This window comes from Hevea brasiliensis, chromosome 18, assembly GCF_030052815.1.
Source record: "Hevea brasiliensis isolate MT/VB/25A 57/8 chromosome 18, ASM3005281v1, whole genome shotgun sequence".
Classification (NCBI taxonomy): domain Eukaryota; kingdom Viridiplantae; phylum Streptophyta; class Magnoliopsida; order Malpighiales; family Euphorbiaceae; genus Hevea; species Hevea brasiliensis.
Window position 1 is genome coordinate 46,137,236 of NC_079510.1, and position 138,813 is coordinate 46,276,048.

At 33.9% G+C, this 138,813-nt stretch overlaps 16 protein-coding genes, 1 long non-coding RNA gene and 11 other non-coding genes across 34 annotated transcripts in view; 25 read left to right on the forward strand and 3 right to left on the reverse strand.

The window, feature by feature from the left end:
- Window positions 1-14,160: 14,160 nt before the first annotated feature.
- On the forward strand, window positions 14,161-20,056 carry LOC110668570 (uncharacterized). 2 transcript variants are annotated; one of them, XM_021829895.2, is made up of 10 exons: window positions 14,161-14,454; window positions 14,635-14,771; window positions 14,896-15,030; window positions 15,663-15,773; window positions 16,187-16,471; window positions 17,299-17,498; window positions 17,969-18,260; window positions 18,742-18,852; window positions 19,426-19,596; window positions 19,697-20,056. In XM_021829895.2, exons 1-10 carry the CDS (start codon window positions 14,280-14,282, stop codon window positions 20,039-20,041), a joined length of 1,962 nt encoding a protein of 653 aa, XP_021685587.2. In that variant the 5' UTR covers window positions 14,161-14,279; the 3' UTR covers window positions 20,042-20,056. The 2 variants fall into 2 exon arrangements, with proteins under 2 accessions (XP_021685587.2, XP_021685584.2); XM_021829892.2 differs by having other exon boundaries at window positions 14,162-14,454; window positions 19,426-19,617.
- A 618-nt stretch (window positions 20,057-20,674) lies between these two features.
- LOC110668571 (60S ribosomal protein L32-1) lies at window positions 20,675-58,413 on the forward strand. 2 transcript variants are annotated; one of them, XM_058140886.1, is made up of 4 exons: window positions 20,675-20,916; window positions 21,014-21,116; window positions 57,866-58,047; window positions 58,140-58,413. In XM_058140886.1, the coding sequence occupies exons 2-4, from the start codon at window positions 21,027-21,029 to the stop codon at window positions 58,267-58,269; spliced, it is 402 nt and encodes a 133-aa protein (XP_057996869.1). In that variant the 5' UTR covers window positions 20,675-20,916; window positions 21,014-21,026; the 3' UTR covers window positions 58,270-58,413. The 2 variants fall into 2 exon arrangements, with proteins under 2 accessions (XP_057996869.1, XP_021685589.1); XM_021829897.2 differs by lacking the exons at window positions 57,866-58,047; window positions 58,140-58,413 and adding exons at window positions 22,580-22,761; window positions 22,854-23,137 and having other exon boundaries at window positions 20,720-20,916.
- Window positions 21,198-21,278, forward strand: LOC131176250 (small nucleolar RNA U31b). Its single transcript, XR_009146374.1, has one exon. It is a non-coding gene; the product is annotated as a small nucleolar RNA U31b (small nucleolar RNA).
- Window positions 21,581-21,663, forward strand: LOC131176251 (small nucleolar RNA U31b). The gene has a single exon (XR_009146375.1). It is a non-coding gene; the product is annotated as a small nucleolar RNA U31b (small nucleolar RNA).
- LOC131176226 (small nucleolar RNA Z195/SNORD33/SNORD32 family) lies at window positions 21,922-21,999 on the forward strand. Its single transcript, XR_009146350.1, has one exon. It is a non-coding gene; the product is annotated as a small nucleolar RNA Z195/SNORD33/SNORD32 family (small nucleolar RNA).
- Window positions 22,084-22,165, forward strand: LOC131176231 (small nucleolar RNA Z196/R39/R59 family). Its single transcript, XR_009146355.1, has one exon. It is a non-coding gene; the product is annotated as a small nucleolar RNA Z196/R39/R59 family (small nucleolar RNA).
- Window positions 27,021-30,223, forward strand: LOC110668580 (probable beta-D-xylosidase 5). The gene is made up of 7 exons (XM_058140885.1): window positions 27,021-27,476; window positions 27,650-27,955; window positions 28,048-28,217; window positions 28,311-28,411; window positions 28,541-28,876; window positions 28,980-29,393; window positions 29,490-30,223. The coding sequence occupies exons 1-7, from the start codon at window positions 27,036-27,038 to the stop codon at window positions 30,098-30,100; spliced, it is 2,379 nt and encodes a 792-aa protein (XP_057996868.1). The 5' UTR covers window positions 27,021-27,035; the 3' UTR covers window positions 30,101-30,223.
- On the forward strand, window positions 47,874-51,004 carry LOC110668572 (probable beta-D-xylosidase 5). The gene is made up of 7 exons (XM_021829898.2): window positions 47,874-48,349; window positions 48,523-48,828; window positions 48,921-49,090; window positions 49,184-49,284; window positions 49,414-49,749; window positions 49,853-50,266; window positions 50,361-51,004. The coding sequence occupies exons 1-7, from the start codon at window positions 47,909-47,911 to the stop codon at window positions 50,969-50,971; spliced, it is 2,379 nt and encodes a 792-aa protein (XP_021685590.2). The 5' UTR covers window positions 47,874-47,908; the 3' UTR covers window positions 50,972-51,004.
- On the forward strand, window positions 57,210-57,287 carry LOC131176228 (small nucleolar RNA Z195/SNORD33/SNORD32 family). Its single transcript, XR_009146352.1, has one exon. It is a non-coding gene; the product is annotated as a small nucleolar RNA Z195/SNORD33/SNORD32 family (small nucleolar RNA).
- On the forward strand, window positions 57,370-57,452 carry LOC131176232 (small nucleolar RNA Z196/R39/R59 family). The gene has a single exon (XR_009146356.1). It is a non-coding gene; the product is annotated as a small nucleolar RNA Z196/R39/R59 family (small nucleolar RNA).
- A 4,512-nt stretch (window positions 58,414-62,925) lies between the features above and the next one.
- LOC131175967 (probable beta-D-xylosidase 5) lies at window positions 62,926-66,091 on the forward strand. The gene is made up of 7 exons (XM_058140887.1): window positions 62,926-63,386; window positions 63,560-63,865; window positions 63,957-64,126; window positions 64,220-64,320; window positions 64,452-64,787; window positions 64,891-65,304; window positions 65,401-66,091. Exons 1-7 carry the CDS (start codon window positions 62,946-62,948, stop codon window positions 66,009-66,011), a joined length of 2,379 nt encoding a protein of 792 aa, XP_057996870.1. The 5' UTR covers window positions 62,926-62,945; the 3' UTR covers window positions 66,012-66,091.
- Window positions 66,092-67,295: 1,204 nt separating this feature from the next.
- Window positions 67,296-71,064, forward strand: LOC131175968 (uncharacterized). Its single transcript, XR_009146079.1, has 6 exons — window positions 67,296-67,514; window positions 67,715-67,851; window positions 68,009-68,125; window positions 68,762-69,144; window positions 69,349-69,633; window positions 70,461-71,064. It is a non-coding gene; the product is annotated as an uncharacterized LOC131175968 (long non-coding RNA).
- Window positions 71,065-71,119: 55 nt separating this feature from the next.
- LOC131176227 (small nucleolar RNA Z195/SNORD33/SNORD32 family) lies at window positions 71,120-71,197 on the forward strand. Its single transcript, XR_009146351.1, has one exon. It is a non-coding gene; the product is annotated as a small nucleolar RNA Z195/SNORD33/SNORD32 family (small nucleolar RNA).
- An 82-nt stretch (window positions 71,198-71,279) lies between these two features.
- Window positions 71,280-71,362, forward strand: LOC131176233 (small nucleolar RNA Z196/R39/R59 family). Its single transcript, XR_009146357.1, has one exon. It is a non-coding gene; the product is annotated as a small nucleolar RNA Z196/R39/R59 family (small nucleolar RNA).
- Window positions 71,363-74,833: 3,471 nt separating this feature from the next.
- LOC131175893 (60S ribosomal protein L32-1-like) lies at window positions 74,834-77,510 on the forward strand. Its single transcript, XM_058140582.1, has 3 exons — window positions 74,834-74,935; window positions 76,510-76,694; window positions 76,787-77,510. The coding sequence occupies exons 1-3, from the start codon at window positions 74,834-74,836 to the stop codon at window positions 76,914-76,916; spliced, it is 417 nt and encodes a 138-aa protein (XP_057996565.1). The 3' UTR covers window positions 76,917-77,510.
- A 3,988-nt stretch (window positions 77,511-81,498) lies between these two features.
- Window positions 81,499-84,583, forward strand: LOC110668605 (probable beta-D-xylosidase 5). The gene is made up of 7 exons (XM_021829934.2): window positions 81,499-81,959; window positions 82,133-82,438; window positions 82,531-82,700; window positions 82,794-82,894; window positions 83,024-83,359; window positions 83,463-83,876; window positions 83,973-84,583. Exons 1-7 carry the CDS (start codon window positions 81,519-81,521, stop codon window positions 84,581-84,583), a joined length of 2,379 nt encoding a protein of 792 aa, XP_021685626.2. The 5' UTR covers window positions 81,499-81,518.
- Window positions 84,584-89,684: 5,101 nt separating this feature from the next.
- LOC131176229 (small nucleolar RNA Z195/SNORD33/SNORD32 family) lies at window positions 89,685-89,762 on the forward strand. Its single transcript, XR_009146353.1, has one exon. It is a non-coding gene; the product is annotated as a small nucleolar RNA Z195/SNORD33/SNORD32 family (small nucleolar RNA).
- A 323-nt stretch (window positions 89,763-90,085) lies between these two features.
- Window positions 90,086-90,233, forward strand: LOC131176248 (small nucleolar RNA F1/F2/snoR5a). Its single transcript, XR_009146372.1, has one exon. It is a non-coding gene; the product is annotated as a small nucleolar RNA F1/F2/snoR5a (small nucleolar RNA).
- Window positions 90,234-93,706: 3,473 nt separating this feature from the next.
- Window positions 93,707-96,865, forward strand: LOC131175944 (probable beta-D-xylosidase 5). The gene is made up of 7 exons (XM_058140789.1): window positions 93,707-94,161; window positions 94,335-94,640; window positions 94,734-94,903; window positions 94,997-95,097; window positions 95,228-95,563; window positions 95,667-96,080; window positions 96,177-96,865. The coding sequence occupies exons 1-7, from the start codon at window positions 93,721-93,723 to the stop codon at window positions 96,785-96,787; spliced, it is 2,379 nt and encodes a 792-aa protein (XP_057996772.1). The 5' UTR covers window positions 93,707-93,720; the 3' UTR covers window positions 96,788-96,865.
- A 1,256-nt stretch (window positions 96,866-98,121) lies between these two features.
- Window positions 98,122-102,030, forward strand: LOC110668606 (uncharacterized). 3 transcript variants are annotated; one of them, XM_058140964.1, is made up of 6 exons: window positions 98,122-98,267; window positions 98,457-98,684; window positions 98,718-98,872; window positions 99,508-99,618; window positions 100,073-100,221; window positions 101,174-102,030. In XM_058140964.1, exons 3-6 carry the CDS (start codon window positions 98,834-98,836, stop codon window positions 101,211-101,213), a joined length of 339 nt encoding a protein of 112 aa, XP_057996947.1. In that variant the 5' UTR covers window positions 98,122-98,267; window positions 98,457-98,684; window positions 98,718-98,833; the 3' UTR covers window positions 101,214-102,030. The 3 variants fall into 3 exon arrangements, 2 of the variants coding, with proteins under 2 accessions (XP_057996947.1, XP_057996948.1); XM_058140965.1 differs by having other exon boundaries at window positions 100,073-100,202; XR_009146115.1 differs by lacking the exons at window positions 98,122-98,267; window positions 98,457-98,684 and having other exon boundaries at window positions 98,719-98,872; window positions 100,073-100,404.
- Window positions 101,825-101,902, forward strand: LOC131176230 (small nucleolar RNA Z195/SNORD33/SNORD32 family). The gene has a single exon (XR_009146354.1). It is a non-coding gene; the product is annotated as a small nucleolar RNA Z195/SNORD33/SNORD32 family (small nucleolar RNA).
- A 536-nt stretch (window positions 102,031-102,566) lies between the features above and the next one.
- Window positions 102,567-103,440, forward strand: LOC131175997 (60S ribosomal protein L32-1-like; the record flags this gene model as incomplete). The annotated part of the gene is made up of 2 exons (XM_058140966.1): window positions 102,567-102,751; window positions 102,844-103,440. Coding segments are annotated over 2 exons (315 nt in total), but the record flags the coding sequence as incomplete, so codon positions are not given.
- Window positions 103,441-108,749: 5,309 nt separating this feature from the next.
- LOC131176027 (probable beta-D-xylosidase 5) lies at window positions 108,750-112,144 on the forward strand. The gene is made up of 7 exons (XM_058141076.1): window positions 108,750-109,210; window positions 109,384-109,689; window positions 109,783-109,952; window positions 110,046-110,146; window positions 110,277-110,612; window positions 110,716-111,129; window positions 111,226-112,144. Exons 1-7 carry the CDS (start codon window positions 108,770-108,772, stop codon window positions 111,834-111,836), a joined length of 2,379 nt encoding a protein of 792 aa, XP_057997059.1. The 5' UTR covers window positions 108,750-108,769; the 3' UTR covers window positions 111,837-112,144.
- On the reverse strand, window positions 112,007-114,763 carry LOC110668573 (pentatricopeptide repeat-containing protein At5g46460, mitochondrial). Its single transcript, XM_058141077.1, is given in 4 exon segments — window positions 112,007-112,143; window positions 112,277-114,393; window positions 114,395-114,462; window positions 114,465-114,763. Coding segments are annotated over 3 exon segments (2,142 nt in total). The 5' UTR covers window positions 114,511-114,763; the 3' UTR covers window positions 112,007-112,143; window positions 112,277-112,365.
- A 475-nt stretch (window positions 114,764-115,238) lies between these two features.
- LOC110668574 (membrane protein PM19L) lies at window positions 115,239-116,607 on the forward strand. The gene is made up of 4 exons (XM_021829900.2): window positions 115,239-115,504; window positions 115,620-115,839; window positions 115,919-115,964; window positions 116,063-116,607. The coding sequence occupies exons 1-4, from the start codon at window positions 115,378-115,380 to the stop codon at window positions 116,153-116,155; spliced, it is 486 nt and encodes a 161-aa protein (XP_021685592.2). The 5' UTR covers window positions 115,239-115,377; the 3' UTR covers window positions 116,156-116,607.
- A 271-nt stretch (window positions 116,608-116,878) lies between these two features.
- On the reverse strand, window positions 116,879-120,215 carry LOC110668576 (uncharacterized). Of its 2 annotated transcripts, XR_002497560.2 has the most exons (5): window positions 119,784-120,199; window positions 118,096-119,072; window positions 117,885-117,984; window positions 117,319-117,382; window positions 116,879-117,220 (listed from the first exon to the last, which is right to left on the reverse strand). XR_002497560.2 is itself a non-coding variant. In XM_021829901.2 (4 exons), the coding sequence occupies exons 1-3, from the start codon at window positions 119,887-119,889 to the stop codon at window positions 117,892-117,894; spliced, it is 1,176 nt and encodes a 391-aa protein (XP_021685593.1). In that variant the 5' UTR covers window positions 119,890-120,215; the 3' UTR covers window positions 116,879-117,220; window positions 117,885-117,891. The 2 variants fall into 2 exon arrangements, 1 of the variants encoding a protein (XP_021685593.1); XM_021829901.2 differs by lacking the exon at window positions 117,319-117,382 and having other exon boundaries at window positions 119,784-120,215.
- Window positions 120,216-132,477: 12,262 nt separating this feature from the next.
- LOC110668587 (SH3 domain-containing protein 3) lies at window positions 132,478-137,440 on the forward strand. Its single transcript, XM_021829911.2, has 10 exons — window positions 132,478-132,753; window positions 133,417-133,539; window positions 134,244-134,313; window positions 134,420-134,565; window positions 134,935-135,036; window positions 135,160-135,357; window positions 135,452-135,514; window positions 135,594-135,698; window positions 136,267-136,341; window positions 137,047-137,440. Exons 1-10 carry the CDS (start codon window positions 132,694-132,696, stop codon window positions 137,164-137,166), a joined length of 1,062 nt encoding a protein of 353 aa, XP_021685603.2. The 5' UTR covers window positions 132,478-132,693; the 3' UTR covers window positions 137,167-137,440.
- Window positions 137,441-137,606: 166 nt separating this feature from the next.
- LOC110668589 (ABC transporter B family member 9) overlaps window positions 137,607-138,813 on the reverse strand; it is a 6,914-nt gene continuing 5,707 nt past the window's right edge. For both annotated transcript variants that reach the window (XM_058140939.1, XM_021829914.2), the window contains 2 exons: window positions 138,758-138,813; window positions 137,607-138,570 (listed from right to left, as the gene is read on the reverse strand). The exon at window positions 138,758-138,813 is cut by the window's right edge. In XM_058140939.1, coding sequence (XP_057996922.1) covers window positions 137,926-138,570; window positions 138,758-138,813 — 701 coding nt within the window. In that variant the 3' untranslated portion in view covers window positions 137,607-137,925. The remainder of the gene's footprint in view (window positions 138,571-138,757) is intronic.

A 138,813-nucleotide genomic window follows, 5' to 3' on the forward strand; every position in this document is an offset into this window, starting at 1 on the left:
TTAGTGGTGCCAAATGTAAAGAAATATACACTAAAATAAGGTAAATAAAGTGTTTACAAATTTTTGGTGGTGCTGTATGTCAGTAGATTGGATTTAGGTATTTGAATTTAATAGTACTTGAATTACTGCCCGTGTAGCCTATATACTGACCAGACTGGATAAACGGATATACTGGCACTGGGTACCTAGTACCTCGGGCCGTCACACCATCGGTCACAAAGTGTCTCCCGGTGTGCAAGTAGCGTGGCTAGAAAGCCATATAGTCAATCTGGCGATAAGCCAAAAATAAATACACAATATGTATAGCCGTAGGCTATTAAAGTCACAGTGCGGCATAATAGGCCGTAAAAACAAAGTATGGCATAAAGCCATTTACAGAACAGCTGTCAGAATCCTATTGGCATGCCAACCTATCCATACTAGTCAACGAGGCAAACTAGGGCACATTATAAATTAATTGTTTACTTCTTCAATCTTTGGAGTTTACTAACTATTATATAATTCACAAGTCAATGCATGTGTTGACCTTTTTAGGTAATATGGATAAGTTGTTTCTAGCATCAATATGTCACAATTTAAATCTCAATATGCTGTCAATATAGTGCAATTTACCATTTTTACAAGTTGGCATTCATTGCCAAAATGCTTCAAGCATCATTGTATGCAAAATGTCACATTCTCTATTTTTGTGTGCTAGATTGATCTAGGTTAAAGTCCTATTTACCTTGGTTTTTAGCTTCGGGTCAAAGAAGCAAAATTGTAGCTCTATGTCTTATTGCACGCGGGGCAAAATTTCAGGTCATTCCGAGTTGTGTAGACCAAGATATGTTCAATTTGCTAAAGCTGGACAGATTGCACTTTTGGTGCACAATTTGGTCAATTTTTAGGTCACTTTTGGTTCGGCAGTTTTTGTGCCCGAACTTGTGCAAGCCATTTGACTTGGTTCTGGTCATTTCTGGGATTTGGTGTCTTCATAAGACTTGTAGATATAGGTCTTAACTATTCATGGTCAAAATTTCAGGTCAATTGGACCTGTTTTGAGTGAGTTATGGCCTAAACACTAACTGCTGCCCAAATGATCAGTTTTCAGGCCTCAAATGCACTAATCCGGATTTGGTCACTTTTTAAGGTCAGTTTCTAGGTAGAATTTTGGCAACCTTTCTACATGAAAGTTGGCCTATTTGGTGTCTAGTTTCACCCCATATTGGCCTCATACCAATTGGGTTCATAGTTTGGCACTTATAGCCTCATTTAGGTGCTGCCTTCAATACACAACCTGCACAAAGCTCATACACTTCCAATTTAATGTTCCTCCTCCTCCTTATTACTACAATATTCAATCAACAACACTTCTATACATATATTGTACACAATTCCAGCAAAAATTCTGGGCAGAATACTCAAGTCCACAAGGCACACAATACACCATTAAACTTCAATATTTACATCCACCCAAATTCAACATACTTCAATGTTAATATTACACATATACTTCAACATATTCATACTTCAATATCATTTACACTTGCTGCCCACAAATTGACATTAACATATATCATTAATAACCATCTATTCACACACAAATTCATGCTATTAGGGGCTGCCAAACATGGCAGTTTGCTCAAGGCTTCAAGGTTCCATTTCACACCTTAAATCTAAACACTACATGTACATATTTATGCACAAACTTACTCTAACTTTCATTTGAATCAATCAACCTTCATTTTCATTCATTAGAAGTAAAAATAACTCAAGCTCAACAAGGGTTCATGGCTGCCAAAAATGGACAAGTCCATTTCTCACTATTTCTTTTATTTCTCTTCACCAAAACACTCACCTCAACCTAAACACAAGCTTTACCAAAGCAAGGGAGGGATTTTGGACACTTACAACTTTTGATGCTTATCAAAACTTCACCAAATCTGGTTTTTCTTGTTGCCAATATCTTCCCCAAGGTAAGTAGGCAAGCTTTAATGAAGGAAAGAAGTGGAAAGGATGGCTTGATCATGCACCCATGGAGATTGCATGTGGGGTGGCCATGGTGATTTCCATGGTGGAATTCATTACAGCAAAGTAAAATGGGCTGATGAAGAAGATGATGGTGAGTGCTATCTGCTATCCCAAGGCTGTGATAAGGGTCCCAATATCCAAGTTAGTGGAGCACTAACTTGGATTTTAATGTTAATTATTCAAAGTTTCATAAATTGGATTTTATCCCCCATTTCTTTCACTATTCTTATAATGTATCACAATTTAAATTTTTCATGACATTTTCTAAGTGTAATATCATTTATTTTTAATGGAGATTGAGGTCAAAAGGCAACACTATGTGTCAAATGACCAAAATAGCCCACTTCGGTTTATATTTCTGATTTTTCGGTAACACCGATTTTTGTCTGTTTCTCGATTTTTCATTTTTCTTTGTACTAATTTATTAATTTTTCTTTAATATTTCTAGTGTCAATTACATTTCAATAAATCTTTATTTATGTCTCAAAATTATATTTAGAGGGTTCCACGCGGTCCTGGGGTCGGCAATGGCCTTCCCGGTGCGGTCACCCATCGCTGTGGTGCCGGCTCGTTTAACTTAGCATCATTTTCTCTCTTTCATTTTTGTTTGATTTTTCTTGTATTTTCTTTTTATTTATTTCATCATTATATGTCTGTTCACTATCACCGAAGTGTAGTTCCAGACATACTGACTTGCCTGGACTGTTATTTGACTACTGGAGCAATTGAACGTACAGAACACGTGCAATGGGGATGTTACACCAGCAGAGTTGAAGGAGTTAAAGGTACAGTTGCAAGAACTACTTGAAAAGGGCTTCATCCGCCCTAGTGTGTCACCTTGGGGAGCGCCAATATTATTTGTTAAGAAGAAAAATGGCACTCTTCGCTTATGTATTGACTACCGACAGTTGAATAAGGTGACAATAAAGAACAGATATCCATTGTCTCGCATTAATGATCTGTTTGATCAGTTGAAGGGTGCAATTATATTCTCCAAAATTGATTTGTGATCCAGTTATTATCAGTTGAAGGTGCAAGAGAGAGTATTTCAAAAACTGCTTTCAGAACTCGATATGGCCACTATGAATTTCTGATAATGCCATTCCAGTTAACTAATGCTCCAGCTGCTTTTATGGATCTGATGAACACTATCTTCAGACCATATCTCGACCAGTTTGTGGTGGTGTTTATTGATGACATTTTGATATATTCGAAGAATGCAGAGGAGCATGACAGACATATGCGGATTGTACTGCAGACTTTAAGGGAGAAATAGATATACGCCGAATTATCGAAATGTGAATTTTGGTTAAAATAAATCTCCTTCTTGGGACATGTTGTGTTAGCTAAAGGGATCAAGGTAGATTCCAGCAAGGTAGAAGCTATCCTTAATTGGAAGCCACCCAGGAATATCACAAAAATTCGCAGTTTTCTGGGTTTAGCTAGGTATTACCTCCGGTTTGTGAAAGGATTTTCTATGTTAGCTTCTCCACTGACTAAGATGCTTCAGAAAGATGTAAAATTTTAGTGGATAAATAAATGCTAGCAGAGTTTTGATGAGTTGAAGAGGTGTTTGACTGAAGCTCCAGTCCTTACTTTACCTACCTCGGGTAAAGAATATACAGTTTATAGTGATGCTTCTTACAATGGGTTAGGCTGTGTACTAATGCAAGATTGAAATGTCATTGCTTATGCATCACGCCAGCTGAAACCGCATGAGAGGAACTACCTAACACATGATTTGGAGCTTGCAGCTATTGTTTTCGCTCTGAAGATCTGGAGACACTATTTGTATACAGAGAAATGCTACATTTACATAGATCACAAGAGCTTGAAGTACTTAGGCACCCAGAAGGAATTGAATTTGAGGTAGAGGAGATGGTTAGAACTGATTAAAGACTATGATTGCTTAATAAACTATCAGTCAGGGAAAGCAAATGTGGTGGCTAACGCCTTAAGTTGCAAGACTATGGCAAGTCTCAAAGTTTCTCCTTTGTCCATGGTACATGAATTGAAAGCACAGCATGCCAGTTTGGAGATTGATGATGAGGGACAGACAGTAGTTGCATGGTATGTACAGCCAGTGTTGATTGATCAGATCAGAATGGCTGCTCAGAATGATGAAAAATATTAGAAGCTACTAAAAGAAGTCCAGCAGGGCAAGAAACCTAAATTCTCTGTGAGAGATGATGGTTTACTACTACATCAGAGCAGAATGTGCGGTCCTAATAATGCTGACTTGAGACAGATCATTATGAAGGAAGCACATGAGTCTCCTTTTGCTATGCATCCTGGTGGAACTAAAATATATAGAGGACTGAAAGAGCATTACTGGTGGATGGGTATGAAGAGGGATATAGCTAAATTTGTTTTCAAATGCCTAACTTGTCAGCAAGTAAAGGCAGAACATCAAGTTCCAGCTAGTTTGTTACATCCATTGCCAGTACCAGAGTGGAAATGGGAACGGATAATTATGAATTTTGTGATCGGACTTCTAAGGACATAGAATAGTCATGATGCAGTATGGGTTATAGTTGATAGACTGACTAAGTCTGCTCACTTTTTGCCAGTCCGGATGAACTATAGCCTGGAAAGATTGGCTTGATTGTACATAAATGAGATTGTAAGACTGCATGGAGTGCCAGTATCGATTGTATCTGACAGAGATCCTAGGTTCACTTCTAGATTATGGGGTAGTCTTCAGAGAGCCCTAGGAACTAGATTGAACTTCAGCACAGCATTCCACCCACAGACAGGTGGCCAGTCTGAGAGGGTAATTTAGATATTGGAGGATATGCGACGGGCTTATGTGATTGAGTTTGAAGGTAGTTGGGATACACACTTGCCTTTGATTGAGTTTGCTTATAAAAACAGCTGCCAATCAAGCATTGGGATGCCTCCATATGAAGCTTTGTATGGCAGGAAGTGCAGAACTCCCCTATGTTGGGATGAAGTAGTTGAAAGAAAGATGATTAGGCTAGAAATTATTCAGCAGACAGAGGAAAAGATCAGATTGATCAGAGATCGACTCAAGGCTGCATCAGACCATTAGAAGTCCTATGTGGATCTGAAGAGAAGAGATATTGAATATGCAGTGGGTGATAAGGTATTCCTCAAAGTTTCTCATTGGAAGAGAATTATGAGATTTGGCAGAAAGGGAAAACTGAGTCCTCGTTTCATCGAACCATATGAGGTTCTGGAAAGAGTGGGTCCTTTGGCATATCGGCTAGCATTATCTCCAGAGCTAGAAAGGATAAACAGTGTCTTCCATGTGTCCATGTTAAGGAGGTACAGATCTGACCCATCTCATGTACTATCACTTGAAGAGATTAAGGTAAATCCAGACCTCTCATATGAGAAAGAACCCATAGAAATTCTGGCATATGAGGTGAAGCAGCTGAGGAATAAACAGATACACCTGGTTAAAGTGCTGTGGAACCATCATTCAGGCCAGGAAGCTACTTGGGAATGTGAAGAGGACATGAGGAGACAGCAACCATAGCTGTTCAGAAACTGATGCCAGGTAAAATTTCGAGACAAAATTTATTTTAAGGGGGGGAGAATTGTAACACCCTTATGTTCGGTAGTGCGTTCTACTGTTCCGGTGACCAGTGTTGTCCCGACAGCTAGGATGCCTAGAACTACACTTAGATATGGATGAGGAGACATAAATAATGAAATATAAGAAAAGAAAATACAAGAAAAACAAAGGAAAAATAATAGTAATGAAATGTAACCAAGTTAAACGAGCCGAGAACCATAGCGATGGGTGACCGCACCGAGAAGTTGCAGTGTAGACCGTTGACTAGCCCTGGACCGAGGGAAACCCTGAAAAATATTTTTAAGACATAATTAAAGACTTATTGAAGTATAAATATCATTAGAAATATAAAAAAAAATTAATTAATTAGTACAAAGAAAAACAAGAAATCGAGAAAATGACAAAACTCGGTGTTATTGAAAAATCGGGACGAACAGGGGCATTGTGGTCATTTGACACCACGAGTTGCCTTTTGACCTAAATGTCCATTAAAAATAAATGATATTACACTTGAAAAATGTCATGAAAAATTAAAATAGTGGTACATAGTCCAAATAGTAAAAGATATGAGGAAAATGTGAGAAATTGGAGATTTTGGAATAAATAATCATTAACCTACATTAGTGCTCCACTAACTTATCACATTTGACACATAACCAAGCTTGGGACAGCCACCTCCACTAACAGCCTTCTTCCTCATCTTTTCTTCTTCATTGCCGAACCAATTCTCCTAAGCTCCCATCCATGGCCGTCCACCATGCAAGGGCAAAACCACCATCATCAAGCCATCAATCCTTCTAGGTTTCTTCACTAAAGTTGTTCTATACAACTTGGGCAGTAATTAGGGAGCAAAAATGTTAAGTTTTGGTGAGGTTTTGAAGAACTTCAAAAGTGGTAAGTGAGTGTTTTCAATTCTTGTTTCATTAAAAGTGTAACCAAGGTTGTGGGTAGTTGAATTATGGAAGAATTTTTTAAATTTGATGTTTTAATAGAGATGTACATTTTGGCAGCCATGAAAATTCAGTATATGTAGCTTATTTTTACTTGTTTATAGTTGTCTAAGATGTTGTTATTGATGGTAGCATGGATATGTGTATAGTGGTTTGGAATTGGGTATGTAAATGGTGTATGTACATGTGGTTAAATGGTGTAAATGGACTTTAGAAAATTTTGTGTTATAGTGTGCATATTGAGAATGGTTACAAGCTATCCAAAATGACCAAAATGTGTTGTTAAATGTGTTAATGGTAAGGTACAAACCAGAATTGGCATGAATGAAGTAGTTTGGTAAGTGTTGAATATGTTATTGGTAAGTGATGAGAAGTGTGTAGTAGGACAGTGTGTGTTTTAGCTTAGAACCTTAAGTGTGTAACTCCAATTGGTATGAGACCAATTGGAGGTGAAACTAGGCACAAAATGTGCCAACTTTCATGAAGGAAGCTTACCAAAATTCTGCCTAGAAGGTGACTTAAAAAATGACCAAATCTGAATTAGTGACTTGAAAGCTTGAAAATTGACCATTTGGGCAGTAGTTAGTATTTTGACCATAACTTACTCAAAACAGGTCCAATTGATCTGAAATTTTTACCATGAATAGTGAGACATATATCTACAATTCTTATGAAGACACCAAAGCCTAGAAATAGCCAGAACCAAGCCAAATAGCTCGCACAAGTTTAGGTTTAAAAACTAGCCGAACCAAAAATGACCTAAAAATGACTCTAAAGTTATCATTTTGGTACATTCTGTCAAGCATTGGTAAATTGACCATAACTTGGTCTACACAACTCAGAATGACCTGAAATTTTACCTCACGTGCAATAAGACATAGACCTACAAGTTTGTAGTTTAGACCGAAACTCAAAAATCGAGGGAACTAGGTCATCCGGTTAGGTCAAATTAGTATACCGAAATCCGACAAATTGCAATAAAATGCAATATACATGAAAATGAATTTGGTAATATGTACCAACACTAAAAGGCTATAAAATATGATGTATTGGTAACATTAAACCTAATTCACCTAGAGTGCATCGAGGGTCAACATTTTAGGTTGACTAAGGAAAATACTAGAATTCAATAAATTAATTATTAAGCCTTATTGTTAGAGACAGTTTAAATAAGTACTGAAACACTTCAAATTGTGTTTTTCAGTTAGCAAAGACTCAGGGAAGGGGAAGGAAATACTGAGTCAGGGCCAAGAGACATTTATCAGAGGCTTGTGCTCAACAGTTATTTCTTTTGAATTTACAATTGAAATGAATTATGGCAAATTTTCTATTATTGTTTAAATTGTGAAAAATTGTCTTAATGATATTTGATGGATACTTATTGCTTGAAAAACATTGTAAAGGGTTTGAAACCACAGCTAACATGTATATTGATTGAATTCCTCGCTAGCTTGTTTAGTGGGATGAATTGACTTTGAATTCCCTCTCTGACTGAAGTGTTGAGGTGTGTGTCTGTTGAGGACGAATAGAATGAGTACTCATATTATTGCTAGCTAGCTATGTTATTCCTCACTAGCCATCGGCTTTTGGGATGAATTGGACTTTGGCAACATGATTAAGCTGTGTGTGTGATTTATTGATATTTATTGTGATATTGTAAAATGGAGTTTAAATTCTTTATGACATTCATTGTCTTTGAATTTAACTATGGTTTTAAGTATCCACTATTTATATGACTTATGATTTGTGATTTATAGTTGCATTTTGTTAATGTTGTGCACCACTGAGACATTAGCTCAGCGATAGCTTTTCATTGCTGTCGCAGGTACACAGACTGACAGGGCAGCAGATTACTGCTAGTGCTTCATTGAGAGTTCATCGGGTATATTGAGTATACCATATTTTGCATTTTGTATTGTAATGTATGTTCACTGTATGTATATATTGTTCTTGGTTTTGAGCAGTTGTAAATTAAAATTGTACATTGAAGTTGTAAACTAAAGTTGTAAATTATTTTGGCTTGTAAATATTATGATATATTTCTTTTATATCAGCTTTTGAAAACACTGAAAAATTGTTGTGGATTTGAGTTGGCAAATCTTGAGAAAACTTATTGTGTTGATTGAATATTGGAGTTTGAGGATTGAACAAAATATTTGAAGTGCTTTTTACAGGTTTTTGAAGAACTGTTTTATTCAAAATACAGATGGCACTCTGCCAAAATTTTTACAAAAATTATTAATACTTTAAATGTGTTATCTAGTTTCACTTCAGTTAAAAAAATTTGTAACACCTGTAAATAGTGCTCACCACTGTAAAAAAAAAAAGTAAGAAAATGTTTAAAATCTCTTGTAGTGTATTTAATGGATTATCAGTAGACGAAGTTGGTAATTCATTAGGTATACTACGAGATCATGTTATGCCTTACTGAGGGGTAGGGTGTGACAAGAATTCTCAGTCAACAAATGGGCAGAAGCAAATCTTGACTTCCAAGGGATCAGGTTCTCATTTTGGCATTCCAACTGATTTAGAGGAAGATAACTCTAACGTAGGAGCTCCTAAAGCTGATAAGGAGAAAGATAAGGAACAGAGGGAGCCGAATCTTAATTCTCAATTTCAAACGAGATGGCCCACCCGACGACCTCACCCACCCCACAACCTCGTAAGAGAAACCCTGCTGGTCCAAATAAGGTGTTGGATGTTAGGCCTTCTCATTCCAGCCCACGTGCGGTAAATGCTTCTCATGTCTTTGATCAAGCCCAGTGTTCTAGTCCAACGACTACATTGATTTGGACAAACCTGAGGAAAAGTCTTCTTAGTTTGCATAAGGTTGGGTTGGCTTTGGGACAACATTCAGTTGTAAAACTCTAATAGGAGGGCCCTGTCTTTAATGGACAACTGAACCCGATCCTTCAGTAACCTCTGGTGGATCCGCCACCTGACCAGACTTATAATTGGCCTACTAGCTATGTTGATATGGATGATGACAAAATTGTTTCATCCGATGATGATGGATTTTCCTCGGCGAAAGAAGACACGAGGAGAGGTCGCATTCTAGACCAGGAGAGGGTTGTGGACCCTTACCAAGAAGACTAATTTTCATCCTTTTTTTTTTCTATCTCATTGATGTCATTTATATTGATTTGGAACTGCCAGGGAGCAGCAAATTCTTCTTTTTCTCGAGTTTGTAAAGTATGGATTCACGTTCAAAAGCCTGTTATTTGTGTGCTTATTGAATCGAGGGTTAGTGGTAATATGGATGATCGTATTATTATGAGACTTGGTTTTCGGTGCTCTTACAGAGTGGAATGCATTGGTTTCTCGGGTGGTATATGGCTTATTTGGGATCACACTATGGTGTCTGTGGAGATGGTCTAGCAGCATTTTCAATGTAATTCATGCTCGTGTTCATTTAAATAGTGGTGGTGGTTTTTTGTTCAGTGCTATATAAGCTAATCCTCAGCATGGTGCTCATCTCATTTTATGGGATGCTCTCTCGAATGTTGCTTGTTCCTAAGCCTTGGTTAATAGCGAGGGACTTCAACTTTATTGCTTATGCTTTTGAGAAACATGGAGGAGTCGCTGCTAGCTCTTCTCGCTGTAGGAAGTTTCGTGATTGGGTTGAATATTGTCAGTTGGACTCAAGCTTTATAGGGCCGCATTTTACATGGAAGCAAGGTGAAGTTAAAGAGCGCTTGGATCGTGTGCTTTGCAATGTTGACTAGAGATTGAAGTTTATTGATGCCAAGGTTCATCATCTCCATAGATTAGCTTCTGATCACTGTCCTCTGCTGATAAAAATCTTGTGTTTGGTCTCTGGGGTGCCACAAAATAATCAATTTTATTTCCTAAATGCTTAGTTGTCTGATGATCATTTTGATTCAGTAATTAGTGGTTCTTGGGCACTTTCATCTAATATTACTACTAATATTTCTAATTTTATTTTTATGGCTTAAAAATGGAATAGAGACGTCTTTGGTGGTATTCGACAGAGAAAAGCTAAACTGACTAAACGTAGATTGGGGGTGGAGCATGCTCTTGGTATCCATCCTCATTCTTAATATCTCTTGGATGTAGAAGCGCATTTGAAAGAGGAATTCGATCTTATCGTAAAACAAGAAGAGATTTTCTAGTTTCAGAAATTCAGGGCATAATGGATTAATAACGGGGACAGAAATACCAAATATTTTCATGCTTTAACAGTTGCCTGGCAAAAGTGGAATCGTATTATGGTGCTTAAAAATGAGTTAGGCAAGTGGTGCAGTTAACCACCGTTTCTAAAACAAATGGCGATTGATTTTTTTGCAAATCTTTATATTGAACCGGACCCTTACAGACTGCTTTTTTCTGTGCGAGGTTGGTTTTTTCCTCTCTCTAGTGCTCATATTCAAAGTATGGCAAGAATCCCGACTGCCTTGGATGTAAAGCAAGCTATTTTTGTTATGGGCCCCTACAGAGCTCTGGGACCTGATAAGATTTCCCCTGTTTTCTATCAGCGTTTTTGGTCAATAGTATTGGTATAAGTTGTTAACTGGGTCCAATAGTCTTGGATGAATGGTTCTTTTTAGTCTCTTCTGAACCCCACAAATATGGTGCTTACACCTAAATTAGAAACTTCTGAAACCTTTAGTCACTTCCGGCTGATAAGCTTGTGTAACGTCCTTTATAAAGTGCTCTCCAAGTTGCTAGCTAACAAAATCAAACCCTGTATGCCCATATTGATAGGAGAAGAGTAGTGTAGCTTTGTTCCAGGACATCACATCACTAATAATATTATCCTTATGCAGGAAGCGGTTCAGTCCATGGAGAAGATGAAAGGGAGAAAGGGATATATGGCTTTTAAAATTAATCTTGCTAAAGCTTATGATAAGTTGAGCTGGTCATTTGTTTTTGATACTCTTCAGGATGCTAGTTTTTCGTCACCCATTGTTAATATGATAATGTTTTGCATCACTTTAGCTAGCTTCCAAGTGCTCTGGAATGGGAAGCCTTCTTTCGAGCGGTGTGAGGCAGGGATGTCCGCTTTTGCCCTATATTTTTGTGTTATGCATTGAGAGATTATAGCACAGTCTATAAGAAATGCATTGAATGTTGGCAGATGGAAGGGTCTAAAATTGAGCAGGTTTGGTCCTGTGCTCATGCATCTTTTTTTCATCGATGACATGATTCTTTTTGCGGAAGTGAACCTGGATCAGGTGGGAGTGATTCAGGAGGTGCTAAATGATTTCAGTGCATCTTTGGGTGAAATTGTTAATATTGAAAAGTCTACCATCTTCTTTTTGCGTAATTCTAGTTTGGATGCAAGAGGTTGTATTTCTCAAAATTTACACTTTGGGGTTGTGGAGACGGTTGGTAGATACCTGGGTGTTCCAATCTTGCATTCTAGGCTGGCACGTAATTCTTATGTACCGCTTATTGAACAAGTGACGAGTCGATTCAGTAAATGGAAGGGTTCGCTCTTGTCTATAGCTGGTCGGATTACCTTGGCAAAATCTGTTCTATGCACTTTGTCAGTTTACACTATGCAGTCTGCTTGGCTTCCTTCCTCTACTTGCTTAGAGACTGAACGAGTCATAAGGAATTTTATTTGGTGTTCCTCTTCTATGAGGAAGAAACCTTCTTTGGTTAGTTGGGATTGTGTTTGTTGCCCTAGATTAGCGGGCGGCCTGGGTACTCTCAAAATGAGAATAGTGAATAGAGCTTTGATAATGACACATGCCTGTAATGTCTTTTCAGGGCGTGATGATTTATGGATTTGAGTTTTACAGGGTAAGTATGTGAGTAGAGTTATTGGTATTCCCTCTGTTCTTAATGCGAGTAGAGGCACACCCGTTTGGCATGCTATTGCATCAGCATGGCCTCTTGTTCATTCCAACCTGTCATGGCTTGTTCGATGAGAAAACTCAGTCTTATTTTGGAAAGATATATGGGTTTTGGATCTTGCTCCTCTATTGAAGTTGGGTCCTCTTCAGTTTTCCAGAACTATAGATATTCCGTTAGTGAATGAGACTGTTGACAAGTTTGTTACAGCCTCAGGGGGGTGGGATTTTTCGTTATTTAGCTATTTACTCGACCCTGAGGTTGTTAAGAAGATTGCGACGATGCTTCCTTCTTGCCCCAATAGGGGTGATGATATTGTTGTTTGGGCTTCGGCTAAGGATGGCAAGTTTTCTATTAAATCTACGATCAGAGTTCTAGAAGAGGCACATAACTTCAGCTCTGATAAGGTCTGGGCTTGCCCATGGTCTTGGGAGGGTTTTGAGCGTATAAGAGTTTTTCTATGGCTTGCTCTTTATGAAAAGATCCTCACGAATGCCCAACGTTTTCACAATGGGATGACCCAGAATCCCAGTTATTTTGCTTGTGGTTTTAGCATGGAGGACATAATTCATACCCTACGGGATTGCCATGTTGCTAAACATATTTGGATAGGGTTGGTTAATCCTTCGCCGTGGCCTTCGTTTTTCTAGGGCAACATGAAGGAGTGGTTGTCAGTGAATGTGGAAAGAGACTTTGGGCAAACGAACTTGAGTTGAAGTCTAGTGTTTAATGTTGCGATTTGGTCTATTTGGAAATGGAGAAATGAACTGATTTTTAATAATTGTGGTGTCCCCATTGATCTGGGCTATGTCATTTTAACGAGGGTGATGGCAGTTATTCAAGCGAAGGATATGTATTCTCCAACATGTTCTCGTGCTTCTGAGATTATCCCAATTTCCTGGCTTCCTCCGCCAGCTGATTACTTTAAGGTCAACAGTGATGGTAGTGTTCAACAGGATAGCAGCGCTTGTGGAGGTTTGATTAGGAATTTTGCTAGATAGTAGGTGTCGGGTTTTTATTGTAATCTTGATTATTATGATGTTTTTAGCTTACAACTATAGGGGATTCTTCATGGTCTTCGGCTTGCATCGGAGCTTGGTGTACGGAAGGTTATTTTTGAAGTTGATAATCAAGTAGTTTGTCAAGCTATTTCAAGCGGGAAGGAGATCTTTTCTTTTCATGGACCTCTTATTGAAGCTATTAGGGAGCTTATAGGCAGGCACAGTTTGGTTTTGCTCAAGCACGTCCTTTGGAAAGCTAACGGGTGTGCTGATTTTCTTATTAATCAGGCTCATTCTTTGCAGATGGGAATCACAAGGCTGAGCTCTCCTCTAGCGGGCATTTTTCATCTTATTCGACATGATGCAGTGGATGGTATTTCTTATAGGCGTGTTATTATTTAATTTGGGGTTATTTTTCTCTTTTCTGTCAGGAAAAAAAAGATTTAATTGTTTAATTTGAAAAAATTAGTTAACAACTCTACAATCATATTATTGCATGCAAAATTAAAATTTTCACTCTACATACCCTAATCAGTAATATTTTAAAGCAAATAATATTTTATTTAAAAGCTATTCAATTACATTAAAAAAATTACATTTATAATTTTTTTATTATTATTACTTCCTAAAAATGAATTTAAAAAATTTATTTTTATTTTAAAAAATTATAAATTAATTTTTAAAAATTATATTTTATAATTAATTTTAATTAAAATTCAAATTCAAAATTTCACGCCCACTAATAATATTTTGATTTTTTTCTGAATTAAATCAACCGCAAAAAATCAAAACTTAAAAAAGCTGAATATGGAAGAAATTTTCAAAGATATTTCTCCTAATTAAAGAGAGAGAGAGAAAAAAAAAATCTAAGAGCTGAGGCGCTAAACCTATCCTTCGCGCTTCGTAAGCTGTAAAAATTTTATCGTCTTCTCCGAAGCCGAGCGAGCCAAAACGACGATGCAGTGCGCTACTTCGCTTCTCTGTCATTCAGCACTCGCACCTTCTCATCACTCTCTTCTTTTTCCTTTACGTCCCAGATTTTCTTCCACGGTCTTACCTTCTTCGCTTTCACATTTGCCCTTCAAGCCTCTCCATAGTTGCCTTTATGCTCTCTCTCCTCTACGCAGCACCGGTACTCTTTCCTTTCTCTCTCTATTGATTGCTTTTGTGTGTGTATTTTTCATGATTAGTGTAGTTTTTTGAACTTGTTCTTCTTACATCGGAGAAGTTAAGCCTGCTAAACTGAAGCACTTATAACTTGTTTTAATCTTTTGTGATTGGTTTGTGTAATTGGATTTTCATGCTGGTTCAGCTACTCAAGAGATTGTTGAAACTGCTAATAGTGGAGCAGGATTCGTTGAAGTTGGGTATATATCCAGTGTTCACGGGCTTCTAGGGGAAATTTGCGTTAAACCCAGTACTGATTTTCCCGAACTACGATTTTCCAAGGTAGTACTTGGCTGGAAAAAGAAATTTCGAACAAGTTCTTCAGCCTTTAGTTTTGGTTCATTGTTCTCGTGTTTTCGAGTTCAATTCTGTAATTATCATTATTATTATTATTATTATTTGTTAGCCTGGGAGAAGATGGCTAAGGAAGTCGGTTTCTGGCAAAGATATGATTGAAGAAGTTGAGCTGGTTGAGGGAAGAGGGCACCCTGGACGGAAGAGGTGGATACTTAGATTTGGGGGCATTGACACAGTGGAACAGGTGACCTGAGGAAAATGAGTTTATTGGTCAATGGTTTATGTCTTGCTTCACATTTTGCTTTTCTTTTTTTCAATTATCTATTTTTCATATGCATAATGTGTTGGGATGATTGTATACCATACCATCAAACACAAATAGCTTGTTCATTTGTTCAATGAACAGTTTGCTGGTGATATGTATCATGGCAAAATAACTTCTCCTTCTTTGAATACCTTGGAACTTTAGAAACATATGTTATACACATCATAAGGTTATGACTGGTTAATGTAATCCACTGGATTTTATATCATGCTGGGGAATATTCGATAAAAGTATGACCTGCCTTATGGAGAAATGATTTCTCGTGATATTCCAATAGGTTCTTTTGTTTTGCAAATTAAAATATAAGGGGTGTTTGGTTAGGGGAACAAACAATACAATGTAAAGGTTTGGAGAATAAGTATTCTGTAAGAATCTACTATGAAAATTGTTGTTTGTGTGGTGATTCTGGCAGATCTTAGTATAATGATAATGTGTATTTGTTTATATCATTCAAAAGTCCTAGGAACTAACTCAACTCAAAATAATGAATTTTACTGCATTATATAATTTCATGCATGTATGTTTATGAAAGTGAATTATTGATTGTTCAGGCCAGGCAACTTGTTGGGTCGACTCTTCTAGTTAGAGAAGAAGATAGGCCTGAGTTGGAAGAAGGAGAATTTTACACTCGGGATCTCGTTGGCATGAGAGTGATTCTTAAGGTTTGAACATTTTAAGGCATCATATCTTGTATTCAGCTAAGCAAATTTATTTTACTTTGTGCTTTTAAATATCTAAAACTCCTTAAATTTATGATTTATGCTTGCACTCGTTTTGGATTTGGGATGCAAAGAACTTGTACTATGCAGTATTTGATGACCACTGTCCTTATTCTACTCTTGTTACTTAACAGTCTCAGTTGACATTTTCCTGCACAGCTTTTAATATATTCTGGTTATCAGTGGTTTACATTCTGCTTCTCTTCTTCTTGAATAAAGTATGGCTGTTGCTTAAATTTTCTTGTCAATTGTCATATTTTTTTGGTTCATATTAGTAAATCCATTCCCTTCCCCACACCCCCCCCTCCTTTCTTTTTCCCCCTATTCCTCACTTCAATTATACTTCTCCTTTTCAGGAAACTGGTGACTGTGTGGGAACTGTCGTTAATGTTTTTGACAGTGGAGCAAGTGATCTTTTACAGGTTATGCTCTACCCATCTGTAGATGTGCTTGAGGGAGCTGAGAGGTCAATGCAAGCAAAAACAGGTCTATCTGGTTCCCTTGTGTGGGTACCATTTGTTGAAGCTATTGTTCCGGATGTTGATATGACTAGAAGAGAAATGTGGATTACACCTCCAAAAGGACTTCTTGAGTTAAACATACGCTCTGATGAGAGGTCCAAGAAAGAAAGACGCCAGATTGTGAGGCATACTCCTTTATAACTTGATTTATTAATTAACGAATAAAAGTAATTGACTTGTTAAAGTTCAAAATTTCTATATGACAATTAATTTTGTAGCAATGTTATATTTGACGATTTCCATTTTCATATTTCCCTCAGTATTAAAGAAATGGCTAGAGGTTGTTTAAAGCCCAAAATATTTTGTGTTTCTAGTCATATTGTTGGTGCTTTGAATAAACCCCTTTTTTTGTTTATCTATTTATTTATTCATTTATTTTGTTCTTTATTGATTTGACACTATTTATGAAGCACAAAAGAAATCATGTGCTCTTGCAACATTTATAAAGTTGGGTCTTGCTTCTTTTTTGTATCCATATATAGCTGGTTAGTTCCTGGTATATTTCAGCCTATGGGTTACTCTTTTATCTGTCTAAGAAAAGGAACCCATCTTTTCCTTTTCACTACATATATGCTATTGGTTAGATTATACATATAGGAACGTGACTATCATGTAAATTTTATATGTATTTCAATTAATGAAATGATTTTGGCTTAATTTTGATTTTTAAAATGGGATTAGAGGTGGAGAATGCATATGAAGGGGCATTAGGATAGATATTTAATTAATGCATGTCTGTTTGATATTTGTGTGCAGTGTTAGTTTGTGAATGACATTGTTACTGTGCATAAGCCTTTTGGATTGTTGGGGGTTGCATTTGTTCACTGATTTTCCGTAACTGAAGAGGAATATTGCCTGTTGAAACTGTGCATCTTAGTGGTGGGCTCCCTTTCCCTTTTTTTAAAGCAAACGTTTAAGCATACGATGCACTTTATGATACATTGCAGGAGTGGAAAGAAAGGAAAAAGTTTCAAAGACGCCTTATAGAAGCTAAAAAGAAATTGTGTGAAATGGAACAAAAACATGTGTTTGATGGATTAAGATATGGGGAAAAATCACAAAGGAGCTTACTGGCAGATCAGATAGTTGGTGTAAATTCCAAATTGCTTCAACAGGCATTGCAAAATATAGAGATGCCTTCCGAGAGGTATTTTTTAAAACTTAATATTTATGTATTTCTTGACATTTTGATTCATAGAGGAGTTGGAGAAAATGTGAATGCAGTTATTTGACCTTTCGATCCGATGCACTTTTTGAACCTGTTGAAGTCAACTTTTTCTGTAAAGCATTGAACTTGTAACCTTTGTTTATGATGTTGAAATGTAGAAAAAAATATTATGCCCCTGGTTTCAATATGTGTTGCATATATAACTGCTTTTTTTTTGAAGTGGGACCTTAAAATAAAAAAAAACATTTTCTTAAAAAACAGCTGGTCTTATTGTCTTTCTATTTTTGTCCATGTATGCTCTTAATTCTACCAATCTTGTACTGGATTTTCCTAAAACAATCCTAGGTTAGTTTATTAAGCATAAACTTCAATGGAAATGTTATATAGCTTCTCTTCCATTCTAGCTGGGCCAGATGGGTTTTCATATACTGTTGATCTGCTTGAATCAGATTGAGCTTAACTGAGTTAATCAGTGCTGCAAAAACCAAGCTAATAAAAAGTTCTTTGAAGCTATCAAAGAAATGCCTCACTCCCTGTGTTGGTGAAGAGAATGTGTTTGTAAATTTCCAAGAAAAAGGTGTCCATCTTTTGACTGAAGGCAAAGTGGGTATTGTGTTAGTTGTGAATGACTTCAAGAAGGGAAGTGGTGATAGCCCTGATGTTGTTGGCTCTAAAAGGACTGAGGATTCAACTTTTTCCTTGCTTCAGAAATTACTCTCAGATGATCAGAAATTTTTAAAGGTGTTTTGAATTCTTGAATTCCCATTTCTAAGGCTCTTCTTATTTACTATGATATGATGAGGAGTGAATGTTTTTCTTATCAGATGGATCAATCTGTATTGTTCTTGAAAAGTAAAAAAGAAATAGCAAGTAAATGGAGAATAAGATGAAATTTTTCTAAGGAAATCTTTTCTGGCATGAAGAAACTAATACTTTGCTAAATAGGGCAACAATTACATATTATTGTTTGCTTGCTTTAAAAATAATCACATTGGAAATAGCAAAACAATTGCCTGGATTATAGTAAATTTTCTGAAGTTAAATATGTGATACTTTTGACTTCAGCTACATTGTGATTAAAGCTTAGTGGAGTTTACAAATGTTCAAGAGTTTGAGCATGGTGCACTCTGTTCATTGTGAAACAATTTTTTCCTGTATTATTTGACTAACCATCTTTAGAGATTTTAAAAAACAGTCTGACAAAAACACTTATCTTTTGCAGATGGAAGACCGTGCATGTGTGCCTTTGCTTTTGGTTTGCCCAGTGCGAGAAATCCAGTCAGTGACAAGGCTGTTTTCAAATAATGGATACTTTGGGTTTGACACCAACAAGGTTAGTTTCAATGTTGAATTGTCACTTGGGACTCTTGCTCGCTTGTGCTTACTCATCAACACACACATGCATGCAGAGGCTTGAGACTCTTGAGTTTGATAACTCTGCTGGCGGTATTAAAGTTTGTTATGTAGCATCTTTTTTTTTTCCCTTGAATTTAGAGGATGCCATATACCATTATGGTATAGCACCGTTGGTAGTATCATGGTGAGACAATTGTATTGATAACCTTAGGGGTAAAACTAGTGTTCTGTGTCTTGATAGAATGGAAGCATTAGAATTTTATTTTAGAATTCAGCCTGGACTAATTGCTGTCTAGCCTAAAGTCTTCATTTAATGGTCTTTTCAACCAGAATGTTCATGGCTGAATCTAATGGTATGGACATCAGAGTTGATGTCCAAAGAAAAGTAGATTGCCGTCTTTGTAGCAGGTCAAACTTTTTGCTTCCTAGCAACTTGCATGCATGCAACAGCGTGTCCTTTCTTTGGCCTATTTGAAAGTGGAAACAATTGCAATTTTCCATAAATTTCTTGTTCTTTATGCTTGTGTTTTAAGTTTTTTAATCCTTACAGGTGTGGTTTTTGGAAGAAGAGAAGCTTCCAATTGTGAGTAGTCCTGAAGAAGAACAGACCAGGCATAAAATTTTGATGAAGTCGTCATGGGAAATATTGCAATCACCAATTGGATCTGGAGGGGTTATTAGCTTGCTTTCGTCACATAACTTTCCCGAGAATCTCAGCCAAGTGGGTGTGGAGTATATTGAGGTTAGATCCCTGTGTTTATGCACTTGGATCCCTGTGTTGACAAAATTAGCATAACAAAATCTGAACTTCTTGTTTCCAGGTTTGTAGTGTGAACCAAAATTATGTACTTGGGAATGCATCACTTGTTGGGTTTGTTCATTCATGCGGAGCAGAAATTGGGATCCAATTTGAAGATATGGAAAGTTCAGAAGAAAGTTTTGACATAATATTCTCCATAAGGTTTATGAAGAAGTTGATGCAACAGATGGATAAACTCCAATTCTTTCCGATCTTAAGGCCAAATTCCCATGTCAAGATGGTTGATAAAAAGTGGATTGATGTTGTCCCATCATCTCCAAACTCGTACCAATTTTATTGTTCAATTTACAGTTCCTTAAACACATGTCCGCTTGATAATATTTGCGTAATGGAAATAACTGAATGATTAGATTATATAAGTCTGTGTGTGTGTTGCTATTTAGGATCAAGTTTTGGGCAATATATATATATATATATATATATATATATATATATATATATATATATATATATATATATATTTTTTTTTTTTTGCGTGCGTGCGGGCGCGTGATCATTTGAAATATATGACAACTTCCTATAATATGGAGTATTCAATTTGTTAAAAATTTCTATTGCTTTTTATTATTTATTTATAAATTAATTAATTTAAAGAATTTAAAATTGGATTTTGTTTAGCTTATCTCGGGATAGCTTGATAATCAAATAAATTAAATTTTAATAATTTTTAGGTGATTTATCTTCAAATAAAAAAAAAAAAAAAAAAATATATATATATATATACATGTCTTAAAAAAAAATCAATTGTCAAGATCAAATATACATATATATATATATATATATATATATATATATATATATATATATATATATATATTTGTATATTTGATCTTGACAATTGATTTTTTTTTAAGACATGTGAGCCAGCCTCTGGTGATTGTAGGATCTCTAATGTCCCATGGGCTCGGCTGCACTTTATCCAAGTTCTGCATCTTACCATTAGCAATCAAGCTTCTAGCCGGCCCAACTAGCCTTATCGCCGAGAAAAGATCCGATGTTTCGCACGCCATCTTTCTAAATTAACCATCAATCCTCACCGTTCATCTGTCCTACCAAACACCTGATTTAATTTTATTTTTCTTATGCGACTGCAAGTAACATAGCTAATGCCCAATGCGAAGAAAAACCCTAATACACAAGGCCCTCTCGCTTATATATATAAAGTGCGAGTTAGACCTCACAATAGAAGCCTCGGCGGCGTACTAAACCTCTCAGCTTTCCGTAAGCTTGCCTCACTCTTACTCTCCTTGAGCTTCTCAGCACACGGTTTTAAGTTCCTCCCTATGTATGACAGAGGGTGATTGAATTTTTTTTGCAGGAGGTAAGTAAAAATGGCGGTGCCGTTGCTGTCGAAGAAGATCGTAAAGAAGAGGGTCAAGAAGTTCAAGAGGCCACAGAGTGACCGCAAGATCTCTGTCAAGGTGTATACTTGTTTGTTTCAGAAATAATCGTTTAAGAGCTTGGCTTAATCGAACATCAGTGTGCAGCTCTGTTTTTATTAGGGAAATGATGATATATATTGTCGCCCCAGTCTTACTTGCATATGTTGATGCAAGTTGGTGATTGACATTTTTATCTGATACCCAAGTCTTTCTTATATTTCTGTGTTTTTGTGTTTATAAACTTGTACCTAATGTTTTTGATTTTGATTTTGGTAACTGGTAAATTTAATATAATTTTTTGTTTTCCCAATTGGGTTTAGCCTTGATATGATGATAAGCCATTGACACACAGTCTCACTTGCATCTTTTGATGCAGTTTGGCAAGCCAAAGATCGACTATCTGATTCTCTTCAGGCTAAAAGAAATTTTAAATGAAAGTTTGTTCATGCATATGTTCATACGGAGTTGTCTGTGTCTCTCTTGATTTTCCAATCCTTGATGAGGGATATGATGATGCTTTTTGACACCCAGTCTTACTTCCATATCTTTACTGAATGTGGTGATAAAGATACCTTTTTGCTGATCCCTATTAGTTGTAATGAGATTTTTTTTTTTAATTTTTGTTTTGAACTAGTGCATTTATTGTCTTATTTGTTCTACGGTGGATATCAAGAATGTATTCGACACCCAGTGTTATCTCTTTGTGGAAGGTGGTGAGATCTTTTTTTATCTGATCCCATATAGCTAATGCTTCCTTATCTATCCTTTTCCTTTTTTTATTTTGGTGGTTTGGGTGGTGGTGGGGGTGTGTTGTGGTTAATCTCACAATCATTTGATATGTGCAACGAGGTGTGATGATACTTATCCACCATTTCTGCTATTGGATGATGAATATTATACATGCACTACCATCTGATCTCTGTTGCATATATGCCTAAACACTTGAATAGAATATTTTGTTTTGTTTCTATAAAAAAATATTTTCGTTGATATTTGATTCTTATATTGCAATCTATGATGCAATTTTTTTTTGGTTCTGATTTACTGTGATGATCATAAAAAATCACCATCTTTCGGCTGAGATTGCAAATTTTGATTTTAAGATATGTCATGTTTAGTTTGAGCATTCTGAGTATTTGCTTTGGCTTTTTTTACTAATTTGCCCATGGTATCTAATGTCTAGTCTTATATTTTCGCATAGCTGGGCATTTCGTTTAAAGGGCAGAAAAAAATTGTAAACAGGTCTTGCGACACAGTTAGCTGGTCTTCCATGAGCTTTCTGTTACTTTTTCCCTGCTTACATTCTCCTGTTCATATATATTTGAATCCTTGTTGATATTTTGCCTTCCTTTAGATTTTTCTTGGATCATTGGAAGAAACTTGAATCATGGATCTTACTCACAATTCTGTCACTCAATGCAAATATTAGATTGTTGTCCATAAACTTGTAATGGTGAAACTGTTCAAGACTGACAACATTTTGTCAAATACTGTTATGACAGACAAACTGGCGTAGACCGAAAGGTATTGATTCTAGAGTCCGAAGGAAGTTTAAGGGATGTACTCTGATGCCTAACATTGGCTATGGTTCGGACAAGAAGACTCGTCATTATCTTCCAAATGGCTTCAAGAAATTTGTCGTCCACAATGTCAAAGAACTTGAACTGTTGATGATGCATAACAGGTGAATTTTGGACTCTAGATTAGGGCTTTTGAAATAGAAAATTTATTTCCTGCATGCTTACAAGTGTTAATGTTCTTCCTTGTACTGTTTAGGACTTACTGTGCTGAAATTGCACATGATGTGTCAACAAGAAAGAGGAAAGAGATTGTGGAGCGAGCTGCCCAGTTAGATGTTGTTGTCACAAATAAGCTAGCTAGGTTGCGAAGCCAGGAGGACGAATGAGCTGAACCTAGATTAGGAGTGAGAACATCTAGTTTGCTAACCAGTTTTTGATATTTATTTATTTTTTTTTTTGGCAATCAACTTAATTTGGGTGATTAATAACCTTACGATGAAACTTGTTATTTATGAAGTGCTATAGAACCTCTTCTCACTAGCTTGTTTTGGTTCGCCCTGGATTCCACGATTAATCTTTTTTCAAGTGTCATGTTTGTAACAAGTAAAAGCAGACCTTCAGTTCTTTATTCCAGAATCAAGCAAATAGCAAACCCAAAACACTATCGAATGGTACCTCGTTTGACTAATCAGAATATAAATTGTTTAATAGGAATCGCCTGGTTAAACACAGTTTTGTTTTAGGTTATTTGCCTTAACAATACCTACTATCATAAGCAAGTAATTATAAGTTTTTCATGTATGCTTCCCGTAATAAGTAATTTATATAAGGTATTTTTAGGTTTTACTATGCTGCTGTATCGGAACAGTCTATTTAAATCAAATTAAATTAGAATGAATTGAAATTAAAATTGAAATAAAAGTTGAAAGAAATCTTGAAGTGAAAGTTCAGGTCTTTACTTTTTACCCCTAATAAATCAGAATTATTGATTTCAGATTGATTCTAAATTAAAATTGGCCGTGCTCATCGCAGATAAGATCGCCCATACTGTAGTTTCTGATTGGGTTGTATTTCGTAGCAATTTTATGTTGGTTTGCTATTACAAGGAGTAATAACAATGCAAAAGAAGCCCAATGCTTTTAGCCTAAAACCATGAAATTAGATCTCCGTCCATGATCAGCTTGCATGGAAGGAGGTGAAGGATGGTAACTTTTCGTGAGTTCTGCTTATTCTTTGCAATGTGTTGTTATTCTGTCTCTCTCAGTTTTACAGGTGATTTGGAAAATTAAGGTTGCCCAGAAAATTAAGATGTTCTTTTGGACTTTGTTTCATGGCAAATTGATGTCTAACAATAAAAGACATAAAAGAGGGTTTACCAATGACCCTAGTTTGTGTCCTTCGTGGGGCTGCGGATGAATTTCTTACTCATATTTTTAAGCGGTAATGCTAAAATCATATAGAGTATGGTGTGGGATGCTGACTCCCTAGTGAAGTTCCGCAGGATGTCTATGGTTGATTGGTTTTTGTATCAGAAGGAATTAATTCCTAGTAGGGTCTTTGATGCTTTCATCTGATCAAGTGCTCGGTATTACTTTATGGTGGCTATGGCGTTGGCGCTATGAGTCTGTTTTTCAGGGTATGAGTCCACTTCTGTCTTCAACATCCTCAAATCTCAGGTTCTGTCTTCTTTGGCTTGGGCTATTTCTATGTCCTCTACGTCCTCATCGAAGACTCTGATTTCTGTAAGATGGTTGCCTCCGGATGAAGGATGAATTAAGCTGACTCAAACGGTGTGTCGAAGGGTAATTTGGTCGGAGTGGTGTTCTTGGGGACCACAGTGGATTCTAGTTGGCTGGGTTTTGTATTCAGTTGGGCACATGTACCTCAATGCAGGATGAGTTTCAAGCTCTGCTGCAAGGGATGAAGATTACATATGGGCGTGTGTAAGTTGATTATTAAGCTAGATTCCAAGTCTGTCTTGCGGCTACTTTCAAATGATGATGAGGCTAATTTGCAGTATTCTAATCTTATTTAACAGTGTCGCAGTTTTCTTAGGTGGCAGTGGGAGGTGCGTTTGCATCATATTTATAGAGAGGCCAACCGAGTAGTCGACAAATTGGCTAATATAGCTATTGCTTCTTTTTTGGGTGTTCACTATTTTTCTTCACCTGATACGTTGGAGTTGATCGGCTGGGATATTCTAGGTCTTGCTCTTCCGAGAGTCATCTCCTCTCCTTTACGAGTGCTGGTCTTCTGGGGTGTCCTCCCCTCTTTTATATAAAAAAAATCTTCATCTCACTATTAACATTGTCTTGCTGTGAGATCAAAGCCTCTTGAACATGGTTAACATTATTATAGAGTAATTTGTCCAATATGGTATACATTATATATGCATAACTATAGGCTAATGCCTAGTTTTTCATTAATTCGAATTAATGGTGATATCAAAGCTCTTACCATAAAGCCAAGTAAATACGTTCTTTTAAATACATATATCGTTTATAGAGCCACAGGTTGCATGCAACCCTAATTGGTTATGCCATTTGGTTTGGCTCCATAAGTTAACGTCATAGTTTGTTACAGCAAATGATGAGTTCGAAGTGTAAAGCAAAGAAAAAGATCAGCCTACATATTCAGGCAATATATCACTTCTATTTAATATTTATTTATTTATTAACTTGGTGAAAATCTAAAATTACATATCTATGTCTCATATTAATATGTGATAGAAGTAATATGTCTCTTATATGAACTTGGATATTCCTCCTCCCATGAGCTACATTTTGAAGGTAAATTAAACTCGATCCATTTCATTAAGATGATATCAGAATCTCCCAACTAATATTTAGGCTTATTATAAGTGTTCATACCATAAATGTTTTGCTACATGAAAATGTTTATTAGATGTGAATTACTTATAATCAAATTTAGTGTTTGGGATAAACTATGTTATGTTAGATATAAATTTTGTTGTTGAGTTTATTATAGATTTTATTGATAAGTTTAACGCGATCTCTTAAATTTTAGTAAAATTTAATATTTAATCTTGCAAAATATATCTTATCCCCTATTTGTTATCACATAATCTATTAAAAATTAATTATTTTTCTTGCATGATGCAGGGATTATTTATTATTTTTTTTTAAATTAATTTATTCTGTATTTTTTATAATTTTTATTTTTATAATTATATTATAAAATTTCTTTATAATAAAATTTTTAATTAATTATATTTTTATTTAAAGTGTTAATAAGTAAATAATTTATTATTTTAAATATTTTTTAAATTAATTGACATATTCATATATCAATAAAATGATAAATAAAGTAAAAAAAAATTATGTCACGACGATTTTCGAAATATTATTATTAAAATTTTTAAGCTTTAATTAGGAGAAATATTTTTAAAATTAATTTTTTAAATTTTATGAATAATTTTTTATTAAATACTTATATATATATATTTATAAAATATACGTTTAAATTTATGAAAAATATTTTAGTGAATAATTATTTATATATATATATTAATATAATTTTTTTAAAAAATAATTCACCATTTTTTCAAATTAATCTAAAAATGATTATTTTTTTAAAGATATATAATCAATATGATAAAAATAAATTTTTAATATTTGAGATTATATTCTTAAGAGTTTTAAAATTCTTAAATTCTTAAAAGATATAATAAAAAGAATTTTAGATAATTATTATTTTTTTAAGATATAATTTTAATAGTTAAAATTTTAAAATATTTAAATAAGAAGTTAATATTTAATATGATAAGATAACTTTTATATTAAAAAAAAAAGAGGTTTTACAGCATAGCGATTGTGTGAGTATGAAACCATTTTGAAGAGAGAGAGAGAGAGAGAGAGATTGTGTGAGTAAAAAATTTATTTATTGTTTTTCTAAAAAAAAAAATACTGACTTTTGATATATATGTGCTCAATTTTTTGTCTTCTATATATTTAATTTTTTTTTTAAATTTTATTTTTAAAAAATAAAATTTATTTTCATAAAAACTGCTTCGAATAAATATATATAGAATCTGTGTTGGTTTGCTCTTGTGATTTTTTTTAATTGCTTACCATTGAAATTTTTTAATTTAAAATATTGAGAGTTTATATAATATTATTTATTTTACCGATTCAAATTTTAATATGAATATGAAATGGTCTCGATCACCGATCAACCTAAATTAATTTAAAATAACTCGATTTAATTTCATTATAATTTTAAAAAAAATATATTCACATTCTTAATGGATAGACACAATTAGTTAAAAAATATCATCCCAAATCTTTCTAAACATCTCGTGATCATTCCTATCTTGTAGTTTATATCCATTGCCATGCATAGCATTAGCATATAAATAAGGTTATCAGCAGCTTCATTTCAGCAATTCACAAGTCAGAGAAAAGCACACGCACACACAATGGCCAAAACTTTTACTTTGCTTTCTCTTACTGTTAGCGTAGCTTTCTTAGCTATTTGCACTGCTAGAAGGCCTCCATTGGTCAGTGATGTACCTGTTAATTACACCCATGTGTGTGAACCTTCAAGGTTTGCTAAACAAGGTCTGGACATTGCTGAATTTGGCTACTGTGACACTTCCCAATCTTTTGAGAAGAGGGCAAAGGATCTAATAGACAGGATGACCTTAGAGGAAAAGGTGCTACAGTTGGGAAATTCTGCTGATGGTGCGTCTAAAATAGGGCTGCCACCTTATGAATGGTGGTCTGAGGCCTTGCATGGTGTCTCCGACACTGGTCCAGGGACAAACTTTGATGAAGTAGTTCCTGGTGCAACAAGTTTTCCTACAGTTTTACTCACAACTGCATCTTTTAACCAATCTCTCTGGAAAAGAATTGGCGAGGTACTCATCAAATATTCAATAAACCACCTTGATTTTGCATATATTAGAAACAAATTCAATCTTCAAACTTCAAGTCTTGAAGTTAAAGGTTCAATTTATTTTGTATTATTTCTGTGTGTGATATTTATCTCTAAGTTGATATGCTAACATGCAAGAATTAAAACTTGGTGTAGGTTGTTTCGTCAGAAGCCAGAGCAATGTACAACTTGGGAAAATCTGGATTAACGTTTTGGAGCCCAAACATAAACGTAGCAAGGGATCCCAGATGGGGAAGAATTCTTGAGACACCAGGAGAAGATCCGTTTGTTGTCGGTACATATGGTGCTATTTATGTAAGAGCATTGCAAGATGTTGAAGGAACACTAAACACCACAGACTTGAACTCTAGACCTCTCAAAGTTGCTGCTTGCTGTAAGCATTACACTGCTTATGATATTGAAGACTGGTTGGGGGTGGATCGATTTCATTTCGATGCAAGGGTAAAAAAATTTTTAAAAGAACCTACTTTTAGCTTCAATATTTAGTAATGTTAGTCTAAAAGTAATTTTTTTTTTCTTTTGATTGTTCGAAGGTGACTGAGCAAGATATGTTGGAGACATTTCAGCGACCTTTTGAAATGTGTGTTAGAGATGGTGATGCTAGTAGTGCTATGTGCTCATTTAACCGTGTTAATGGCATCCCTGTTTGTGCTGATAAAACACTTTTACAAGACAAAATTAGAGGACAATGGGATCTTCACGGGTATATTTTTATATTTTTATTTTGTTATGCTCCTGAACTGAATTATTGACTTGATTGAGCTATGTTCACTTATGGCATCAATTTCTTTTGCAGATACATAGTTTCAGATTGTGATTCAATTGAGGTGATGGTTCATGGCCAAAAATGGCTTGGGGACACACAAGAGGATGCCGTTTCTCAAGTTTTAAAGGCAGGCAAGTGTTACAGTCTTCTATGGAAAAAGGCTATTTTTTTTTAAATATTTTTTAATTTTATCTTTTCTTTTAATATTAGAGCCAACTATATATTTTGATTGTTGGGAAATTATTCATGGAATTGTTCAGGATTGGATCTTGACTGCGGAGACTATTATCCCAAGTATCTAAAGAGTGCATTGATGCAAGGACAAATTAGTGAAGCTGAGATTGACAGATCACTAAAATATATTTATGTTGTCCTAATGAGGCTAGGATACTTTGATGGAAGTCCTTTCAGTTCGCTTGGCAAGAAGGATATTTGCTCCAATGAAAATATTGAGTTAGCAGCTGAAGCAGCTAGAGAAGGAATTGTTCTCCTAAAAAATAATGGAACTTTGCCCTTGAATTCTTCCAAGTTGAAGAAACTTGCCGTAATTGGACCACATGCCAATGCTACGAAAGCAATGATTGGAAATTATGCAGGTTTTAATAACTTAATTACCCCATATTTATTAGTTAGATGAACAATAGCTGTTGGCAATATTGTTTGTAAAAGTTGTTCATGTTCTTAGATTGATATGTACAGGTATTCCTTGCCGGTATGTTTCTCCAATTGAAGGCTTCTCAGCATTTGCAGAAGTGACATACGAAATGGGATGTGCAGATGTTGCTTGTAAAAATGACAGTTTGATCTTTCCAGCAATGGAAGCTGCACGTGAAGCAGATGCCACTATATTATTGGTGGGTTTGGACTTGTCTGTTGAAGCTGAAGGCAGGGACAGAGTGGATCTCCTCCTCCCAGGTTACCAAACTCAATTGATCAACCAAGTTGCTAAAGCCTCTAAAGGTCCAGTGATCCTTGTAATTATGGCAGCGGGTTGTGTTGATATCTCTTTTGCCAAGAATAATGAACTGATCCAAGCCATCTTGTGGGCTGGATACCCTGGCCAAGAAGGTGGTCGAGCTATTGCAGATATTGTTTTTGGAAAACACAATCCTGGTAAGAATCTCATTTTATTGTAGCTTTTCAATAAAGAAAAAGTGCTCTCCTTCCATAAATAGTATGAATGTTTATCATTTGGATTTCTCTTGTCAGGTGGAAGATTGCCACTTACATGGTATAAGGCTGAATATGTTGATGCGGTACCCATGACATCCATGTCACTAAGGCCAGTTGATGAGTTTGGCTACCCTGGAAGGACATACAAATTCTTCAATGGCTCAACAGTGTACCCATTTGGCTATGGACTAAGCTATACGAATTTCAGCTACAAGACAACACCCTCAAAGACTACGCTTAAGATCAAATTGAACAAGTACCAGCACTGCAACAACTTGAACTATACCAATTATGATGACAAGCCATACTGCCCTGCTGTTTTGGTTGAGGACTTAAGTTGTGAACATGAGTTCGGACTTGAGGCCACAGTTGAAAATGCAGGGAAAATGGATGGAAGTGAAGTTGTAATGGTCTACTCCAAGCCTCCAACGGGAATTACTGGGACTCACGCCAAGCAAGTGATTGGATTTGAAAGGGTATTTGTTCCAGCAGGAGGGAAAAAGAATGTTAAGTTTACATTTAATGCTTGTAAGAGCTTAGCAATTGTGGATGGAAGAGGCAACAAAGTTTTGCCATCTGGTTTGCACACAATCAAGGTGGGAAATGCTGATGTCTCATTTTTGGTTGAAGTGCAGTTTTATCAGTAGTGGGTTAGCATTTCTCTAATTGGGGATGGGCCTAGTAATTATTAGTTTATTATATGTATTATGAGTTTATTACATGTATGCTTCCCACAATAAGTAATTCATACAAGGTATTTTCAGATTCTAGTATATTGCTGTATAGCAACCGGTCTATTCAAATCAAATTAAAATAGAATGAACTAAAATTAAAATTGAAAACAAAACTCATATCATAATCGAAATTGAAACCTTGAAGTGAAATAACTTTAATGATTGATTCAGAGATTATTTATACTTTATACACATAATAATTCAGAATTATTTATTTCATATCGATTCTAAACTGAAATAAGCCGTGCTCATTGTAGATAAGATCACTTAAATCTTAGTTTCTGGTTGGCTTGTATTTTGTAGCATCTTTATGTTGGATTGCTATAACAAGGAATAATAAGAATTCAAAAGGCGCCCAATGCTTTTAGCTTGCTATTTCGGCTTTTAGCCTAAAACCATGAAATTAGATCTCCATCTCATGATCAACTTGCATGGAAGGAGGCGAACGATGTTAACTTTTCGGTGAGTTCTGCTTTTTCTTTGCAATGTGGGAGTCATTCTGCCTCACTCGAATTTGACAGATGATTTGGAAAATTAAAGTTGCCCCGAAAATTAAGATGTTATTTTGGACTTTGTTTTATGGCAAATTGATGTCTAACAATGAATGACATAAAAGAGGGTTTACCAATGATCCTGGTTTGTGTCCTTTGTGGGGCTGTGGATGAATCTCTTGCTCATATTTTTAGAGATTGTGGAAATGCAAATGGGACGCTGAATCCCTAGTGAAGTTCCGCATGTTGGAATATAAAGAGTTCGACGTTAGTGAGTAATAGAAAAAGAAATGAATTTACAAAGATGGTGACCATAAAGGTATAATGGCTTAGGTCATTTTAACAGCAAGTGCTGCCTAGTATCAGAATCACATGGCTTAACAGCCCAAAAAAAAAATCCTAAGAACCCATTGGGGAGGAAAAGCCTAACTTAAAAAAAAAAAGCTTAAAAAATGAGAAAAAAAAATTAAAAATGCTAGAGTTGGGAGAACTAAAAAATGAGCGTTGGAACATAAAGAGTAGTCCCACATCAGTGGGTAATAGAAAAAGAAATGGATTTATAAAGATGATGCCCTAACGGCTTTGGTCATTTTAACAAGAATTGGTGCCCTTCAAACTCAATTAGATAATTGAGTATAAATCCACACTCCTCAAATCTCAAGTTCTGTCTTCTATGGCTTGGGCTGTTTCTATATCCTCTGTGTCCTCATCGAAGACTGTGGGATGGTTGTCTCCGGATGAAGGATGGATTAAGCTAAACCCTAGATGGTGTGTAGAAGGGTAATTTGGTTAGAATGGTTTTCTTTGGGACCATAGAGGTGTCTGGTTGGCTGGGTTTTGTATTCGGTTGGGCACTTGTACCTCAATGCAGGCCGAGTTTCAAAGCTCTGCTACGAGGGATGAAGCTTACATATGGGTGTGCCTAAGCTGAATGTTAAGCTGGATTCCAAATCTGTCTTGCAACTGCTTTCCAATGTGATGAGGCTAATTTGCAGTATTCTAACCTTATTTGTTAGTGTCATCGTTTTCTTAGGTGGCAGTGGGAGGTGCCTTTGCATCATATTTATAGAGAGGCCAATAGAGTAGCTGACAAACTGGATAATATGGCTATTGCTTCTTCTCTGGGCGTTCACTGTTTTTCTGATATGTTGGAGTTGTTCAGCTGGGATATTCTAGGTCTTGCTCTTCCGAGAATCATCTCCTCTCCTTCATGAATGCTGGTCTTCTGAGGTGTCCTCCCCTCCTTTGTATAAAAAAAAAAAAAAAAATCTCCATCTCACTATTAACATTGTCTTTCTGTGAGATTAAAGCCTAGAACATGGTTAACATTATTGTAGAGTAATTTGTCCAATATGGTATACATTATATTTGCATAACTATAGGCTAATACCCAGTTTTCCATCAATTCGAATTAATAGTGATATCAGATCTTCTACCATAATGCCAAGCAAATACGTTCCTTTAGATACGTATATCGTTTGTAGAGCCATAGGCTGCATGCAATCCCAATTGGTTATGCCATTTGGTTTGGCTCTATAACTTAACGTTATAGTTTGTTACAACAACTGATGAGTTCGAAGTGTAAAGCAAAGAAAATTAGAAAAAGATCAGTCTACGTATTAAAACTATATATCACTTCTATTTAATATTTATTTATTAACTTGGTGAAATTTTGAAATTGCATGTTAATATCTTATATTGATTTGTGATAAGAGCATTATATATCTTATATGAACTTGGACACTCCTTTCATGAGCTACATTTTAGAGATGTTAAGCCGGACTCATTTCATGTCATAAGTGTTCTACTACATGAAAATGTTTATTAAGTGTAAATTACTTACAATTAAATTTGACTTTTGGGATAAGCTACATCATATTATATACAAATTTTGTTGATGAGTTTAACATTATCTCTTAAATTTTAATTAAATGCAATATTTGATCTTGCAAAATATATCCTATCCCTCTTTGTTTTTTAGCCTATAATCCGTTAATAATTGATCATTTTGCCCGCTTGATGTGGATTATTTATTATTTTATTTTTTTAAAACTAATTTATTATGTTTTTTTTTATATTTTTTATTTTCACAATTATATTATAAAATTTTATTATGACAAAATTTTTAATTAATTATAATTTTATTTGAAGTGTTAATAAGTAAATAACTTATTATTTTTATTTTTTTTTAAATTAATTGACATAGTCATATATCAATAAAATGATAAATAAAGTAGGAAAAAATTTTATGCCATAATGATTTTTGAAATATCATTATTAAAATTTTTAAACTTTAATTATGAGAAATATTTTTAAAATTTAATTTTTAAAATTTTATGAATAATTTCTATTATATATATATATATATATATATACATATATATATATATATATATATATTTTATAAATTTAAACATATATTTTATAAACATTTCTTTTATATATATATAAAAGAAATGTTTATAAAATATATGTTTAAATTTATAAAAAATTTTAGTGAATAATTATTTAAATATATATATTAATATAATTTTTAAAAAATAATTTACTATTTTTCTAAATTTGTCTAAAATTATTATTTTTAGAGATATATAATCAATATGATAAATATAATTTTATAATATTTGAGATTGTATCCTTAAGAGTTTTAAAATTCTTAAATTTTAAAATATATAACAAAAAGAATTTTAGATAATTATTATTTTTTATAAGATATAATTTTAATAGTTGAAATTTCAAAACATTTAAATAAGAAGTTGATATTTAATATGACAAGTTAATTTTTATATAAAAAATAAAAAATTAAAAAAAAAAGATTTTTTACATGACAATTTTTTAAGCCTCCTGATTAATATAGATGGCACAATATGATAAAACCATTTTGGAGGCTCACCTTTTATATATATATATATATATATATATATATATATATATATATATATATATATATATATATATATATATTGCGAGTTTTGATATATATGTTCTCAATTTTTGGTATATATTTAATTGTTTTCAAATTTTTATTTTATAAAATAAAAAATATTTTTTTTAAACTACTTTTAATAACAATATATAGAATCCGTGTAGGTTTGCTCTTGCGGTTGTTTTTTTTTTTAATTGCTTTCCGTTAAAATTTTTTAATTTAAAAAGTTGAGAATTTATATAATAATATTTATTTTATCAGCTCAAATTTCAATATGAACATTAAATAAATAAAATTAATTTTTAAAAAATATTTTATATTTAAATCTGAAATGATCCTCAATCACCAATCAATTTAAATTAATTTAAAGTAACTCAATTTAATTTCATTATAATTTAAAAAAAAAAACTCGCATTCTAAAGAGATCATATTTATTTAATAAAATAAATTAACAATAATATAAAAATTAATAGACACATGTTAATAAAAAAACATAAAGCAATAGTCTTGCTTCACATTTCTGCTTTTCTTTTTTTCAATTATCTATTTTTACATATGCATAATGTGTTGGGATGATTGTATACCGTACCATGAACACAGATAGCTTGTTCATTTGTTCAATGAACAGTTTGCTGGTGATATGTATCATGGCAAAATAACTTCTCCTTGTTTGAATACCTTGGAACTTTAGAAACATATGTTATACACATCATAAGGTTATGACTTGTTAATGTAATCCAGTGGATTGTTTATCATGCTGGGGAATATTCGATAAAAGTATGAGCTGCCTTATCGAGAAATGATTCCTTGTGATATTCCAATAGGTTCTTTTGTTTTGCAAATTAAAATATAAGGGCTGTTTGGTTAGGGAAACAAACAATACAATGTAAAGGTTTGGAGAATAAGTATTCTGTAAGAATCTACTATGAAAATTGTTGTTGTTTATGTGGTGTTTCTGGCAGATCTTAGTATAATGATAACGTGTCTTTCTTTATATCATTAAAAGTCTTAGGAACTAACTCAACTCAAAATAATGAATTTTATTGCATTATATAATTTCACGCATGTATGTTTATGAAAGTGAATTATTGTTTGTTCAGGCCAGGCAACTTGTTGGGTCGACTCTTCCAGTTGGAGAAGAAGATAGGCCAGAGTTGGAAGGAGAATTTTACACTCGTGATCTCGTTGGCTTGAGAGTGATTCTTAAGTTTTGAACATTTTAAGGCATCATATCTTGTATTCAGCTAAGCAAATTTATTTTACTTTGTGCTTTTAAATATCTGAAACTCCTTAAATTTATGATTTATGCTTGCACTCATTTTTTATTTGGGATGCAAAGAACTTATACTGTGCGGTATTTGAAGACCACTGTCTTTATTCTTCTCTTGTTACTTAACAGTCTCAGTTGCCATTTTCATGCACAGCTATTAATGTATTCTGGTTATCAGTGGTTTACATTCTGCTTCTCTTCTTCTTAAATAAAGTATGGCTGTTTCTTAAGTATTCTTGTCAATTGTCTTATTTTTTTTGGTTCATGTTGGTAAATCAACAACAACAAACCCCCCCAACACACCCCAACCCCCACCCCGCCCCGCGCCCCCGCCGCCCCCCCCCCCAACCCCTTTTCCTTTCCCCCTATTCCTCACTTTAATTGTACTTCTCCTTTTCAGGAAACTGGTGACTGTGTGGGAACTGCCCTTAATGTTTTTGACAGTGGAGCAAGTGATCTTTTACAGGTCATGCTCTACCCATCTGTAGATGTGCTTGAGGGAGCTGAGAGGTCAATGCAAGCAGAAACAGGTCCATCTGGTTCCCTTGTGTAGGCACCATAAGCAAGTAATTATAAGGTTTTCATGTATACTTCCCGCAATAAGTAATTAATATAAGGTATTTTTAGGTTTTACCATGCTGCTGTATAGGAACAGTCTATTTAAATAAAGTTAAACTGGAATGAATTGAAATTAAAATTGAAATTAAAATTGAAATCTTGAAGTGAAAGAACTTTAAGGATTGACTCAGGTCTTTACTTTATACCCCTAATAAATTAGAATTATTGATTTCATATTGATTCTAAATTGAAATTGGCCGTGCCCGTAGATAAGATCGCCCGTACTGTAGTTTCTGATTGGGTTGTATTTCGTAGCAATTTTATGTTGGATTGCTATTATAAGGAGTAATAACAATACACAAGAAGCCCAATCCTTTTAGCCTAAAACCATGAAATTAGATCTCCGTCCCATGATCAGCTTGCATGGAAGGAGGTGAAGGATGGTAACTTTTCGTGAGTTCTGCTTATTCTTTGCCATGTGTTGTTATTCTCTCTCTCAGTTTGACAGGTGATTTGGAAAATTAAGGTTGCCCAGAAAATTAAGATGTTCTTTTGGACTTTGTTTCATGGCAAATTGATGTCTAACAATAAAAGACATAAAAGAGGGTTTACCAATGACCCTAGTTTGTGTCCTTCGTGGGGCTGCGGATGAATTTCTTACTCATATTTTTAAGTGGTAATGCTAAAATCATATAGAGTATGGTGTGGGATGCTGACTCCCTAGTGAAGTTCCGCAGGATGTCTATGGTTGATTGGTTTTTGTATCAGAAGGAATTAATTCCTAGTAGGGTCTTTGATGCTTTCATCTGATCAAGTGCTCGTTATGGTGGCTATGGCGTTGGCGCTATGAGTCTGTTTTTCAGGGTATGAGTCCACTTCTGTATTCAACATCCTCAAATCTCAGGTTCTGTCTTCTTTGGCTTGGGGTATTTCTATGTCCTCTACGTCCTCATCGAAGACTGTGATTTCTGTAAGATGGTTGCCTCCGGATGAAGGATGAATTAAGCAGACTCAAACGGTGTGTCGAAGGGTAATTTGGTTGGAGTGGTGTTCTTGGGGACCATAGTGGATTCTTGTTGGCTGGGTTTTGTATTCAGTTGGGCACATGTACCTCAATGCAGGATGATGAGGCTAATTTGCAGTATTCTAATCTTATTTAACAGTGTCGTAGTTTTCTTAGGTGGCAGAGGGAGGCGCGCCCGCATCATATTTATAGAGAGGCCAACCGAGTAGTCGACAAATTGGCTAATATGGCTATTGCTTCTTTTCTGGGTGTTCACTATTTTTCTTCACCTGATACGTTGGAGTTGATCGGTTGGAATATTCTAGGTCTTGCTCTTTCGAGAGTCATCTCCTCTCCTTTATGAGTGCTGGTCTTCTGGGGTGTCCTCCCCTCCTTTATATATATATATATAAAAAAAAAAATCTTCATCTCACTATTAACATTGTCTTGCTGTGAGATCAAAGCCTAGAACATGGTTAACATTATTATAGAGTAATTTGTCCAATATGGTATACATTATATATGCATAACTATAGGCTAATACCTAGTTTTTCATCAATTCGAATTAATGGTGATATCAAAGCTCCTACCATAAAGCCAAGTAAATACGTTCCTTTAGATACATATATCGTTTATAGAGCCACGGGTTGCATGCAACCCTAATTGGTTATGCCATTTGGTTTGGCTCCATAAGTTAACGTCATAGTTTGTTCCAGCAAATGATGAGTTCGAAGTGTAAAGCAAAGAAAAAGATCAGCCTACATATTCAGGGAATATATCACTTCTATTTAATATTTATTTATTTATTAACTCGGTGAAATTCTAAAATTGCATATTAATATCTCATATTAATAATGGATAGGAATAATATATCTCTTATATGAACTTGGACATTCTTCCTCCCATGAGCTATATTTTGAAGGTAAATTACGCTCGATTCATTTCATTAAGGTGATATTCTTCAACTAATATTTAGGCTTATTATAAGTGTTCTACATGAAAATGTTTATTAGATGGGAATTACTTATAATCAAATTTAGTGTTTGGAATAAACTACATTATGTTAGATATAGATTTTGTTGCTGAGTTTATTACAGATTTTGTTGACGAGTTTAATGCAATCTCTTAAATTTTAGTAAAATGCAATATTTAATCTTGCAAAATATATTTTATCCCTTGTTTGTTATCACATAATCAATTAATAATTAATTATTTTTCTTGCATGATGCGTGGATTATTTATCATTTTATTTTTTTAAATTAATTTATTCTGTATTTTTCATATTTTATATTTTTATAATTATATCACAAAATTTCTTTATAATAAAATTTTTAATTGATTATAATTTTATTTAAAGTGTTAATAAGTAAATAACTTATTATTTTAAATATTTTTTAAATTAATTGACATATTCATATGTCAATAAAATGATAAATAAAGTAAAAAAAAATTATGTCACAACGATTTTTGAAATATTATTATTAAAATTTTTAAGCTTTAATTAGGAGAAATATTTTTAAAATTAATTTTTTAAATTTTATGAATAATTTTTTATTAAATCTTATATATATATATTTATAAAATATATGTTTAAATTTGTAACACCCCTGATTTTTTATATATTATTATTGGGCTTCGTGTAGGTTTCCTCAATTCGCGGAAATTCGACAGTTGTCCGGATCTGTGAATTTCCGGCTAGACAGACCAGCTACCGGAAAAGTCTCCGAATTGGATCGAGGTTTTGGCTACCCCACCATTGTCAGGCATCCCGAGCGCGTTCCCGAAGTCGGAATCGGCAAAGGTAAACCCGAACCTTGCGTTTTCGTAATTTTCTAGTGCTTAAATAGAATTAAAAATCCATAAAATATTCGTGGTAGCTTAAAAAATTACGATTCTTTTTGCAATAGCTTAGTAATATTTCTAAGGACCGCGGGGCAGAGTTTTATAATTTTTAGAGCTTATTTGGGCAGTTTTTGCAAAAATGATCAATTATAAGGACTAAATTGAAATTTTACATATTGTGATGAATGATTGATTTGATGGGCCCAGGAGGGGCTGTGTGATGTGATTGAGTTGTGGATATATGGATTGTGGATATAGAAGTGTGTTTTGAGCCCTTTTGCAGGTTGGGTAGGTCCTAGGTATAGGGGAGACTCTGTCGGATTTTCGGCACGACTTAGGACGTATTGGGTCTTTTTTCTTGATTTGTATTGAGTCATTTGTATTAAAAAATTGTAATATAATTGTCAGGTGAGCCGGGACAGCCTTCTTCCTCCGCCCAGCCGCCACAGTGATTGCCGTCAAGTCTGTGAGTAAAATATTAATTTTAATTGTAATTTCGATATTATTATATGTCAGCATGCCCATGCATTACTTATATGCATATAATTATGTAGTTAAACTCTAGGCACGATTTATGTTGCATTGATAACTGTTAAAGTGCCATGAATGTTGTTGCGGTAATTTGGAGCAGTGTGCGTGCGTTGGCGTGCGTGTGATGTGGTGTGGACTATGGGTAGGACGGGTAGTCACGGCTTGAGTTCTTCGCTGGGACCCGATCCTTCGAGGGGTAGTCACGGCTTGAGTTCTTCGCTGGGACCCTCGATTTGGTTATTAAGTGGAAGTCCGAGCTGAGTTCTTCGCTGGCACCAGGTTGGATTTAAGAGAGCTGTATAGGGGATCAGCTCCCATATATTATGATTGATGTTACAGGGTGCGTGAGTGCTCCAAATTTACCTTTTTGATGTTATGATGTGAAAATGTTGTTGATGTTGCATTTCACTCTACAGGGTGCATTAGTTTTAGATAGTTATAGAGATTATGGTTAAAATTGATATTTTACTCTCTGAGTCGAACGCTCACTCCTGTTCAAAAATTTTTACAGGCCACATGAGGATATTTTATTCTGGGTTAACCTGCTTTTCTACTTCGCAGGTTGTTTATCAATATTTGTGTAATTTTATTTACTCCTAGAATTTCCGCATGTGTTAGAAGTATTTATTGATTATGGTCTGTAAACTAAATTATTATAGTTTGACCTGTAAACGTATAATGATATGCATGTTTGATGGATTGGATGAGGGAGCTGAGCTCCCATTTATTATTATGAGGATATGAGTATGTGGAGGGTGAGCTGAGCTCCCCAATTGAGTATTTATTGTGTTTACAGGTCGGGTGAGTCGAAAACTCCCCGTTGGAAAGTCCATTTTATGGTCGGACTCTGTCCGTTTGTTTTCTTGATACTGGGCCCAAATGGGCCTTAGAGTTGGGTTAATGAACAGTTAGGCTTACTACGGGCCTCGGGGGCTTTAGGCTGGCCTGTGTCCTAGTCTTGGTCCGGCCCATAGGTTGGGTCGTGACAAATGTGGTATCGAGCTTAGGCTCAGTTCATAGGGAAAAATTATCTAAGTGTTGGGAAGAGTCTACTAGGAGTCACATGCGGAGTATAGGATTCTGTTTCGTCTTTTCCTGTAATTCTTTGTTTCTAGATTCTACGTTATACCTCGGGAAATATAAGATTACCTCAGTTAGTGTCTTGATTTTCGTGGAGTACACAGAAATGTGAAATAGAGTTAGTAGACATGTGAGATCTATCATGAGGATACGTACTCCAAGAAATGTTATATTTTTGTCAGTATGGGTTTAAATGGTGTGCCCATTTCGTGTAAGACACGAGTACATAAAAGTGAGTCTTAAAAGTATAGTTGCCCTAGATAAGGATGTGGATACCACTACTGGCAGTCATCAGTAGATGACCCAAATGTAATAAGTTTGTGATAATAGAAGATTCGGAGAGATAAGAAATTAGGAGACCTAGCTGTCAAGGCGTATCGTAGTAACTATACAATGTTCTCGATGTATGCGCTCTGTAGTCGCAGATTCTGATGCGACATGAGATTATTGTGTAGAGCTGCGTGCATCCCGTGGTGCTCCATAATGAGGTTGTTTGAGATGGCTTCTGTTTTGGTACAGTTATGCCAGAACAGAGTTCTATATTTGCAGAGGAGTTGGGAACTCCTGGCTAAGAGTCTAGAGTTAGAATATTGAAAGGTCACAGTTGGGTGATAACTAGAGTCAGTGACTCAGTTACCCCAGCATGAGCTAGAGTTACATCAAGAGTTGCCATCGGACTGCAGGTTTGGACTAGTTGCAAAGTAAAGGTGACACTTATAGAGTGAGAATAGTATACCTTGTGTGTATCAGTATGGAATAAAGTACAACTCTACTACCTAGAGAAGGTCGAAACTATGAATTGATGATTTATAGAGCTATGATATGATAAAAGAGTCATTAACTTGACATGGTTCTGGCAAGGTGGTAGATGTAGTACCTTTGTTGCAGCAAGTTAGGATATAGTCCTATCTTTTCAGAATGGATCGAAGGTTATTACTGATAATGATGACTTATGGAATAGTGTCCCAGATGGGACTGTAGAGTGTGGTAGAGAGTAGTTGGCTCGGGTATCCTGGAGAGGATACAAGTTCCATTATAGGAATCATATATAATCAGATCACGATGGATGTAAATCCTTTGAATTGGATGATGGGTTTGGGTGCCCGAAATCTTAAGTTTTGGAATTGAGTAAACATGGAAAATAATAATAATAATAATAATAATAATAATAAAAATAATAATAAATAAAATTACTGCAGAATCAGTTCTCGAGGTAGTAAGGGTATTATGTAAGCTAAAGGATAAGAATAGAGATCATACAATAAAAGTATGACTGTAAATTTGCTGAGTTCCTTTCTAATTTCAAATTATTCAAAACAATAGTATAATCTAATTATAATAGTGTTAAGAGTAATAAATTAGCGAAGATAAATCACAGAAGGCCAATGGATAAAGAAAGTGCAGAATGAAAGTTTGGGCAATTGATTGCAGATGCAATATAATCTAAATGCTAGTGGAAGTACTAGCTAGAGTGGTCAAAGGACCAAATCTGAGTAGCACAGACATATGATAACGCGATAGAGACTCTGAAAGATATAGTTAGCAAATCTGCTATTATGTTAGGAAGAAGAATGGAACCAGGGATAGAATAGTCAAGTTCTATTTTGGGTAAGACAAAGGAAATAAATGAAAGGACAACCTAAAGAGCGCATAATAAAAGGAACAAAGTTAAGATATAGGATAGGCTAAGTGTTATTCTTGGCAAGGAGAATGACAAGGATGGAAAACCCAAAATGGGACCACATTAGTGAGAAAAGTGATGGAGGTATGGAATACAATAATAATGAGTAAATGTTAGAAGATGTGCGATGGTATTGCGGACTACCTAAATAGGTAGAGAAAGAGAAGTTAGTAAGCAGTAAGTTGAATAAAAGTCAGTCTAAGGGATCAAATAGGTATGATGAGAGGAAAAGAATGATAGATAATGACACATGGGTTTTAGGTTAGACTTTTGAGATAGTGAGAAGATAGTTAGAGGTTCGTTATGAATGTCAGGCAAACATTTTTAGTGTGATCAACAGAATCACTTTGTAGTGAAGCAATAACGACAGGACAATAGTAGGGGTAGGACGAAAAGTGACAAGTCTGGATGGTTATAAATCACTAGAAAGTTCAAGGATCAGATTAATGACCCTAGATAAGGGTGGAATTAGTGTTGGAAGAATTTATTAGTGAGAGAAATCTTTCAGGAATCAATAAAAGTTAAGGGCACAATAAAAACGATGATAGATATGAATCATAGGTCGAGTATAAGTAAAGTTAATAAATTATAAAATATTATGTCAAGAAGGAAAATGGTACGGTAAAGGGTTCATGCAGATGATGCCTTATAGGTAGAGCATAATTATGCTAGGAGATGATGAAATTTGGAGAGAAAGACCAAGAAACTTAGGTGAAACGTTATAATATGACAATCGGGTGTAGTTGAATATAAGAGGATATTTTCTTTCTTTTCAAGTTTAGCTTGTGCTTTTGGTTCTAGAAGGTTATATAAGGAACAGAAACTGAGTCAATGAGACCTAGTTATTGAGAGTTTAGTAGGCACAAATTCATACATAATTTCTTGATATGAGAATGACAGTAAGTGCATACCTAGTATTAAGTATGAAAGGAGTTAAATTGAGTTAGCTACTAAGGCTTGCAACTGTTTTAAACTATGAGCTGGAGGAAGTACTATTTATGGTTGAGATTCAATAGATGAAATTGTTGCTGATGGGTAATTTGAGGTTGAAGTTTAGAAAGCTATGGGCAGTATATATGATTATATTAAGGAGAATGAACACGTGAAGTATCTTGTTTAGAATTAAGGCATGACATATATTTCCTACAGTCGTGTTAGTTCAGATGGAACTTATAGTTTATGGGGCTCATATTCATCCAGGATAAGCAATTTCCTACTAAGGCTGATAGGGAATGATAATGTTCTGATAGTTAAGTTGGAAAAAAGGGGATATAAGAAAAAAATTTTTTTTCTATGGGTAATTATAAGTGTTACATAAGGTGAAGAATGTGCTGGTAGGAGTAAATCATAGGGTTAGAATTCTTGAAGTAATGAAACTAGTATTCAAGATAAGACTAAGAAATAAAAAGAAAGTTAAAGTTGATGATGGGATAGACATCTTTGAAGGAAAAGGTGTAAGGATGAGATAGGACTAAAATTAAGGAATAAGTACAGCAGGTTGAAATGATACCAACAATACCAAAAATAGGAAAAGGGAAGTGGATAAGATGCAAAGGACAGGAAGAGAGCTCGATAGAGTCAGTTATAATGATGAGGATAAGGAGTGTCTAACCACTGCCCCTGTGTTAACACTACCTATGAGCGGTGAAGGATACACCGTGTACTGTGACGCCTCCAGAGTTGGCCTAGGGTGTGTTTTGATGCGGAATGGAAAAGTAGTGGCTTATGCTTCAAGGCAGCTGAAGAGGCATGAGCAGAACTATCCCACCCATGATTTGGAAATGGCGGCTGTAGTCTTTGTACTAAAAATCTGGAGACACTACCTGTATGGTGAAGTGTGCGAGATATACACCGACCACAAGAGTTTGAAGTACATCTTCCAACAGAGGGATTTAAACTTGAGACAGAGGAGATGGATGGAGCTTCTGAAAGACTATGATTGCACCATCCAGTACCACCCTGGGAAGGCCAATGTTGTAGCAGATGCTTTGAGCAGAAAATCTTCTGGCAGTTTGGCGCATGTTTCAGTAGAGAAGAGACCGTTGATTCAGGAAGTGCATGAGTTGATGGATCAAGGTTTAATCCTAGATCTTTCAGATGAGGGGGTATTGTTGGCTCACTTTTCAGTGAGGCCAGACTTGCGGGACAGAGTTAGAGTTTCCCAGCACAGAGACCAACAATTAATGAAGATCATAGAAAGAGTACAGCAAGGTGAAGGTGGTGAGTTTGGATTTGCCAATGATGGTGCCCTAGTGCAAGGTTCTAGGATATGTGTGCCTGATGTGGACAATCTCAGAGATGAAATCATGCGAGAGGCACACTATACACTGTACAATGTCCACCCAGGTTCCACCAAGATGTACCATGATGTGAAAGATAGCTATTGGTGGAATGGCATGAAGAGAGACATAGCAGACTTTGTGTCCAAGTGCTTGACTTGTCAGAAGGTGAAGTTTCAACACCAGAGACCGTCAGGGAAGTTGCAAGAGCTCCCTATCCCAGAATGGAAGTGGGAAATGATTTCTATGGATTTTGTGACTGGGTTACCTCGTACCACGTGAGGATATGATTCGATATGGGTAATTGTAAACCTCCTAACCAATCAGCTCATTTCTTGCCTGTGAAGACTACATATTCTGTTGCACAGTACGCCCGACTCTATATTTGAGAAATCGTCAGATTGCATGGAGTTCCAGCTTCCATAATATCGGCGAGAGGGCTGATTCACTTCTTGATTTTGGAGAAAGTTGCAGGAGGCACTTGGCACACAGTTGAACTTCAGTACGGCTTTCCACCCTCAGACAGACGGACAGTCCGAAAGGACAATCCAAACATTGGAAGACATGCTTCGCATGAGTGTTTTGGAGTTTGGAGGTCAATGAGATGATCAGCTAGCTTTGGTGGAGTTTGCCTATAACAACAGTTACCATTCCAGCATAGGGATGGTACCCTATGAGGCACTATATGGAAGAAAGTGTAGGTCTCCTCTGTGTTGGACAGAAATGGGAGAAGCGAAGGTGCATGATGTAGACCTAGTGCAGTACACTTCAGAGATAGTTCCTTTAAACAGGGAACGATTGAAAACAGCTTTCAGTAGGCAGAAGAGTTATGCAGACCCCAGACGGAGGGATATAGAGTTTGCAGTAGGCGACTATGTATTCCTGAAGGTTTCTCCGATGAAGGGAGTCATGAGATTTGAAAAGAAGGGCAAGTTGGCACCTCCGTATATTGGACCTTTTGAGGTTACTGATAGAGTTGGAGCAGAGCTACCACCCAACCTTTCTCACGTTCATCCCGTGTTTCACATCTCCATGCTCAGGAAATACATTCCAGATCCTTCTCATGTACTACAACCAGATGTAATAGAGCTAAAAGAGAACTTGACATTTGAGGAGCAACCTGTAGCCATAGTGGACTACCAAGTGAGACAGCTAAGATCAAAACAGATCCCTATGGTTAAGGTTTTGTGGAGGAGCCAGTCAGTGGAAGAGTGCACACAGGAGTCGAGCGGGACATGCGTAGCAAGTACCCATATCTGCTCAATGTATAATCATGTGCTTTATTACGCCTTGTGTAAAATTCGAGGACGAATTTTTACGTAAGGAGGAAGAATGTAACACCCACGATTTTTATATATTATTATGGGCTTCGTGTAGGTACCTTCAATTCGCGGAAATTCGACAGTTGTCCGGGTCTGTGAATTTTCGGCCAAACAGACCAGCTACCGGAAAAGTCTCCGAATTGGATCGAGGTTTTGGCTACTCCACCATTGTCAGGCATCCCGAGCGCGTTCCCGAAGTCGGAATCGGCAAAGGTAAACCTGAACCTTGCGTTTTCATAATTTTTTAGTGCTTAAATAGGATTAAAAATCCATAAAATATCCGTGGTAGCTTAGAAAATTACGATTCTTTTTGCAATAGCTTAGTAATATTTCTAAGGACCATGGGCGAGTTTTATAATTTTTAGAGCTTATTTGAGCAGTTTTTGCAAAAATGATCAATTATAAGGACTAAATTGAAATTTTACATATTGTGATGAATGATTGATTTGATGGGCCCAGGAGGGGCTGTGTGATGTAATTGAGTTGTGGATATATGGATTGTGGATATAGAAGTGTGTTTTGAGCCCTTTTGCAGGTTGGGTAGGTCCTAGGTATAGGGGAGACTCTGCCGGATTTTCGACACGACTTAGGGCGTATTGGGTCTTTTTTCTTGATTTGTATTGAGTCATTTGTATTAAAAAATTGTAATATAATTGTCAGGTGAGCCGGGACAGCCTTCTTCCTCCACCCAGCCGCCACAGTGATTGCCGTCAAGTCTGTGAGTAAAATATTAATTTTAATTGTAATTTCGATATTATTATATGTCAGCATGCCCATGCATCACTTATATGCATATAATTATGTAGTTAAACTCTAGGCACGATTTATGTTGCATTGATAACTGTTAAAGTGCCATGAATGTTGTTGCGGTAATTTGGAGCAGTGTGCGTGCGTTGGCGTGCGTGTGATGTGGTGTGGACTATGGGTATGACGGGTAGTCACGGCTTGAGTTCTTCGCTGGGACCCGATCCTTCGAGGGGTAGTCACGGCTTGAGTTCTTCGCTGGGACCCTCGATTTGGTTATTAAGTGGAAGTCCGAGCTGAGTTCTTCGCTGGCACCAGGTTGGATTTAAGAGAGCTGTATAGGGGATCAGCTCCCATATATTATGATTGATGTTACAGGGTGCGTGAGTGCTCCAAATTTACCTTTTTGATGTTATGATGTGAAAATGTTGTTGATGTTGCATTTCACTCTACAGGGTGCATTAGTTTTAGATAGTTATAGAGATTATGGTTAAAATTGATATTTTACTCTCTGAGTCGAACGCTCACTCCTGTTCAAAAATTTTTACAGGCCACAGGAGGATATTTTATTCTGGGTTAACCTGCTTTTCTACTTCGCAGGTTGTTTATCAATATTTGTGTAATTTTATTTACTCCTAGAATTTCCGCATGTGTTAGAAGTATTTATTGATTATGGTCTGTAAACTAAATTATTATTTTTGGACCTGTAAACGTATAATGATATGCATGTTTGATGGATTGGATGAGGGAGCTGAGCTCCCATTTATTATTATGAGGATATGAGTATGTGGAGGGTGAGCTGAGCTCCCCAATTGAGTATTTATTGTGTTTACAGGTCGGGTGAGTCGAAAACTCCCCGTTGGAAAGTCTATTTTATGGTCGGACTCTGTCCGTTTGTTTTCTTGATACTGGGCCCAAATGGGCCTTAGAGTTGGGTTAATGAACAGTTATGCTTACTACGGGCCTCGGGGGCTTTAGGCTGGCCCAGGTCCTAGTGCCGGTCTGGCCCATAGGTTGGGTCGTGACAAATTAATGAAAAATATTTTAGTGAACAATTATTTAAATATATATATATATATATTAATATAATTTTTTTAAAAAATAATTCACCATTTTTTCAATTAATCTAAAAAATGATTATTTTTTAAAGATATATAATCAATATGATAAAAATAATTTTTTAATATTTGAGATTATACTCTTAAGAGTTTTAAAATTCTTAAATTCTTAAAAGATATAATAAAAGGAATTTTAGATAATTATTATTTTTTTAAGATATAATTTTAATAGTTAAAATTTTAAAACATTTAAATAAGAAGTTAATATTTAATATGATAAGATAATTTTTATATATATAAAAAAAGAGGTTTTACGGCATAGCGATTGTGTGAGTATGAAACCATTTTGAAGAGAGAGAGAGAGAGAGAGAGAGAGAGAGAGATTGTGTGAGTAAAAAATTTATTTATTGTTTTTTTTTAAAACAAATACTGACTTTTGATATATATGTGCTCAATTTTTTGTCTTCTATATATTTAATTGTCTTTAAATTTTTATTTTTAAAAAATAAAAATTATTTTTATAAAAACAGCTTTGAATAAATATATGTAGAATCCGTGTTGGTTTGCCCTTGTGATTTTTTTTTAAATGCTTACCATTGAAATTTTTTAATTTAAAATATTGAGAGTTTATATAATATTATTTATTTTATTATTCAAATTTCAATATGAATATAAAATGATCCTCAATCACCAATCAACCTAAATTAATTTAAAATAACTCGGTTTAATTTCATTATAATTTTAAAAAAATATATATTCACATTCTTAATGGATAGACACAATTAGTTAAAAAATATCATCCCAAATCTTTCTAAACAACTTGTGATCATTCCTATCTTGTAGTTTATATCCATTGCCATGCATAGCATTAGCATGTAAATAAGGCTATCAGCAGCGTCATTTCAGCAATTCACAAGTCAGAGAAAAACACACACAATGGCCAAAACTTTTACTTCGCTTTCTCTTATTGTTAGCGTAGCTTTCTTAGCTATTTGCACTGCTAGAAGGCCTCCATTGGTCAGTGATGTACCTGTTAATTACACCCGCGTGTGTGAACCTTCAAGGTTTGCTAAACAAGGTCTGGACATTGCTGAATTTGGCTACTGTGACACTTCCCAATCTTTTGAGAAGAGGGCAAAGGATCTAATAGACAGGATGACCTTAGAGGAAAAGGTGCTACAGTTGGGAAATTCTGCTGCTGGTGCGTCTAAAATAGGGCTGCCACCTTATGAATGGTGGTCTGAGGCCTTGCATGGTGTCTCCAACACTGGTCCAGGGACAAACTTTGATGAAGTAGTTCCCGGTGCAACAAGTTTTCCTACAGTTTTACTCACAACTGCATCTTTTAACCAATCTCTCTGGAAAAGAATTGGCGAGGTACTCATCAAATATTCAATAAACCACCTTGATTTTGCATATATTAGAAACAAATTCAATCTTCAAACTTCAAGTCTTGAAGTTAAAGGTTCAATTTATTTTGTATTATTTCTGTGTGTGATATTTATCTCTAAGTTGATATGCTAACATGCAAGAATTAAAACTTGGTGTAGGTTGTTTCGTCAGAAGCCAGAGCAATGTACAACTTGGGAAAATCTGGATTAACGTTTTGGAGCCCAAACATAAACGTAGCAAGGGATCCCAGATGGGGAAGAATTCTTGAGACACCAGGAGAAGATCCGTTTGTTGTTGGTACATATGGTACTATTTATGTAAGAGCATTGCAAGATGTTGAAGGAACACTAAACACCACAGACTTGAACTCTAGACCTCTCAAAGTTGCTGCTTGCTGTAAGCATTACACTGCTTATGATATTGAAGACTGGTTGGGGGTGGATCGATTTCATTTCGATGCAAGGGTAAAATTTTTTTTAAAAGAACCTACTTTTAGCTTCAATATTTAGTAATGTTAGTCTAGAAGTAATTTTTTTTTTCTTTTGATTGTTCGAAGGTGACTGAGCAAGATATGTTGGAGACATTTCAGCCACCTTTTGAAATGTGTGTTAGAGATGGTGATGCTAGTAGTGCTATGTGCTCATTTAACCGTGTTAATGGCATCCCTGTTTGTGCTGATAAAACACTTTTACAAGACAAAATTAGAGGACAATGGGATCTTCACGGGTATATTTTTATATTTTTATTTTGTTATGTTCCTGAACTGAATTATTGACTTGATTGAGCTATGTTCACTTATGGCATCAATTTCTTTTGCAGATACATAGTTTCAGATTGTGATTCAATTGAGGTGATGGTTCATGGCCAAAAATGGCTTGGGGACACACAAGAGGATGCCGTTTCTCAAGTTTTAAAGGCAGGCAAGTGTTAAAGTCTTCTATGGAAAAAGGCTATTTTTTTGTAAATATTTTTTAATTTTATCTTTTCCTTTAATATTTGAGCCAACTATATATTTTGATTGTTGGGAAATTATTCATGGAATTGTTCAGGATTGGATCTTGACTGCGGAGACTATTATCCCAAGTATCTAAAGAGTGCATTGATGCAAGGACAAATTAGTGAAGCTGAGATTGACAGATCACTAAAATATATTTATGTTGTCCTAATGAGGCTAGGATACTTTGATGGAAGTCCTTTCAGTTCGCTTGGCAAGAAGGATATTTGCTCCAATGAAAATATTGAGTTAGCAGCTGAAGCAGCTAGAGAAGGAATTGTTCTCCTAAAAAATAATGGAACTTTGCCCTTGAATTCTTCCAAGTTGAAGAAACTTGCTGTAATTGGACCACATGCCAATGCTACGAAAGCAATGATTGGAAATTATGCAGGTTTTAATAACTTAATTACCCCATATTTATTAGTTAGATGAACAATAGCTGTTGGCAATATTGTTTGTAAAAGTTGTTCATGTTCTTAGATTGATATGTACAGGTATTCCTTGCCGGTATGTTTCTCCAATTGAAGGCTTCTCAGCATTTGCAGAAGTGACATACGAAATGGGATGTGCAGATGTTGCTTGTAAAAATGACAGTTTGATCTTTCCAGCAATGGAAGCTGCACGTGAAGCAGATGCCACTATATTAATGGTGGGTTTGGACTTGTCTGTTGAAGCTGAAGGCAGGGACAGGGTGGATCTCCTCCTCCCAGGTTACCAAACTCAATTGATCAACCAAGTTGCTAAAGCCTCTAAAGGTCCAGTGATCCTTGTAATTATGGCAGCGGGTTGTGTTGATATCTCTTTTGCCAAGAATAATGAACTGATCCAAGCCATCTTGTGGGCTGGATACCCTGGCCAAGAAGGTGGTCGAGCTATTGCAGATATTGTTTTTGGAAAACACAATCCTGGTAAGAATCTCATTTTATTGTAGCTTTTCAATAAAGAGAAAGTGCTCTCCTTCCATAAATAGTATGAATGTTTATCATTTGGATTTCTCGTCAGGTGGAAGATTGCCACTTACATGGTATAAGGCTGAATATGTTGATGCGGTACCCATGACATCCATGTCACTAAGGCCAGTTGATGAGTTTGGCTACCCTGGAAGGACATACAAATTCTTCAATGGCTCAACAGTGTACCCATTTGGCTATGGACTCAGCTATACGAATTTCAGCTACAAGATAACACCCTCAAAGAATACCCTTAAGATCAAATTGAACAAGTACCAGCACTGCAACAACTTGAACTATACCAATTATGATGACAAGCCATATTGCCCTGCTGTTTTGGTTGAGGACTTAAGTTGTGAACATGAGTTCGGACTTGAGGCCACAGTTGAAAATGCAGGGAAAATGGATGGAAGTGAAGTTGTAATGGTCTACTCCAAGCCTCCAACGGGAATTACTGGGACTCACGCCAAGCAAGTGATTGGATTTGAAAGGGTATTTGTTCCAGCAGGAGGGAAAAAGAATGTTAAGTTTACATTTAATGCTTGTAAGAGCTTAGCAATTGTGGATGGAAGAGGCAACAAAGTTTTGCCATCTGGTTTGCACACAATCAAGGTGGGAAATGCTGATGTCTCATTTTTGGTTGAAGTGCAGTTTTATCAGTAGTGGGTTAGCATTTCTCTAATTGGGGATGGGCCTAGTAATTATTAATTTATTATATGTATTATGAGTTCATTACATGTATGCTTCCCACAATAAGTAATTCATACAAGGTATTTTCAGATTCTAGTATATTGTTGTATAGCAACCGGCCTATTCAAATCAAATTAAAATAGAATGAACTAAAATTAAAATTGAAAACAAAACTCACATCATAATCGAATTGAAACCTTGAAGTGAAATAACTTTAACGATTGATTCAGAGATTATTTATACTTTATACACATAATAATTCAGAATTATTTATTTCAGATTGGTTCTAAACTGAAATAAGCCGTGCCCATTGTAGATAAGATCACTTAAATCTTAGTTTCTGTTTGGCTTGTATTTTGTAGCATCTTTATATTGGATTGCTATAACAAGGAATAATAAGAATTCAAAAGGAGCCCAATGCTTTTAGCTTGCTATTTCGGCTTTTAGCCTAAAACCATGAAATTAGATCTCCATCTCATGATCAACTTGCATGGAAGGAGGCGAACGATGTTAACTTTTCGGTGAGTTCTGCTTTTTCTTTGCAATGTGGGAGTCATTCTGCCTCACTCAATCCTATTTGACAGGTGATTTGGAAAATTAAAGTTGCCCCGAAAATTAAGATGTTATTTTGGACTTTGTTTTATGGCAAATTGATGTCTAACAATGAAAGACATAAAAGAGGGCTTACCAATGATCCTGGTTTGTGTTCTTTGTGGGGCTGTGGATGAATCTCTTGCTCATATTTTTAGATATTGTGGAAATGCAAATGGGACGCTGAATCCCTAGTGAAGTTCCGCATGTTGGAATATAAAGAGTTCGACGTTATTGAGTAATAGAAAAAGAAATGAATTTACAAAGATGGTGACCATAAAGGTATAACGGCTTAGGTCATTTTAACAAGAATTGGTGCCCTTCAAACTTAATTAGATAATTGAGTATAAATCCACACTCCTCAAATCTCAAGTTCTGTCTTCTATGGCTTGGGCTGTTTCTATATCCTCTGTGTCCTCATCGAAGACTGTGGGATGGTTGTCTCCGGATGAAGGATGGATTAAGCTAAACTTAGATGGTGTGTAGAAGGGTAATTTGGTTAGAATGGTGTTCTTTGGGACCATAGAGGTGTCTGGTTGGCTGGGTTTTGTATTCAGTTGGGCACTTGTACCTCAATGCAGGCCGAGTTTCAAAGCTCTGCTAAGAGGGATGAAGCTTACATATGGGTGTGCCTAAGCTGAATATTAAGCTGGATTCCAAATCTGTCTTGCAACTGCTTTCCAATGTGATGAGGCTAATTTGCAGTATTCTAAACTTATTTGTTAGTGTCATCGTTTTCTTAGGTGGCAGTGGGAGGTGCCTTTGCATCATATTTATAGAGAGGCCAATAGAGTAGCTGACAAACTGGATAATACGGCTATTGCTTCTTCTCTGGGCGTTCATTGTTTTTCTGATATATTGGAGTTGATCAGTTGGGATATTCTAGGTCTTGCTCTTCCGAGAGTCATCTCTTCTCCTTCATGAATGCTGGTCTTCTGAGGTGTCCTCCCCTCCTTTGTATCAAAAAAAAAAAAAAAAAAAAATCTCCATCTCACTATTAACATTGTCTTTCTGTGAGATTAAAGCCTAGAACGTGGTTAACATTATTGTAGAGTAATTTGTCCAATATGGTATACATTATATATGCATAACTATAGGCTAATACCCAGTTTTCCATCAATTCGAATTAATGGTGATATCAGATCTTCTACCATAAAGCCAAGCAAATACGTTCCTTTAGATACGTATATCGTTTGTAGAGCCACAGGCTGCATGCAACCCCAGTTGGTTATGCCATTTGGTTTGGCTCTATAACTTAATGTTATAGTTTGTTACAACAACTGATGAGTTCGAAGTGTAAAGCAAAGAAAATTAGAAAAAGATCAGTCTACATATTAAGACTATATATCACTTCTATTTAATATTTATTTATTTATTAACTTGGTGAAATTCTGAAATTACATGTTAACATCTCATATTGGTTTGTGATAAAAGTAATTTATATCTTATATGAACTTGGGCACTCCTCCCTTCATGAGCTACATTTTAGAGGTGTTAGGCCGGAACTATTTCATGTCATAAGTGTTCTGCTTCATGAAAATGTTTACTAGGTGAGAATTACTTACAATCAAATTTGGCGTTTGGGATAAGCTACATCATATTAGATATAAATTTTGTTGATGAATTTAACATTATCTCTTAAATTTTAATAAAATGCAATATTTGATCTTGCAAAATATATCGTATCCCTCTTTGTTTTTTAGCCTATAATCCGTTAATAATTGAACATTTTGCCCGCTTGATGTGGATTATTTATTATTTTATTTTTTTAAAACTAATTTATTATATATTTTTTTATATTTTTTATTTTCACAATTATATTATAAAATTTTATTTTGATAATTTTTAATTAATTATAATTTTTAAACTTTAATTATGAGAAATATTTTTAAAATTTAATTTTTTAAATTTTATGAATAATTTTCTATTATATATATATATATATATATATATATATATATATATATATATATATATATATATATATATATATATATATAAGAAATGTTTATAAAATATATGTTTAAATTTATAAAAAATTTTAGTGAATAATTATTTAAATATATATATTAATATAATTTTTTAAAAAATAATTTACTATTTTTCTAAATTTGTCTAAAATTATTATTTTTAGAGATATATAATCAATATGATAAATATAATTTTATAATATTTGAGATTGTATCCTTAAGAGTTTTAAAATTCTTAAATTTTAAAATATATAACAAAAAGAATTTTAGATAATTATTATTTTTTATAAGATATAATTTTAATAGTTGAAATTTCAAAACATTTAAATAAAAAGTTGATATTTAATATCACAAGTTAATTTTTATATAAAAAATAAAAAATTAAAAAAAAAGATTTTTTACATGACAATTTTTTAAGCCTCCTGATTAATATAGATGGCACAATATGATAAAACTATTTTGGAGGCTCACCTTTTATATATATATATATATATATATATATATATTGCGAGTTTTGATATATATGTTCTCAATTTTTAGTATATATTTAATTGTTTTCAAATTTTTATTTTATAAAATAAAAAATATTTTTTTAAAACTACTTTTAATAACAATATATAGAATCCGTGTAGGTTTGCTCTCGCGGTTGTTTTTTTTTTTTAATTGCTTTCCGTTGAAATTTTTTAATTTAAAAAATTGAGAATTTATATAATAATATTTATTTTATCAGCTCAAATTTCAATATGAACATTAAATAAATAAAATTAATTTTTAAAAAATATTTTATATTTAAATCTGAAATGATCCTTAATCACCAATCAATTTAAATTAATTTAAAGTAACTCAATTTAATTTCATTATAATTTAAAAAAAAAAAACTCGCATTCTAAAGAGATCATATTTATTTAATAAAATAAATTAACAATAATATAAAAATTAATAGACACATGTTAATAAAAAAACATAAAGCAATAGTCTTGCTTCACATTTCTGCTTTTCTTTTTTTCAATTATCTATTTTTACATATGCATAATGTGTTGGGATGATTGTATACCGTACCATGAACACAGATAGCTTGTTCATTTGTTCAATGAACAGTTTGCTGGTGATATGTATCATGGCAAAATAACTTCTCCTTGTTTGAATACCTTGGAACTTTAGAAACATATGTTATCCACATCATAAGGTTATGACTTGTTAATGTAATCCAGTGGATTGTTTATCATGCTGGGGAATATTCGATAAAAGTATGAGCTGCCTTATCGAGAAATGATTCCTTGTGATATTCCAATAGGTTCTTTTGTTTTGCAAATTAAAATATAAGGGGTGTTTGGTTAGGGAAACAAACAATACAATGTAAAGGTTTGGAGAATAAGTATTCTGTAAGAATCTACTATGAAAATTGTTGTTGTTTATGTGGTGTTTCTGGCAGATCTTAGTATAATGATAACGTGTCTTTCTTTATATCATTAAAAGTCTTAGGAACTAACTCAACTCAAAATAATGAATTTTATTGCATTATATAATTTCACGCATGTATGTTTATGAAAGTGAATTATTGTTTGTTCAGGCCAGTCAACTTGTTGGGTCGACTCTTCTAGTTGGAGAAGAAGATAGGCCAGAGTTGGAAGGAGAATTTTACACTCGTGATCTCGTTGGCTTGAGAGTGATTCTTAGCTTTTGAACATTTTAAGGCATCATATCTTGTATTCTTGTCAATTGTCTTATTTTTTTTGGTTCATGTTAGTAAATCAACGACAACAAACCCCCTCAACCACCACCCCCCACCCACCCCCACCACCACTCCCCCACGCCCGCGCCCCGCGCGCCCCCCCCCACAAAATCCCTTTTCCTTTTCCCCCTATTCCTCACTTTAATTTGTGCTTCTTCTTTTCAGGAAACTGGTGACTGTGTGGGAACTGCCACAGTGGAGCAAGTGATCTTTTACAGGTCATGCTCTACCCATCTGTAGATGTGCTTGAGGGAGCTGAGAGGTCAATGCAAGCAGAAACAGGTCCATCTGGTTCCCTTGTGTAGGCACCATTTGTTGAAGCTATTGTTCCGGATGTTGATATGACTAGAAGAGAAATGTGGATTACACCTCCAAAAGGACTTCTTGAGTTAAACATATGCTCTGATGAGAGGTCCAAGAAAGAAAGACGCCATCTTGTGAGGCACACTCCTTTATAACTCGATTTATTAATTAACGAATGAAAATAATTGACTTGTTACAGTTCAAAATTTCTATATGACAATTAATTTTGTCGCAATGTTATATTTGACGATTTCCATTTTCATAATTCCCTCAGTATTAAAGAAATGGCAAGAGTTTGTTTAAAACCCATAGTATTTTGTGTTTCTAGTCATATTGTTGGTGCTTTGAATAAATCCCATTTTTAGTTTATCTATTTATTTATTCATTGTTTTGTTCTTTATTGATTTGACACTATTCGTGAAGCACAAAAGGAATCATATGCTCTTGCAACATGTATAAAGTTGGGTCTTGCTTCTTTTTTTTATCCATATATAGGTGGTTAGTTCTTGGTATATTTCAGACTTTGGGTTACTCTTTTATCTGTCTAAGAAAAGGAACCCATCTTTTCTTTTTCACTACATATATGCTATTGGTTAGATTATACATAGAGGAACGTGACTATCATATAAATTTTATATGTATTTCAATTAATGAAGTGATTTTGGCTTAATTTTGGCTTTTAAAATGGAATTAGAGGTGGAGAATGCATATGAAGGGGCATTAGGATAGATATTTAATTAATGCATGTCAGTTTGATATTAGTGTGCAGTGTTAGTTTGTGAATGACATTGTTACTGTGCATAAGCCTATTGGGGTTGTTGATTGTTGCGTTTGTTCACTGACTCTCCCTTCCTGAAGTGGAATATTGCCCGTTGAAACTGTGCATCATAGTAGTGGGCTCCCCTTCCCTTTTTTTAAAGCAAATGTTTAAGCATATGATGCACTTTATGATACATTGCAGGAGTGGAAAGAAAGGAAAAAGTTGCAAAGATGCCTTATATAAGCTAAAAAGAAATTTTTTGAAATGGAACAAAACATGTGTTTGATGGATTAAGATATGGGGAAAAATCACAAAGGAGCTTACTGGCAGATCAGATTGTTGGTGTAAATTCTAAATTGCTTCAACGGGCATTGCAAAATATAGAGATGCCCTCCAAGAGGTATTTTTTAAAATTTAATAAATGTGTATTTCTTGACATTTTGATTCCTAGAGGAGTTGGAGAAAATGTGAATGCAGTTGTTTGACCTTTCGATCTGATGCTGTTTTGAACCTGTTGAAATAAACTTGTTCTGTAAAGCATTGAACTTGTAACCTTTGTCCATGATGTTGAAATGTAGAAAAAATATGATGCCCCTGGTTTCAATATGTGTTGCATACGTAAATGCTTTTTTTTGAAGTGGGAGCTTAAAAGAAAAAAAAAAGAAACTTTTTCTTAAAAACAGCTGGTCTTATTGTCTCATTTGTTCTACGGTGGATATGAAGAATATGGAAGGTGGTGAGATCTTTTTTATTTGATCCCATATAGCTAATGCTTACTTATCTATCCTTTTTGGTGGTTTGGGTGGTGGTGGGGGTGTGTTTTGTGGTTAATCTCACAATCATTTGATATGTGCAACGAGGTGTGATGATGCTTATCCACCATTTCTGCCATTGGATGATGAATGTTATACATGCACTACCATCTGATCTCTGTTGCATATATGCCTAAACACTTGAATTGAATATTTTGTTTTATTTCGTAAAAAAAATTTTAGTTGATATTTGATTCTTATATTGCAATCTATGATGCAAATTATTTATTAGTTCTGATTTACTGTGATGATCATAAACAATCACCATCTTTCGGCTGAGATTCCAATTTTTGATTTAAGATTTGTCATGTTTAGTTTGAGCATTGTGATCATTTGCTTTGGCCTTTTTAACTAATTTTCCCATGGTATCTAATGTCCAGTCTTATAAATTCCCATAGCTGGGCATTTCGTTTAAAGGGCAGAAAAAAATTGTAAACAGGTCTTGCGACTCAGTTAGCTGGTCTTCAATGAGCTTTCTGTTACTTTTTTCCTGCTTACATTCTCCTGTTCATATATATTTTAATCCTTGTTGATATTTTGCCTTCTTTTTTATTGTTCTTGAATCATTGGAGGAAAATTGAATCATGGATCTTGCTCACAATTCTGTCACCCAGTGCAAATATTAGATTGTTATACATAAACTTGTAATGGTGAAACTGTTTAAGACCAATAACATTTTGTCAAATACTTTTATGAGACACAAACTGGCGTAGACCAAAGGGTATTGATTCTAGAGTCCGAAGGAAGTTCAAGGGATATACTCTGATGCCTAACATTGGCTATGGTTCGGACAAGAAGACTCATCATTATCTTCCAAATGGCTTCAAGAAATTTGTTGTCCACAATGTCAAAGAATTTGAACTGTTGATGATGCATAACAGGTAGATTTTAGACTCTAGATTAGGGCTTTTTAAATAGAAAACTTATCTCCTGCATGCTTTGAAGTGGTAACGTTCTTCCTTTTACTGGTCAGGACTTATTGTGCTGAAATTGCACATGATGTGTCAACAAGAAAGAGGAAAGAGATTGTGGAGCGAGCTGCCCAGCTAGATGTTGTTTTCACGAATAAGCTAGCTAGGTTGCGAAACCAGGAGGACGAATGAGCTTAACATAGATTTGGAGTGAGAACATCTAGTTTGCTTACTAGTTTTTGATATTTATTATTTTTTTTGCAATCAATTTAACTTGGGTGATTAATATCCTTACGATGAAACTTGTTATTTATGAAGTGCCATAGAACCTCTTCTCACCAGCCTGCTTTGGTTTGTCCTGGATTCCATGATTAATCTTCATTCAAGTTTCATGTTGGCAATAAGTAAAAGCATACCTTCAGTTATTATGACCCAAAACACTATCGAATGGTACGTGCTAGATGAGTCTTGTGACTAATCAGAACATAAATTGTTCAATGGAAATCAACTTCATAGAGCTACTCAACCGTTCAAGCAGAATTCTCAGGGCTCTCAAAACTGTTATTCTTGATTGCCTGGAGAAACACAGTTTTGTTTTAGGTTATTTGCCTTGTGCAACAATACAAGTATCATAAGCAAGTAATTATAAGTTTATTACAATGTATGCTTCCAGTGTTAAGTAATTCATACAAGGTATTTTCAGGTTCTAGTGTGCTGTTGTACCATAATCGGCCTGTAAAATTGAAATAAGAATAAATATCATAATCTAAATTGAAACAATGAAATGAAAGAACTTTAAGGATTAATTCAGGTTTATGCTTTGTGCCCCTAATGAATTAGAATTATTTATTTATGATCGATTCTAAATTGAAAACAGCCGTGCTCGTGGTAGATAATATCACCTATATCTTAGTTTCTGTTTGGGTTGTATTTTGTGGCACCCTTTTGTCGGATGGCCATTACAAGGAATAATAAGAATACAAAAGGAGCTCAATGCTTTTAGCCTGCTATTTCGGCTTTGAGCCTAAAACCATGAAATTAGATCTCCGTCTCATGATCAGCTTGCATGGAAGGAGACGAAGGATGGTAACTTTTCGGTGAGTTCTGCTTTTTCTTTGCAATGTGGGAGTCATTCTGCCTCACTCAATCCTATTTGACAGGTGATTTGGAAAATTAAAGTTGCCTAGAAAATTAAGATGTTATTTTGGACTTCGTTTCATGGCAAATTGATGTCTAACAATGAAAGACATACAAGAGGGTTTACCAATGATCCTGGTTTGTGTCCTTTGTGGGGCTGTGGATGAGTCTCCTACTCATATTTTTAGAGACTGTGGGAATGCCAAAATCATATGGAGATGGTGTGGGACGCTGGATCCCTAGTGAAGTTCTGTAGGATGTCTATGGTTGATTGGTTTTTGCATTCCAAGGAATTAATTCCTAGTGGTGTCTTCGATGCTTTCATCTGATCAAGTGCTTAGTATTACTTTATGGTGGCTATTGCGCTGGCGCTATGAGTCTGTTTTGCAGGGATGAATCCACTTCTGTCTTTTAAGTTATGCATCCTCAAATCTCATGTTCTGTCTTCTACGGCTTGGGCTGTTTCTAAGTCCTTTGTGTCCTCACCGAGGACTGTGATTTCTGTGAGATGGTTGCCTCCATATGATGGATGGATTAAGCTGAACTCAGATGGTGCGTAGAAGGGTAATTTGGTCGGAGTGGTGTTCTTCGGGACCGCAGAGGTGTCTAATCGGCTGTGTTTTGCATTCGGTTGGGCAATTGTACCTCAATGTAAGCTGAGTTTCAAACTGCAAGGGATGAAGCTTAGATATGGGTGTGCATAAGCTGATTATTGAGCTGGATTCCAAGTCTGTCTTGCTGCTACTTTCAAATGATGATGAGGCTAATTTGCTGTATTCTAATCTTATTTAATAGTGTCATCGTTTCCTTAGGTGGCAGTGGCAGGTGCATTTGCATCATACTTATAGAGAGGCCAGCAAAGTAGCCAACAAATTGGCTAATCCTTTAGATACGTATATCGTCTGTAGAGCCACAGGCTGCATGCAACCCCAATTGGTTATGCCATTTGGTTTGGCTCCCTAACTAAACGTTAGTTTATTACAGCAAATGACGAGTTCGAAGTGTAAAGCAAAGAAAAAGATCAGTCTACATATTCAAACAATATATCACTTTTATTTAATATTTATTTATTTATTAACTTGGTGAAAAACTGAAATTGCATAGTATTATCTCATTCTAGTTTATGATAGGAGTAATATATCTTTTATATGAATTTGGGCACTACTGCCCATGAGCTACATTTTGAAAGTGAGTTAGGCCCGATCTAATTCTTTACAATACTATCAGAGCCTCTCAACTAATTTTTTGGCCTATCATAAGTATTTATGTCGTAATTATTCTGCTACATGAAAATATTTATTATGTGTGAATTACTAGCGATCAAATCTAGTGTTTGAGATAAGCTGCATCATATTAAATATAGATTTTGTTGATGAATTCAATGCTATCTCTTAAATTTTAATAAATACGATATTTTTTACAAAATTTATCTTAATCTTCGTTAGCTTATATTCCATTAATAATTAAACATTTTGCCTGGGTGATACAAATTATTTATTATTTTATTTTTGAAAAATAATTTATTATGTAATTTTTTATTTTTTATTTTCATAATTATGTTATAAAATTTTATCATGATAAAATTTTTATTTAATTATAATTTTATTTAAAGTGTCGATAGGTAAATAATTTATTAATTTTATTATTTTTTAAATTAATTGACATAGTCATATATCAATAAAGTAGGAAAAAAAATTTATGTCATGGTGAATTTTAAATTATTATTATTAAAATTTTTAAATTTTAATTATGAGAAATATTATTAAAATTATTTTTTTAAATTTTATGAATAATTTTTTTATTAAATACTTATATATATATATGTTTAAATTTATAAATAATTTTTAGTGAATAATTATTTAAATATATATGTTAATTTATTTTTTCAAAAAATAATTACCTATTTTTCTAAATTTATCTAAAAAATTATCTAAAAAATTATTATTATTTAGAGATATATAATCAATATAATAATAATGGGGTATTTGGTTCACCTATTAGGTGAAGCTGATAACTGATAGACACCCAAACAAGTGAACTAGAGTGTTTAGTAAACTTAAAAAAGATAACTGATGGATAACTGATATGATATCAATCAGCTGCAGTTTGTATCGGCTGATAGTTAATTTAATTTAATTTTTTATTTAGACCATATTATCCTTTTTTATTTAACTCAAAAATTAATATTATTAATACTTTTATTTTTTTATTTATAATTTTAATATTTTACTTAATACATTATAACTTTGTTAAAATATTTTTTATTAATAACATAAAATATAAAATATTAATTTATTATAAAAAAAAATATTTTTTTATATTTGAAAACTTAAAATTAATTATAAATTTTTTCTTTATCAATAATAATAATTACTTTGTTATTTTATAACTATATTTTTAAAGTTATTTAATTATTTTTTAAAGAATTTAATTATTTTACATTTCAATAATAAAATAAATGATATAATATAATAAATTAATAATTATATATTTAATTTAATAGTAAAATAAATAATATAATATAATAAATTTATAATATTATATTTATTTTAATAATAAAATAAATTATATAATATATACTCTTATTAGTTATTTTACATATTAACAGCAATAACTAAACATAATTTTACCAAATACTTAATATAAAATAAAATAGTTATCATCAGTTACCAACTATCAACTAACGGCAAATCAGTTATATGCAACAGTTAAACCAAATAGGCTCTAAATATAATTTCATAATATTTAAGATTGTATCCTTAAAAATTTTAAAATTCTTAAAAGATATAAGAAAAAGAATTTTAAATAATAATTATTTTTTTATAAGGTATGATTTTTAGTAGTTGAAATATCAAAACATTTGAAAAAGAAGTTGATGTTTAAGCTGATAAAATAATTTTATATAAAAAATAAAAAAGTTAAAAGAAAAGGAGGCCTTGCCACTTGATGATTTTTTAAACCTCTTTATTAACATAAGTGACACACTATAGTGAAATCATTTTGGAGACTCGACTAATATATATATATATATATATATATATATATATATATATATATATATATATATATATATATATATATATATATATTTTGTGTGAGTAAAAGAATTATTTATTTTTTAAAAAACAAATTGTGACTTTTGATATATATGTTCATAATTTTTTGTCTTCTACATATTTAATTATTTTTAAATTTTTATTTTAAAAAATAGAAATTATTTTAATAGAACTACTTTTAATAAAAATATATAGAATCCGTGTTGGTTTGCTCTTATGATTTTTTATTTTCTTTTTAATTGTTTACCATTGAAATTTTTTAATTTAAAAACTTGGGAGTTTATATAATATTATTTATTTTATCCACTCAAATTTTATCATGAACATTAAAAAAATAAAATTAATTTTTAAAAAATATTTTATATTAAATCTGAAATGATCTAATCACCAGTCAACCAAAATTAATTTAAAATAACTTGATTTAATTTTATTATAATTAAAAAAAAATCTCACATTATAAAATAATTCAAAATTTAAATCAGATAAATCTAAATTTTCTCAATGGATAGACAAAATTAGTTTAAAAATATCATCCCAAATCTTTCTAAACAACTCGTGATCATCCCTATCTTGTAGTTTATATCCATTGCCATGCATAGCATTAGCATATAAATAAGGTTATCAGCAGCTTCATTTCAGCAATTCACAAGTCAGAGAAAAACACACACACACACAATGGCCAAAACTTTTACTTCGCTTTCTCTTATTGTTAGCGTAGCTTTCTTAGCTATTTGCACTGCCAGAAGGCCTCCATTGGTCAGTGATGTACCTGTTAATTACACTCATGTGTGTGAACCTTCAAGGTTTGCTAAACAAGGTCTGGACATTGCTGAATTTGGCTACTGTGACACTTCCCAATCTTTTGAGAAGAGGGCAAAGGATCTAATAGACAGGATGACCTTAGAAGAAAAGGTGCTACAGTTGGGAAATTCTGCTGCTGGTGCGTCTAAATTAGGGCTGCCGCCTTATGAATGGTGGTCTGAGGCCTTGCATGGTGTCTCCGACACTGGTCCAGGGACAAACTTTGATGAAGTAGTACCTGGTGCAACAAGTTTTCCTACAGTTTTACTTACAACTGCATCTTTTAACCAGTCTCTCTGGAAAAGAATTGGCGAGGTACTCATCAAATATTCAATAAACCACCTTGATTTTGCATATATTAGAAACAAGTTCAATCTTCAAATTTCAAGTCTTGAAGTTAAAGGTTCAATTTATTTTGTATTATTTCTGCGTGTGATATTTATCTCTAAGTTGATATGCTAACATACAAGAATTAAAACTTGGTGTAGGTTGTTTCGTCAGAAGCCAGAGCAATGTACAACTTGGGAAAATCTGGATTAACGTTTTGGAGCCCAAACATAAACGTAGCAAGGGATCCCAGATGGGGAAGAATTCTTGAGACACCAGGAGAAGATCCATTTGTTGTTGGAACATATGGTGCTATTTATGTAAGAGCATTGCAAGATGTTGAAGGAACACTAAACACCACAGACTTGAACTCTAGACCTCTCAAAGTTGCTGCTTGCTGTAAGCATTACACTGCTTATGATATTGAAGACTGGTTGGGGGTGGATCGATTTCATTTCGATGCAAGGGTAAAAATTTTTTTAAAAGAATCTACTTTTAGCTTCAATATTTAGTAATGTTAATCTAGAAGTAATTTTTTTTTCTTTTGATTGTTCGAAGGTGACTGAGCAAGATATGTTGGAGACATTTCAGCGACCTTTTGAAATGTGTGTTAGAGATGGTGATGCTAGTAGTGCTATGTGCTCATTTAACCGTGTTAATGGCATCCCTGTTTGTGCTGATAAAACACTTTTACAAGACAAAATTAGAGGACAATGGGATCTTCACGGGTATATTTATATATTTTTATTTTGTTATGTTCCTGAACTGAATTATTGACTTGATTGAGCTATGTTCACTTATGGCATCAATTTCTTTTGCAGATACATCGTTTCAGATTGTGATTCAATTGAGGTGATGGTTCATGGCCAAAAATGGCTTGGGGACACACAAGAGGATGCCGTTTCTCAAGTTTTAAAGGCAGGCAAGTGTTACAGTCTTCAATGGAAAAAGGCTATTTTTTTTTATAAATATTTTTTAATTTTATCTTTTCTTTTAATATTTGAGCCAACTATATATTTTGATTGTGGGGAAATTATTCATGGAATTGTTCAGGATTGGATCTTGACTGCGGAGACTATTATCCCAAGTATCTAAAGAGTGCATTGATGCAAGGACAAATTAGTGAAGCTGAGATTGACAGATCACTAAAATATATTTATGTTGTCCTAATGAGGCTAGGATACTTTGATGGAAGTCCTTTCAGTTCACTTGGCAAGAAGGATATTTGCTCCAATGAAAATATTGAGTTAGCAGCTGAAGCAGCTAGAGAAGGAATTGTTCTCCTAAAAAATAATGGAACTTTGCCCTTGAATTCTTCCAAGTTGAAGAAACTTGCTGTAATTGGACCACATGCCAATGCTACGAAAGCAATGATTGGAAATTATGCAGGTTTTAATAACTTAATTACCCCATATTTATTAGTTAGATGAACAATAGCTGTTGGCAATATTGTTTGTAAAAGTTGTTCATGTTCTTAGATTGATATGTACAGGTATTCCTTGCCGGTATGTTTCTCCAATTGAAGGCTTCTCAGCATTTGCAGAAGTGACATACGAAATGGGATGTGCAGATGTTGCTTGTAAAAATGACAGTTTGATCTTTCCAGCAATGGAAGCTGCACGTGAAGCAGATGCCACTATATTAATGGTGGGTTTGGACTTGTCTGTTGAAGCTGAAGGCAGGGACAGGGTGGATCTCCTCCTCCCAGGTTACCAAACTCAGTTGATCAACCAAGTTGCTAAAGCCTCTAAAGGTCCAGTGATCCTTGTAATTATGGCAGCGGGTTGTGTTGATATCTCTTTTGCCAAGAATAATGAACTGATCCAGGCCATCTTGTGGGCTGGATACCCTGGCCAAGAAGGTGGTCGAGCCATTGCAGATATTGTTTTTGGAAAACACAATCCTGGTAAGAATCTCATTTTATTGTAGCTTTTCAATAAAGAGAAAGTGCTCTCCTTCCATAAATAGTATGAATGTTTATCATTTGGATTTCTCTTGTCAGGTGGAAGATTGCCACTTACATGGTATAAGGCTGAATATGTTGATGCGGTACCCATGACATCCATGTCACTAAGGCCAGTTGATGAGTTTGGCTACCCTGGAAGGACATACAAATTCTTCAATGGCTCAACAGTGTACCCATTTGGCTATGGACTCAGCTATACGAATTTCAGTTACAAGATAACACCCTCAAAGACTGCGCTTAAGATAAAATTGAACAAGTACCAGCACTGCAACAACTTGAACTATACCAATGATGATGTCAAGCCATTTTGCCCTGCTGTTTTGGTTGAGGACTTAGGTTGTGAACATGAGTTCGGACTTGAGGCCACAGTTGAAAATGCAGGGAAAATGGATGGAAGTGAAGTTGTAATGGTCTACTCCAAACCTCCAATGGGAATTACTGGGACTCATGCCAAGCAAGTGATTGGATTTGAAAGGGTATTTGTTCCGGCAGGAGGGAAAAACAAGGTCAAGTTTACATTTGATGTTTGTAAGAGCTTAGCGATTGTGGATGGAAGAGGCAACAAGGTTTTGCCATCTGGTTTGCATACAATCATGGTGGGAGATGCTGATGTCTCATTTTTGGTTGAAGTGCAGTTTTATCAGTAGTGGGTTAGCATTTCTCTAATTAGGGATAGGCCTAGTAATTATGAGTTTATTACATGTATTATTAGTTTATTACATGTATGCTTCCCACAATAAGTAATTCATATAAGGTATTTTTATATTTTAGTATGAGTTTATTACAAAGTTTATTTAGTTAAACTAAATTAGACCGAACTAAAATTAAAATTAAAATCAAAACTAATATCATAATCAAAATTGAAACCTTTTTCTCTTTGAATAATAAGAATTCTAAAGGAACTCAAAGTATGGTTAAAAAAAAAAAACTCCGACAAGATTTTGTGTGAGTATTTCACTTTAAAATTTATATGATAGCTTTTAAAATTTTATTGATAAATAATAAATAAATTTTTTAATTTCTATTGTTTAATATTTAATAGTTGAATATCAAAAAAAATTAATAAACAACTCAACTATTATATTATCGCTTACAAAATAAAATTTTCATTATTTTTTATAAATTATTTAATTACATTAAAAAATTACATTTATAAACTTTCTAAAAATGATTTTCAAATGTCTTTCTAAAATTTATTTTTATTAAAAATTACAAATTAATTTTTAAAATTTTATTTATAATTGATTTTATTTAAAATTTAAACTTAAAACTTTATATTTTTGAAAATATATTCACATCATGGATTATAGCTAAATAATATTTTCAATTTTTTCTGAGATAAATCAACCGAGAGAAATAAAAATTAAAAAAAGCTGAATATCGAATAAATTTTCAAAGATATTTCTTCTAATCAAAGAGAGGGAAAAAAAAGATTTTTTTTTTCAAAAGAACCCTCTAAGAGTTGAAGAACTAAATCTAGCCGGATAAATTTTAGAAATTATTTTTGAATTTATATAAATATTATACTACATACTTTTAATTTTAAAAGATAATATAAAGTTTTTTAAATTTTTAAATTTTATGTAATAAAATTTTTTTAATTTTTAATTATTAATTAAAAATTAATATATATAACTCTCATATATGATGTTTAATTAAAAATTATTCTCTTTACATATGAAAAATTATTTTATTTATATAAAAAAAATTTAATTTACATATAGTTTTTAAAAAAATATTAATGCTTTATTAAAATTATACATATCAAAATATAATTAAAAATTTAATAATTAAATATTAAAAAATTTTACTATATAAATTTAAAAATTAATAAAATTTTATATTATATTTTTAAATTAAAAAATTATAATATTATAATTACATAATCTGATTAACAATTTTCAAAATTTATCCAAACCCAACCTTCTGTAAAAATTTTATCGTCTTCTCCGAAGCCGAGCGAGCCAAAACGACGATGCAGAGCGCCACTTCGCTTCTCTGTTTTTCAACACTTACACCTTCTTATCACTCTCTTCTGTTTCCTTTACGTCCCAGATTTTCTTCCATGGTCTTACCTTCATTGCCTTCACAATTGCTCTTCAAGCCTCTCCATAGTTGCCTTTATGCCCTCTCTTCTCTACGCAGCACCGGTACTCTTTCCTTTCTCTCTCTATTGGTTGCTCTTGTGTGTTAATTTTGTTCACTGTGTGTATATTTTTCATGATTAGTGTAGTTTTTTGAACTTGTTCTTCTTACATCGGAGAAGTTAAGCCTGCTAAAATGAAGCACCTGTAACTTGTTTTAATCGTTTGTGATTGGTTTGTGTAATTGGATTTTCATGCTGGTTCAGCTACTCAAGAGATTGTTCAAACTGCTAATAGTGGAGCAGGAATCGTTGAAGTTGGGTATATATCCAGTGTTCATGGGCTTCAAGGGGAGATATGCGTTAAACCCAGTACTGATGTTCCCGAACTACGATTTTCCAAGGTAGTACTTGGCTGGAAAAAGAAATTTTTAACAAGTTCTTCAGCCTTTAGTTTTGGTTCATTGTTCTCGTGTTTTCGAGTTCAATTCTGTAATTATTATTATTATTATTATTATTATTATTATTATTATTATTATTATTATTATTATTATTTGTTAGCCTGGGAAAAGATGGCTCAGTCGGTTTCTGGCAAAGATATGATTCAAGAAGTTGAGCTGGTTGAGTGAAGAGGGCACCCTGGACTGAAGAGGTGGGGTAATTGACACAGTGGAACAGGTGACCTGAGGAAAATGAGTTTTTGGATTAATGGTTTATGTCTTGCTTCACATTTCTGCTTTTCTTTTTTTCAATTATCTATTTTTACATATGCATAATGTGTTGGGATGATTGTATACCGTACCACGAACACAGATAGCTTGTTCATTTGTTCAATGAACAGTTTGCTGGTGATATGTATCATGGCAAAATAACTTCTCCTTGTTTGAATACCTTGGAACTTTAGAAACATATGTTATACACATCATAAGGTTATGACTTGTTAATGTAACCCAGTGGATTGTTTATCATGCTGGGGAATATTGGATAAAAAATATGAGCTGCCTTATCGAGAAATGATTCCTTGTGATATTCCAGTAGGTTCTTTTGTTTTGCAAATTAAAATATAAGGAGTGTTTGGTTCGGCAAACAAGCAATACAATGTAAAGGTTTGGAGAATAAGTATTCTGTAAGAATCTAATATGAAAATTGTTGTTGTTTATGTGGTGTTTGTGGCAGATCTTAGTATAATGATAACATGTCTTTCTTCATATCATTAAAAGTCTTAGGAACTAACTCAACTCAAAATAATGAATTTTATTGCATTATATAATTTCACGCATGTATGTTTATGAAAGTGAATTATTGTTTGTTCAGGCCAGGCAACTTGTTGGGTCGACTCTTCCAGTTGGAGAAGAAGATAGGCCAGAGTTGGAAGGAGAATTTTGCACTCGTGATCTCGTTGGCTTGAGAGTGATTCTTAAGTTTTGAACATTTTAAGGCATCATATCTTGTATTCAGCTAAGCAAATTTATTTTACTTTGTGCTTTTAAATATCTGAAACTCCTTAAATTTATGATTTATACTTGCACTCATTTTTTATTTGGGATGCAAAGAACTTATACTGTGCGGTATTTGAAGACCACTGTCTTTATTCTTCTCTTGTTACTTAACAGTCTCAGTTGCCATTTTCATGCACAGCTATTAATGTATTCTGGTTATCAGTGGTTTACATTCTGCTTCTCTTCTTCTTAAATAAAGTATGGCTGTTGCTTAAATATTCTTGTCAATTGTCTTATTTTTTTTGGTTCATGTTAGTAAATCAACAACAACAAACCACCCCAACACACCCCGCACACAACCGCACCACCACGCCAACCCCACCCCCCCCCCCCCCCCCCCCCCCACAAACCCCTTTTCCTTTTCCCCCTATTCCTCACTTTAATTGTACTTCTCCTTTTCAGGAAACTGGTGACTGTGTGGGAACTGCCCTTAATGTTTTTGACAGTGGAGCAAGTGATCTTTTACAGGTCATGCTCTACCCATCTGTAGATGTGCTTGAGGGAGCTGAGAGGTCAATGCAAGCAGAAACAGGTCCATCTGGTTCCCTTGTGTAGGCACCATTTGTTGAAGCTATTGTTCCGGATGTTGATATGACTAGAAGAGAAATGTGGATTACACCTCCAAAAGGACTTCTTGAGTTAAACATATGCTCTGATGAGAGGTCTAAGAAAGAAAGACGCCATCTTGTGAGGCACACTCCTTTATAACTCGATTTATTAATTAACGAATGAAAATAATTGACTTGTTACAGTTCAAAATTTCTGTATGACAATTAATTTTGTAGCAATGTTATATTTGACGATTTCCATTTTCATAATTCCCTCAGTATTAAAGAAATGGCAAGAGTTTGTTTAAAACCCATAGTATTTTGTGTTTCTAGTCATATTGTTGGTGCTTTGAATAAATCCCATTTTTAGTTTATCTATTTATTTATTCATTGTTTTGTTCTTTATTGATTTGACATTATTTGTGAAGCACAAAAGGAATCATATGCTCTTGCAACATGTATAAAGTTGGGTCTTGCTTCTTTTTTGTATCCATATATAGGTGGTTAGTTCTTGGTGTATTTCAGACTTTGGGTTACTCTTTTATCTGTCTAAGAAAAGGAACCCATCTTTTCTTTTTCACTACATATATGCTGTTGGTTAGATTATACATAGAGGAACGTGACTATCATATAAATTTTATATGTATTTCAATTAATGAAGTGATTTTGGCTTAATTTTGGTTTTTAAAATGGGATTAGAGGTGGAGAATGCATATGAAGGGGCATTAGGATAGATATTTAATTAATGCATGTCAGTTTGATATTAGTGTGCAGTGTTAGTTTGTGAATGACATTGTTACTGTGCATAAGCCTATTGGGGTTGTTAATTGTTGCGTTTGTTCACCGATTCTCCCTTCCTGAAGTGGAATATTGCCCGTTGAAACTGTGCATCATAGTGGTGGGCTCCCCTTCCCTTTTTTTAAAGCAAATGTTTAAGCATATGATGCACTTTATGATACATTGCAGGAGTGGAAAGAAAGGAAAAAGTTGCAAAGATGCCTTATATAAGCGAAAAAGAAATTTTTTGAAATGGAACAAAACATGTGTTTGATGGATTAAGATATGGGGAAAAATCACAAAGGAGCTTACTGGCAGATCAGATTGTTGGTGTAAATTCTAAATTGCTTCAACGGGCATTGCAAAATATAGAGATGCCCTCCAAGAGGTATTTTTTAAAATTTAATAAATGTGTATTTCTTGACATTTTGATTCCTAGAGGAGTTGGAGAAAATGTGAATGCAGTTGTTTGACCTTTCGATCTGATGCTGTTTTGAACCTGTTGAAATAAACTTGTTCTGTAAAGCATTGAACTTGTAACCTTCGTCCGTGATGTTGAAATGTAGAAAAAATATGATGCCCCTGGTTTCAATATGTGTTGCATACATAAATGCTTTTTTTTGAAGTGGGAGCTTAAAAGAAAAAAAAAAGAAACTTTTTCTTAAAAACAGCTGGTCTTATTGTCTCATTTGTTCTACGGTGGATATGAAGAATATGGAAGGTGGTGAGATCTTTTTTATTTGATCCCATATAGCTAATGCTTACTTATTCATCCTTTTTGGTGGTTTGGGTGGTGGGGGTGGGTGGGTGTGTTTTGTGGTTAATCTCACAGTCATTTGATATGTGCAACGAGGTGTGATGATGCTTATCCACCATTTCTGCTATTGGATGATGAATGTTATACATGCACTACCATCTGATCTCTGTTGCATATATGCCTAAACACTTGAATTGAATATTTTGTTTTATTTCGTAAAAAAAAAATTAGTTGATATTTGATTCTTATATTGCAATCTATGATGCAAATTATTTATTAGTTCTGATTTACTGTGATGATCATAAACAATCACCATCTTTCGGCTGAGATTCCAATTTTTGATTTAAGATTTGTCATGTTTAGTTTGAGCATTGTGATCATTTGCTTTGGCCTTTTTAACTAATTTGCCCATGGTATCTAATGTCCAGTGTTATAAATTCCCATAGCTGGGCATTTTGTTTTGCAGAAAGAGATGATTCTCATATATTTCAATTAATCTGTACATGGGTATTTATATACAATTGATTCCTATAATTGTGTTATACTAATTAGGAAGAAATCCTAAATAAGAAATCCTAAATAGGAATACAGAATACAGAATATACACAGAAATAATATAATGATTGACTTTCCATAACACTCCCCCTCAAGTTGGAGCATAGATGTTAATCATGCCCAACTTGTTACAAATGTAGTCAATCCTAGCTCCATTCAGAGCTTTTGTGAAAATATCTCCTAACTGCTCTCCGGTTTGATATGTCCTGTTGAGATGATACATTGTTGAATCTTTTCACGAACAAAATGACAATCAATCTCAATTTGTTTGGTCCGATCATGAAATACCTGATTAGAATCAATATGGAGAGCAGATTCATTATCTCTCCACATTTTCGCAGGGAGGGGTGTATTAAAACGTGTCTCATCTAGTAATTGATATATCCACATTACGTCACATACTGTTTGTGCAATGTCTCTGTATTCGGATTCAAAGACTAGATCGAGAAACTACACTCTGCTTCTTGCTTTTCCAAGACACCAAATTTCCTTCAACAAAAACGCAATATCCAGTAGTTGACCTACTATCAACCTTAGATCCAGCCCAGTCGGCATCTGAAAAAGATTCAACATTTAAATGCCCATGATTACCATATAACAAACCTCTTCCTGGAGCTCCCTTCAGATAGCACAAGATTTGTCCCAAGGCTTCCCAATGAGCAACAGTTGGGGAAGACATAAACCGACTTACCACACTAACGGCATAAGCAATGTCGGGACAGTGTGATGAAGGTAGTTCAATTTTCCTACCAATCTCTGTATCTCTGGATCTTCAAACAACTCACTATCCCACCTACTTGATTTGTAATTTTGGAGTCATTGGTGCACTACAAGGCTTAGCACCTAATTTTCCTGTCTCTGTCAATAGATCAAGGACATATTTTCTTTGAGACAAGAAAATACCCTTCTTACTTCTCATAACTTCAATACTCAAAAAATACTTTAATAATCCCAAGTCTTTGGTCCAAACTGGTTTGGAGGAAGGTTTTAAGAGATGAAATACTGCAGAGTCACTCCCGGTGATGATAATGTCATCCACATAGACTACCGGGAGAATTAGACCCGACCTCAGTTGCTTATAAAATACTTAGTGATCACACTTACTCTTTTGCATACCAAATTCCTGTACTGCTTCACTGAATCTCCCAAACCAGGCCCCAGGACTTTGTTTCAAGCCATAAAGAGACTTCAGAAGCCTACAAACTTTAACCAACTCCCCCTGAGCAACAAACCCGGTGGTTGCTCCATATACACCTCCTCTGAAGATCACCATGAAGGAAGGCATTCTTGATATCCAATTGGTGCAGGGCCAATCATATGTAGTGCTAAAGAGATAAACAAGCGAGCAGTAAGTTTAGCTACAGGAGAAAAAGTGTCGAGTAATCAACCCCATATGTCCGAGCATATCCTTTTGCTACAAGGCGTGCTTTTAATCTAGCCACGTAACCATCGAGATTTACCTTTCATGTAAATACCCATTTGCAACCAATAGCTTTCTTACCCGGTGGGCAAAACAGTTCCCATGTACCATTAGCATCTAAAGCCTCCATTTCCTCTTTCATAGCAGCACACCAGCCAGGATGAGACAGTGCCTCACCAACAGTATTAGGGATGGGAATAGAGTCTAAAGAAGTAACAAAACACTGAGAACAAGAAGACAATTGATTATAAGAAACAAAAGAAGAGATAGGGTAAGTACATGAACGTTTACCTTTACGAAGAGCAATGGGTAAGTCTAGATCAGAATCATGATCAGTATGAGGTACAGGATCTCTCAACGAAGTAGCTGGTGGAGGATCTGAGTCAGGAATCTCCAATCTCCTGGAATAAACATGAACAACGGGAGGCCGAGTAGGTCTAGAAATGGAAGAAATAGGCTGTGAGAGAGGACTAGACATTGGTTGGACAGTATATATTAAGATATCATCTTCCTCCCCCTGACTCTCATACACAGATGATTGAGAAAAAAATGGAGTGGACTCAAAAAATGTGACATCTGCAGAAACAAGATAACGATTAAGAGTAGGAGAGAAACAACGGTACCCTTTTTGGATCCGGGAGTACCCAAGGAAGACACATTTGAGAGACTTTGGATCCAATTTAGTAACCTACAGATGAACATCACGTACAAAACAAGTACAACAAAAAATACGGGGTTCAACGGGAAATAAAGATTTTGTAGGGAACAAAGCAGTATAAGGAATATCCCCATTAAGGACAGAAGAAGGCATACGATTGATCAAAAAACATGCCGTAGAAACTGCATCCGCCCAAAAGTGTTTAGGAACTTTCATCTGAAAAAGAAGAGCACGAGTTACCTCAAGAAGATGCCGATTTTTCTTTCGCCACGCCATTTTGGGATGGGGTATCCACACAGAAGAAGGCGATGAAGAATGCCATTTTGTGTCATATAAAGTGAAATTGTCTTGAAAAATATTCTTTAGCATTGTCACTTCTTAATATGCGCATGAAATATTAAATTGAGTTTTGATTTCATTACAAAGGCACAAAAGATAGAAAACAACTCGAGCGATTCTTCATTAAATATAACCGTGTAACACGAGAGTAATCATCAACAAAAGTAACAAAATAACGAAATCCAGTTTAGAAGTAAGAACAAGGACCCCAAACATCGAATGAACTAACTCAAAGGGGATGAAGCCGTTTATTGACTCTAGACACGTAAGGCAAACGATGATGTTTTGCAAACCGACACGACTCACATTCTAGTCTTGATAAAGATGGCGAGGACACAACTTCTTCATGGTAGACAAAGAAGGATGACCCAATCTACAATGAGCTTCAAGAGGTGTTAAGGTACTGAGCAAACAAGCGATCGCGGTACATGATTTTCCGAATGTAGAGACCACGACTCACGTCCTCTACCAATAATCGCCGTCGTAAGATCCTGAAACAAACACCGATCGGAAAAAAGGAAATAGAACAATTTAAGGTACGAGTAAGTTTACTAACAAAGTAGATTAAAAGAGAAATTTGGTAGACACAAAGCAGATGACAAAGAAATTGTGAAGTCGGTTCGCGATTCAGCCTAACCCATGACACAAGAAGTAGAACCATCAACAAAGTAATAGTAGAGGAAGTGGGATTAGTGAAAAGTAGATAGAAGACTAGAATTACTGTCATGTGATCTGTTGCACGTAATCAATAACCCATTTGGATGAGGAAGACACAAGGCATGTAGTGGATTTACGACTCGTGATCGCGATGATAGGAACCGTAGGCTTTAGAGATGCACGATCTTTGGGAAAAGCGTGCAAAATCCTCTGCGGATACCAAAGCAGTTTTCTCGGAGGAAGATCTTGTAGAATCCTCTGCGCCATATTTGCCATCTGTGATCGCTGATTTTCCTCTGAAGTTGCGGACAATTATATTTTGTATGGCGGGCTCATGACAATAATAACAAGTGACTCCTCTTGAGTCTGATTAGAACTAGCCTCTCCATTACGCTGATTACTTACATTTGCTGTAATTCCTCCTCTACTTCCTCTTCTATTACCCTGTTGTCCATTTGGATTACGGCTAATAAGAGCACTCTTGTGTCGTGAAGATTGGGTACTCTCTGCAGAAGGACCCGTGTGAATGTTTCATGCAAAGAGGAAATCTCGAATCGAAAGAATCGAGATTTAGCGATCTCATACTCGAAGGAAGGCAAGAAAACTCATATGACCAGTTGCTCCGTTGGGCTCTTTGAACTTTCACATCGTAACTAAAAGGCAACAATACATTAAGTTCCTCATATACGCTTAAAATCCATAAAATAAGCCGTGAGAGACTTATTCTCTTTCTCAAGACAGTAGAATGCCTTACAAACATCATAAATACGGAGATATTCCCTTTACGTAATCTGTAAAATCTAAGTAATCCATCAATTCCTTAACAAATTCACAGTGATTAATTAAACTAATTACCTCACCGTGAATCGAGTTCAAGCAAAAACAACCGAGCATCCTCCTTAGCCAAGTTTGTTGTGTATCATCGAGGTGGATCTTTAGTAAGGTGATCATCCTTATCAATGCTACGCAAATAGACCCTATGATCTTACTCCACTCCGGATAATTCGAACCATTAAGTTTGTGTTCCGTGATCTTAGTCATCATCTAATCACATCGTAAATAACATTCTTATTGTCCGCCATTTGTTGAGACAAAGAAAACTAACCAAACGCTAATCCAAAGTCTTGTGACAACAAAATAATCCAAAATCACAAATCAAGTAAATACGAAACAGATCGAGAGCCAAACCTCGAAGTCCTTTAATGGTGTCTTGGATCGTGCAACAAAGACACGATGGTGGAATGAGGGGATTGAGGCGACGCTGGCAATGTTGATCGGAGTCGAAATGGCCGGTCGGCACAAAACAGTCGAAATGGCCAAGGTCTCTCCTGAGCTGGGTGGTGAGAACAAATAATCACCCTAGATAGATGACCTGCTCTGATACCATGTAGAAAGAGATGATTCTCATATATTTCAATTAATCTGTACATGGGTATTTATATACAATTGATTCCTATAATTGTGTTATACTAATTAGGAAGAAATCCTAAATAAGAAATCCTAAATAGGAATACAGAATACAGAATATACACAGAAATAATATAATGATTGACTTTCCATAACATGTTTAAAGGGCAGAAAAAAATTGTAAACAGGTCTTGCGACTCAGTTAGCTGGTCTTCCATGAGCTTTCTGTTACTTTTTCCCTGCTTACATTCTCTTGCTCATATATATTTTAATCCTTGTTGATATTTTGCCTTCTTTTTTATTGTTCTTGAATCATTGGAGGAAAATTGAGTCATGGATCTTGCTCACAATTCTGTCACCCAGTGCAAATATTAGATTGTTATACATAAACTTGTAATGGTGAAACTGTTTAAGACTAATAACATTTTGTCAAATACTTTTATGAGACACAAACTGGCGTAGACCAAAGGGTATTGATTCTAGAGTCCGAAGGAAGTTCAAGGGATATACTCTGATGCCTAACATTGGCTATGGTTCGGACAAGAAGACACATCATTATCTTCCAAATGGCTTCAAGAAATTTGTTGTCCACAATGTCAAAGAATTTGAACTGTTGATGATGCATAACAGGTGGATTTTAGACTCTAGATTAGGGCTTTTTAAATAGAAAACTTATCTCCTGCATGCTTTGAAGTGGTAATGTTCTTCCTTTTACTGGTCAGGACTTATTGTGCTGAAATTGCACATGATGTGTCAACTAGAAAGAGGAAAGAGATTGTGGAGCGAGCTGCCCAGCTAGATGTTGTTTTCACGAATAAGCTAGCTAGGTTGCGAAGCCAGGAGGACGAATGAGCTTAACATAGATTGGGAGTGAGAACATCTAGTTTGCTTTCTAGTTTTTGATATTTATTATTTTTTTTGCAATCAATTTAACTTGGGTGATTAATATCCTTATGATGAAACTTGTTATTTATGAAGTGCCATAGAACCTCTTCTCACCAGCCTGCTTTGGTTTGTCCTGGATTCCATATGATTAATCTTCATTCAAGTTTCATGCTTGTAATAAGTAAAAGCAGACCTTCAGTTATTATGACCCAAAACACTATCGAATGGTACCTGCTAGATGAGTCTTGTGACTAATCAGAACATAAATTGTTCAATGGGAATCAACTTCATAGAGCTACTCAACCCTTCAAGCAGAATTCTCAAGGCTCTCAAAACTGTTATTCTTGATTGCCTGGAGAAACACAGTTTTGTTTTAGGTTATTTGCCTTGTGCAATAATACAAGTATCATAAGCAAGTAATTATAAGTTTATTACAATGTATGCTTCCTGTGTTAAGTAATTCATACAAGGTATTTTCAGGTTCTAGTGTGCTGTTGTACCATAATCGGCCTACGAAAGTAAAATTGAAATAAAAACAAATATCATAATAGAAATTGAAACAATGAAATGAAAGAACTTTAATGATTAACTCAGGTTTATGCTTTGTGCCCCTAATGAATTAGAATTATTTATTTATGATCGATTCTAAATTGAAAACAGACGTGCCCGTCGTAGATAATATCACCTATATCTTAGTTTCTGTTTGGGTTGTATTTTGTGGCACCCTTTTGTCGGATGGCCATTACAAGGAAAAATAAGAATACAAAAGGAGCTCAATGCTTTTAGCCTGCTATTTCGGCTTTGAGCCTAAAACCATGAAATTAGATCTCCGTCCCATGATCAGCTTGCATGGAAGGAGACGAAGGATGGTAACTTTTCGGTGAGGTCTGCTTTTTCTTTGCAATGTGGGAGTCATTCTGCCTCACTCAATCCTATTTGACAGGTGATTTGGAAAATTAAAGTTGCCCAGAAAATAAAGATGTTATTTTGGAAGTCGTTTCATGGCAAATTGATGTCTAACAATGAGACATAAAAGAGGGTTTATCAATGATCCTGGATTGTGTCCTTTGTGGGGCTGTGGATGAATCTCCTACTCATGTTTTTAGAGACTGTGGTAATGCCAAAATCATATGGAGGTGGTGTGGGACGTTGGATCCCTAGTGAAGTTCCGTAGGATGTCTATAGTTGATTGGTTTTTGCATTCCAAGGAATTAATTCCTTGTGGTGTCTTTGATGCTTTCATCTGATCAAGTGCTTAGTATTACTTTATGGTGGCTATTGCGCTGGCGCTATGAGTCTGTTTTTCAGGGATGAATCCACTTCTGTCTTCTAAGTTATGCACCCTCAAATCTCATGTTCTGTCTTCTATGGCTTGGGGGGCTGTTTCTATGTCCTTTGTGTCCTCATCGAGGACTGTGATTTCTGTGAGATGGTTGCCTTCGAATGTAGGATGGATTAAGCTGATCTCAGATGGTGCGTAGAAGGGTAATTTGGTCGGAGTGGTATTCTTCAGGACCACAGAGGTGTCTAATTGGCTAGGTTTTGTATTCGGTTGGGCAATTGTACCTCAATGTAAGCTGAGTTCCAAACTGCAAGGGATGAAGCTTACATATGGGTGTGCATAAGCTGATTGTTGAGCTGGATTCGAAGTCTGTCTAGCGACTACTTTCAAATGATGATGAGGCTAATTTGTCGTATTCTAATCTTATTTAACAGTGTCATCGTTTCCTTAGGTGGCAGTGGGAGGCGCATTTTGCATCATATTTATAGAGAGGCCAATAGAGTAGCCGACAAATTGGCTAATTCCTTAGATACGTTTATCGTCTGTAGAGCCACAGGCTGCATGCAACCCCAATTGGTTATGCCATTTGGTTTGGCTCCATAACTAAACTTTATAGTTTATTACAACAAATGATGAGTTCGAAGTGTAAAGCAAAGAAAAAAATCAGTCTACATATTCAAACAATATATCACTTTAATTTAATATTTATTTATTAACTTGATAAAAATATGAAATTGTATGGTAATATCTCATACTTTTAGTTTATGATAGAAATAATATATCTCTTACATGAGCTTGGACACTCCTCCCCATGAGCTACATTTTGAAAGAGAGTTTAGCCCGATGCAATTTCATTACGAGAGTTTCTCGACTAATATTTAGGCCTATCATAAGTATTCATGCCGTAAGTGTTTTGTTACATGAAAATATTTATTAGGTGTGAATTACTTGCTATCAAATCTAGTATTTGAGATAAACTGCATCAATATATTGATGAATTTAATATTATCTCTTAAATTTTAATAAAATGTAATATTTTTTGCAAAAATATATCTTATTCCTTGTTAGTTTATAATCCGATAATAATTAATCATTTGGCCTGCGAAATGTAAATTATTTATTATTTTATTTTTAAAAATTAATTTATTATGTAATTTTATATTTTTTATTTTCATAATTATGTTATAAAATTTTATCATGATAAAATTTTTAATTAATTATAATTTTATTTGAAAGTGTTGATAAGTAAATAATTTTTTAATTTTATTATTTTATAAATTAATTAACATAATCATATATCAATAAAATATAAATAAAGTAGGAAAAAAATTATGCCGTGGTGATTTTTAAAATATTATTATTAAGATTTTTAAACTTTAATTATGAGAAATATTATCAAAATTAATTTTTTAAATTTTATGAATAATTTTTTTTATTAAATACTTATATATATATATATTTAAATTTATAAATAATTTTTAGTGAATAGTTATTTAAATATATATGTTAATATATTTTTTTAAAATATAATTTCCTATTTTTCTAAATTTATCTAAAAATTATTATTTTTTAGAAATATATAATCAATATAATAATAAGGAGGTATTTAGTTCACCTGTTGAGTGCAGCTGATAGTTGATAGATACCAAAACAGGTGAATTAGAGTGTTGATAAACTTAAAAAAGTAAAATTGATACTGATATGATACTCATCCGCTGCAGTTTGTATCAGCTTTATTTTTAAAGTTATTTTTCATCCGCTGATAACTGATTTAATTTTATTTTTTATTTAAACCATATTTTTTTATTTCATTTAACTCAAAAATTAATATTATTAATGTTTTTATTTTTTTATTTATAATTTTAATATTTTACTTAATACATTATAACTTTGTTAAAATATTTTTCATTAATAACATAAAATATCAAATATTTATTTATTATAAAAAAATAAATTTTTTTATATTTAAAAACATAAAATTAATTATAAATTTTTCTTTTTCAACCATAATAATTACTTTGTTATTTTATAACTATATTTTTAAAGTTATTTAATTATTTTTTAAAGAATTTAATTATTTCATATTTCAATAATGAAATAAATGTTATAATATAATAAATCAATAATTATATATTTATTTTAATAATAAAATAAATAATATAATATAATAAATTTATAATATTATATTTATTTTAATAATAAAATAAATTATATGATATATACTCTTATTAATCATTTTACATAATAACAACAACAACTAAATATAATTTTATTAAATATTTAATATAAATTAACTATCATCAGTTATCGGCTATCAGCTTATAGTTATTAATTGTATCTAACAGTTAAACCAAACAAGTTTTAAATATAAATTTATAATATTTAAAATTATAACCTTAAGAATTTAATTCTTAAAAGATATAAGAAAAAGAATTTTAAATAACAATTATTTTTTAATAAGATATGATTTTAATAGTTGAAATTTCAAAACATTTGGAAAAGAAGTTGATATTTAAGCTGATAAAATAATTTTATATAAAAAATAAAAAAGTTAAAAAAAGGAGGCCTTGCCACATGATGATTTTTTAAACCTCTTTATTAGCATGAGTGACACACTTATATATATATATATATATATATATATTGTGTGTAAAAAAATTATTTATTATTTATTTTTTAAAAAACAAATTGTGATTTTTGATATATATGTTCTCAATTTTTGGTCTTCTACATATTTAATTATTTTCAAATTTTATTTTTAAAAAATAGAAATTATTTTAATAGAAACTACTTTTAATAAAAATATATAAAATCCGTGTTAGTTTGCTCTTGTGATTTTTTATTTTTTCTAATTGTTTGCCATTGAAATTTTTTAATTTAAAAAATTAAGGGTTTCTATAATATTATTTATTTTATCAACTCAAATTTTAACATGAACATAAATAAATAAAATTAATTTTTAAAAATATTTTATATTTAAATCTGAAATGATTCTAATCACCGGTCAACCTAAATTAATTTAAAATAACTCAATTTAATTTCATTATAATTAAAAAAAATCTCACATTGTAAAATAATTCAAAATTTAAATCAGATAAATCTAAATTTTCTCAATGGATATACACAATTAGTTTAAAAATATCATCCCAAATCTTTCTAAACAACTCGTGATCATTCCTATCTTGTAGTTTATATCCATTGCCATGCATAGCATTAGCATATAAATAAGGCTATCAGCAGCTTCATTTCAGCAATTCACAAGTCAGAGAAAAACACACACACACACAATGGCCAAAACTTTTACTTCGCTTTCTCTTATTGTTAGCGTAGCTTTCTTAGCTATTTGCACTGCTAGAAGGCCTCCATTGGTCAGTGATGTACCTGTTAATTACACCCATGTGTGTGAACCTTCAAGGTTTGCTAAACAAGGTCTGGACATTGCTGAATTTGGCTACTGTGACACTTCCCAATCTTTTGAGAAGAGGGCAAAGGATCTAATAGACAGGATGACCTTAGAGGAAAAGGTGCTACAGTTGGGAAATTCTGCTGATGGTGCGTCTAAAATAGGGCTGCCACCTTATGAATGGTGGTCTGAGGCCTTGCATGGTGTCTCCGACACTGGTCCAGGGACAAACTTTGATGAAGTAGTTCCTGGTGCAACAAGTTTTCCTACAGTTTTACTCACAACTGCATCTTTTAACCAATCTCTCTGGAAAAGAATTGGCGAGGTACTCATCAAATATTCAATAAACCACCTTGATTTTGCATATATTAGAAACAAATTCAATCTTCAAACTTCAAGTCTTGAAGTTAAAGGTTCAATTTATTTTGTATTATTTCTGTGTGTGATATTTATCTCTAAGTTGATATGCTAACGTGCAAGAATTAAAACTTGGTGTAGGTTGTTTCGTCAGAAGCCAGAGCAATGTACAACTTGGGAAAATCTGGATTAACGTTTTGGAGTCCAAACATAAACGTAGCAAGGGATCCCAGATGGGGAAGAATTCTTGAGACACCAGGAGAAGATCCGTTTGTTGTTGGTACATATGGTGCTATTTACGTAAGAGCATTGCAAGATGTTGAAGGAACACTAAACACCACAGACTTGAACTCTAGACCTCTCAAAGTTGCTGCTTGCTGTAAGCATTACACTGCTTATGATATTGAAGACTGGTTGGGGGTGGATCGATTTCATTTCGATGCAAGGGTAAAAAAATTTTTAAAAGAACCTTCTTTTAGCTTCAATATTTAGTAATGTTAGTCTAAAAGTAATTTTTTTTTTCTTTTGATTGTTCGAAGGTGACTGAGCAAGATATGTTGGAGACATTTCAGCGACCTTTTGAAATGTGTGTTAGAGATGGTGATGCTAGTAGTGCTATGTGCTCATTTAACCGTGTTAATGGCATCCCTGTTTGTGCTGATAAAACACTTTTACAAGACAAAATTAGAGGACAATGGGATCTTCACGGGTATTTTTTTATAGTTTTATTTTGTTATGTTCCTGAACTGAATTATTGACTTGATTGAGCTATGTTCACTTATGGCATCAATTTATTTTGCAGATACATAGTTTCAGATTGTGATTCAATTGAGGTGATGGTTCATGGCCAAAAATGGCTTGGGGACACACAAGAGGATGCCGTTTCTCAAGTTTTAAAGGCAGGCAAGTGTTACAGTCTTCTATGGAAAAAAGGCTATTTTTTTGTAAATATTTTTTAATTTATCTTTTCTTTTAATATTTGAGCCAACTATATATTTTGATTGTTGGGAAATTATTCGTGGAATTGTTCAGGATTGGATCTTGACTGCGGAGACTATTATCCCAAGTATCTAAAGAGTGCATTGATGCAAGGACAAATTAGTGAAGCTGAGATTGACAGATCACTAAAATATATTTATGTTGTCCTAATGAGGCTAGGATACTTTGATGGAAGTCCTTTCAGTTCACTTGGCAAGAAGGATATTTGCTCCAATGAAAATATTGAGTTAGCAGCTGAAGCAGCTAGAGAAGGAATTGTTCTTCTAAAAAATAATGGAACTTTGCCCTTGAATTCTTCCAAGTTGAAGAAACTTGCTGTAATTGGACCACATGCCAATGCTACGAAAGCAATGATTGGAAATTATGCAGGTTTTAATAACTTAATTACCCCATATTTATTAGTTAGATGAACAATAGCTGTTGGCAATATTGTTTGTAAAAGTTGTTAATGTTCTTAGATTGATATGTACAGGTATTCCTTGCCGGTATGTTTCTCCAATTGAAGGCTTCTCAGCATTTGCAGAAGTGACATACGAAATGGGATGTGCAGATGTTGCTTGTAAAAATGACAGTTTGATCTTTCCAGCAATGGAAGCTGCACGTGAAGCAGATGCCACTATATTAATGGTGGGTTTGGACTTGTCTGTTGAAGCTGAAGGCAGGGACAGGGTGGATCTCCTCCTCCCAGGTTACCAAACTCAGTTGATCAACCAAGTTGCTAAAGCCTCTAAAGGTCCAGTGATCCTTGTAATTATGGCAGCGGGTTGTGTTGATATCTCTTTTGCCAAGAATAATGAACTGATCCAGGCCATCTTGTGGGCTGGATACCCTGGCCAAGAAGGTGGTCGAGCTATTGCAGATATTGCTTTTGGAAAACACAATCCTGGTAAGAATCTCATTTTATTGTAGCTTTTCAATAAAGAGAAAGTGCTCTCCTTCCATAAATAGTATGAATGTTTATCATTTGGATTTCTCTTGTCAGGTGGAAGATTGCCACTTACATGGTATAGGGCTGAATATGTTGATGCAGTACCCATGACATCCATGTCACTAAGGCCAGTTGATGAGTTTGGCTACCCTGGAAGGACATACAAATTCTTCAATGGCTCAACAGTGTACCCATTTGGCTATGGACTCAGCTATACGAATTTCAGCTACAAGATAACACCCTCAAAGACTACGCTTAAGATCAAATTGAACAAGTACCAGCACTGCAACAACTTGAACTATACCAATTATGATGACAAGCCATATTGCCCTGCTGTTTTGGTTGAGGACTTAAGTTGTGAACATGAGTTCGGACTTGAGGCCACAGTTGAAAATGCAGGGAAAATGGATGGAAGTGAAGTTGTAATGGTCTACTCCAAGCCTCCAACGGGAATTACTGGGACTCACGCCAAGCAAGTGATTGGATTTGAAAGGGTATTTGTTCCAGCTGGAGGGAAAAATAATGTTAAGTTTACATTTAATGCTTGTAAGAGCTTAGCAATTGTGGATGGAAGAGGCAACAAAGTTTTGCCATCTGGTTTGCACAAAATCATGGTGGGAGATGCTGATGTCTCATTTTTGGTTGAAGTGCAGTTTTATCAGTAGTGGGTTAGCATTTATCTAATTGGGGATGGGACTAGTAATTATTAGTTTATTATATGTATTATGAGTTTATTACATGTATGCTTCCCACAATAAGTAATTCATACAAGGAATTTTCAGATTATAGTATGAGTTTATTACAAGGCTTATTTAGTAAAACTAAACTAGACCGTACTAAAATTAAAATTGAAATCAAAACTAATATCATAATTAAAATTGAAACTTTTTTCTGTTTGAGTTGTATTTCTGTTTGAATAATAAGAATTCAAAATGAACTCAAAGTATGGTTAAAAAAAAAACTCCAACATGATTTTGAGTGAGTATTTCACTTTAAAAAACTCCAAAATCATGGTCGTGCTCGTTGTAAATTTTATTGAAAAATACTAATAAGTTTTGTAATTTCTATTGTTTAATATTTAAGAGTTTAATATCAAAAAATATTAAAAAACAACTTAACGATTATGTTATCGCTTGCAAAATAAAATTTTCATTACATATGTCCTAATTAATTATATTTTAAAATAAATAATAAATACAAAATACATTATAGAATTCATATATTAAATATATAAATTAATATAATTATAAAATTTCACATATTTTTTTATAAACTATTTAATTACATTAAAAAATTACATTTATAAACTTTCTAAAAATAAAGAAAATGATTTTCAAATGTCTTTCAAAAATTTATTTTTATTAAAAATTACAAATTAATTTTCAAAATTTTATCTATAATTAATTTTATTTAAAATTTAAACTTAAAACTTTGTAATTATGAAAATATATTCACACAATGAATTATAGGTAAATAATATTTTCGATTTTTTCTGGGATAAATCAACCGAAAGAAATAAAAGTTTTAAAAAGCTGAATATGGAAGAAATTTTCAAAGATATTTCTTGTAATTAAAGAGAGAGAAAAAGAAATCTATGTTTTATTGTTTTTTAACTCTGAGGGTATGTTTAAGAAGGGAGTAAAGTAAGGTGAAAAAAGGAAATGTGAAGGGAAAATAAATTTATTTTTTATTTTTTTATCTAAATTGAATAAGAAATAAAGGGGTAGGAAAAATATTAAAAGAAAAATAATTTTTTTTTTTATTTAAAATAAAGAGAAAGTAGAAAAAAATATTTCAAAATATCTTTATACTAAATTATATTTTTAATTTAAAAATAAAATTATAATTTTACTATTTATAAAATAAATTTTATTTTAATATTTTTTCCTTTTAATTTAAATAAAAAAAATTTATTTTAATTCTTTATTTTTTTTTATTTTTTTTTTATTTTTATTTTCCTTCTCCCCCACACCCCAAAGATAGTGTAAGAGTTGAAGTACTAAACCTAACCTTCGCGCTTCGTAAGCTGTAAAAATTTTATCGTCTTCTCCGAAGCCGAGCGAGCCAAAACGACGATGCAGAGCGCTACTTCGCATCTCTGTTTTTCAACACTTGCACCTTCTCATCACTCTCTTCTGTTTCCTTTGCGTCCCATATTTTTTTCCATGGTCTTACCTTCATCGCCTTCACAATTGCCCTTCAAGCCTCTCCATAGTTGCCTTTTGCCCTCTCTTCTCTACGCAGCACCGGTACTCTTTCCTCTCTCCCTCTATTGGTTGCTCTTGTGTGTTAATTTTGTTCACTGTGTATATTTTTCATGATTAGTGTATTTTTTTGAACTTGTTCTTCTTACATCGGAGAAGTTAAGCCTGCTAAAATGAAGCACTTGTAACTTGTTTTAATCGTTTGTGATTGGTTTGTGTAATTGGATTTTCATGCTGGTTCAGCTACTCAAGAGATTGTTCAAACTGCTAATAGTGGAGCAGGAATCGTTGAAGTTGGGTATATATCCATTGTTCATGGGCTTCAAGGAGAAATATGCGTTAAACCCAGTACTGATGTTCCCGAACTACGATTTTCCAAGGGAGCACTTGGCTGGAAAAAGAAATTTTTAACAAATTCTTCAGCCTTTAGTTTTGGTTCATTGTTCTCGTGTTTTCGAGTTCAATTCTGTAATTATTATTATTATTATTATTATTTGTTAGCCTGGGAGAAGATGGCTAAGGCAGTCGGTCTCTGGCAAAGATATGATTGAAAAAGTTGAGCTGGTTGAGGGAAGAGGGCACCCTGGACAGAAGAGATGGATACTAGATTTGGGGGAATTGACACAATGGAACAGGTGACCTGAGGAAAATGAGTTTATGGGTTAATGGTTTATGTCTCGCTTCACATTTCTGCTTTTCTTTTTTTCAATTATCTATTGTTACATATGCATAATGTGATGGGATGATTGTATGCATACCATCGAACACAGATAGCTTGTTCATTTGTTCAATGAACAGTTTGCTGGTGATATGTATCATGGCAAAATAACTTCTCTTTCTTTGAATACCTTGGAACTTTAGAAACATATGTTATACACATCATAAGGTTATGACTTGTTAATGTAATCCAGTGGATTGTTTATCATGCTGGGGAATATTCGATAAAAGTGTGAGCTGCTTGTGGAGAAATGATTCCTCGTGATAAGGGGTGTTTGGTTAGTGGAACAAACAATACAATGTAAAGGTTTGGAGAATAAGTATTCTGTAAGAATCTACTATGAAAAATTGTTGTTGTTTATGTGGTGGTTCTGGCAGATCTTACTATAATGATAACATGTCTTTGTTTATATCATTAAAAGTCTTAGGAACTAACTCAACTCAAAATAATGAATTTTACTGCATTATATAATTTCAAGCATGTATGTTTATGAAAGTGAATTATTGTTTGTGCAGGCCAGGCAACTTGTTGGGTCAACTCTTCTAGTTAGAGAAGAAGACAGGCCAGAGTTGGAAGAAGGAGAATTTTACAATTGTGATCTCGTTGGCATGAGAGTGATTCTTAAGGTTTGAACATTTTAAGGCATCATATCTTGTATTCAGCTAAGCAAATTTATTTTACTTTGTGCTTTTAAATATCTAAAACTCCTTAAATTTATGATTTATGCTTGTACTCTTTGTTGATTTGGGACCCAAAGAACTTATACCGTGCAGTATTTGAAGACCACTGTCTTTATTCTTCTCTTGTTACTTAACAGTCTCAGTTGCCATTTTCATGCACAGCTGGTTATCAGTGGTTTGCATTCTGTTGCCATTTTCATGCACAGCTATTAATATATTCTGGTTATCAGTGGTTTACATTCTGCTTCTCTTCTTCTTGAATAAAGTATGGCTGTTGCTTAAATATTCTTGTCAATTGTCATATTTTTTTGGTTCATATTAGTAAATCAACAAACCCCCCACCCCCCCTCCCCCCACAACAACCCCTTTTCCTTTTCCCCCTATTCCTCACTTTAATTGTACTTCTCCTTTTCAGGAAACTGGTGACTGTGTGGGAACTGTTGTTAATGTTTTTGGCAGTGGAGCAAGTTATCTTTTACAGGTCATGCTCTACCCATCTGTAGATGTGCTTGAGGGAGCTGAGATGTCAACGCAAGCAGAAACAGGTCTATCTGGTTCCCTTGTGTCGGTACCATTTGTTGAAGCTGTTGTTCCGGATGTTGATATGATTAGAAGAGAAATGTGGATTACACCTCCAAAAGGACTTTTTGAGTTAAACATATGCTCTGATGAGAGGCCCAAGAAAGAAAGACGCCATCTTGTCAGGCATACTCCTTCATAACTCGATTTATTAATTAACGAATAAAAGTAATTGACTTGTTACAGTTCAAAATTTCTATATGACAATTAATTTTGTAGCAATGTTATATTTGACGATTTCCATTTTCATATTTCCCTCAGTATTAAAGAAACGGCAAGAGGTTGTTTAAAACCCATAGTATTTTGTGTTTCTAGTCATATTGTTGGTGCTTTGAATAAATCCCTTTTTTTGTTTATCTATTTATTTATTCATTATTTTGTTCTTTATTGATTTGACATTATTTGTGAAGCACAAAAGGAATCTTATGCTCTTACAACATGTATAAAGTTGGGTCTTACTTCTTTTTTGTATCCATATATATGTGGTTAGTTCTTGGTATATTTCAGACTTTGGGTTACTCTTTTATCTGTCTAAGAAAAGGAACCCATCTTTTCCTTTTCACTACATATATTTTGTTGGTTAGATTATACATATAGGAACTTGACTATCATATAAATTTTATATGTATTTCAATTAATGAAGTGATTTTGGCTTAATTTTGGTTTTTAAAATGGGATTAGTGCTGGAGAATGCATATGAAGGGGCATTAGGATAGATATTGTCAGTTTGATATTAGTGTGCAGTGTTAGTGAATGACATTGTTACTGTGCATAAGCCTATTGGGGTTGTTGATTGTTGCGCTTGTTCACTGACTCCCCCTTCCTGAAGTGGAATATTGCCCGTTGAAACTTTGCATCTTAGTGGTGGGCTCCCTTTCCCTTTTTTTTAAAGCAAACGTTTAAGCATATGATGCACTTTATGATGCATTGCTGGAGTGGAAAGAAAGGAAAAAGTTTCAAAGATGCCTTATAGAAGCTAAAACGAAATTGTTTGAAATGGAACAAAACATGTGTTTGATGGATTAAGATATGGGGAAAAATCACAAAGGAGCTTACTGGCAAATCAGATTGTTGGTGTAAATTCTAAATTGCTTCAACAGGCATTGCAAAATATAGAGATGCCCTCCAAGAGGTATTTTTTAAAAACTTAATATATGTGTATTTCTTGACATTTTGATTCCTAGAGGAGTTGGAGAAAATGTGAATGCAGTTGTTTGACCTTTCGATCCGATGCAGTTTTTGAAAGTGTTTGAAGTCAACTTGTTCTGTAAAGCATTGAACTTGTAACCTTTGTTCATGATGTTGAAATTTAGAAAAAATATTATGCCCCTGGCTTCTATATGTGTTGCATGTATAAATGCTTTTTTTGAAGTGGGAGCTTAAAAGAAAAAAAAAACATTTTTTTAAAAACAGCTGGTCTTATTGTCTTATTTGTTCTATGGTGGATGTGAAGAATATGGAAGGTGGTGAGATCTTTTTTATTTGATCCCATATAGCTAATGGTTACTTATCTATCCTTTTTGGTGGTTTGAGTGGTGGTGGGGGTGTGTTTTGTGGTTAATCTCACAATCATTTGATATGTGCAACGAGGTGTGATGATACTTATCCACCATTTCTGCTATTGGATGATGAATGTCATACATGCACTACCATCTGATCTTTGTTGCATATATGCCTAAACACTTGAATTGAATATTTTGTTTTATTTCTGTAAAAAAAATTTTAGTTGATATTTGATTCTTATATTGCAATCTATGATGCAAATTATTTATTGGTTCTGATTTACTGTGATACAACTCAATTCAACTCAACTAAGCCTTTATCTCAAAAATTTGGGGTCGGCTATATAGATTCGCTTTTTCCACTCTGATTTATTGTGATGATCATAAAAAATCCCCATCTTTCGGCTGAGATTGCAATTTTTGATTTAGGATTTGCCATGTTTAGTTTGAGCATTGTGATCATTTGCTTTGGCTTTTCTTACTAATTTGCCCATGGTATCTAATGTCCAGTCTTATAGATTCCCATAGCTGGGCATTTCGTTTAAAGGGCAGAAAAAAATTGTAAACAGGTCTTGCGACACAGTTAGCTGCTCTTCCATGAGCTTTCTGTTACTTTTTCCCTGCTTACATTATCCTTTTCGTATATATTTTAATCCTTGTTGATATTTTGCCTTCCTTTTGATTGTTCTTGAACCATTGGAAGAAAATTGAATCATGAATCTTACTCACAATTCTGTCACCCAATGCAAATATTAGATTGTTATGCATAAACTTGTAATGGTGAAACTGTTTTAGACTAATAACATTTTGTCAAATTCTTTTATGAGAGACAAACTGGCGTAGACCAATAGGTATTGATTCTAGAGTCCGAAGGAAGTTCAAGGGATGTGCTCTGATGCCTAACATTGGCTATGGTGCAGACAAGAAGACTCGTCATGATCTTCCAAATGTCTTCAAGAAATTTGTTGTCCACAATGTCAAAGAACTTGAACTGTTGATGATGCATAACAGGTGAATTTTAGACTCTAGATTAGGGCTTTTTAAATAGAAAATTTATTTTCTGCATTCTTAGAAGTGTTAATGTTCTTCCTTGTACTGGTCAGGACTCATTGTGCTGAAATTGCACATGATTTGTCAACAAGTAAGAGGAAAGAGATTGTGGAGCGAGCTGCCCAGCTAGATGTTGTTGCCACGAATAAGCTAGCTAGGCTGCGAAGCCAGGAGGACGAATGAGCTTAACGTAGATTAGGAATGAGAACATCTAGTTTGCTTACTAGTTTTTGATATATATATATATATTTTTGCAATCAATTTAACTTGGGTGATTAATATCCTTACAATGAAAGTTGTTATTTATGAAGTGCCATAGAACCTCTTCTCTGTAGCATGTTTTGTTTTGTCCTGTATTCCATTATCTATCTTCATTCAAGTTTGTAAGAAGTAAAAGCAGACCGTCTGTTACTATTACCCAAAACACTATCGAATGGTACCTGCTAGATGAGTCTTGTGACTAATCAGAACATAAATTGTTCAGTGGGAATCAACTTCAAACTTCATAGAGCTACTCAACCGTTCGAGCAGAATTCTCAAGGCTCTCAAAACTGTTATTCTTGATTGCCTGGAGAAACACAGTTTTGTTTTAGGTTATTTGCCTTGTGTGACAATACAAGTATCATAAGCAAGTAATTATAAGTTTATTACATGTATGCTCCTCGTGTCAAGTAATTCATACAAGGTGTTTTCAGGTTCTAGTGTGCTGTTGTACCATAACAGGCCTATGAAAGTAAAATTGAAATAAAAACAAATATCATAATCGAAATTGAAACGTAAAAGAACTTTAAGGATTAATTAAGGTTTATACTTTATGCCCCTAATGAATTAGAATTATTTATTTCTGATTGATTCTAAACTGGAAACGGCCGTGCCCGTCGTAGATGATATCGATTTTGTTTGGGTTGTGTTTCGTAGCATCTTTATGTTGGATTGCTATTACAAGGAATAATAAGAAAACAAAAGGAGCCCAATGCTTTTAGTCTGCTATTTCGGCTTTTAGGCTAAAACCATGAAATCAGATCTCCGTCTCATGATCAGCTTGCATGGAAGGAGATGAAGGATGGTAACTTTTCGGTGAGTTTGCTTTTTCTTTGCAATGTGGGAGACATTCTGCCTCACTCAATCATATTTGACAGGTGATTTGGAAAATTAAAGTTGCCCAGAAAATAAAGATGTTATTTTGGAAGTCGTTTCATGGCAAATTGATGTCTAACAATGAAAGACATAAAAGAGGGTTTATCAATCATCCTGGATTGTGTCCTTTGTGGGGCTGTGGATGAATCTCCTACTCATGTTTTTGGAGACTGTGGTAATGCCAAAATCATATGGAGGTGGTGTGGGACGTTGGATCCCTAGTGAAGTTCCGTAGGATGTCTATAGTTGATTGGTTTTTGCATTCCAAGGAATTAATTCCTAGTGGTGTCTTTGATACTTTCATCTGATCAAGTGCTTAGTATTACTTTATGGTGGCTATTGCGCTGGCGCTATGAGTCTGTTTTTCAGGGATGAATCCACTTCTGTCTTCTAAGTTATGCACCCTCAAATCTCATGTTCTGTCTTCTATGGCTTGGGGGGCTGTTTCTATGTCCTTTGTGTCCTCATCGAGGACTGTGATTTCTGTGAGATGGTTGCCTTCGAATGAAGGATGGATTAAGCTGAACTCAGATGGTGCGTAGAAGGGTAATTTGGTCGGAGTGGTATTCTTCAGGACCACAGAGGTGTCAAATTGGCTAGGTTTTGCATTCGGTTGGGCAATTGTACCTCAATGTAAGCTGAGTTCCAAACTGCAAGGGATGAAGCTTGCATATGGGTGTGCATAAGCTGATTGTTGAGCTGGATTCGAAGTCTGTCTAGCGACTACTTTCAAATGATGATGAGGCTAATTTGTCGTATTCTAATCTTATTTAATAGTGTCATCGTTTCCTTAGGTGGCAGTGGGAGGTGCATTTGCATCATTCTTATAGAGAGGCCAGCAGAGTAGCCAGCAAATTTGCTAATCCTTTATATACGTATATCGTCTGTAGAGCCACAGGCTGCATGCAACCCCAATTGGTTATGCCATTTGGTTTGGCTCCATAACTAAACGTTATAGTTTATTACAACAAATGATGAGTTCGAAGTGTAAAGCAAAGAAAAAAATCAGTCTACATATTCAAACAATGTATCACTTTAATTTAATATTTTTTTATAAGGTATGATTTTTAGAAGTTGAAATTTCAAAACATTTGAAAAAGAAGTTGAGATTTAAGCTGATAAAATAATTTTATATAAAAAATAAAACAGTTAAAAAAAGGAGGCCTTGCCGCATGATGATTTTTTAAACCTCTTTATTAGCATGAGTGACACACTATAGTGAAATCATTCTGGAGACTCGGCTTTTATACATATATATATATATATATATATATATATATATATATATATATATTGTGTGTAAAAAAATTATTTATTTTTTATTTTTTTAAAAACAAATTGTGACTTTTGATATATAAGTTCTCAATTTTTGGTCTTCCACATATTTAATTATTTTTAAATTTTATTTTTAAAAAATAGAAATTATTTTAATAGAAATTGCTTTTAATAAAAAATATATAGAATCCGTGTTAGTTTGCTCTTGTGATTTTTTATTTTTTCTAATTGTTTGCCATTGAAATTTTTTAATTTAAAAAATTAAGGGTTTCTATATTATTATTTATTTTATCAACTCAAATTTTAACATGAACATAAATAAATAAAATTAATTTTTAAAAATATTTTATATTTAAATCTGAAATGATTCTAATCACCGGTCAACCTAAATTAATTTAAAATAACTCAATTTAATTTCATCATAATTAAAAAAAATCTCACATTGTAAAATAATTCAAAATTTAAATCAGATAAATCTAAATTTTCTCAATGGATAGACACAATTAGTTTAAAAATATCATCCCAAATCTTTCTAAACAACTCGTGATCATCCCTATCTTGTAGTTTATATCCATTGCCATGCATAGCATTAGCATATAAATAAGGTTATCAGCAGCTTCATTTCAGCAATTCACAAGTCAGAGAAAAACAGACACAATGGCCAAAACTTTTACTTCGCTTTCTCTTATTATTAGCGTAGCTTTCTTAGCTATTTGCACTGCTAGAAGGCCTCCATTGGTCAGTGATGTACCTGTTAATTACACCCATGTGTGTGAACCTTCAAGGTTTGCTAAACAAGGTCTGGATATTGCTGAATTTGGCTACTGTGACACTTCCCAATCTTTTGAGAAGAGGGCAAAGGATCTAATAGACAGGATGACCTTAGAAGAAAAGGTGCTACAGTTAGGAAATTCTGCTGCTGGTGCGTCTAAAATAGGGCTGCCGCCTTATGAATGGTGGTCTGAGGCCTTGCATGGTGTCTCCAACACTGGTCCAGGGACAAACTTTGATGAAGTAGTTCCTGGTGCAACAAGTTTTCCTACAGTTTTACTTACAACTGCATCTTTTAACCAGTCTCTCTGGAAAACAATTGGCGAGGTACTCATCAAATATTCAATAAACCACCTTGATTTTGCATATATTAGAAACAAGTTCAATCTTCAAATTTCAAGTCTTGAAGTTAAAGGTTCAATTTATTTTGTATTATTTCTGCGTGTGATATTTATCTCTAAGTTGATATGCTAACATACGAGAATTAAAACTTGGTGTAGGTTGTTTCGTCAGAAGCCAGAGCAATGTACAACTTGGGAAAATCTGGATTAACGTTTTGGAGCCCAAATATAAACGTAGCAAGGGATCCCAGATGGGGAAGAATTCTTGAGACACCAGGAGAAGATCCATTTGTTGTTGGTACATATGGTGCTATTTATGTAAGAGCATTGCAAGATGTTGAAGGAACATTAAACACCACAGACTTGAACTCTAGACCTCTCAAAGTTGCTGCTTGCTGTAAGCATTACACTGCTTATGATATTGAAGACTGGTTGGGGGTGGATCGATTTCATTTCGATGCAAGGGTAAAAAATTTTTTAAAAGAACCTACTTTTAGCTTTAATATTTAGTAATGTTAGTCTAAAAGTAATTTTTTTTTTTCTTTTGATTGTTCGAAGGTGACTGAGCAAGATATGTTGGAGACATTTCAGCCACCTTTTGAAATGTGTGTTAGAGATGGTGATGCTAGTAGTGCTATGTGCTCATTTAACCGTGTTAATGGCATCCCTGTTTGTGCTGATAAAACACTTTTACAAGACAAAATTAGAGGACAATGGGATCTTCACGGGTATATTTTTATATTTTTATTTTGTTATGTTCCTGAACTGAATTATTGACTTGATTGAGCTATGTTAACTTATGGCATCAATTTCTTTTGCAGATACATAGTTTCAGATTGTGATTCAATTGAGGTGATGGTTCATGGCCAAAAATGGCTTGGGGACACACAAGAGGATGCCGTTTCTCAAGTTTTAAAGGCAGGCAAGTGTTACAGTCTTCTATGGAAAAAAGGCTATTTTTTTGTAAATATTTTTTAATTTTATCTTTTCTTTTAATATTTGAGCCAACTATATATTTTGATTGTTGGGAAATTATTCATGGAATTGTTCAGGATTGGATCTTGACTGCGGAGACTATTATCCCAAGTATCTAAAGAGTGCATTGATGCAAGGACAAATTAGTGAAGCTGAGATTGACAGATCACTAAAATATATTTATGTTGTCCTAATGAGGCTAGGATACTTTGATGGAAGTCCTTTCAGTTCGCTTGGCAAGAAGGATATTTGCTCCAATGAAAATATTGAGTTAGCAGCTGAAGCAGCTAGAGAAGGAATTGTTCTCCTAAAAAATAATGGAACTTTGCCCTTGAATTCTTCCAAGTTGAAGAAACTTGCTGTAATTGGACCACATGCCAATGCTACGAAAGCAATGATTGGAAATTATGCAGGTTTTAATAACTTAATTACCCCATATTTATTAGTTAGATGAACAATAGCTGTTGTCAATATTGTTTGTAAAAGTTGTTCATGTTCTTAGATTGATATGTACAGGTATTCCTTGCCGGTATGTTTCTCCAATTGAAGGCTTCTCAGCATTTGCAGAAGTGACATACGAAATGGGATGTGCAGATGTTGCTTGTAAAAATGACAGTTTGATCTTTCCAGCAATGGAAGCTGCACGTGAAGCAGATGCCACTATATTAATGGTGGGTTTGGACTTGTCTGTTGAAGCTGAAGGCAGGGACAGGGTGGATCTCCTCCTCCCAGGTTACCAAACTCAGTTGATCAACCAAGTTGCTAAAGCCTCTAAAGGTCCAGTGATCCTTGTAATTATGGCAGCGGGTTGTGTTGATATCTCTTTTGCCAAGAATAATGAACTGATCCAGGCTATCTTGTGGGCTGGATACCCTGGCCAAGAAGGTGGTCGAGCTATTGCAGATATTGTTTTTGGAAAACACAATCCTGGTAAGAATCTCATTTTATTGTAGCTTTTCAATAAAGAGAAAGTGCTCTCCTTCCATAAATAGTATGAATGTTTATCATGTGGATTTCTCTTGTCAGGTGGAAGATTGCCACTTACATGGTATAAGGCTGAATATGTTGATGCGGTACCCATGACATCCATGCCACTAAGGCCAGTTGATGAGTTTGGCTACCCTGGAAGGACATACAAATTCTTCAATGGCTCAACAGTGTACCCATTTGGCTATGGACTCAGCTATACGAATTTTAGTTACAAGATAACACCCTCAAAGACTGCGCTTAAGATAAAATTGAACAAGTACCAGCACTGCAACAACTTGAACTATACCAACGATGATGTCAAGCCATTTTGCCCTGCTGTTTTGGTTGAGGACTTAGGTTGTGAACATGAGTTCGGACTTGAGGCCACAGTTGAAAATGCAGGGAAAATGGATGGAAGTGAAGTTGTAATGGTCTACTCCAAGCCTCCAACGGGAATTACTGGGACTCATGCCAAGCAAGTGATTGGATTTGAAAGGGTATTTGTTCCGGCAGGAGGGAAAAACAAGGTCAAGTTTACATTTGATGTTTGTAAGAGCTTAGCGATTGTGGATGGAAGAGGCAACAAGGTTTTGCCATCTGGTTTGCACACAATCATGGTAGGAGATGCTGATGTCTCATTTTTTGTTGAAGTGCAGTTTTATCAGTAGTGGGTTAGCATTTCTCTAATTAGGGATGGGCCTAGTAATTATTAGTTTATTACATGTATGCTTCCCACAATAAGTAATTCATACGGTATTTTCAAATTCTAGTATGCTATTGTATAGCAATTGGCTTATTTAATTAAATTAAACTAGAATGAACTAAAATTAAAATTAAAATCAAAACTAATATCACAATCAAAATTGAATCCTTGAAGTGAAATTCTTTCAGAAATTATTTATACTTTATACATATAATAATTCAAAATTATCTATTTCAGATTGATTTCAAACTGAAATAGGTCGTGCTGGTTGTAAATTTTATTGAAAAATACTAATAAGTTTTGTAATTTCTATTGTCTAATATTTAAGAGTTTAATATCAAAAAATATTAAAAAACAACTCAACGATTATGTTATCGCTTGCAAAATAAAATTTTCATCACATATGTCCTAATTAATTATATTTTAAAATAAATAATAAATACAAAATACATTATAGAATTCATATATTAAATATATAAATTAATATAATTATAAAATTTCACATATTTTTTTATAAACTATTTAATTACATTTAAAAATTACATTTATAAACTTTCTAAAAATAAAGAAAATGATTTTCAAATGTCTTTCAAAAATTTATTTTTATTAAAAATTACAAATTAATTTTCAAAATTTTATCTATAATTAATTTTATTTAAAATTTAAACTTTATAATTTTGAAAATGCATTCACACAATGAATTATAGGTAAATAATATTTTCAATTTTTTCTGGGATAAATCAATCGAAAGAAATAAAAGTTTTAAAAAGCTGAATATCGAAGAAATTTTCAAAGATGTTTCTTCTAATTAAAGAGAGAGAAAAAGAAATCTAAGGTTTTTTATTTTTTAACTCTATGAGTATGTTCAAGAAGGAAGAAAGTAAGGGGAAAAGAAAATGTGGAGAAAAAATATTAAAAAAAAATAAAAATATTATTTTTTTAAAATAAAAAAAAATAAAAAAAAATATTTAAAAATATAAAAATATTTTTATATTTAATAATTATTTTTAATTTAAAAATAAAAATATAATTTTACTATTTATAAAATAAATTTTATTCTAATATTTTTCTCTTTCAATTCAAACAAAAAAAAATAATTTTTATTTTCCTTCTTTACTTTTCCATTTTTATTTTTCTTCCGTTTTTGTTTTCCTTCCCCCCTCCCTCCCCCAAACATAGTGTAAGAGTTGAAGTACTAAACCTAACCTTCGCGCTTCGTAAGCTGTAAAAATTTTATCGTCTTCTCCGAAGCCGAGCGAGCCAAAACGACGATGCAGAGCGCTACTTCGCATCTCTGTTTTTCAACACTTGCACCTTCTCATCACTCTCTTTTGTTTCCTTTGCGTCCCAGATTTTCTTCCATGGTCTTACCTTCATCGCCTTCACAATTGCCCTTCAAGCCTCTCCATAGTTGCCTTTTGCCCTCTCTTCTCTACGCAGCACCGGTACTCTTTCCTTTCTCTCTCTATTGGTTTCTCTTGTGTGTTAATTTTGTTCACTGTGTGTATATTTTTCATGATTAGTGTATTTTTTTGAACTTGTTCTTCTTACATCGGAGTAGTTAAGCCTGCTAAAATGAGGCACTTGTAACTTGTTTTAATCGTTTGTGTAATTGGATTTTCATGCTGGTTCAGCTACTCAAGAGATTGTTCAAACTGCTAATAGTGGAGCAGGAATCGTTGAAGTTGGGTATATATCCAGTGTTCATGGGCTTCAAGGGGAAATATGCGTTAAACCCAGTACTGATGTTCCCGAACTACGATTTTCCAAGGGAGTACTTGGCTGGAAAAAGAAATTTTTAACAAGTTCTTCAGCCTTTAGTTTTGGTTCATTGTTCTCGTGTTTTCGAGTTCAATTCTGTAATTATTATTATTATTATTATTATTATTATTATTATTATTATTATTATTTGTTAGCCTGGGAGAAGATGGCTAAGGCAGTCGGTCTCTGGCAAAGATATGATTGAAAAAGTTGAGCTGGTTGAGGGAAGAGGGCACCCTGGACAGAAGAGATGGATGCTAGATTTGGGGGAATTGACACAATGGAACAGGTGACCTGAGGAAAATGAGTTTATGGGTTAATGGTTTATGTCTTGCTTCACATTTCTGCTTTTCTTTTTTTCAATTATCTATTGTTACATATGCATAATGTGTTGGGATGATTGTATACATACCATCGAACACAGATAGCTTGTTCATTTGTTCAATGAACAGTTTGCTGTTGATATGTATCATGGCAAAATAACTTCTCTTTCTTTGAATACCTTGGAACATTAGAAACATATGTTATACACATCATAAGGTTATGACTTGTTAATGTAATCCAGTGGATTGTTTATCATGCTGGGGAATATTGGATAAAAGTGTGAGCTGCTTGTGGAGAAATGATTCCTCATGATATTCCAATAGGTTCTTTTGTTTTGCAAATTAAAATATAAGGGGTGTTTGGGTAGGGGAACAAACAATACAATGTAAAGGTTTGGAGAATAAGTATTCTGTAAGAATCTACTATGAAAAATTGTTGTTATTTATGTGGTGGTTCTGGCAGATCTTGCTATAATGATAACATGTCTTTGTTAATATCATTAAAAGTCTTAGGAACTAACTCAACTCAAAATAATGAATTTTACTGCATTATATAATTTCAAGCATGTATGTTTATGAAAGTGAATTATTGTTTGTTCAGGCCAGGCAACTTGTTGGGTCAACTCTTCTAGTTAGAGAAGAAGACAGGCCAGAGTTGGAAGAAGGAGAATTTTACACTTGTGATCTCGTTGGCATGAGAGTGATTCTTAAGGTTTGAACATTTTAAGGCATCATATCTTGTATTCAGCTAAGCAAATTTATTTTACTTTGTGCTTTTAAATATCTAAAACTCCTTAAATTTATGATTTATGCTTGTACTCTTTGTTGATTTGGGACCCAAAGAACGTATACCGTGCAGTATTTGAAGACCACTGTCTTTATTCTTCTCTTGTTACTTAACAGTCTCAGTTGCCATTTTCATGCACAGCTGGTTATCAGTGGTTTGCATTCTGTTGCCATTTTCATGCACAGCTATTAATATATTCTGGTTATCAGTGGTTTACATTCTGCTTCTCTTCTTCTTGAATAAAGTATGGCTGTTGCTTAAATATTCTTGTCAATTGTCATATTTTTTTGGTTCATATTAGTAAATCAACACACCCCCCACAACAACCCCTTTTCCTTTTCCCCCTATTCCTCACTTTAATTGTACTTCTCCTTTTCAGGAAACTGGTGACTGTGTGGGAACTGTTGTTAATGTTTTTGGCAGTGGAGCAAGTTATCTTTTACAGGTCATGCTCTACCCATCTGTAGATGTGCTTGAGGGAGCTGAGAGGTCAACGCAAGCAGAAACAGGTCTATCTGGTTCCCTTGTGTAGGTACCATTTGTTGAAGCTGTTGTTCCGGATGTTGATATGATTAGAAGAGAAATGTGGATTACACCTCCAAAAGGACTTTTTGAGTTAAACATATGCTCTGATGAGAGGTCCAAGAAAGAAAGACGCCATCTTGTCAGGCATACTCCTTTATAACTCGATTTATTAATTAACGAATAAAAGTAATTGACTTGTTACAGTTCAAAATTTCTATATGACAATTAATTTTGTAGCAATGTTATATTTCACGATTTCCATTTTCATATTTCCCTCAGTATTAAAGAAATGGCAAGAGGTTGTTTAAAACCCATAGTATTTTGTGTTTCTAGTCATATTGTTGGTGCTTTGAATAAATCCCTTTTTTTGTTTATCTATTTATTTATTCATTATTTTGTTCTTTATTGATTTGACATTATTTGTGAAGCACAAAAGGAATCTTATGCTCTTGCAACATGTATAAAGTTGGGTCTTACTTCTTTTTTGTATCCATATATATGTGGTTAGTTCTTGGTATATTTCAGACTTTGGGTTACTTTTTTATCTGTCTAAGAAAAGGAACCCATCTTTTCCTTTTCACTACATATATTTTGTTGGTTACATTATACATATAGGAACTTGACTATCGTATAAATTTTATATGTATTTCAATTAATGAAGTGATTTTGGCTTAATTTTGGTTTTTAAAATGGGATTAGTGGTGGAGAATGCATATGAAGGGGCATTAGGATAGATAATGTCAGTTTGATATTAGTGTGCAGTGTTAGTTTGTGAATGACATTGTTACTGTGCATAAGCCTATTGGGGTTGTTGATTGTTGCGCTTGTTCACTGACTCCCCCTTCCTGAAGTGGAATATTGCCCGTTGAAATTGTGCATCTTAGTGGTGGGCTCCCTTTCCCTTTTTTTTAAAGCAAACGTTTAAGCATATGATGCACTTTGTGATGCATTGCAGGAGTGGAAAGAAAGGAAAAAGTTTCAAAGATGCCTTATAGAAGCTAAAACGAAATTGTTTGAAATGGAACAAAACATGTGTTTGATGGATTAAGATATGGGGAAAAATCACAAAGGAGCTTACTGGCAAATCAGATTGTTGGTGTAAATTCTAAATTGCTTCAACAGGCATTGCAAAATATAGAGATGCCCTCCAAGAGGTATTTTTTTAAAACTTAATATATGTGTATTTCTTGACATTTTGATTCCTAGAGGAGTTGGAGAAAATGTGAATGCAGTTGTTTGACCTTTCGATCCGATGCAGTTTTTGAAAGTGTTGAAGTCAACTTGTTCTGTAAAGCATTGAACTTGTAACCTTTGTTCATGATGTTGAAATGTAGAAAAAATATTATGCCCCTGGCTTCAATATGTGTTGCATATATAAATGCTTTTTTTGAAGTGGGAGCTTAAAAGAAAAAAAAAACATTTTTTTAAAAACAGCTGGTCTTATTGTCTTATTTGTTCTATGGTGGATATGAAGAATATGGAAGGTGGTGAGATCTTTTTTATTTGATCCCATATAGCTAATGGTTACTTATCTATCCTTTTTGGTGGTTTGAGTGGTGGTGGGGGTGTGTTTTGTGGTTAATCTCACAATCATTTGATATGTGCAACGAGGTGTGATGATACTTATCCACCATTTCTGCTATTGGATGATGAATGTCATACATGCACTACCATCTGATCTTTGTTGCATATATGCCTAAACACTTGAATTGAATATTTTGTTTTATTTCTGTAAAAAAATTTTAGTTGATATTTGATTCTTATATTGCAATCTATGATGCAAATTATTTATTGGTTCTGATTTACTGTTATACAACTCAATTCAATTCAACTAAGCCTTTATCCCAAAAATTTGGGATCGGCTATATGGATTCGCTTTCTCCACTCTGATTTATTGTGATGATCATAAAAAATCACCATCTTTCGGCTGAGATTGCAATTTTTGATTTAGGATTTGCCATGTTTAGTTTGAGCATTGTGATCATTTGCTTTGGCCTTTTTAACTAATTTGCCCATGGTATCTAATGTCCAGTCTTATAAATTCCCATAGCTGGGCATTTCGTTTAAAGGGCAGAAAAAAATTGTAAACAGGTCTTGCGACTCAGTTAGCTGGTCTTCCATGAGCTTTCTGTTACCTTTTCCCTGCCTACATTCTCCTGTTCATATATATTTTAATCCTTGTTGATATTTTGCCTTCTTTTTGATTGTTCTTGAATCATTGGAAGAAAATTGAATCATGGATCTTGCTCACAATTCTGTCACCCAGAGCAAATATTAGATTGTTTTACATAAACTTGTAATGGTGAAACTGTTTAAGACTAATAACATTTTGTCAAATACTTTTATGAGAGACAAACTGGCGTGGACCAAAGGGCATTGATTCTAGAGTCCGAAGGAAGTTCAAGGGATATACTCTGATGCCTAACATTGGCTATGGTTCGGACAAGAAGACTCATCTTTATCTTCCAAATGGCTTCAAGAAATTTGTTGTCCACAATGTCAAAGAATTTGAACTGTTGATGATGCATAACAGGTGGATTTTAGACTCTAGATTAGGGCTTTTTAAATAGAAAACTTATCTCCTGCATGCTTTGAAGTGGTAATGTTCTTCCTTTTACTGGTCAGGACTTATTGTGCTGATATTGCACATGATGTGTCGACAAGAAAGAGGAAAGAGATTGTGGAGCGAGCTGCCCAGCTAGATGTTGTTTTCACGAATAAGCTAGCTAGGTTGCGAAGCCAGGAGGACAAATGAGCTTAACATAGATTGGGAGTGAGAACATCTAGTTTGCTTACTAGTTTTTGATATTTATTATTTTTTTTGCAATCAATTTAACTTGGGTGATTAATATCCTTACGATGAAACTTGTTATTTATGAAGTGCCATAGAACCTCTTCTCACCAGCCTGCTTTGGTTTGTCCTGGATTCCATGATTAATCTTCATTCAAGTTTCATGTTTGTAATAAGTAAAAGCAGACCTTCAGTTATTATGACCCAAAACACTATCGAATGGTACCTGCTGGATGAGTCTTGTGACTAATCAGAACGTAAATTGTTCAATGGGAATCAACTTCAAACTTCATAGAGCTACTCAACTGTTCGAGCAGAATTCTCAAGGCTCTCAAAACTGTTATTCTTGATTGCCTGGAGAAACACAGTTTTGTTTCAGGTTATTTGCCTTGTGTGACAATACAAGTATCATAAGCAAGTAATTATAAGTTTATTACATGTTTGCTTCTCGTGTCAAGTAATTCATACAAGGTGTTTTCAGGTTCTAGTGTGCTGTTGTCCCATAACGGGCCTATGAAAGTAAAATTGAAATTAAAACAAATATCATAAACGAAATTGAAACGTAAAAGAACTTTAAGGATTAATTAAGGTTTATACTTTATGCCCTAATAAATTAGAATTATTTATTTCTGATTGATTCTAAACTGGAAACGGCCGTGCCCGTCGTAGATGATATCGATTCTGTTTGGGTTGTGTTTCGTAGCATCTTTATGTTGGATTGCTATTACAAGGAATAATAAGAAAACAAAAGGAGCCCAACGCTTTTAGTCTGCTATTTCGGCTTTTAGGCTAAAACCATGAAATTAGATCTCCGTCTCATGATCAGCTTGCATGGAAGGAGATGAAGGATGGTAACTTTTCGGTGAGTTTGCTTTTTCTTTGCAATGTGGGAGACATTCTGCCTCACTCAATCATATTTGACAGGTGATTTGGAAAATTAAAGTTGCCCAGAAAATAAAGATGTTATTTTGGAAGTCGTTTCATGGCAAATTGATGTCTAACAATGAAAGACATAAAAGAGGGTTTATCAATCATCCTGGATTGTGTCCTTTGTGGGGCTGTGGATGAATCTCCTACTCATGTTTTTGGAGACTGTGGTAATGCCAAAATCATATGGAGGTGGCGCGGGACGTTGGATCCCTAGTGAAGTTCCGTAGCATGTCTATAGTTGATTGGTTTTTGCATTCCAAGGAATTAATTCCTAGTGGTGTCTTTGATGCTTTCATCTGATCAAGTGCTTAGTATTACTTTATGGTGGCTATTGCGCTGGCGCTATGAGTCTGTTTTTCAGGGATGAATCCACTTCTGTCTTCGAAGTTATGCATCCTCAAATCTCATGGTCTGTCTTCTATGGCTTGGGCTGTTTCTATGTCCTTTGTGTCCTCATCGAGGACTGTGATTTCTGTGAGATGGTTGCCTTCGAATGTAGGATGGATTAAGCTGATGGTGCGTAGAAGGGTAATTTGGTCGGAGTGGTATTCTTCAGGACCACAGAGGTGTCTAATTGGCTAGGTTTTGTATTCGGTTGGGCAATTGTACCTCAATGTAAGCTGAGTTCCAAACTGCAAGGGATGAAGCTTACATATGGGTGTGCATAAGCTGATTGTTGAGCTGGATTCAAAGTCTGTCTAGCGACTACTTTCAAATGATGATGAGGCTAATTTGTCGTATTCTAATCTTATTTAACAGTTTCATCGTTTCCTTAGGTGGCAGTGGGAGGCATTTTACATCATATTTATAGAGAGGCCAATAGAGTAGCCGACAAATTGGATAATTCCTTAGATACGTTTATCGTCTGTAGAGCCACAGGCTGCATGCAACCCCAATTGGTTATGCCATTTGGTTTGGCTCCATAACTAAACGTTATAGTTTATTACAACAAATGATGAGTTCGAAGTGTAAAGCAAAGAAAAAAATCAGTCTACATATTCAAACAATATATGACTTTAATTTAATATTTATTTATTTATTAAATTGTATAGTAATATCTCATACTTTTAGTTTATGACAAAAGTAATATATCTCTTATATTAGCTTGTACACTCCTCCCCATGAGCTATATTTTGAAAAAGAGTTTGGCCCGATGCAATTTCATTGCGAGAGTCTCTCAACTAATATTTAAACTTATCATAAGTATTCATACCGTAAGTGTTTTGTTACATGAAAATGTTTATTAGGTGTGAATTACTTGCTATCAAATCTAGTGTTTGAGATAAATTACATCATGTTAGATACAGATTTTATTGATGAATTAAATACTATCTCTTAAATTTTAATAAAATGCAATATTTTTTGCAAAAATATATCTTATTCCTTGTTAGCTTATAATCCGATAATAATTAATCATTTGGCCAGCGTAATGCAAATTATTTATTATTTTATTTTTGAAAATTAATTTATTATGTAATTTTATATTTTTTATTTTCATAATTATGTTATAAAATTTTATCATGATAAAATTTTTAATTCATTATAATTTTATTTGAAGTGTTGATAAGTAAATAATTATTTAATTTTATTATTTTATAAATTAATTAACATAATCATATATCAATAAAATATAAATAAAGTAGGAAAAAAATTATGCCGTGGTGATTTTTAAAATATTATTATTAAAATTTTTAAACTTTAATTATGAGAAATATTATTAAAATTAATTTTTTAAATTTTATGAATAATTTTTTTATTAAATACTTATATATATATATATATTTATTTATATTTAAATTTATAAATAATTTTTAGTGAATAGTTATTTAAATATATATATGTTAATATATTTTTTTAAAATATAATTTCTTATTTTTCTAAATTTATATAAAAATTATTATTTTTTAGAGATATATAATCAATATAATAATAAGGAGGTATTTGGTTCACCTATTGGATGCAGCTGATAGTTGATAGATACTAAAACAGGTGAATTAGAGTGTTGATAAACTTGAAAAAGTAAAGCTGATACTGATATGATACTCATCCGCTGCAGTTTGTATCAGCTTTATTTTATTTAATTTTATTTTTTATTTAAACCATATTTTCCTATTTCATTTAACTAAAAAATTAATATTATTAATGTTTTTATTTTTTCATTTATAATTTTAATATTTTACTTAATACATTATAACTTTGTTAAAATATTTTTCATTAATAACATAAAATATAAAATATTTATTTATTATAAAAAAATAATTTTTTTTATATTTAAAAACATAAAATTAATTATAAATTTTTTCTTTATCAACAATAATAATTACTTTTTTATTTAATAACTATATTTTTAAAGTTATTTAATTATTTTTTTAAAGAATTTAATTATTTTATATTTCAATAATGAAATAAATGTTATAATATAATAAATCAATAATTATATATTTATTTTAATAATAAAATAAATAATATAATATAATAAATTTATAATATTATATTTATTTTAATAATAAAATAAATTATATGATATACACTCTTATTAATCATTTTACATAATAATAATAACAACTAAATATAATTTTATTAATTACTTAATATAAATTAGCTATCATCAGTTATAAATTATCAACTATCGACATACTTATTAGTTATATCTCACGTTAAACTAAACAAGTTCTAAATATAATTTTATAATATTATTTATTTTATCAACTCAAATTTTAACATGAACATAAATAAATAAAATTAATTTTTAAAAATATATGACTTTAATTTAATATTTATTTATTTATTAAATTGTATAGTAATATCTCATACTTTTAGTTTATGACAAAAGTAATATATCTCTTATATTAGCTTGTACACTCCTCCCCATGAGCTATATTTTGAAAAAGAGTTTGGCCCGATGCAATTTCATTGCGAGAGTCTCTCAACTAATATTTAAACTTATCATAAGTATTCATACCGTAAGTATTTTGTTCCATGAAAATGTTTATTAGGTGTGAATTACTTGCGATCAAATCTAGTGTTTGAGATAAACTGCATCATATTAGATACAGATTTTATTAATGAATTTAATATTATCTCTTAAATTTTAATAAAATGTAATATTGTTTGCAAAAATATATCTTATTCCTTGTTAGCTTATAATCCGATAATAATTAATCATTTGGCCTGCGTAATGCAAATTATTTATTATTTTATTTTTAAAAATTAATTTATTATGTAATTTTATATTTTTTATTTTCATAATTATGTTATAAAATTTTATCATGATAAAATTTTTAATTAATTATAATTTTATTTGAAGTGTTGATAAGTAAATAATTATTTAAGTTTATTATTTTGTAAATTAATTAACATAATCATAGATCAATAAAATATAAATAAAGTAGGAAAAAAATTATGCCGTGGTGATTTTTAAAATATTATTATTAAAATTTTTAAACTTTAATTATGAGAAATATTATTAAAATTAATTTTTTAAATTTTATGAATAATTTTTTTATTAAATACTTATATATATATATATATTTATTTATATTTAAATTTATAAATAATTTTTAGTGAATAGTTATTTAAATATATATATGTTAATATATTTTTTTAAAATATAATTTCTTATTTTTCTAAATTTATATAAAAATTATTATTTTTTAGAGATATATAATCAATATAATAATAAGGAGGTATTTGGTTCACCTATTGGATGCAGCTGATAGTTGATAGATACTAAAACAGGTGAATTAGAGTGTTGATAAACTTGAAAAAGTAAAGCTGATACTGATATGATACTCATCCGCTGCAGTTTGTATCAGCTTTATTTTATTTAATTTTATTTTTTATTTAAACCATATTTTCCTATTTCATTTAACTAAAAAATTAATATTATTAATGTTTTTATTTTTTCATTTATAATTTTAATATTTTACTTAATACATTATAACTTTGTTAAAATATTTTTCATTAATAACATAAAATATAAAATATTTATTTATTATAAAAAAATAATTTTTTTTATATTTAAAAACATAAAATTAATTATAAATTTTTTCTTTATCAACAATAATAATTACTTTTTTATTTAATAACTATATTTTTAAAGTTATTTAATTATTTTTTTAAAGAATTTAATTATTTTATATTTCAATAATGAAATAAATGTTATAATATAATAAATCAATAATTATATATTTATTTTAATAATAAAATAAATAATATAATATAATAAATTTATAATATTATATTTATTTTAATAATAAAATAAATTATATGATATACACTCTTATTAATCATTTTACATAATAATAATAACAACTAAATATAATTTTATTAATTACTTAATATAAATTAGCTATCATCAGTTATAAATTATCAACTATCAGCTTATACTTATTAGTTATATCTCACAGTTAAACTAAACAAGTTCTAAATATAATTTTATAATATTATTTATTTTATCAACTCAAATTTTAACATGAACATAAATAAATAAAATTAATTTTTAAAAATATTTTATATTTAAATATGAAATGATCCTAATTACTGGTCAACCTAAATTAATTTAAAATAACTCGATTTAATTTCATTATAATTAAAAAAAAATCTCACATTATAAAATAATTCAAAATTTAAATCAGATAAATCTAAATTTTCTCAATGGATGGGCACAATTAGTTTAAAAATATCATCCCAAATCTTTCTAAACAACTCGTGATCATCCCTATCTTGTAGTTTATATCCATTGCCATGCATTGCATTAGCATATAAATAAGGTTATCAGCAGCTTCATTTCAGCAATTCACAAGTCAGAGCAAAACACACACATACACAATGGCCAAAACTTTTATTTCGCTTTCTCTTATTGTTAGCGTAGCTTTCTTAGCTATTTGCACTGCTAGAAGGCCTCCATTGGTCAGTGATGTACCTGTTAATTACACCCATGTGTGTGAACCTTCAAGGTTTGCTAAACAAGGTCTGGACATTGCTGAATTTGGCTACTGTGACACTTCCCAATCTTTTGAGAAGAGGGCAAAGGATCTAATAGACAGGATGACCCTAGAAGAAAAGGTGCTACAGTTGGGAAATTCTGCTGCTGGTGCGTCTAAAATAGGGCTGCCGCCTTATGAATGGTGGTCTGAGGCCTTGCATGGTGTCTCCAACACTGGTCCAGGGACAAACTTTGATGAAGTAGTTCCTGGTGCAACAAGTTTTCCTACAGTTTTACTTACAACTGCATCTTTTAACCAGTCTCTCTGGAAAACAATTGGCGAGGTACTCATCAAATATTCAATAAACCACCTTGATTTTGCATATATTAGAAACAAGTTCAATCTTCAAATTTCAAGTCTTGAAGTTAAAGGTTCAATTTATTTTGTATTATTTCTGCGTGTGATATTTATCTCTAAGTTGATATGCTAACATACAAGAATTAAAACTTGTTGTAGGTTGTTTCGTCAGAAGCCAGAGCAATGTACAACTTGGGAAAATCTGGATTAACGTTTTGGAGCCCAAACATAAACGTAGCAAGGGATCCCAGATGGGGAAGAATTCTTGAGACACCAGGAGAAGATCCATTTGTTGTTGGTACATATGGTGCTATTTATGTAAGAGCATTGCAAGATGTTGAAGGAACATTAAACACCACAGACTTGAATTCTAGACCTCTCAAAGTTGCTGCTTGCTGTAAGCATTACACTGCTTATGATATTGAAGACTGGTTGGGGGTGGATCGATTTCATTTCGATGCAAGGGTAAAAATTTTTTTAAAAGAACCTACTTTTAACTTCAATATTTAGTAATGTTAGTCTAAAAGTAATTTTTTTTTTTCTTTTGATTGTTCGAAGGTGACTGAGCAAGATATGTTGGAGACATTTCAGCGGCCTTTTGAAATGTGTGTTAGAGATGGTGATGCTAGTAGTGCTATGTGCTCATTTAACCGTGTTAATGGCATCCCTGTTTGTGCTGATAAAACACTTTTACAAGACAAAATTAGAGGACAATGGGATCTTCACGGGTATATTTTTATATTTTTATTTTGTTATGTTCCTGAACTGAATTATTGACTTGATTGAGCAATGTTCACTTATGGCATCAATTTCTTTTGCAGATACATAGTTTCAGATTGTGATTCAATTGAGGTGATGGTTCATGGCCAAAAATGGCTTGGGGACACACAAGAGGATGCCGTTTCTCAAGTTTTAAAGGCAGGCAAGTGTTACAGTCTTCTATAGAAAAAAGGCTATTTTTTTGTAAATATTTTTTAATTTTATCTTTTCTTTTAATATTTGAGCCAACTATATATTTTGATTGTTGGGAAATTATTCATGGAATTGTTCAGGATTGGATCTTGACTGCGGAGACTATTATCCCAAGTATCTAAAGAGTGCATTGATGCAAGGACAAATTAGTGAAGCTGAGATTGACAGATCACTAAAATATATTTATGTTGTCCTAATGAGGCTAGGATACTTTGATGGAAGTCCTTTCAGTTCGCTTGGTAAGAAGGATATTTGCTCCAATGAAAATATTGAGTTAGCAGCTGAAGCAGCTAGAGAAGGAATTGTTCTCCTAAAAAATAATGGAACTTTGCCCTTGAATTCTTCCAAGTTGAAGAAACTTGCTGTAATTGGACCACATGCCAATGCTACGAAAGCAATGATTGGAAATTATGCAGGTTTTAATAACTTAATTACCCCATATTTATTAGTTAGATGAACAATAGCTGTTGGCAATATTGTTTGTAAAAGTTGTTCATGTTCTTAGATTGATATGTACAGGTATTCCTTGCCGGTATGTTTCTCCAATTGAAGGCTTCTCAGCATTTGCAGAAGTGACATACGAAATGGGATGTGCAGATGTTGCTTGTAAAAATGACAGTTTGATCTTTCCAGCAATGGAAGCTGCACGTGAAGCAGATGCCACTATATTAATGGTGGGTTTGGACTTGTCTGTTGAAGCTGAAGGCAGGGACAGGGTGGATCTCCTCCTCCCAGGTTACCAAACTCTGTTGATCAACCAAGTTGCTAAAGCCTCCAAAGGTCCAGTGATCCTTGTAATTATGGCAGCGGGTTGTGTTGATATCTCTTTTGCCAAGAATAATGAACTGATCCAGGCCATCTTGTGGGCTGGATACCCTGGCCAAGAAGGTGGTCGAGCTATTGCAGATATTGTTTTTGGAAAACACAATCCTGGTAAGAATCTCATTTTATTGTAGCTTTTCAATAAAGAGAAAGTGCTCTCCTTCCATAAATAGTATGAATGTTTATCATTTGGATTTCTCTTGTCAGGTGGAAGATTGCCACTTACATGGTATAAGGCTGAATATGTTGATGCGGTACCCATGACATCCATGTCACTAAGGCCAGTTGATGAGTTTGGCTACCCTGGAAGGACATACAAATTCTTCAATGGCTCAACCGTGTACCCATTTGGCTATGGACTCAGCTATACGAATTTCAGTTACAAGATAACACCCTCAAAGACTGCGCTTAAGATAAAATTGAACAAGTACCAGCACTGCAACAACTTGAACTATACCAATGATGATATCAAGCCATTTTGCCCTGCTGTTTTGGTTGAGGACTTAGGTTGTGAACATGAGTTCGGACTTGAGGCCACAGTTGAAAATGCAGGGAAAATGGATGGAAGTGAAGTTGTAATGGTCTACTCCAAGCCTCCAATGGGAATTACTGGGACTCATGCCAAGCAAGTGATTGGATTTGAAAGGGTATTTGTTCCGGCAGGAGGGAAAAACAAGGTCAAGTTTACATTTGATGTTTGTAAGAGCTTAGCGATTGTGGATGGAAGAGGCAACAAGGTTTTGCCATCTGGTTTGCACACAATCATGGTGGGAGATGCTGATGTCTCATTTTTTGTTGAAGTGCAGTTTTATCAGTAGTGGGTTAGCATCCCTCTAATTAGGGATAGGCCTAGTAGATGCTCATATATTACAATCTTTGCTCTGGAATTCCGTCCCTACTAATAGAGCAACTATTGCTTTGTAATGGGGAGATTGATACCATGCAATTTATGAAGTAATAATAATATTGGCATATTATTTATAGTTTTGTTTTGTGAACGAATCATGAAATAATCATCGTCTTTAATAACTATAAATAATGTGGTACGGTATAATAACATTGGGGAGGAGGCTTGCATTGCCTGTTTGGAGGCACCTGATCAACCTTCTCCGGTTCAATTTCAAACTGCAATGAAATAAGCATTGGTTCAACGTAATAAAATAAATAATATATGAATATATGAATTGTTAAGAGTTTAGAGAGAACACAATCAAATCAACAAGAACGCAATATGCTTGAGATTGAGTAATAAATTCACCATAAAAAATTGGTTGGTTCTATGCGGTTGTAGAGTAGAAGTAGTCATAAATATCCAGATGATTTGATACGGCAAAATTAAAAATTGTGCTACCAATAATCCCCACACGAACAGATGCCATTCCTGAAATGGTGAAAACGACTATTATCTCTGACAACAATCTCACGCCCTGCAATTTTTGATATAAGCTTGATGACAAAATGGCAATCTCCACATATTCGGAGATTCTTCATCACTGTTATTGTACTTCCCTCCACAGTACTAACCAAAGCAAATCCAATTGCCAGCCTTTCACTATGATAAGACAACATCTCTTCCTTTTGCTCATCATCAACATCATGCAAAGCAAATCTTTGATCAGGAAAATAACCAAATGGCTTTAATTTTTCTCCCAACCAGTCCAGCTTTTCAATAATTTTCTCACTGAGAGGGTGAGACCTATCTCCAGAAATAAATTCATGTCTCATTCCTTTTAAAACTACCCAACTGGACCCTGGTTGTTTGACAACTCCAACCTGCTTCATCTTCACTCTCATTCTAGAAACATCAGTCCATCTACCAGCAGAGGCATACAAATTAGACAATAAAACATAAGCAGCACTACAATAGGGTTCTAGATCAAAAGTACTTGTTGCAGCTCTTTCAGCAACCTCTAAATTGGAATGCGTTCTACATGAACTAAGGAGGGATAGCCAAATCATAGAATTTGCTTTCATAGGCATATTTTTAATTAACTCTTCTGCTTCCTCCAGCTTACCATTTCTGCCTAAGATATCCACCATACAAGCATAATGCTGAAGCTTCAATGCAATGGGTTTATATTGACTAATATACTCAAACAAGCACCTTCCCTTCTGCAACATCCCAGAATGGCTACAAGCAGAAAGCAATCCAGTGAATGTGATCTCATCTGGGTCTACACATGCACGTATCATTTTGTTAAACAAACTCAAGGCCCAAATGCCATGTCCATGCTGAGAGCATCCAACAATGATCGAGTTCCATGAGACAGTATTCTTCTCATTAATTGTTTTAAATACAGCTACAGCATCATTTACATTCCCACATTCACTATACATGACCATGAGAGAATTACCAACAAAGACATCAGTTTCCAAACCAAGTTTAATTACTACTGTGTGGATCTCTTTACCCTTATCAAGGCTCTCTAATCCACGACATGAATTAAGAGCACTGGTGAATGTAGATTGATTTGGAAGAACGCCCATCTTGATCATGTCGCTGAAAACCCTCAGTGCATCTCCATGCTTACAATTCAAATCATATCCTGTTAAAAGAGCCGTCCATATAACCACATTTTTAGACAATGTCTCATTAAATACCTGATGAGCTTTCTTGACTTCATTGCAATTTGAATAAAATGTTATCAATGAAGCTGATATAAATTCACCAAAACAATATCCCAACTTAAGAACGTGACCATGAACTTGAACACCCAGATTGAAGTCTATTGCATTTGCACAAGCCGTCAACACACAGGCAAATGTGCTTGAAGTGGGCTCAACACCTGAACCCATCATTTTCCTAAAAAGAAACAAAGACTTTTCACTCATCCCATTCTGGTCAAGTCCACCAATCATTGAAGTCCATGAAATCACATTCCGACAAGGCATTTTTTCAAACAACTTCAGACCCTTCTCAACTCTCCCATTCCTACAATACCCATAAATCATTGCATTCCATGCTGCAACATCCCTTGCTGGCATATTCCAGAACAACGTTTCAGCAACATCAACTATCCCAAACTTCAAATACCCATTTACCATTGTTGTCCAAGAAACAACATTCCTTTCAGGCATTTCATCGAACAATCTTCTAGCCAGAGTCAAATCTCCACATTCTAAACACCCTTTTATCATCGAATTCCAGGAAATTATATCTCTATCAGCCATTCTTTCAAACAGTATCAATGCGTCAGCTAGCCTATCATTTTTCGCATAACCAGCAATCATCATAGTGCACAGATGCACATCAGGAGATGGGATTTCATAAAAAATAACGCGGGCTTGGTCTAATCTTTGATTCTTTAGGTGATTAGAGAGTAAAGTTCTGTAAGAGTGAGACATTGCTTTGGTGCAATAGTTAACATTATCACCCATTAAGGATACGGGGAGATCTCTGAGAATGATGGGAAATCTTAAAGTACCAAACTGCAAATGGGAAAATTTGGGTGGATACTTGAAATTTCGAGAAATGGCGCGAAATTGTGACATAGTCTCTTCATTGGACTAACGGCCCTGAAGCGAGCGCAAATACGAGGAAGAAGTTGAAGCAAGTCTGACGAGGAGTGGGAGCGGGGGCCGCGGGCGATAGCATAAAACGCATCGTTTTGCTTACCTGTTTGACTGAGTCAAACGCACGGTGTAAGGAAATTTCTTGATTGCTTGCGTCCAGAAATCCAACAATAGGATTTTTATATGCAAAATAAAGAGGTTCTGCATGATAGATGGGGAATACGTAAGAATTTGAAATTTTAGAGTGTTTCTGTGATTCAATACAAGCATATTACATGAAATGATAAGTCAATTATAAATTAACACATATATAAATTCATTTTTTATTTTTTTAATTATGAAATAATTATAATATTTTTGAAACCTACTTACACATTCATGTTTAATTATTATTGGATTGTAATTCTATATAGACTATCTTACTTAGAGCCACAGGAGTATTATATAATTTCTCCACCAAAGCGCATCTCATCTCCAATTGGCAAAGAATACTTTTCCCTCCCATGGACGACTAAACAAAGCCCACCCAAGGAATGTACTCATTAAAGAAAATGAGATAAAAATATGAACAAAGTAAGAATCTGGGTTTCGGAGGCTTGCCTTGAGTATGAAGTATGATCATCTTTACAGCCCCACAGAAACCTTTAAACCAACAGCCTTAACAAGCAAAGAACCTGAAGCCACTTGATGCAATGCCATATAAGACCAATCCCCTGGCACAAAACACCTGTATACCTGATTATTAGACTTTCCTGCATTAAACTTTTGGAGTCCTGAAAAAAAACTCGTAATTCTTTCCTCTTTCCACAGCTTTTCATAAGCCATATCATCTAGTATAGAAATTTAATGGCCAATAACCAGCTGAAGCCTGTTGCCTCTCTGCTTCTGGTCTTGAATTTCTGCATGTATGTCATAATCTTAGGTATTGGTGGTTGGGCTATAAATAGAGCTATTGATCATGGTTTCATCATAGGTAAAAATCGCTCCTTTATCATTGCATCAAGATTTACTCTTCCAAGTTACTTGAAAGATGTTAAAATCTTGGAAATGTTTTTATTCATTAATATGATGCTATGAATAACTTGCAGGACCTGGATTTGACCTACCGGCGCATTTCTCACCCATATATTTTCCAATGGGAAATGCTGCTACCGGATTCTTCGTCACATTTGCTTTGATTGCCGGAGTTGTTGGTGCTGCTTCAGCATTAGCTGGTTTTAACCATATCCGTTCTTGGAGTGCTGATAGCTTGCCAGCTGCAGCCTCAGTTGCCACCATTGCTTGGACTCTCACTCTTCTCGCAATGGGGTAGGCAATTTCTAAAGATGGAAACCTCAGATTTACTTTAGATAATCTTTTATGCTAACTTGTAGCACTATTTGCGCAGGTTTGGCTGCAAAGAGATCGAGCTCCACATCAGGAATGCCCGTCTGGTAACAATGAGAGACAAATTTGATTCCAAGTTTACTTTAAGATTCAACTGCACTTTATTCAAATTAATGCAAATTTGACACGTTTTCTCTTTCTGCAGAGAACCATGGAAGCATTTCTGATAATCCTTTCAGCGACACAGCTTCTATACATAGCAGCTATTCACGGTGCCTCAGCAATCAGGAGACCTTGAAAGTTGAGTCATACGATGTATGTTCAATACGTCTCCAAAATTTTTCATGTTTTCCTCGTTTTTCCTACTCCACTCTCGTAAGTACTTAGAAGTACAAGATTAGCCAATTGAATTTGTCTATTATCAAGGGGTTGGTGTGATTTGATTTGATTTGTATTAATCGTCAAATAAAAATGGAATTGGTGTGCAAAAGCATAACTCAACTGTGCTTGTTTTGTCACTTACCGCGTAATCCATTACCTCCACTCAAACACTTTATAAACCCCACCCTTTTATATCCACCTATTATTGATGGGATGAAGAACCTGAATTTTACCCCTAGACCCCACACCAAGAATATGGAATATCAACCAGACCTTAATTGTATTCTCAAACAAGCTTGAATACCTTTTTAAGATACCATCACCAGCTATCTAAACATACAAATCAATGAAATCATAAAGTTTCCCTTCTGTCCATTTGTGATAGTAATTTTTTGCAATTATGATTGATGAGTACAATTATATTAAAAAATCCTCTCGTTTAGGCTGCTAAAATATTCATTTCATTAGCCTGTTATGCTGTCCAGCTCCCATACATAAATGCTTGAAAAAAAAAAATACATAAAGACAATCGTAACCCATCTATTAAAACAGTGTATTGGACATTATATATTTCAATAGATTTAAAAAAAATGCAATAATAAGTCCTCCAATTCAACCAATGCCCACTGAAATCATGCAATAATCAAGAAAACATTGATCTCATACGAAAATTATTAGTTTTGAAGTCATGCATCCGCCTAAAATGCAAAATGAAATGAAATAGATACAACACACCGTCTATTAACACACTGAAATATCAACAGAAAAGAAAATAAAGCATGGAAATTAACCTGCCTACCAGTGACATCACTACAACTATATGCAGCGTATAATAATTGTTTGTCTACTTAGATTTCTTGCCCATTATTCTCTGGGAAAACTTTTTGACAAGACTAATCTGAGCTATTATGAACTTCCAAGCCAAATCCTCTTCAAGTTTCACGAGCTTCTCAATCTACCGGAGCACCAACATGCTCTGTTTCTGCATCAAAAGCAAATTTATAGAGCCTGTTAACACATGATTCAATCCAAATGATTTCTTTTTTGCCATAGAAAAATAACAATAGCCACAAATCTTACTATATAAAAAAGGTTGGAGCAAATTAATTCATAGCACATGATACATTGCAAAAGAACGCGTGATCTGGAAAAACACAATATGAGAAGATAATGCAAAGATCTCAAAACAAAATATGATTTTGAAGCAAATTTAAGCAATAATAAATAGAAATTCTAAGAAAAAAAGAATCTACAGGTGGACAAATCTATTTCCAAAATAAATCAGCGTTCAGCAAGAACCAAATGCATGAGAGTAAGATCACAATAGCACCTAAGCTACAAGCCAATTCTGCAATTTCATTTTGGCAGTTCGTTGCAACCATGACCAATCACAGGGAAGACAAAAAAAAATATACAAAATAAAAAAGCCTGTGGCAGGCGGTCCACTTGAACAGCAAAAGGAGAATAACTCGGATAAGGAAACCCCAATCAACCAATTCAAGTACTTTAATTGTCTTTGAGCCAAAAAAAAAAGGTACTTGAATTTTCACATACTCTCATCCTTATAAATAATACAAAAACCAATCAAGTCATGCAAAAATGAAAGGCTGGCCTTTGATGCATGTAAATTGGTGGAATATTCCTACCCTGAAATTATCTATTGGAGCCTATAAAAACATCAAATAAACCACAGCAACTCATCCAGGAGGTTCTCTGCGATACTTGTGGAGCTGGAGGTACGAGAGGCTGCATGCCATTTCAAAAAAGCAAAACAGTTAATCATCAGCATAACAATGCAAAGAAAAATTATGTAAATTAAATGTATAACCAGAAGCAGAGTAAAGTCAAGTGCGATACCTGGGTTTCAGTATACTCAGAAGTCTCAATATCTTTGGCCTTATCTGCATCATTACTAGTTTCAGAAGTATAAGCACCTGATGATGTCAATGTCCTAGACTCATTTCCAACTACATTAACACTTAAAATCCCAGAGTCTTTGATGTTTTCTGCATACATGCTAGTTTCAGCACTATGAGCACCTGACAAAGGCAATGCCTTATCCTCATTACCATTCACAGTAGAACTAACCATATTTGTTGATGACCCAACATTTTCATCCAATAAGGGGAAAAGATTATCCTTATTTTTCTCTGGTACCAAACGAGATAAAACATCATTGGATTCCCGCAGCAATTTTTCTTCATTTTCCTTCAACCCAGGTTCAACAACATCCAGAACCTCTGAATTCTCAACTTCAGCACCTTCCATCACATGCTTTGCCACTTCAGACATAGGCACCACAGGCGCAACCAAGTCAACACTAGGGGCAGTTTCTGTAAATGAATTACCATTTGCTTTATTAAGTGGTTTTTCAAGACCCAAAGCCTGTGTCACCTCTTCAGTAAATACCTTTTGCACATTATCTGAAGCTGAATTAAGGGCTTCCTCCTTCCATTTCTTGTCCAAAACTTGAGGCTCATCATCAGAACTACTACTGCTAGAGCTTTTGTCATATCCATCATGTGCCTCCTTTGCAGACTGAACATGCTCCACATTAACGTCTTTGCTCTCCATATACTGCTCAGGGTTCAGTTCTTTCTCAATTATAACGATAGTGTCATCCCCTACTCCAATTTTTTGGCTTCCTTCTGCATCCTCAATGACTCCATCATTGGGCTTGCATTCAGAGGCTAAGGACGACGAGTTTGTCTTCTCAGATTCTTGATTCTCCTCATTAAATGGATGCTGATCGTTATGGTGGTCCTGTGATAAAGGAGAACCAACCTCACCACTATCGCTCTCCCTCTCGTCCTGGCTTCTCGGATCTTCACTTCCTAATAGCATTTGATTAAAAACACAAAAATCTCAATACAAAATCTGTGATGGGAAAAGAGTTTCAACAAACTTCTAAGAAGAAATTCCAGTTAATGTCTTGAGATTTTTATATGAGAACTAAGTAAAAGAATTCCAAGAAAAAGCCACGCAAAACCATGGCCATTAACAAATACTCAATGCTCCCAAACTAATCAATAGGCCAGAGTTGAAAACGCAGTTGTGAACGATAGTTAAGATGATTAAACACGAATAATCATAGTCATAATCAAGGAAAAAAGGGGGAGGGGGTCATTACTCATTTTGCAAGCACCCAAAAAAAAATGTAATCAAACCAAGCAAATCATGGGACTCAAAAAATTATTTTTCAATTCAGATTCCCAAAAATCAACAAACACACAGTAATCCAACTGATTAAAACAGCAAAACCAACACAACATTCCTAATAGAATCACCAAATCAAGGGACATCAGCAAAGACCCATTGGTAAAAATCAGCAAACCAAAGCAATCCAACTACAAGGAACCAATCAAACGCACGTAGAACTAGGCTCACTAACAAATACCCATTACCTCAGATTCACAGAACACACGAAAACAAACGCGTAAAAGAAAAACAATAGTGCGAATGATTAAGTGACAGAATGGCAAGTAGTGGATTGCAGCGATGGGGTTCTTGGTACCAAAAAAGTGTAAAGGCCTTTAAAATACTACCTCGAGGGCTACTGTCATCTAATGAAGAAGAATTGTTGCTGTTATTGTTGGCCTGCTGTTCCCTCTTTTTCTTAGCTGCTTTTCTCTTCTTTGCACCTGATGGCATGATTGATCGTGCCCTTTCTCACTTGTCGCGGGGCAACAACCGAAAAGAAAAAATATACCCAGATCGTGAGGTGTCCCCTAGGCCCTAGACCCCTCTCTCCCTCTTCGTATTCTCTGTAAAAGCTCAACAATAGTACAAGTTAACAGGTAGGCCTTACGGGTGGAGATGAGGAGCGTCCAGTAACATGGCGTTCAGAATCTGTTTCCTTATCTGTCTCTTCCTTGATTCTAATTAAGCTTTGTTTTGTTTTTGTTTTTTGTGGGTATTATTACAGAGAAGACACACGACAGTGGGTATAGGAAGGATTTAATTTATTAATTTTTATTTGGGCAATTTTATTCACAATTCAAATGAATGTTTATGGATTGAAAAAGCTTTAGCCTTTGGGATAATCATGAAAGGGATAGGGTGGGGCATATGTTCAATTCATTTATGGAAATTTTTTTTTTTTTTTTTTTGATAGAGGAAGGTGGGTGGGTGGTCTAGAATTTGCCATGTTTATACTCAAAACAGATTTTTTTTTAATATTTTAATTTCAATAAACTATATTATAAAACAAATTTTCTTTTCGGAACATAAACACTTCTCTATACGACGTCGTCTTAAGATTTAAATATTAATCAATAAAATTATAATAAAGTCACCCATTTTCTCATATAAATTTATTAAGATGAAATTAGAAAAATTATTTAATTAAAAAAAGAAAATATTTAGGGAGAGGGCGTCACATGCTTTTGGTGATTTTTTGTATTATAATCATTGGGCAGAGAGGGTTGAGTTGGGATCTGAATTTGAATTTTCTTAGATTCATTAAATAATGGTTTCCTTTTTTAAAAAGGATAATCATATTGGCATTTGAAAGTCACTCTCGCTTCATTCAACAATAAATGGCGCCTTTAAGATTGATTTGCCCTTTCGGTTCCCCTAATAAATAAATAAAGAGTTTTGGTTTTATTATATTTATTACATGTGAAAATTAAGGATAAATGATTCAGAAAAAAAAAAAAACTGAGATTCAAGATATGATATGTCATTTAACTAATTTTTGTGATTAAATTTTTTATTATAACAATTTTTTTTAAATTTTTTATTAATTATATTATTTAAAAATAAAAGTGAATTTCTTTCTTTTTTTTTAAGAAATATGCTCGATTTTTATAATCTAATTTTTTGTAATTTTTTTAGTTGACCTTAATTGAAATTTATATCCCATCATTATAGAAATGGGACCAAAATTTATTGACTTTTTTGCCATATTTTTATAAGCCATATTATGTGTATCAAATTCAAAAACATGTATTCACTAATTTAGAATAGGAACGATAACAGATCAAATATTTATAAATATTTAATTTAATAAATTTTTAATATAATAAATTTAAATAATATGCAGTTAAATTTAAGATGGGTTAAATTTGAAAATTAATATTTATAATATATTCGGGTCAAAATCATATTTTTCAAATTAGATATTTATTATTTGAATCGTTTATATAAATATTTAATTAAATATAAAATATATAATTTTTATAATAATATTTATAAATTTTTATATATTATATTTTAAATAAATAAAATTTAAATATTTTATAGTATTAAGTATTATTAAAAAATATTTTTTACGTAATTAATTAATTAACATCTATAAAATTAAATTGTTTTAGGTATTTTTGAGTAGTAATATTCAAATTTAGGATAGATACAATAATTAAAGATCAATTTAATTAAATTTAAGATAAATTCAGTTGAAAATATTAATTTAATTTAAATAAAATAATTTTTTTATAGAGATTCTATTGATTGCTATCATAATTTAAGGTTAGAATGAGTAAGAATATGTTAAAGTAAAATTTTTTTTAATTTAAATTATTAATTATTTATTTAATGTGATTATATTTAAAAAAAAGTGTAATTATTTATTAAATTCCTTTACTTTTATAAGAAATCAAAGAAAATATGAAAATGGACAGATCCTAAGGTCATTAATTAATCGGTCAACGTGAATAAAGCTCCGCGGCACCCACGATTTAAAGGGAGAAAAAGAAATCTAAATGGGCCTTCGAAGAATTATTATTCATTGTACGTCTCATCCAGGGCAGTTAGTCATTATATGCCAGCACCTTATCAGAAAAGATGGTGTCGGCAACTTGCGTGTAAAACATTGACACCCAAATCAATTGAACCCGCCAATTGGATCCCCACAAATGGTTTGATAATGGAACTCTGAAGGCCCAGGCCACACTGAGCTTTTTTTTTTTTTAAGGCTATATTGAGCATCGTATAAAGGAAATGGTAAAGGTCATAATCAGATTTCATTTTCAGTGGTTTGAATTATTGGAAGTAGGCAAGGTTAGATTTGAATGTAGTAACTTATTTGACAAAATTCCTTAAATTATGCCTGCACTTAAAAAAGTTTAATTAAAATTATTTATTATTTTATTTTAATATTATAATTTAAATTTTTTCTATGTTTTATATTATCAAAATCTTACTATTTTTTATAAAATATATAGAATGTAATTTAAATTTGTATCAAATTTATGAATATTTATATGTCTACTTAAATTAAATTAAATTTACATTTTTTTAAATAAAAATTGAGTTTACTATTTGAAATAATTATTAATTATTTTTCTTTAAGATTTTTTTGCTAAAAATGTAGTAATATACTTATAATATAAATGCAATTGAAAAAAAATGTAAAATTTTAAAAAATATATCTATGATAGTAAATATAATAATAAGTAAGCTTAAAAATATTATCTTAAATATCATGTTAACATTTAAAAATAATTAAAAATATAAAAAATATAATCATTTCTTAATTTGTGATCTTTATTTTTTCTTTTGTAACACCCCTGATTTTTTATATATTATTATGGGGCTTCGTGTAGGTATCCTCAATTCATGAATTCGGCGGTTGTCCTGATTCATGAATTTCCTACAGACAGACTACTGTAAAAGTCTCCGAATTGGATCGAGGTTTTGGCTACCCCACCATTGTCAGGCATCCCGAGCGCGTTCCTGAAGTCGGAATCGGCAAAGGTAAACCCGAACCTTGCTTTTTCGTAATTTTCTAGTGCTTAAATAGGATTAAAAATTCATAAAATATTCGTGGTAACTTAGAAAATTACGATTCTTTTTGCAATAGCTTAGTAATATTTCTAAGGACCATGCAAGTAGTTTTATAATTTTTAGAGCTTATTTGAGCAGTTTTTGCAAAAATGATCAATTATAAGGACTAAATTGAAATTTTACATATTGTGATGGATGATTGATTTGATGGGCCCAGGAGGGGCTGTGTGATATGATTGAGTTGTGGATATATGGATTGTAAGTATAGAAGTGTGTTTTGAGCCCTTTTGCAGGTTGGGTAGGTCCTAGGTATAGGGAGACTCACTGATTTTCTGCACGACTTAGGACATATTGGGTCTTTTCTTGATTTGTATTGAGTCATTTGTATTAAATAATTGTAATATAATTGTCGTGAGCCGATGCCTTTCTTCCTCCGCCCACCGCCACAGTGATTGCCAAGTCTGTGAGTAAAATATTAATTTTAATTGTAATTTCGATATTTTTATATGTTCATCATGCCCATGCATCACTTATATGCATATATTTATGTAGTTAAACTCTAGGCACGATTTATGATGCATTGATAAATGTTAAAGTGCCATGTATGTTGTTGTGGTAATTTGGAGCAGTGTGCGTGCGTTGGCGTGCGTGTGATGTGGCGTGGACTATGGATAGGACTGCAGACACGCTTGAGTTCTTCATTGACCCGGTCCTTCGGGTAGACACGGCTTGAGTTCTTCACTGGGACCCCGATTTGGTATTTAAGTGGAAGTCCGAAATGAGTTATTCACGCACTGTGTTGGAATTAAGAGAGTCAGATAGGATCACCCCATATATGATGATTGATGTTACAGGGTTCGTGAGTGCTCCAAATTACCATTTTGATGCTATGATGTGAATATGATGTTGATTTTGCATTTCACTATACAGGGTGCATTAGTTACAGATAGTTATAGAGATTTTGGTTAAAATTGATATTTTACTCTCGAGTCGAACGCCACTCCTGCTCAAAAATTTTTACAGCCACAGAGGATATTTTTGAGGTTAACTCGCTTTCTCCTCGCAAGTCAATTATTACCGTTTGTATAAACTTGTTAAATCTTAGAATTTCCGCATGTGTTAGAAATGTTTATTTGATTTGGGTCTGTAAACTAAATTATTATTTTGGGACTCAGAAACTTAATATGCTATGCATGTTTGATGGATTGGATGAGGAGCCGAGCTCCCATTTATTTTTATGTTGATGAGTATGTGGAGGGTGAGCCGAGCTCCCAAATGACTATATATTGTGTTTACGTGTCGGGTGAGTCAAAACTCCCGTTGGAAAGTCCATTTTTATGGCGGACTCTGTCCGCTTGTTTTCTTGAAATTAGGCCCAAATGGGCCTTAGAGTTGGGTTAATGAACGCTTAGGCTTACTACGGGCCTCGGGGCTTTAGGTGGCCTGTGTCCTAGTGCCGGTCCGCCCATAGGTTGGGTCGTGACAAATGTGGTATCGAGCTTAGGCTCCATTCATAGGGAAAAATTATCTAAGTGTTGGGAAGAGTCTATTAGGAGTCACATGCGAGTATAGGATTCTGCTTCGTCTTTTCTCGTAATTCTTTGTTTCTAGATTCTACGTTATACCTCGGAAAATATAAGATTACCTCGCTTAGTGTCTTGATTTTTGTGGAGTACATAGAAATGTGAAATAGAGTTACTAGACATGTGAGGTCCATCATGAGGATACGTACTCCGAGAAATGCTATGTTTCTGTCTGTATGGGTTTAAATGGTGTGCCCATTTCGTGCAAGGCATGAGTACATAAAGGTGAGTCTTGAAAGTACAGTTACCCTAGATAAGGATGAGGATACCATCGCAGCAACATCGCTGGATGACCCCGCGAATAAGTTTATGATAATAGAAGATTCAAGAGAGATAAGAGATTAAGAGACCTAGTCTTCCAGACGATCGTAGTAACTATACAATGTTCTCGCTCGTAAGCTGCAGACATGCACATGAGATTATTGTGTAGAGCTGCACTTCCCTCAGTAGTGCTTATGATGAGGATGTTGTAGCAGTCTGCTTTGGTACAAGAATACCGCAATGTAGTTTTATATCTGCAGAGGAGTTGGGAACTCCTGGTTAAGAGCCTAGAGCTAGAATATCGAAAGGTCACAATTGGGTGGTAACTAGAGTCAGTGACTCAGTTACCCTAGCATGAGCTAGAGTTACAGTAAGAGTTGCTATCAGACCAAAGGTTTCGGACTAGTTGCAAAGTAAAGGTGACACCTATAGAGTGAGACCATCTAGTCTTCGGTATGGAATTTTGGATGGTTTTTGCAGAATGACAAGGATGGAAAACCCAAAATGGGACCACATTAATGAGAAAAGTGATGGAGGTATGGAATACAATAATAATGAGTAAATGTTAGAAGGTGTGCGATGGTATTGTGGACTACCTAAATAGGTAGAGAAAGAGAAGTTAGTAAGCAGTAAGTTGAATAAAGGTCAATCTAAGGGATCAAATAGGTATGATGATAGGAAAAGAATGATAGATAATGATACATATGCTTAGTTTAGACTTTTGAGATAGTGATAAGGTAGTTAGAGGTTCGTTATGAATCTCAGGCAAACATTGTTAGTGTGATCAACAGAATCACTTTGTAGTGAAGCAATAACGACAGGATAATAGTAGGGGTAGAACGAAAAGTGACAAGTCTGGGTGGTTATAAATCACTAGAAAGTTTAAGGATCAAATTAATGACCATAGATAAGGGTGGAATTAGTGTTGAAAGAATCTATTAGCGAGAGAAATCTTTCAGGATTCAACAAGGGTTAAGGGCACAATATAAACGATGATGGATATGAATCATAGGTCGAGTATAAGTAAAGTTAATAAATTATAAAATATTATGTCAGGAAGGACGATGGTACAGTAAAGGGTTCATGCAGATGATACCTTATAGGTAGAGCACAATTGTGCTAGGAGATGATGAAATTTGAAGAGAAAGACTAAGAAACATAGGTTAAACGTTATTATATGGACAATCGGGCGTAGTTGAATATAGAGGATATTTTCCTTTCTTTTCAAGTTTAGCTCGTGTTTTTGATTCCAGAGCGTTATATAAGGAGCAGAGACTGAGGCAAGGAGACCTAGTTATTTGAGATTTTGATAGGCACCAATTCATATACAATTTCCTGATATGAGAATGACAGTAAGTGCATACCTAGTGTTAAGTATGAAAGGACGATCAGAGTAATGACAGGAGTTAAATTGAGTTAGCTACTAAGGCTTGCGATCGCTTTAAACTATGAGCTAGATGAAGTACTATTTATGGATGAGTTTCAATAGATGAAATTGTTTGATGGGTAATTTGAGGTTGAAGTTTAGAAAGCTATGGTCAGTTTATATGATTATCTTAAGGAGTCTGAACACGTGAAGTATCTTGTTTGGAATTAAGGCATGACACATATTTCCTACATACGTGTTAGTTCAGATGTAAATTATAGTTTATGGGGCTCATATTCATCCAGATAAGCAATTTCCTACTAAGGTGATAGGGAATGATAATGTTCTGATAGTTAAGTTGGAAAAAGGGGATACAAGAAAAAAAAATTTCTATGGGTAATTATAAGTGTTACATAAGGTGAAGAATGTCGTAGGAGTAAATCATAGGGTTAGAATTCTAGAAGTAATGAAACTAGTAATCAAGATAAGACAAAGAAATAAAAAGAAAGTTAAAGTTGAAGATGGGATAGACATCTTTGAATGAAAAGGTGTAAGGATGAGATAGGACTAAAATTAAGGAATAAGTACAGCAGGTTGAAAAGATACCAACACTACGAAAAATAGGAAAAGGGAAGTGGATAAGATGCAAAGGACAGAAGAGAGCTCGATAGAGTCTTATAATGATGAGGATAAGGAGTGTCTAACCATCGCTCGTGTTAACACTACCTATGAGCGGTGAAGGATACACCGTGTCGTGACGCCTGAGTTGGCCTAGGTGTGTTTTGATGCGAAATGGAAAAGTAGTGGCTTATGCTTCAAGGCACCAAGAGGCATGAGCGTAACTATCCCACTCATGATTTTGAAATGGCGTCTTTAGTCTTTTCACTAAAAATCTTGATACACTACATTTATTGTGAATTTTCCGAGATATACACAGACCATAAGAATTTGAAGTACATCTTCCAACAGAGGGATTTAATCTTGAGATAGAGGAGATGGATGGAGCTTCTGAAGGACTATGATTGCACCATCCAGCACCACCCTGGGAAGGATAATGTAGTAGCAGATGCTTTAAGCGTAAAATCTTCCGCGCTTTGGGCACATTTCACAGAGAAGAGACCGTTGATTCAGAAGTATATGAGTTGATGGATCAAGGTTTAATCCTAGATCTTTCAGATGAGGGGTCTTGTTGGCTCATTATTCAAGGAGGCGGACTTGCGAGATAGAGTTAGAGTTTCCCAACACAGACCAACAATTAATGAAGATCATAGAAAGAGTACAAAGAAGGTGAAGGTGGTGAGTTTGGATTTGCCAATGATGGTGCCCTAGTGCAAGGTTCTAGGATATGTGTGCCCGATGTGGACAATCTCGAGATGAAATCATGCGAGAGGCACACTATACACTGCACAATGTCCACCTGTGTTCCACCAAGATGTACCATGATGTGAAAGATAGCTATTGGTGGAATGGCATGAAGAGAGACATAGCAGACTTTGTGTCCAAGTGCTTGACTTGTCGAAGGTGAAGTTTGAACACTGGAGACCGTCGTGAAGGCTGCAAGAGCTCCCTATCCTGAATGGAAGTGGGAAATGATCACTATGGATTTTGTGATCGGGTTGCCTCGTACCACGCGAGGATATGACTCGATATGGGTAATTGTAGACCGTCGACCAAATCACTCACTTCTTGCTTGTGAAGACTATATATTCTCAGGCACAAGACGCCCGGCTCTACATTCGAGAAATAGTCGATTGCATGGAGTTCCGCCCATAATATCCGACAGAGGGCCCTATTCACTTCTCGATTTTGGAGAAAGTTGCAGGAGGCACTTGGCACACGCTGAACTTCAAGACGGCTTTCCACCCTCGCATGACGGACAAATTGAAGGACAATCCAAACATCGAAGACATGCTTCGCATGAGTGTTTTGGATTTTGGAGGTCAATGGGATGAGCAACTAGCTTTGGTGGAGTTTGCCTACAACAACGCTTATCACTCCAAAGATAGGAATGGCGCCTATGAGGCACTATATGGAAGAAAGTGTAGGTCTCCTCCGTGTTGGACAGAAATGGGGAAGCGAAGGTGCATGATGTAAACTTAGTGCAAGACACTTGTAGATAGTTCCTTTAATCAGGAACGATCAAAACAAATTTCAAGAGGCGTAAAAGTTATGCGCACCCAGACGGAGGCATGTGGAGTTTGCAGTAGGCGACTATGTATTCCTGAAGGTTTCTCCAATGAAGGGAGTCATGAGATTTGGAAAGAAGGGCAAGTTGGCACCTCGGTATATTGGACCTTTTGAGGTTACTGATAGAGTTGGAGCAGTTGCCTACCGGTTGGAGCTACCACCCAACCTCTCTCACGTTCATCCCGTGTTTCACATCTCCATGCTCAGGAAATACATTCCCGATCCTTCTCATGTACTGCAGCCGGATGTAATAGAACTAAAGGAGAACTTGACATTTGAGGAGCAACCTGTAGCCATAGTGGACTACCAAGTGAGACAGCTAAGATCAAAACAGATCCCTATGGTTAAGGTTTTGTGGAGGAGCCAGTCAGTGGAAGAGTGCACCTGGGAGTCAGAACGGGACATGCGTAGCAAGTACCCTTATTTGTTCAATGTGTAATCATGTACTTTATTCTGCCTTGTGTAAAATTCGAGGACGAATTTTCTGTAAGGGGGGAAGAATGTAACACCCCTGATTTTTTATATATTATTATGGGGCTTCGTGTAGGTATCCTCAATTCATGGAATTCGGCGGTTGTCCTGGACGTGAATTTCCGGCATACAGACTACTGTAAAAGTCTCGAATTGGATCGAGGTTTTGGCTACCCCACCATTGTCGTGCATCCCGAGCGCTGCTCTCAAGTCGGAATCGGCAAAGGTAAACCCGAACCTTGCTTTTTCGTAATTTTCTAGTGCTTAAATAGGATTAAAAATTCATAAAATATTCGTGGTAACTTAGAAAATTATGATTCTTTTTGCAATAGCTTAGTAATATTTCTAAGGACCACAAGCGTAGTTTTATAATTTTTAGAGCTTATTTGAGCAGTTTTTGCAAAAATGATCAATTATAAGGACTAAATTGAAATTTTACATATTGTGATGGATGATTGATTTGATGGGCCCAGGAGGGGCTGTGTGATATGATTGAGTTGTGGATATATGGATTGTAAGTATAGAAGTGTGTTTTGAGCCCTTTTGCAGGTTGGGTAGGTCCTAGGTATAGGGGAGACTCTGCCGGATTTTCGGCACGACTTAGGACATATTGGGTCTTTTCTTGATTTGTATTGAGTCATTTGTATTAAATAATTGTAATATAATTGTCGTGTGAGCGATGACCTTCTTCCTCCGCCCACCGCCACAGTGATTGCCACAAGTCTGTGAGTAAAATATTAATTTTAATTGTAATTTCGATATTATTATATGTTCAGCATGCCCATGCATCACTTATATGCATATATTTATGTAGTTAAACTCTAGGCACGATTTATGATGCATTGATAAATGTTAAAGTGCCATGTATGTTGTTGTGGTAATTTGGAGCAGTGTGCGTGCGTTGGCGTGCGTGTGATGTGGTGTGGACTATGGATAGGACGGGTAGACACGGCTTGAGTTCTTCATTGACCCGGTCCTTCGGGGTAGACACGGCGTGAGTTCTTCGCTGGGACCCCGATTTGGTATTTAAGTGGAAGTCCGAGCTGAGTTCTTCGCTGGCACCAGTTAGGAATTAAGAGAGTCAGATAGGGATCACCCCATATATTATGAATGATGTTACAGGGTGCGTGAGTGCTCCAAATTACCTTTTTGATGCTATGATGTGAATATGATGTTGATGTTGCATTTCACTCTACAGGGTGCATTAGTTATAGATAGTTATAGAGATTATGGTTAAAATTGATATTTTACTCTCTGAGTCGAACGCTCACTCCTGTTCAAAAATTTTTACAGGCCACAGGAGAATATTTTTTGAGGTTAACCTGCTTTCTCCCTCGCAAGTCAATTATTACTGTTTGTATAAACTTGTTAAATCTTAGAATTTCCGCATGTGTTAGAAATGTTTATTTGATTTGGGTCTGTAAACTAAATTATTATTTTGGGACCTGTAAACTTAATATGCTATGCATGTTTGATGGATTGGATGAGGGAGCTGAGCTCCCATTTATTTTTATGTTGATGAGTATGTGGAGGGTGAGCTGAGCTCCCCAAATGACTATATATTGTGTTTACAGGTCGGGTGAGTCAAAAACTCCCCGTTGGAAAGTCCATTTTTATGGCCGGACTCTGTCCGTTTGTTTTCTTGAAATTAGGCCCAAATGGGCCTTAGAGTTGGGTTAATGAACAGTTAGGCTTACTACGGGCCTCGGGGGCTTTAGGCTGGCCCAGGTCCTAGTGCCGGTCCGGCCCATAGGTTGGGTCGTGACATCTTTTCCTTTTGTTTTTTTTTTAGATATTTACTTTATTATTCTAAAATTGAATTTTTTGTCCCTACATTTTAGTATTTGTAAATTTTCATTATTTTTCTTTATAATATTTTGCAATTTTTAAATAATCGTTTAGCTAACTATATAAATTATTAAAAAAATTTATATAATTAATAGCATACCTTTTTATTCTAATTATTTGATAATTGAAATTATTTGATAAAAAAATTTTGATAATTTTTTTTACATGAATTAATTTTATAAGCTATTTCCTAAATTTATGTTATATGGTAATTTTTAAACAAACATTATTAAATTAGGTGACTTAATTTTGTAAGTAATTTTTATGTTTCATATATATATATATATATATATATATATATATATCCCAAATTTATTTATTTATTTCTCACAAGATTTCCCCAAATTGCGGCATAGCAAGGCAGTCAAAGTTTTATTCAAATTAAAAGTTAAAATTAAATCAAAATTAACTTGATAGAAATCGATTTTGAATTGCTGGATGAATGGAAGTTAGCTCGTGCTACCACGAATGCCTCTCCTGGTCCAGTGCTTGCACGACATACAGTGTGGAGCAAAGGTCCTGGTCCAGCATTTGCACAACATACAGTGTGGAGTAAACCTTTGGTGGAACGTTTCAAGTGCAATGTTGATGCAGAGATTCAAAGGGAGGATTATTGCACTTCTTATGCTTCTTTTATATTAGGTTTAATAGGATTACAAGGCACTTTTTTTTACTAAGCTTAGTTAAAACTTTTACTCTTAGAGAAGCTTTAGTTGAAAAAATAGCAATATTTGTGATGTTGATATTGGGATGGTTATTAAAGTTGCAGTGAATGCTATTCATCTTATTTGGAATGATTGGTCTAAATTTAAATAAATAATTTATGATTATAAACAAAATTTATCTCAAGGGTTTGATTGGATCTTGACTTGAATTAGATAATAAGTTAATGTAGCAACTCATTTTTTGACTAGGATAGCTATGTTTTATGTTAATTTCACTTTCTTGTCTGAGCCTCAAAGCCCTTTATATAATATTTTTTTATAAAATTTTAGATTTTAAGTTGGGTGTACTGGAGAGACTTACTTGTTTGAGTTTAGTTTGAATCTAATATATTAAGTTTTTTTTTTCTGAATTTTATTAATAAAATTATAATTAAAAAAAATATTTTGAATTAAATAAAAATTAATTTGCTTAATTTCAAATTAAAAGGGGATGTTTTCTTTTAAAAAATTTGATATAAATTTCAATTATTGGACGTTTGATTAAAATTAAATCAAAATTAAAATTAGAATCAGAGTTGAAAATAAAATTGAAAAATTCTGTGGTCATGATTTTTCTTAAATTAATGAATTAAAACCATCAATTTTGAGTCAAAATCGACCAAATCAAACCGGCGGACACTATCCCAATGATATTATCTTATTCTTTTGAGTTTTTGGGTCTTAGGCTCTTGGGCCTATTCTATGAAACCAGCCCAACCAAAAGGCACTTTAGCATGGGGCCCATATCAAATAGCACTTAGAAAAATTAAAAAATTATAAAAAAAAAAGCCTGGCAAAAATTCATTTTAATCTATTTTTAATTTTTTTATCTAAATTAATTTAAAATTTTTAATTTAATATAAGAATTAATATTTATGTACTAAAATTTTTAATTTAAATAAAAAATTAAAAAGTTTAATTTTTTATTTTTTAAGTTAATTTTTTTGATTTATTTTTTAATTTAAATAAAAAAATTAAAAGTTTAATTTTTTATTTTTTAAGTTAGTTTTTTTGATTTATTAATTTAAATAAAAAAATTAAGAAATTGAATTTTTTAAATTTATATTTTAAGCTAATTTAAAAAAAAAAATTGACTAATTGAATTTAAAAATTGAACTTCGATGATGGGTTGCAAGGGGAAGACGAGAAGCAGAAGGGCTGCTTCAGCTGGAGAATGAGAGTAGCCTCTGTATCTTTTTCTTTACTCATCTTAGATCTACCTTTCTCTGGTTCAAATCCATATAAAATCCACTTGAAAGTACCGAATTTTGTTATCTTGAAGAGGTAGTAACTAAAACGAACCAGAAAAATGGACGCATTAAGGAAACAAGCCAGCAAGCTAAGAGAACAAGTAGCCAAGCAACAACAAGTAAATTCGATTGCTTACCTTGTTCTTTCCACTCTTTCATTTTATTGCTTTTGGCCTATGTTTTTTGTTTGAGTTATGTTTGGTTCCTGGAAAGAATTTTGGGGCATGCTTTAGTTTTTGGTGTTTTGGGTTTTCCTTGAAAGAGTGAGAAATAATTGGATTCAGGATAAATGTGTCAAAATATGATTAAAAATTTTAAAAAGAGAGTAGTTTAATTGTGATATGATAGCTCTTCATGGAATCGAAACATGAACAAGAGATGATCTCCTTCTGAAGTGCGAATATCTTGAAATTTGTTCTACCTCAGAAGTACTTAGTGGTACTAAATATGGGATCCATTTTCATTGGCCTCTCTTTCTTTCGTTGGAATTGGAATTTTACTGATTTGATCTTATTGCCCATATTCATTTCATGAATTAATCCTATTTCCATGTTACTTGGATTCAGTATGCAGCATGTGAATCCACAAGTCAAGATATACGTAGCAAGTTTATCATTTAGAAGCTTATATTAATGTTTAAGCATGTTTTGAGAGTGTTAAATGAATTGGTAAACATCAGATAGTGCAACTATCATATTATTTTTGCATACTTTATAAAATTTTTATATATTTTGCTGGAAAAAGTACTGTTGCCTTTATTTAATTTAATAATTTGGATTCAGGCTGTGATAAAACAGTTCAGTGGAACTGGTTATGAAAGCTCAGCTGTCATGGTTATTGATGAGGTTGAGATGCAGAGACATCAACAGCTGGAGAAACTGTACAGGTTGACTCGTTCAGGGAAGGTGGGATAGTTTTGCCCTCTTGAGATTAAAGTTATTTTTTATTATCTTTTGCCAAAACAGCAGCTGATTTTGCTTCAGGTTTTATTATTTCACATACTCTAACCATATGTTATACTTTTTATAAATGAAGGTGATATTTCATTAGTAAGAATTAATGCTTATAGAGATAAATACTCAGCCTTTGATAATTTTGCTCGAAATAATGGAAGCACGGATGAAATTTAACTTCAATCATATGTTATGCTCTTTAAAAGTGAAGCTGATATTTCATTAGTGCAAATTAATGCTTATAGGGGAATGCTTAGCCTTTGATAGGTTTGCTCAAAAGAATGGGAGAACAGATGAGAGGATGCTTTTGTAATGGCTAAATTCATTTCACTGACTCCATTTGTAAATGTTAAACTCGTGTCTCACATTACTTTGCAATGTAACATGTGAAGTTTAAGGTACGATATTACCCTTAAGATGGAGGCTGCATTGCACTGATTTTATTGATTGTATTAGCTTCTAGAAAAAAAAGGATCTTAGAGAAAGGGGTCATTGGCTCTACATTTACAAGAAACAATAGTTATACTTGGTTCATTAACTCCATGAAATTCTTTTCTTGGTTTTCTAGGATATTGAATATGCTTTAATTATTTCCTGTTCTTGCAAATGCTTACACTTGTTATCGCTTTCTAATTGCATGATATTCTTCATTTCAGGATTTTCAGAAGGATATTGTTAAAGCAGCGGAAACATTTACAGCCATTGGGTACAAACATATTGAAGCAGGTGAAAATCAGTTAATATGCCGAACTTAGTTTATTATCATAAGGGAATATAAACTTGAGTAGAATGAATTTGGTGTGGGCTTCATAAGCATTCATTTTGATGATAGGAATCAAATTGTCTGAGGATTGCTGCAGATATGGAACTGAGAATGCTAATGATAACATGCTAGCTAAGGCTGTGGCCATCTATGGTGATGCTCGTAAACATGTGGAGAAAGAGCGAGAGGACTTAAATCGATTGTTATCTTCCCAGGTTGACTTTTTCTTACTGTGCATAAATGGAATGAATTTTGTATCCTTTAGGTGACAACTTCTAGTCACTTTTAATCATTGTTTTTCCAGTGTTTATGCTTTGGACATACTTACTCAACTCAATTGAGTCTGTGTCAAACTGATCTGGCTTAGCGTTATGAATTGGTTTCCTTTGTTCAGCTTTTTTTGAATGGGAAAAGATGATCTAATGCCCCAATTAGGTTCATCTTCAAGCCTAGATAATAGCTTTGATCTTTAGTTCTACATTTGTTTGAGCTTTTTGTTGTTTTATAGAAACTACTTGCCATAACATTTGTTTGAACTTCAATCAAAGATGAACCACAAATTCTTTTTAATTGTTTTCATCCAGATTTTAGATCCGCTACGAGCAATGATTACTGGTGCTCCTCTGGAAGATGCACGCCATCTAGCTCAACGTTATAGTCGGATGAGACAGGAAGCAGAGACACAGGTAATTAGAAAAGTTGGCGCTATGTCATAAAATCCATGTGCTTGGACATTCACTTTATGCTCCATAGCTTTAGCAATTGCCTAAATAAACTCATAACTTGTATGGACTATTAAAAGCAAACAGGCAGCAGAGGTTTCCAGAAGACAAGCAAGAGTAAAGGAAATGCCAATTCCTGAAAATGTTGCAAAGCTGCATGCAGCTGAAGCAAAGATGCAAGAACTAAAAGCAAACATGGCTGTTCTTGGTAAAGAAGCTGCAGCTGCTTTGGCTGCTGTTGAAGCACAGCAGCAAAGATTGACTTTCCAGAGGCTTGTTGCAATGGTATGCATGCCCCTAAATTTTCTTGATATGATTTTCTAGTTCCGAAGCTTTTTAACTATTTTGGAAATTGATATTGATGTTAACATTTGTGAAGGTTGAAGGAGAAAAGAATTACCATCTGAGAATTGCTGCCATTCTCAGTGAGGTTGAAGCTGAGGTTAGTTTTTTTTTAAAGAGAAACTTTCATCCATATGAGGAATTTATTAACTTTTGACTTGGGCTGGAATTTGGGACAGATGGTCTCAGAGAAACAGCGGAAAGAGTCTGCTCCTCCAGTGATTTCATCTCCTGTAATTCCATCAGAGAATGTATCAGAGAAAACCATGTACTTCTTGGCTGAAGTAAGTTTCCAACACCTAAATTTCAACTTTGAAGGATGGATTTGCAATTCTCTTCAAAGGAAATTAGTTATTCTGCAACTTCTATATTGAAAATACATGTAGCTTACATAAGCTATTAGATGATGCTTCAATCAAATGGCATCAAGGGGCTTGGGGTTGAGCTTTTGGAGTTTTAGCTTGAAATCCTGGACTTTATGAGCTGTTCACCTAATATGAAAGTCCCTGTGAATAGCAAATAATGACGTCACTGGGGTTATTATTATTGACTGTCTTATCCCATTTCTGATGACCCTCCATGTTCATTGAACTGGTTATGGTACAGACATTGACAGGATAGGTTGGACCTTTCTATGATTTCAGCTTTTGCAATGGGATGAATGAAATGGATGCTGTCCTTAGGGGCCCAGTACTGCTAGTTAGGTTCTTATGAGATGAACACAGACTGGAAATAACAGTAGCATGAAGTCATAATTTGTGAATAGTAGGATGCCCGATTATCACTTCGTAATTTACACAGCATAATTTAGACACAAACATAAATTGTAATGATCTTGTTTACCTCTTTCAGGCAACACATCCTTTCATTGCAGAAACGGAGAAGGAGCTGAGCTTGGAAGTGGGTGATTATGTTGTCGTGCGAAAGGTATTCTCTTTCACTTGAGATGCAAAATTTCATAGACTGAATTTTCTTAACAAATAGGTGGATTTGAAGTTGATATCTGCTCTTGAAATTTGGATAGAAGAAAGGCACACCGAGATAGCTGAGATAGTGCTATATAATCATTCTCCAAGAGTCAAGCCTCCCTTCCAGTAGTGGTTTGGCTTAGAGTCATTGAAATATCCATGACATGCTTTTGTTGAAGGGAGACATTTTCCCTGGCTGGATTGTTATCCACACTTTTCTGGACTTCCCTCACTTTCTTGCTCACCTTGTACAACTGATACTCGAGTCTGTGTCAAATCAAACCTCTTAGAACAGTCACTGGTTTTGTCCAAACAAGCCCATCTTATCACAAGAAACACAACCACAAATGCTACCTGTCACACCCATGGCCCACAACCTAAACATATCACTACCCCTTTGTCTGGAAAAAAGTAAGAGTGGAAAGAAATTGAAGGATTAAAAAAATGGAGGCCTACAAAGTGAAGGGAGAGAATAAGTTTTGCCCTTGTTTTGGGAAGTGAGGAAGAGGGGATATGTTGTTGGGGGGGAGCGGGGGTGTTGTGGGGTGGTGCGTTGTGAATGGGAAATTATCATGCAGGATAGGACAACAAATAATTGAAATCAAGTTTTACCGTCATTTTAGTTGCTTGTGGCATGTTTCTGAGACTTCATGTGTAATTCCAGGTGAGCCCAACTGGATGGTCAGAAGGAGAATGTAAAGGAAAATGTGGGTGGTTCCCCTCAGCATATGTGGAGAAGCGCCAGAGAATTCCCACCAGTAGTGGGGCTTCTCAAGTTTACTAGTCTTACTCAAGTGCTCAGCGGCTGGTCAACTTTGTTCCACCAAATTGGAGTAGCAGTACTACGCTGTGGAATTTGAATTTGCGAAAGTAAAAAGAAAGAATGAAGATTGTTGTATTTTTTAACACCATCATGTTTATGGAGCCGGGTACCTCATTTGAATGTATATCCTATCGTTGAATGTTGGAAGTCATATGTGCAGTAGTAAAACTTTTTCTTTGTTTAGAATCATAAAAAAGTTTTGTTTAATAAAAGCTATTCCATATTTATCATCAAATGTACACTTTTAAAAAATCTTATTTTGGTGCTGGGTTCATATGGCGTTTGAGTTTTTTTTTATTTGCCTTTTGACGTTTTCATGTGCAATGGAACTTCATTTATGCTCTATTAAGCACAGAGCTCTGTGGTTATTACACAATGATGGAAAGCATTACTATAGTCGATACCAAAATAATTTTGATTTTCAAGGTTCAAAACTATGCTTCTTGTTGTCAGTTGTTTCTTCACTTTCTTAAGCTGAACTGCTTAATTTCCATGCTTTGAATACTATACGGATTTCCAAAAGAATGATTCAGTGAACTAAATACTTCATATTACCAAAAGAAAAAGGGGTAGAGAGAACTAAATTATTCCTTTTGCAGATGACTGCAAATTCAGCTGCGGGCCAGAGTAATAGAACGCTGTTATTCTTCGGTTCTAAACCTTTTCTGCGTTCAACTTGCTCCACTAGCAACAAATAAAGCAGAAAATTTATTTTTCTCCTTATGTTGAATTCATGTGAAGTGCAACCAAGGAAGCATAAGCTCCATCGGTGATCTTCATTAATGTATCATGCTTCCCTTTCTCAGCAATCACACCGTTCTTCACTACAGCAATAATGTCGGCACCTTTAATGGTGGTGAGCCGGTGAGCAACAACTACAGTGGTTCTGTCCACCATAACTTTATCTAATGCATCCTGTACCACTCGCTCTGATTCTGCGTCTAGTGCGCTTGTCGCCTCATCAAGCAAAAGAATTTTTGGATTCTTTACTATTGCCCTTGCAATGGCTATCCTTTGCTTTTGCCCACCAGATAATTGTACTCCTCGTTCACCTACAAAGGTGTCATAGCCCTGTGGTAATGAACTAATGAAGTTGTGAGCATTTGCTGCTTTTGTTGCAGCAATTATCTCTTCCTCAGTAGGATTTCCCTGCTTGCCGTAAGCAATATTTGTGCGGATGGTTTCATTGAAGAGTATTGGTTCTTGGCCTACTAATCCCATTTGTTGTCTCAGCCAGCTTAGTTTGAACTTCTTGATTTCCACATTGTCTATATATATACGACCAGAATCAGGATCATAAAATCTCTCTAAGAGGCTAATTACTGTTGACTTTCCACTGCCACTCTCCCCCACCAAAGCAACTGTCTGCAGAAGATTCAAGCTGAGTGAATGAATCATAAGAGAATACATGATAATTAAAAAGCCAAGCTCCTTTTGTGCTTTAGAATAAGCAAAGCACATCTTGCAGCACAAAATATTTCAGGTTCTTGATATAGCATAGATCATATTCATTATATAAAGAGATGTTCTAGTTTAAGATAATGACAAGTACCTTTCCAGAGGGGATACTAAGGGATAAGTCTCTGAAAATTTGAACATGTGGTCTCA

What these genes read in the sequence shown, in the direction of transcription:
- LOC131175967 (XM_058140887.1), top strand. Translation starts at nt 62,946, where the DNA reads ATGGCCAAAACTTTTACTTCGCTTTCTCTTATTGTTAGCGTAGCTTTC. An exon ending in GGACAATGGGATCTTCACGG is followed by an intron (nt 64,127 to 64,219) that starts GTATATTTATAT and finishes TTTCTTTTGCAG; the next exon opens with ATACATCGTTTCAGATTGTG. An exon ending in TTTTGGAAAACACAATCCTG is followed by an intron (nt 65,305 to 65,400) that starts GTAAGAATCTCA and finishes TTCTCTTGTCAG; the next exon opens with GTGGAAGATTGCCACTTACA.
- LOC110668574 (XM_021829900.2), top strand. Translation starts at nt 115,378, where the DNA reads ATGGCCAATAACCAGCTGAAGCCTGTTGCCTCTCTGCTTCTGGTCTTG. An exon ending in CTCACTCTTCTCGCAATGGG is followed by an intron (nt 115,840 to 115,918) that starts GTAGGCAATTTC and finishes CTATTTGCGCAG; the next exon opens with GTTTGGCTGCAAAGAGATCG. An exon ending in ACATCAGGAATGCCCGTCTG is followed by an intron (nt 115,965 to 116,062) that starts GTAACAATGAGA and finishes CTCTTTCTGCAG; the next exon opens with AGAACCATGGAAGCATTTCT.
- LOC110668570 (XM_021829892.2), top strand. Translation starts at nt 14,280, where the DNA reads ATGCAGTGCGCTACTTCGCTTCTCTGTCATTCAGCACTCGCACCTTCT. An exon ending in ATGATCAGAAATTTTTAAAG is followed by an intron (nt 18,261 to 18,741) that starts GTGTTTTGAATT and finishes TATCTTTTGCAG; the next exon opens with ATGGAAGACCGTGCATGTGT. An exon ending in TTGGGTTTGACACCAACAAG is followed by an intron (nt 18,853 to 19,425) that starts GTTAGTTTCAAT and finishes TAATCCTTACAG; the next exon opens with GTGTGGTTTTTGGAAGAAGA.
- LOC110668606 (XM_058140964.1), top strand. Translation starts at nt 98,834, where the DNA reads ATGGATGCTAGATTTGGGGGAATTGACACAATGGAACAG. An exon ending in GAATTGACACAATGGAACAG is followed by an intron (nt 98,873 to 99,507) that starts GTGACCTGAGGA and finishes TTGTTTGTTCAG; the next exon opens with GCCAGGCAACTTGTTGGGTC. An exon ending in GCATGAGAGTGATTCTTAAG is followed by an intron (nt 99,619 to 100,072) that starts GTTTGAACATTT and finishes TCTCCTTTTCAG; the next exon opens with GAAACTGGTGACTGTGTGGG.
- LOC110668605 (XM_021829934.2), top strand. Translation starts at nt 81,519, where the DNA reads ATGGCCAAAACTTTTACTTCGCTTTCTCTTATTGTTAGCGTAGCTTTC. An exon ending in TCTGGAAAAGAATTGGCGAG is followed by an intron (nt 81,960 to 82,132) that starts GTACTCATCAAA and finishes AACTTGGTGTAG; the next exon opens with GTTGTTTCGTCAGAAGCCAG. An exon ending in TTCTCAAGTTTTAAAGGCAG is followed by an intron (nt 82,895 to 83,023) that starts GCAAGTGTTACA and finishes GGAATTGTTCAG; the next exon opens with GATTGGATCTTGACTGCGGA.
- LOC131175893 (XM_058140582.1), top strand. Translation starts at nt 74,834, where the DNA reads ATGCACGATCTTTGGGAAAAGCGTGCAAAATCCTCTGCGGATACCAAA. An exon ending in CTGCGCCATATTTGCCATCT is followed by an intron (nt 74,936 to 76,509) that starts GTGATCGCTGAT and finishes ATACTTTTATGA; the next exon opens with GACACAAACTGGCGTAGACC. An exon ending in CTGTTGATGATGCATAACAG is followed by an intron (nt 76,695 to 76,786) that starts GTGGATTTTAGA and finishes TTTACTGGTCAG; the next exon opens with GACTTATTGTGCTGAAATTG.
- LOC131175944 (XM_058140789.1), top strand. Translation starts at nt 93,721, where the DNA reads ATGGCCAAAACTTTTACTTCGCTTTCTCTTATTATTAGCGTAGCTTTC. An exon ending in TCTGGAAAACAATTGGCGAG is followed by an intron (nt 94,162 to 94,334) that starts GTACTCATCAAA and finishes AACTTGGTGTAG; the next exon opens with GTTGTTTCGTCAGAAGCCAG. An exon ending in GGACAATGGGATCTTCACGG is followed by an intron (nt 94,904 to 94,996) that starts GTATATTTTTAT and finishes TTTCTTTTGCAG; the next exon opens with ATACATAGTTTCAGATTGTG.
- LOC110668576 (XM_021829901.2), bottom strand. Translation starts at nt 119,889, where the DNA reads ATGCCATCAGGTGCAAAGAAGAGAAAAGCAGCTAAGAAAAAGAGGGAA. An exon ending in AGATGACAGTAGCCCTCGAG is followed by an intron (nt 119,073 to 119,783) that starts GTAGTATTTTAA and finishes AAATGCTATTAG; the next exon opens with GAAGTGAAGATCCGAGAAGC. An exon ending in CTGAGTATACTGAAACCCAG is followed by an intron (nt 117,985 to 118,095) that starts GTATCGCACTTG and finishes AATGGCATGCAG; the next exon opens with CCTCTCGTACCTCCAGCTCC.
- LOC110668580 (XM_058140885.1), top strand. Translation starts at nt 27,036, where the DNA reads ATGGCCAAAACTTTTACTTTGCTTTCTCTTACTGTTAGCGTAGCTTTC. An exon ending in GGACAATGGGATCTTCACGG is followed by an intron (nt 28,218 to 28,310) that starts GTATATTTTTAT and finishes TTTCTTTTGCAG; the next exon opens with ATACATAGTTTCAGATTGTG. An exon ending in TTCTCAAGTTTTAAAGGCAG is followed by an intron (nt 28,412 to 28,540) that starts GCAAGTGTTACA and finishes GGAATTGTTCAG; the next exon opens with GATTGGATCTTGACTGCGGA.
- LOC110668571 (XM_058140886.1), top strand. Translation starts at nt 21,027, where the DNA reads ATGGCGGTGCCGTTGCTGTCGAAGAAGATCGTAAAGAAGAGGGTCAAG. An exon ending in ACCGCAAGATCTCTGTCAAG is followed by an intron (nt 21,117 to 57,865) that starts GTGTATACTTGT and finishes CTTTTATGAGAC; the next exon opens with ACAAACTGGCGTAGACCAAA. An exon ending in CTGTTGATGATGCATAACAG is followed by an intron (nt 58,048 to 58,139) that starts GTAGATTTTAGA and finishes TTTACTGGTCAG; the next exon opens with GACTTATTGTGCTGAAATTG.
- LOC131176027 (XM_058141076.1), top strand. Translation starts at nt 108,770, where the DNA reads ATGGCCAAAACTTTTATTTCGCTTTCTCTTATTGTTAGCGTAGCTTTC. An exon ending in GATTTCATTTCGATGCAAGG is followed by an intron (nt 109,690 to 109,782) that starts GTAAAAATTTTT and finishes GATTGTTCGAAG; the next exon opens with GTGACTGAGCAAGATATGTT. An exon ending in TTCTCAAGTTTTAAAGGCAG is followed by an intron (nt 110,147 to 110,276) that starts GCAAGTGTTACA and finishes GGAATTGTTCAG; the next exon opens with GATTGGATCTTGACTGCGGA.
- LOC110668572 (XM_021829898.2), top strand. Translation starts at nt 47,909, where the DNA reads ATGGCCAAAACTTTTACTTCGCTTTCTCTTATTGTTAGCGTAGCTTTC. An exon ending in AATGATTGGAAATTATGCAG is followed by an intron (nt 49,750 to 49,852) that starts GTTTTAATAACT and finishes TGATATGTACAG; the next exon opens with GTATTCCTTGCCGGTATGTT. An exon ending in TTTTGGAAAACACAATCCTG is followed by an intron (nt 50,267 to 50,360) that starts GTAAGAATCTCA and finishes ATTTCTCGTCAG; the next exon opens with GTGGAAGATTGCCACTTACA.
- LOC110668587 (XM_021829911.2), top strand. Translation starts at nt 132,694, where the DNA reads ATGGACGCATTAAGGAAACAAGCCAGCAAGCTAAGAGAACAAGTAGCC. An exon ending in ATCGATTGTTATCTTCCCAG is followed by an intron (nt 134,566 to 134,934) that starts GTTGACTTTTTC and finishes GTTTTCATCCAG; the next exon opens with ATTTTAGATCCGCTACGAGC. An exon ending in TCAGTGAGGTTGAAGCTGAG is followed by an intron (nt 135,515 to 135,593) that starts GTTAGTTTTTTT and finishes AATTTGGGACAG; the next exon opens with ATGGTCTCAGAGAAACAGCG.